This window comes from Elgaria multicarinata, chromosome 11 (assembly GCF_023053635.1).
Source record: "Elgaria multicarinata webbii isolate HBS135686 ecotype San Diego chromosome 11, rElgMul1.1.pri, whole genome shotgun sequence".
Taxonomy (NCBI): Eukaryota; Metazoa; Chordata; class Lepidosauria; order Squamata; family Anguidae; genus Elgaria; species Elgaria multicarinata.
The window spans coordinates 742,399-859,773 of NC_086181.1; the positions used below are offsets into that span (position 1 = coordinate 742,399).

The following is a 117,375-nucleotide window of genomic DNA, read 5'->3' on the forward strand; positions in this document are numbered from 1 at the left end:
GAAGAAGGGTGGGTTTAATAGCAGCTGGAGAGCAAACTAGTGAAAAGAGAGTTCACTTGTATAGCTACAATTGTGAAAGGGAAGAGCGCTTGCAGAGCTTGTGAAACAGAGGTAAAAAATGCAGAGGCAAACCAGGGGGGAAAATAGATGTGATAGAGCCCTTAATTTAAAAACAATTTAATCCAATCTGCGGAATTTTACAACTGAGCCTACGAGTATGGTCCTCATGAGATAGGGGTGTAATACCCCAGGGATTTCCCCGGTCCAGTGTTTGTTCTTCCCCAGAGGAAACAAACAAACAAATGAAACAAACAAAAATCTCATCCCTTTTTAATTCAAATAAAGGGGGAAATGAAGCACCCAGCACCTGTACCAGCGCTCTTGACTGGTCTGTGGATTACTCCTCCTGGAACAAACTTGCCAAAACAGCCACAGAAGGGGACACTGTTTTAGGAACAGAAATTGCCCAAGCTGAAATGGTTGAAGATGTAAATTTAGAGGGAATCTAAATTTAATCACCCCCAGATTACAAGAAAGCAACTGCAGGGTGCTAGAGCAAGATCCTGAAGTCTCCCACACTCCAGATGTAGAAGCAGCCCCTGAGGGAAAGCCCATTACTTTTCTGGCAGTGGACCCCCTTAAGGACATATTTTTTTTCTCTTCCTTTTAAGAAACAGATTGATTTAATTATTAAAGAGTTAGATTTAATTAAGAAGTTCCAGGTAGAATGCTATGGTTTGTTAACAACTATGGCTGAACTTTGTAAAACAATTGACCAACCAGTATTTACATTTTTTTTTAAAAAAAAAAATGATGCTATGACCTTGACCCAAATGTTGGCCCCAAAAAGTGCATAGCAAGCAAACGGTGCAGTAAGAGAAAGAAAAATAGCCAAAAGGGAAACCTACACAAAAAGAGAGTAAAAATATCAAAACCTCTAGGAAGAGTCAAAAAATGACTCAGCTAAATAAGTAAACGAACTTTTGTGAGCTTTTCAAACTATTGGATGATTCCTCTAAGAAGTCACCAAAATCCTCTCAGCAGAAATTGAAGAAATCTGAATTATTACTAAGCAGAAGTGTGAAATCTGCAATCCAAAGTGTATTAGTGCTGCCCCATCCCTAAGTGGAACTAGTGAGCCATGTGCTGCTGCTGCAGCAAGACATAGAATCATAGAATCATAGAATAGCAGAGTTGGAAGGGGCCTACAAGGCCATCAAGTCCAACCCGCTGCTCAATGCAGGAATCCACCCTAAAGCATCCCTGGCAGAGCACTTCAGCCTTTTCTTCGTCATCTGTTATCAATTTGCCATCCTCATTAAGCAGCTGAACCACCATTTCTTTCCTCTGTCTTTTACTACTCACGTATCTGAAGAAAGCCTTTTTATTGCTTTTAGCATCCCTCGCTAATCTCAGCTCATTCACAGCTTTAGCCTTCCTGACGCCATTTCGGCACTTCTGCGCCACTTGTCTGTACTCTTCTTTTGTAGCCTGGCCTTCCTTCCACTTCCTATATGTATCCCTTTTTGTTTTCAGTTCATCAATAAGCTTTTTGTGGAGCCACATTGGTTTCCTCTGTTGTCTTCTATCTTTTCTCCTTGTTGGAATTGTTTGTAACTGTGCCTTTAAAATTTCATTTTTTAGATACTCCCACCCATCCTGCACTCCTTTTCTCTTTAGGCTCCCTTGCCACGGGACCTTACTTATTATAGTTCTGAGTTTATTAAAATCAGCTTTCCTAAAATCCAGAGTACGTGTATGGCTACGCTCGACTTTTGTCTCCTTCATAATCAAGAATTCAAGTATGACGTGGTCACTTTCCCCCAGAGTTCCCGTGACTGCCACTTTATCCACTAAGTCATCCCTATTGGTCAATATCAAGTCAAGGATTGCCGATCCTCTAGTTCCTTCCACCACTTTCTGTAGGAGAAAGTTATCACCCATACATGTCAGGAATTGCTGAGCCAAGTGTCCCCCATCTTGTAACTGTGCATTTGGTTTCTGTTCCCTAAATGTAGAACTTGGCATTTTTCCCTATTAAATTTCATTCTGTTGTTTTCAGCCCAGCACTCCAGCCTATCAGGATCACTTTGAAGTTTGTTTCTGTCTTCCAGGGTATTAGCTATCCCACCCAATTTTGTATCATCTGCAAATTTGATCAGCGTTCCCTGCACCTCCTCATCCAAATCATTAATAAAAATGTTGAAGAGCAGTGGGCCCAGGACTGAGCCCTGCGGCACCCCACTCGTTGCCTCTCCCCAGTTTGAGAAGGTTCCATTGATAAGTACTCTTTGAGTCCGATTCTGTAGCCAACTGTGGATCCACCTAATCGTTGTTCCATCTAGCCCACTTTTAGCTAGTTTGTTAATCAGAATATCATGGGGCACTTTGTCAAAAGCTTTGCTGAAGTCAAGATATATGACATCCACAGCATTCCCACAGTCCACAAGGGAGGTTATCCTATCAAAAAATGAGATCTAATTAGTCTGACAGGATTTGTTCCTGACAAATCCATGTTGGCTTCTAGTAATCACTGCATTGATTTCAAGGTGTTTACAGATTGACTTCTTTATAATCTGCTCCAGAATTTTCCCAGGGATGGATGTCAGACTGACTGGTCTGTAGTTCCCAGGTTCCTCCTTTTTGCCCTTTTTGAAGATAGGGACAACAATTCATGGCCCAAGGCAACATGCTCTCACTGAGGATGCTGAATTAATGATCTAAAAACAAAATCTACTCCATGATGGACCTAAGCCAATAACACCTCAAAAATGGGATCTGGTCCTAAGCCACCCAAAGCAAGCCTTCCTGAATTTTCCTAAACCTAATGGTGCACTCTCCCAGCTAGAACGTAAAATCCACTTTCTGGAATTATTTGATTTAGTAATCCCACAGCTTCAAACTGTGGTGATGTATCAAAGATAGAGTACCTGTTCTATGTTTACCATCATGCACACTCTGGTGACATTTAGGTCTTGGCAGATTGCAAAGGGAGCATATGATAAAAAAGATGAGTATTTAAAAATGGGCCTGGTGGGGACCAGATTCTTTGAAAACATCACCACTATGGCCTTACATTATAAGTAGGGCTGTGCACGGACCCCCCGATCCGCTTCGGATCCCAATCCGCAATTTTCAGATCAGTTCCACTCTGCTCCACGCCAATCCGCCAGTGGTCCGCTCTGCTTTGCTGCGGAGCTCCAGATCCGAATCAGAGCTCCGTTTACAATACATAGACTTGCATTGAAATCCAAACGCCTATATCTTTTTTCTGTTAATGTTAGAAACCTCAAAATCAGCATCATGAGAGCTTATCCATGTATCCACATTCATGCCCAGTTGGAAGGAAATCTGAGCCTCCACTGATTTTTCAGGAATTTTTGAAAATCCTACACCCCATTTTCAGAAATGGGATTTACTCTGACATCTGTATAGATACAAACTTGAAAGTGGGCACCCTCACAGATGCCATCTAAGTCCACATTCATGGCAAGCTTCAAGCAAATCCGAGCATGCCCTGATTTTTGGTGATTTTTTTTCCTTTTAAGCATTACCCTCTGACCCCCTTTCACACCCCTTTCTAGAACTCTGTCAGTTTTCATGTTAGAAACCACAAAATTGGCACCATGAGAGCTTATCCATGTATCCACCTTCATGCCCGGTGGGAAGTCAATCTGAGCCTCCACTGATTTGGGGGAAATTTTGAAAAAAACCCACCTCATTTTCAGAAATCCAAATATCTCAGGGATTTTTAAAGCTGTAGATAGCTAAATTGGCTTTCCTGATTCATGGGCATTTCAAAGGAAATCCCAACAAGCCATGAATTGGGGAGTATTTAAAAAATAAACCTTATGAATCTTCTAACAAACTTCAAAAAATTTACTTGGAACTTCACGAAGTCTAAACAGGGTGAGTGCAGGAAGGACTAATGCCCTGAGTCAAAGCAAAATACACATAACCATCCCTGTGAGGAAATCCGAGTAGAGGAGAGGCAGCAGCAGGCGGCGGCTATGCCCTGGCCTGAAGCACTGGGAGCAAGCATGCAAGCGGCTTGTGGGGTTGACCCACACAGCCCATCTACATCTCCCAGGCACCAGGAGGGCAGAGAGGCAGGCACAGAGGTGCTACACACACACACACACACACACACACACACACACACACTGTGCCATAAATCTATGGGGAAGTAAGTCCCAGGCAGCAGATCCCAATACCCCACAACGACAGCACCTAGGTGGAGGCCGGAAGGTGGGCATGCAGCAGACATTTCTAGGGGCACAAGTAAGTGAGTCAAGGATTGTTTCCACTTTCCAGGCCATCAAAGCCAGTAATGCAAACCAGCCCTGTGAGGCGGCAACAGCACAGAGAGATGCCTTTTGCATCCCATAACTAATAGGGGGCTAGGAGGATAAGAGTAAACCTTTGTCTTCCTTGCTTCAGAGTTGATTGACTGCACTGTGATCATCACACAGCCATTAGTAAACAATAATAATAATGTTAATAATAGCAGTACTAGTATTAATAATAATAATAATAATAATAATAATAATAATAATAATCAACAACAACAATTAGAAGTTGAACCACAATGAAAGCCTGCCTGACTTCACTGAAGAGGGAAAGCCAGGAGAGCTTTGGCTATGGGGTGGTACATAAATTTAATAAACAAACAAACAAACAAACACAGCAGGGGTGGAATTAAAAGCACTGCGTCAGTGTTGCTGAATCACAACAACAAGAAGATTTTTTTTTTTAAAAAAAAGGCTATGTCTGTCTTTTACCAGTAAGAGGAAAGTGGACGTGTCCAGGGGGAGGGGGGAACTGTGCCAATTTGACTGGTCTTGTCTAGGTTCCAGTCTTTCAGAAGCTACCGCACACTTCAAATCATGACAGGCATATATTAGCTTCACTGGCTAACCTTTGGAGGGTTCTGATGACCCTCCAAGGGCAGGAGTGTGCACTGGGCATGTCCACATGCCCTATGGACCTCATCCCCTTGCACCACATCTATTCAGTTGTTCACCTGGGTTAGGGTGGGTAGCAGTGCTGTGTTTCCTATCTGTTATTTATTTGCTTAGTATATGATTTCAGGTTGTGTTTGTACATTAGGTGGGGCTACTGCTTCAAAAAGACTGGAAAAAGTCCATTCAGACAAAGAAAGGAAAGTTACTCAGTATCCCAAGTTACTAAGTATCCCATTTTGCTTATTCCCCCCTCCAACATTGGGATTGGAGGATGCTTCACATAAGGTGATCACTTCTCATCACAATTGGGAGTTGAATCTGCCTGTCATAGCTTAAAAAAAACCTTACCCCCTCCCGCTTTAAGCAATTCTAAACAAATTAATAGCATGCAAACTGCAAGACAAAAAGTCTGAACATTTCCACAAAATGACCCCCAACTACGGCTCTCTAAGCACAGCAAGTTTCAGGGATGTGGGTTTCAAAACAAAAAAGTGATACGCTAATCTTTTCCGCAATGCAATCCTATGGGGAAAAATATCCAAAATGGCGGGCAGAGCGCTTCGCGAAAAGAGGATTGATTTGCTTGTGGCCACTTCCCTTTGCTATGCTTCGCTAGCCCCTGACTCGCTTCTCCTCCGCCTATAATGGAGGCGAAGCCCCCTGCTTCGCTATTGCTTCTCCGAACCGAAGAGAAGTGGATCACAGCCCTAATTATAAGGACTCAGGATCTGATCAAAAGACCATGAAGTCAGAAAACTTATCAGTCTCAAAGATTCCCAGGTCCTTGACTAACCCAACAAAGCTAAATCTGTATAAAGAAGAGCAAATGGTTCCCCAGAAGAAAAGTACCCCTTTCCAAGAAGAAAAGTACCCCTTTTACTTTTGAGCTTGGGACAAAGTCCCCATGGCTTGAACAGGGACACCAGAGATTCTGTACAGTCAAGCACAAGTGGACCAGCAGATAAGAAAGGAGAATGATTTCCTCTCTAATAAAGATAATGGTCCTGGTAAGGAATGCTTTCTGCCTGAGGAACAAAAGCTAATGGAGAATTTTCAAGCCCTCCCAGTGCAGGAACATCAGGAGATTGTAATGAGACTATCTTCCTTAAAAGAACTACTAGTGAATAAGTGCTGCCAGGCATTGTGACATTTCCGACTAGCCCCCATTCAGTTTGTGATCCCCTAAAATGAGCAGAATCCACTTCAGATGAGGAAGATGGAAATTTATACAGGGGAACACCTCCAGCAAAGGAATGGAAACCTTCTACCCCAAACTTCTCCCAGGATAGCTTTGAAAAGAAAAAGAACAGCATTTTCACAACCTACTCTGGAGGAATCTCTTCAACTATTCCCATCCTAGATATTCATAACTCTTCTACTGGAAAAGTTTTGGATTTAGCCCAGCTGGGCTACTTTCAAAATAAATTACGAAGTGCTGCAGCAGAAGTCAATCTATTGCCTACTTCTTCTCTGTCTGCAATAAAGAACAAAGATATAGCCTTGTCCCAGACCCAAATCATAACACACACAGCTCTGATGATCATGTTAGGATTAGATCTATTAAGAGAATCTCACCAGATTTCATCTGAGAGAACCCCTTTAAATGCTCCCAGGAGAATTATTTAGAGAACATTCTGATTGGTGGTGCCCAGTTCTTGCCACAATATTTACCTATATAAACCACCATAGGAAAACTCCCCAAGGCTGGAGAGAAAGTATAGTAGCATTAATTCACGAAAAAGGCTCTAAGGCAGATCCAAAGAATTTTAGACCAATTAGTCTGCTCAGTGTCATTTCTAAATTGCATTCCAAATATTTATTATGAAAACTAGATCCCCTGGGCAGCTGAAAATTCAGCTATTGCTGAAGAACAGGTGGGGTTCATAATGGGAAAGTCTACAATAAATCAATGTTTTGTTCTCCATCGTCTGATCCAAAAATATTCTCAAGATGGTAGAAAAGAATTGTTTGCTTCATTCGTGGACGTCAGTTCAGCCTTTGATCTCATAGAGGTCATTTATGGCAAACACTATCAGCCACTAAATATTGACAGAAGTCTGCTGTACTTAATACAAATGCTCCATTCCAATACCTCCCTCACGGTTAGACTTGGGGCAAACAGACTGCTCTGAGAAAATATGCCAACCAATAAAGGTGTGTGTCAGGGATGTCTCTTGGCCCCCTTCTTTTTTAATTTTTATATCGATAGCATTGTACAGCAACTGAGAGGCCTGGGATTTTTCCGTGTTTCAATTTTGGATGCCAAGCTTTCAGTTCTCTTGTATGCCGAGTGTTATGATTTCTACCACATTCATTGGGATGTGGAGGCTACTGACTAAACTGAGCAAGTTCTGCACAATAGAGCACCTAGTAATTAATCATACAAAAACAAAAGAGGTAGTTTTTGAGAATAAGAAAAAAATCCATTTATGGACATTGGATAATAAAGCCATTGATCAGCAGTGCAACTTCAGATATTTGGAACTCAGGTTTAATGACCAGCTTTCATGGAAGCCTCATTTGGAGGCAGTTAAATTGAAATCCTCACATTCCATACAGTTCCCGATGTGTTTTCCTAGATGCCAAGTGGGGAGCCTGGGTGTGCCAGCAGTTGAGAGATTTCTGAAGAATATAGTTCCACAACTGTTAGATGGTGCAGAGGTATGGGGGTATACTAATGTTTCTAGTTTAGAGGTGGTGCAGAACTCCTTCATGAGATCACACTTAGCTGTCCCCCAGGGCACACCTGCACCTTTCCTAAGTGCAGAAACAGGAATGCTCACTATGGAAACATGTGCTCATACTGCACTTGCCTTGTACTGACTGAAGCTGTCTTGCATGAATGACTTGTGTCTGGCAAAAAAAGAAAAAGAAAAAGAAAAAAGTGCTACCTAGAACAATTGCAAAGCTGAGCCCAAAGCTCTTGGGTAAATTCTGCAAATACATTTTCCATACTTATGGGATTAGAATCATAGGATAGCAGAGTTGGAAGGGGCCTACAAGGCCATCGAGTCCAACCCCCTGCTCAATGCAGGAATCCACCCTAAAGCATCCCTGACAGAGGGTTGTCCAGCTGCCTCTTGAAGGCCTCTAGTGTGGGAGAGCCCACAACCTCCCTAGGTAGCTGATTCCATTGTCGCACTGCTCTAACAGTCAGGAAGTTTTTCCTGATGTCCAGCCGGAATCTGGCTTCCTTTAACTTGAGCCCGTTATTCCGTGTCCTGCCCTCTGGGAGGATCGAGAAGAGATCCTGGCCCTCCTCTGTGTGACAACCTTTTAAGTATTTGAAGAGTGCTATCATGTCTCCCCTCAATCTTCTCTTCTCCAGGCTAAACATGCCCAGTTGTTTCAGTCTCTCTTCATAGGGCTTTGTTTCTAGACCTCTGATCATCCTGGTTGCCCTCTTCTGAACACGCTCCAGCTTGTCTGCGTCCATCTTGAATTGTGGAGCCCAGAACTGGACGCAATACTCTAGATGAGGCCTAACCAGGGCCGAATAGAGAGGAACCAGTACCTCACGTGATTTGGAAGCTATACTTCTATTAATGCAGCCCAAAATAGCATTTGCCTTTCTTGCAGCCATATTGCACTGTTGGCTCATATTCAGCTTGTGATCTACAACAATTCCAAGATCTTTCTCGTTTGTAGTATTGCTGAGCCAAGTGTCCCCCATCTTGTAACTGTGCATTTGGTTTCTATTCCCTAAATGTAGAACTTGGCATTTATCCCTATTAAATTTCATTCTGTTGTTTTCAGCCCAGCACTCCAGCCTATCAAGATCACTTTGAAGTTTGTTTCTGTCTTCCAGGGTATTAGCTATCCCACCCAATTTGGTGTCATCTGCAAATTTGATCAGCGTTCCCTGCACCTCCTCGTCCAAATCATTAATAAAAGTGTTGAAGAGCACTGGGCCCAGGACTGAGCCCTGCGGCACCCCACTCATTGCCTCTCCCCAGTTTGAGAAGGTTTTATTGATAAGTACTCTTTGAGTTGTTCCATCTAGTCCACTTTTAGCTAGTTTGTTAATCAGAATGTCATGTGGTACTTTGTCAAAAGCTTTGCTGAAGTCAAGATATATGACATCCACAGCATTCCCACAGTCCACAAGGGAGGTTATCCTATCAAAAAATGAGATCAAATTAGTCTGACAGGATTTGTTCCTGACAAATCCATGTTGGCTTCTAGTAATCACTGCATTGATTTCAAGGTTTTTACAGATTGACTTCTTTATAATCTGCTCCAGAATTTTCCCAGGGATGGATGTCAGACTGACTGGTCTGTAGTTCCCAGGTTCCTCCTTTTTGCCCTTTTTGAAGATAGGAACAACGTTAGCCCTCCTCCAGTCATCCGGCACCTCACCCGTCTTCCATGATTTTGCAAAGATAATAGACAAAGGTTCTGAGAGTTCTTCTGCTAGCTCCTTCATTACTCTTGGATGCAGTTCATCGGGCCCTGGAGATTTGAACTCATTCAAGGAAATTAGGTGTTCTTTGACCATTTGTTTATCAATCTCAAACTGTAATCCTGCCCCCTCAACTTCTGCTTCACTTTTTCCAGGGGGGTCATAGACCCGCTTTTGGGAGAAGACCGAGGCAAAGTAGGAATTGAGCACTTCAGCCTTTTCTTTGTCGTCTGTTATCAATTTGCCATCCTCATTAAGCAGTTGAACCACCATTTCTTTCCTCTGCCTTTTACTACTCACGTATGTGAAGAAAGCCTTTTTATTGCTTTTAGCATCCCTCGCTAATCTCAGCTCATTCACAGCTTTAGCCTTCCTGACGCCATTTCGGCACTTCTGCGCCACTTGTCTGTACTCTTCTTTTGTTGCCTGGCCTTCCTTCCACTTCCTATATGTATCCCTTTTTGTGTTCAGTTCATCAATAAGCTTTTTGTGGAGCCACATTGGTTTCCTCAAAAAGTACGGATGTTTTACCTACTTTCTCCTCCAACAGAGTTAAGCAGTTGTACAAAGAAAGAATCCATCTATATTCTCAGCGATGGATTGATATTCTATCACACAAATGTCATATTCAAATTGGTATCCATTATAAAACAACATTTGGTCTGGAGCAGTATTTTACAATTCTTACTGTGGCTCCCTTAAGAAAACCATTTGCAGCCTTACGACGCCATCTGTGTCGTCCCTCTGCTTCTTTGGATGGGAGGCTTAACATTACCCCACCTCATCAATGACTCTGCATTTGTGATTCTGGTGAAGTTGAGGTTATTGAACACTATGAGTCCGCAAGGTACACATTTCTTTATTATATCCTCTGCTTTTCGTCAAATAGACCCCTCCTGGATCAGATATGTATACAAAGCTGCCAGAAAATTAAGAGCTGGGCATCATTCTGCACTTTCACATTAATATATGGCGAGGGGCTGTGCTTTTCTTTTGTTGTTGTGGCTCTAGAAGGGAAGTGTGACTTTGTGTTATTTTAATTGTCTGTGTATTGCTTTTTTTAAACTTGGCCTGTATTTTTATTGCATTTTATTGTCTCTGTCCATATGGAATTTTGGTGGCCTATGCCTTTGAACAATAAATTCATTCACCCTTAAGAGATCTTAGTGGTTGAAGTTTCAGAACTAGCAGTGCTTTCTTCCAATCCAGAACTTTGTTGTTTTCATTCTGATTATGTGGTCCTTCATGTAGACTTATAATTTATTTCAAAGATTAACTCCGTGTTTCATAGATTGTACAAAGTGGTTGTTCCCTCATTTTGCCCTCATCCTGCATAAGTTGAACGTGGAGGGCTCTGTGCATGGGATATAAGTCAGATGTTGGAGAAGTTGGATGTTTGGGGGTGGGGGTGGGTGGGGTTATCCATGAGAAAGTCAGAGGCATTGATTGGGTCTTTCTACCAGGGACCCAGGGGAAGAAGCTATCTAAGGTGACCTTGTCCAGATGATTGAAGGACTGGTATAGAATTTGCCTATCAAGCAATCTCTCTCCTGCCTGCCCCCCGAGGTGGTGGTTGTGGCTCATTCATTTAGTGGGGTGGCCACATTGGCTGCCTGCTGGAGAAAATCTACCAGGATGGACATGTGGATTTGTGTGCATACATTTACTAAGTGCTATAAAAGAGGGTGGGTTTTTTTGTTGCTCTTGCAGAAGTATCACAACTTGTAACCTGCTACTCTGAACACCATCCACCAGCCATGTGTTGAAGCCTTCTGCTCTTGCTAGCTGCTTCAGTACATAGCTGATGGGTTGCATTTGACTAGGTGGCTCACACATTGTGCAGGTCTGTTTTAAGGCTACAAATTGTAGGGGATTACAATTTAGAAACCCTAATTAGGGGCATGTTGCTATCTGAGAAACCTTTAGGAGGTCTGGACAGAATATCTGTTACCTGTCAACGCTGTCAAAGGGGTTCTCCATTTCTCAGGGAATACGGATGAGAGTTAGGGTTACGCTTTTCACATTAGCAGAGATGTTAGCCAAACCTGAAAAGTCAAAAATCAACAGAAAAAGTGAAGGCCAGATGAAAGACCCCTGTCCCCCGGAAGGTGGAAAAGACATAATTATTCACTACTGCTTGCAACCCTTCATTCAGAGCCACACCCACCCAGAGGAGACAGAAAAATAATGTATTTATTACATGTCTATACTGCCCTTAAAGCCGACACAAAAAGGTGCTCAAGAGGACAGGACCTCCTTTTCTAATCCCTTCCCTCCCACTACTCACTTGGTAGAAGCTGCAGGGATCAGCAACCTTGTTGACAATGGCTAAGGTCCCAGGATGAAAAGAACAGGCAAGGGGGAGGGGCAGCTAGGACCACAAACATGAATAAGCTGCAGAAATCAGGACTTCCATTTTTCCAAGGACCACAGGCAGCTCAAGTTTTATGTCCAGTTGAGGGAGGGTGACAAGAATTGGGGGAAAGTGGTTCTTCACCAGAGATGAAGGTGCATCTCTTCCCGCAGGCAAGTCCTCCACTACAACCTGGATGGCAACTGTTCTATGAGATGTTCCGACTTGATGATGTCATAGAGCAGTAGGTGACCCAAACAGAGATCACATTGTAGAAAATAAGATGTGGGTCTCTGTGAAGCAGCTGACTGTCATTCTGGGGAGTGAAGAGGTAGGGCCATGGCTAGACCTAAGTTTTATCCCTGGATCATCCAGGAGTCAAACCTGTTCATCTAGGTGACACACAGGGGATCCAGTGCTCAGGCAGGGGCGAACCCTGGATGATCCCAGGATAAACCTTAGGTCTAGCTGTGGCCTAGGACTACAGTGTCATAAGGGAGCAAAAAAACAAGCCGAAGGCAGGGGCGGAACCAAGGATAATCTTGCAAAATATTGTTAGTCTAGAAAAGGGTTTATTGAAGGCACCTTCAATGAACCCTTTTCCAGACTAACAATATTTTGTAAGATTATCCTTGGTTCTGCCCCTGCCTTCGGCTTGGTTTTTCACTCCCTCACGGGGTTTCCCTTCTCTTCCTGCATCATAAGGGAGCAGACAGGTTCTTTCATACAGGCTGGGCAATGTTACTAGCCTCCAAACATTTAAGCCATGTGCCAATTCAGAACAAGATTATGCTGGTTTGTGGCACATCAATCAATAGGCGAAAAGAGAAAAGAGTAACAGCTGGCAAAGTAAGTGTAAGTTAAAAAGAGTTCCCAACATATTCCAATAAGGGGAAATGGATACATAAACATGAAATGGCATCTCCTAGTACTCCATTGATAGAGGATATGTGTCCTAAAGCATGGCCCTCAAAATATGGGTTTTATTACATTTCAGTGAAATTTCAAGTGCTTTGCCTGTGACTGAATTTTGCTAAAAAGTAAGGCACTACTATGTTTTTATATCTCAGTCTTTTGTAAAAAGACTGAGTTATAAAACAGGACATTATTAGTTTGACTCTCATCTTTTCACTCTAAACTCATGTAGGGAGCTTTAGGCAGGTTGATCTTTCTAGCCTCAGCACCCCACCCCCACTATCATTATACTGTCGGTATAATGAGATATAAACTAATGTATGTGGTACTTTGAACATGCAAAAGCACTATGCAAATACTATGAGCATCATCAGATGGGTGAATTTTCACATTTCCCTACCGTCACTATGGCCTCCTGCTGCTGTCCCACAATAGTGATGGTTTCTTTACACGGGGAGAGAAAGAGGAAGCAGCAGTGACCACATGGCCCATTCAGGGGACATTTATATCATGCTGCTTTTCCTGCACACAACAGGAAATAGCAGCGCATTCTGGTGTTTTTTTTAAAAAAGAGATGGATTAAAAGGGGTCTATTTTGCAATGGAAAAATGAGTGGAAGGAGCAGGAGGCGTGTGGGAGGCAGACGTCGTCGTCTAAAGGATGCATGAACATCCATCGGTGGGCAGTAGCCAGCATGCAATAAAATGCTCATCTGATGTGTTCTTTATATGCTGCACAGTGGTGGCCAAAGTTGTGGACCCTTTTTGAAATGTTCATGTTTTGCAACTTTGCATGCTTATAGAAAATGTTCTGTTTCATGAAATGCAAATGTTTATATATCAATTGAAAGACCTGATTCACGTAATTCAACAATCCTGCTTCTTTTCCTGGGTTTCCAATGAACTCTTTTCTTTGGTGCCCTTGCTCTATTTATGACGCACGTACGTACACTCTTAATTTGAGAAATGCTTCAAATATTCACACCATCTCCAATTGCGCTTCAGTTATAGACCAAACAGCAAGACTGACTTTCCCCAACTTGAAACATGATGTATCGCAGCTACTGCCATGTGATTGGTCCCCAGAACAAGGACTGTGATTGGCCAGTAGGGTTTGCAATTCCAATCCGCTTCTTCACTCAATCACACCTGTGTTTGTTTTTAGACTAAAGTAAGCAATCCTTTTTTTGTACTGCAGATATTTGCATTGTTTTCTGTATTGAATTCAGCATTAAATTCTCTTTCAATTGATACATAAACATTTGAGTTTCATGAAGCAGAACATTTTCTATAAGCATGCAAAGTTGCAAAACATGAACATTTCAAAAAGGGTCCACAGTTTTGGCCACCACCGTATATACTTTTGATGAAATCCCACAAAATGCCCATAGATGTCACTGTCGTTCCAACACGGCATTAAAACATGTTGGTGAAGGGATCCAGCTACAAATTACAGGCGCTCCCAGGTAGAGGACAGTGCAGGTCTCAGTTGTGCCAATTAAGAACAAGTGGCACCATCCATAAACTACATGAAGACTGTGTCAAACCTTCTGCTGGCCCCTGCTGCTCCGAACGGCACTTTAGGAGCCAGCAGGAACAGAGTGGGGGGCACACTTCAATCCATTGCAAGAGCCCGCCCCCTTTGTATTTCCTGCTTCTTTCCTGATGGCCCAAAGGTTTCTCCAAGTGTTATAAAATTCCTATTTGGAAGATACGATCACCAAATGCAAAGTAGGATGAGGATTCTGCAAAGTTGGTTTAGGACATTTTGTCGCCTGAGGCAGAGCAGCAAATCTCCATGCATAGCACTCAAGGGTTTTCAAGTTATTTTGGCACCTGAGTCAGAAAATCCCACAAAGGTCTCTAATCATCCCTGGGAGTAAAAATACAACATCAAGTTAAATAACTAACAATTTGGTGCCTTTTTGATACCTAAATCAGCTGGCTCAGGTGGCTGCCTTACTCTGCCTAGTGATAGGGCCAGCTCTGAACTCCTGCAGCAATTAATAGATGTGCAGAAGATGGACTTTTAACTTGTCATGCAGGGCAGGAAATAAACAGTACCTGCTGAAACTCCCTCTTCCAGAAAACCCTGGTCCCCCCTTTTGCAGCTGGCCACCCTAATGGAAGGCACTTCCATGTAGTAAATAAGATACAATGACTTTCCAATAACAACTAACGGCCATCACCATATCATATGTGGTCCTATATTTCATACGGAAATTATATTTTATATTAATGACTTGGAGGAAGAGGTGAGAATGCTTATCAAATTTGTAAATGACACAAAATTAGGTGGGATGGCTAATACCTTAGAAGACAGAAACTCAATTCAAAATTATCTTGATAGGTTGAAAACTGGGCAGAAAACAACATATGAAATTTAACAGAGGCAAGCACAAAGTTCTTCATTTAGGAAAGATAAATTAAATGCACAGGTATAAGTTGAATGATACCTGCTTGACAACAGTTTGTGTGAAAAGGATCATGTGAGAGTCAGCAATATGGTTGCAAAAAAAGCAAATGCAGTTTTAGGTTGCATCAACAGGATGGTTTCAAAATCATGGGAAGTCATAGTTCCACTCTACTCTGTGCTAGTCAGACCTCACCTTGAATACTGTGTCCAGTGCAGGACACCACACCTTACAAAGGATTCAGATAAATTGGAACAAGTTCAGAGAAGGGCAACAAAGATGATCAGGGGACTAGATGCTAAGTTCTGTAAGGAAAGATTTAATAAACTAGATAAATTTAGAAGAGATAAGTTAATAAGATAAGTTAAGAAGAGAAGATAGCCATTTTCAAATACCTAAGGGGTTGTCTACACAAAAGAGGGCCACAACCTGTTCTCTATCATCCAAGACTATAAGGCAGGAAATAAGGGACTTGAGTTACAGGAAGGCAGATTCTGAATAAACATCAGGTAAAACTTTCTAATGGTCAGAGCAGTCATTCAATCGAACCCAAGTCCCTAGGAAGGTGGTGGGCCACCTGTCGCTGGAAGTATTCAGAGAGAGACTTGTATTCAAACAGAACCTGTCAGGGATGCTTTAAATTGGATCTGCAATGAACAGGAGCTGACTCAATCATGTAAATGGCCTATTTCAATGCTATGTGTTGTGTGAAAAGGCACTGTTCTGAACCTACACCTCAGCAATTTCATTACATTTTCTAGTATTATGAGAAACATTTCAGTTGTTCCGACCTCAATGTTTATAATTTGAAATATCACTGTCATGCCCCACATCTGATATTTTTTTCCTAAGCACTTTAGACTTTCCCCATGTAGGGAATGTACTCCAAACCAGTAGTTGGGGCTGTTCATGTAAGTATCTGGCAATTTGTGGTAAGAAGGTGCTACTTTGCTCACATTTACTTTAGGCCTATATAAGTCATTTAAGATAGGGACACACGCACCCCAATCAATTAGAAATCAATATGATGTCCATCTTTCAAAATGGCGGACTCTATCTTAAAACTGGTGTAGATAAGCAGTTGAAGTGTCTTTTACAATGTTTTTTTGGTCAAAGTAGGTATTTTAATGAATTTGCTTTAAAAAATGAGAAAAATGGAAAAATAAATACTTTTTTATTGTAAAATTTCTTCACTAATCAAACATTTAACAGCTCATCCAATGTTTAAAATATATCAATTTTGTTATTTATATAGGGGGAAAACAACCAAAAATATGAACTATTAACTGTTATTACAGTATTCCACATTTCTAAATTTAATGTTTAACATTGGTATATATTGAAGTATACATAAATTAAACTACATTTAAGAAATAATTGATTGAAATCATTGCCTTTGATGTTTAGGCACTTAAATATTACAATACAACATCAGTGTCCTCAAATGGTTCTTCTTCTACTATTGGGTCAGTAGACTTCAAACATTTTGCCTTACAGTTCTTACACAGCAGCGTACATGGGACGCCAACATTTTTGCAACTGCAGCGTGATTGACATCCTGATTTACAGGTGCAGCGGACCAACTCTCTGCAACTCTCTCATATTGCTGGAAGAGATGTCCCCAATGGTGTCCATATACCATCAGTTTTTATCCAACCCCACTCTGAAGGTGGAGGTAAGACCGGATTTGCAATATGAGACTGCTCCCACAGATGTCCACCCTGATAAGCAGCCCTTAGAAAGTGCTTTTGCAAGGCAGCTACAGCAGGAGGCATATTTTCTAGCAGTCTACCTTTTGATGTAAACAGCATTTTCTTGGCTTCAGTGATGGACATGCCAGGACATTCTGTACTGTAAAGCAGAACAACATAAGTTTGAAGTTTCTGCTGAAGTTCTGGGCTTAGATATGGCATAGGGTTTGAAAGTGCAAGAAATGAGCTTGTAGCATCTTCAAATTTTATCCAGCAATTCCAGGCTCTTCATTTTCCATTTGCAGAAAATGACAATGTGGTGTCACATCTGGTGAAAGCGTGGAAGCCTCTTAGGGCAACAGCCTTTGATTCCCCTAGAACCTCTGCGATGTTGTGCACAGATATTTGGCGCTTCCGGTTGCCAACACCAAACAAAATCTACAGTCTCTTAAAGCCAAGGCTTTTTAGGTAGTGATAGTAAGATGTAGAGAGGACAAGCACATCCGTACCTACAGTTCTGATCATAACATTGACTGCGTCATGAGAAACAATATCTGCAATGTGAAGTATTATGCGACCATCAGCTTCTAGTACCAAAAATGTCCCATGGAGAGAAGTGTTTGAGCACAATGATAAAAAATGTTCTGCCATCATTTGTTATAACCTCAAAACTCATCTTGTCCCTTACTATTACTCTAGCTAACAAACCAAAAAGTTCTTCTTTGTTTTTATCATTTCTAAGGAAGCTAGCCCAGTTTTTCGGACCAAGGCTTCCTTCAGTCACATGTCAGTGAACTCTAAGTCCTCTTTTCTCCTGTGTAGGTTTCTTGACACTATCTCCAGAGTAAGTGTCCCAGACAAAATCAGCTCTTTTTACAGCCCGGTTGTCAATTTCTTTTGCAGTGTACTCTTGAAACTCACGTGTGCAGTATTCTCCAAATGTTTTTGATGTCCATGGACGGAGCATGTTGGTAAGAGTTGCACCATCAAACACAATAGCATCGCATTGAGCTGTGAAATCATCACTACCATTTGCTACGTTTTCAAGAATGGAAGTTAGGTCTGATTTTACACATTACTGAATTCCTCCATCCAAAGAAAGAAAAGGGGGAAACGGTTGATTCTCATGTTGGAAAAATGTGTCTAGATCCAACTCACGGTATTGGGCAGCAATGAAAAGCTTTGAAAATAGTTGGCCATCATTTTTCAGAGCTTTTACAACTTTAATATGTCTAGGGATCGGTCTTGCTTCTAGATCTGCTAATAACTTCCTGTGGTTCATCTTAAGAGGGCTGAAAACACTTACATTTGGGTTCTTTGAAAGTCATTGCTTGATGAATGTACGATAGAAGTTTCTTCCATCTTCTTCAATGTTTTGAAGAGCCTCCACTCCATCAGAGCTTGTGACAAGACATGTATGAAGAGAAAAAAGATCACTGCTCGGTTCTTCAAAGAGATTACACACGTCTAAGAAAGAATCTGTCAACAGTTTTGTCTTATTGAGAAATTTCTTTTGGTATGATTTGTATTGTTCATGGTGGAGAGATGGATGGATTTTAGCATCCAGAATTCATCAACTAACCTGGTTATCTCTGGACCAGTCAAAGCCCACTGCATGAGTGCTTTTGCGTCTTGAAACAGCCCAATAGCTCCTCCTTCACCTTTAATACAAACATTTTGTTGCTCATGTGCTTGATCCACTGCAATGGCTGAAAAAGGCCTTTTTGTCTTTCAGATTCCGAAGTTCCCTTTCGAAAATTCTTCATGCATTGTCCCTACTCTTTCAGGAAGTTCTTCTAAGTCTTTAATATGAATACTCAACCAGTGTGCATAGTTGAAATGATCAAAAACAAAGAACCATGGGATCATTTTCTTCAGATTTTCTTTGAAGCAACTGTAATCTCCCATGCGGATTGAATACATAAATGTCAACAAAAGAATCTCTAGGTTCAATACTGTCACCCAGTAAAGAAAAGTTGGTGATTCATTGGATCTTTTCTCAACCCACTGTTGAAGGTTGAGGCCTTTGTCACTACTGTCATAGGCCAGAATAAAAAGCTTATAGCCTTTTTTTACGTTAATTACTTTCATACACGCAAGTGCAGATGTTTCAGTTGGCGGTGATAAAGGACCATCCTGACCCTTCCAAGCAATGGCCAATAAGTTTGAGGAAGGCCTGCTCAATGTGGAATTGTCTAAAAAGGGTAACAGGTTTGCTTTCTCCATACAAATCTGGCCAGTTCCACTGTAATGATTTAGCCAAAGAGTAGAGTGGCTGGTCCATTGTAATCACAGGGATTTGAATGGGATTAACATGTCTATTGATGTTAATGCCATGTCTAAGCATTGATACAGAGCTAGAGCTCTCAGCAAATAATGGGAGAAGACTTTGAACTGCAGGAATAATAGTTTAACTTGAGGATTTGGTGGCATGGAACTGGGACCAAGATAGATTCAGAGGAACAACACTACTTTCTGGTAACGTGAAATTTGTGACATGGCTTAGCCATTCATTTTACCTCAACCACTGTTGTGTTACACCTTCAACGGTTATTAACTTCCCTGATGCTTCCAAAATAGGACTGGTTATTTGAGGCGTATTACTAGGAAGAACAGCAGTTTTTACAGGCTGTAAAACTCTGGCAGATCAGGAAATGCATGCCCATCTTTTGGGATACTCGAAAGATCCCTTTTGTATGGTCCAACAGCACCTGCATTAATTGGAGTTGGTAGCTGGTACATTGAAATGCTAGTGCCATGGATGTAGTTTCAGATGTAGAAGACAAGAAGTTGTGGTCAATATTATCGTATGCACTCATCATGAATAGCCCTTCCTTGAAATTTGTAGGACAGAGGACTCCCTCCTTCTTGGAACATTCTACTACATCTTGACAAAGTCCTGTGGTGATTTCAGTCAAACGGTTGTGTGAAATGGACAATCCTAAATTGTGATCTTTGTTAATGAGAGTTTTATCACGGGTTCTGCAGTATGTAGACAAAGCCTTATAAATACAAAGGGGGTGGTTCATACATTTTCTTCTGATGGACTTGATTTCTAGTTGGACCATTTTTTGTGTGATTGAAAAGTATTAACTGAGCGATGGTTAAAGCTGGTTGTATAGTCTTGCTATCTTTCACTTCAGTACTACCATAAAGCAATAAATTTAATGTTGCAAGCAAACCCGAGGGAACTGATGATTTCTGGCACTCAGTATCAAAGCTTCCATTGAAATTAGTAGTACACTGAAACATCTCTTTTCTCAACCTCATAATAAATCTTTGGAATGCTATGGCATCGGCATCAATGTCTTCAGGTGCTACATCATGGAAAATATTTGTATTATCTCGTACTAGAACATATTCTTTGCTTGTCTTCTCAGCCCGAAGTCTAAAGAGTTAGAAGTCTCTCTCTAAATCTGATTGTATGAACTTCTGGTTGTGCATCCAGTCCTGTGAGCTCCACCAGTTTTATCCAGAACATTTTTAAAATACTCCCCATAGGGAATATGTACTCTGTATCTTCAGAAACCAGTTTTTCACTTATAAATGATGCAACGTGTGAGAAAGCCACGGACTGACAGACAGTGTCTTCATTGACATGTTGCTGTTGCTTTTGCGTTTCTACAGAACTTGCTTTGTGTCGTAGGTTGGCCATGCGTCTGATGTGGTACTTAGCTTCCAAAGCAATTAAAAATGTACCTTCCATTATAGCATGAAGATCAGTGTTATCAATGAATGATGCTTTTTCACGAACATATTTATCAACTGTCATAGTTGCAACATTGGTAAGCGGCTGATTCCAAAGTGATGCTTTAGTGCATAAAAAACAAATATTGTCCGTAAATCTTGAAGAAGGTGTCGATGCTCGACGTGTCTTGCTTGGTGTCTGTGTTGATGATTCCCCACATGATTGTGGTTCATTTTGAATTGTCACTTCCTGGTTACAAGACTGTGAACATTTAACTGCACGGTTCAGATTTTTGTGTGTTGTACTTAAGTGAACATTTTTATGCCAACGTGCCTTATGTCTTTTAAAGGTATGCTGCATTCCTTCTCCTTTGTCAAAATAATCAATTTTTACATCATTTCTAATCTTCCAAGTTCTTTAAATTTCACTAGATTTTCTGATAGTGTCTTGTACCCAGGCACACCATTGTTTTGGATTAAGATTTTCAGGTGGACAGATGAGGACACCTCGTAGTCAGCACAAACAGCATTTATTCCAGTCTAACTTAGAAGGAACTACTGCTGTGGAGGCGAGTTTGAGTTTCTTCTGCATAGCCATCACATCAGTTCACCTGAATAAACAATAAAAAGACTTGTTACCTTTGAAAAGTTTAAGCTTTCTTAAACAGTGGTAGATGACTAAAATGTTTGATTAGTGAAAAGATTTTAAAGCATAAAATTAATAAATAAAATGTTCTTTTTTAATTAGTGCAATCAAAAATAGTTAAAATACCTACTTTAAAATAGTACCATTGAATTTTTTGACCCAAAAACATTATAAATGACACCTCAACTGCTTTACGCCATTTTTAAGACAGAGTCTGCCATTTTGAAAGATGGCCACCATATTGATTTTGAATTGATTTTTTGGGGGGTCCCTATTTTAAATGATTTATATAGGCCTAAAGTAAACGTGAGCAAAGTAGCACCTTCTTACCACAAATTGCTAGATAGAATCATAAAATCATAGAATAGCAGAGTTGGAAGGGGCCTACAAGGCCATCGAGTCCAACCCCCTGCTCAATGCAGGAATCCACCCTAAAGCATCCCTGACAGATGGTTGTCCAGCTGCCTCTTGAAGGCCTCTAGTGTGGGAGAGGCCACAACCTCACCAGGCAACTGATTCCATTGTCGTACCGCTCTAACAGTCAGGAAGTTTTTCCTGATGTCCAGTTGGAATCTGGCTTCCTTTAACTTGAGCCCGTTATTCCGTGTCCTGCACTCTGGGAGAATCAAAAAGAGATCCTGGCCCTCCTCTGTGTGACAACCTTTTAAGGATTTGAAGAGTGCTCTCATGTCTCCCCTCAATCTTCTCTTCTCCAGGGTAAACATGCCCAGTTCTTTCAGTCTCTCTTCATAGGGCTTTGTTTCCAGACCCCTGATCATCTTGGTTGCCCTCCTCTGAACCCGCTCCAGCTTGTCTGCGTCCTTCTTGAATTGTGGAGCCCAGAACTGGACGCAATACTCTAGATGAGGCCTAACCAGGGCCGAATACAGAGGAACCATTACCTCACGTGATTTGGAAGCTATACTTCTATTAATGCAGCCCAAAATAGCATTGGCCTTTCTTGCAGGCATATAGCACTGTTGGCTCATATTCAGCTTGCGATCTACAACAATTCCAAGATCCTTCTTGTTTTATAGTATTGCTGAGCCAAGTACCCCCTATCTTGTAACTGTGCAATTGGTTTCTATTTCCTAAATGTAGAAATGCAGGTTGCTTACCTGTAACTGTAGTTCTTTGAGTGGTCATCTGTGCAGTCACACTATGGGCTCTGCGCTGGCGCTGAGCTTTGCCTCGGAAATACGTCTCTAGCTGAGAAACGTTAATTTTGGCGGGAACCCTCCCCCACCATCCACTGCACATGTCTGCGAGTGTTCCCACCTTCCCCTCAGTTCCTTTGAGACCGACAAACGATCTTGGTACCGAGAGGATAACCCTTCAGTGTATGACACCGAAGAGGGGACGGTGGGAGGGTTGTGTGACTGCACAGATGACCACTCAAAGAACTACAGTTACAGGTAAGCAACCTGCATTTCTTTTTCGTGGTCTCTGTGCATCACACTATGGGCAATTACCAAGCTAACACTCACCGGGGGAGGGTCGGTGTCATTGGAGTACAACTGATAACACTGCTCTGCCAAAGGAGGAGTCTTTCCGGGAGCGAGTGTCGATGCTGTAATGTTTAACGAAAGTTAGAGGACGTGACCATGTCGCTGCTTTGCAGATATCCTCTAATGAAATTCCTTTTGCAAAGGCCGTGGAAGTGGCTAGGCTCCTGGTCGAATGCGCCCGTATTCCTTGAGGAAGGTGTAGCTTAGCTAGATGGTAGGCTAGCTTGATAGCATGTACTATCCACTGGGCGAGTCTTTGAGTGGAGAGTGTGTGCCCTTTTTGTTTGCCCCCATAGCAAATGAAGAGATTTTGGGATTTACGGAATGTCTTTGTTCTGTCCTTGTAGAACGCTAATGCTCTTCTCACATCTAGACAATGTAATGTTTTTTCTATTATTATTGTTATTATTATTATTATTATTATTATTATTTATTTATTTATTTATATAGCACCATCAATGTACATGGTGCTGTACAGATTATACACAGTAAATAGCAAGACCCTGCCACATAGGCTTACAATCTAATAAAGTTGTAGGTCTGTCGATGGAGATGGGAAGAATGTCGGAAGGACGATATGTTGGTTGATATGAAAATCTGACACTATCTTAAGTAAGAAGGCAATGTCTGGTCTCAAGACAACTTTGTCCTTGTGAAAGATAGTGAATGGGGGGGTCAATGTGGAGCGCTGATAGTTCTCTTGCTCTTCTCCCCGATGTTATTGCTACTAAGAATGCTACCTTCCAAGAAAGAAGGTGCATGGGGTTGGTAGCAAGAGGTTCGAATGGTTTTGCTGTTAGCGCGTTTAAAATCACTGATAGACTCCAGCTGGGGGCAATAGGTCTTACTGGGGGTATTAGATTCTTGAGGCCCCATAAGAACTTCTTTATTATTGGAGTGGAGAAGATGGGTCTATGTTGGATTTCCCCACGGTGTGCTGATATAGCGGCTAGATAAACACGAATAGAAGAATATTTTAGTCCCTTCTCATATAGGTGGTGTAAGAAGGTTAATATATTGGTAATGGAGCATTGATCAGGTTGGAAGGAGTTTGCAGTTGCGAAAATGCAGAAGCGTGCCCATTTTTGGCATAAGATGTCCTAATGGATTGTTTTATGCATGCTCTTAGGTAGGGTGACCATATGAAAAGGAGGACAGGGCTCCTGTATCTTTAACAGTTGTATTGAAAAGGGAATTTCAGCAGGTGCCATTTGTATATATGGGAAACCTGGTGAAATTTCCTCTTCATCACAACAGTTAAAGCTGCAGATGCCCTGCCCTCTTTTAAATCTGGTCACTCTAGTATAGCTCCTGCACCTTTAACTGTTGTGATGAAGAGGGAATTTCACCAGGTTCTCCATATATACAAATGGCACCTGCTGAAATTCGCTTTTCTATGCAACTGTTAAAGATACAGGAGCCCTGTCCTCCTTTTCATATGGTCACCCTATCTTAGGACATGTTGAACTTCTGGCGGTAGACGTGGAGACTTAGGTGATGTGTCGTTGTCTAGGTATAATCGTGGTCGATCTTCCATGCCGTTAGTTTGAGTCTGTGTAGATCGGGGTGGAGGATTCGTCCGTGGTTGCATGACAGGAGGGATGGGGTCAGAGGGAGTCGATAGATGTGTCCATTGGTGAGGCGCGCTAGTGGTGAGAACCATGCCTGTCTGGGCCACCATGGTGCAATTAGAATGCAGATCGTTTTGTCCGGTATGATTTTCATAATTACTTTGTTTAATAGCGGAAAAGGTGGGAATATGTAGAAGAGGGTGTTCGTCCAGTTGTGTGCGAATGAGTCTCCCATGGATCCGTGACCTATCCCTCCTCTGGAGCAGACATTCTTGCATATTGTGTTCTCTGCTGTGGCGAATAGGTCCACTGTTGGTTGACCCCAGGTTTGGAAGATTTGATGGAGTATCGTGTTCAAAAGTTGCCATTCGTGATGGAGAATTAATGTGCGGCTGAGAGAGTCTGCAAGGGTGTTGTCGTTCTCAGCTATGTGGAGAGAGGACAGGTATATCCTTCTGGGGATAGACTATTTGAGGATTTGGAGCGTGAGGTCGACTAATTTCGGGGACTTGTGCCTCCTTGCTTGTTTATGTGCCATAACACCATGGTATTGTCGGTGAGTATCTGCACGTGATGATTTTTGAGGTAGGGCTCGAATGCTTTGAGGGCTTTTCTGACTGCCTCTAGTTCTAAGAAGTTGATGTGGTTGGTAAACTCTTTGGTTGTCCACTGGCCTTGGATTTGTAGTGTCCCGCAATGGGCTCCCCAACCTGTTGTGGACGCATCGGTGGTAAGTATTCTGGATGGGGCTGGTTGTTGGAAGGGGACTCCTCTTAAGAGGTGATGTGGCTTTGTCCACCATCGAAGGCTGTCGATAACAGTAGGTGGGATGTTGAGAAAGTGGCTTTTTGAGTCGCGATCTTTGTCGTAATGCTGGAGGAACCAGAGCTGTAGAGGGCGCATATGGAATCTGGCCCATTGTACAACTGTGGTAGTCGATGCTATGTATCCTAGTAGGCGTTGAATCTTGTGGGCCGATGTGTGTGGTTTCGTAATGAGAGCTTTGGTTTTGCGAATGAGATGGTACGCTCGATCTCGAGGTAAGTATACTCTTCTCATGACTGATTCTAATCTTGCTCCTATGAATTTTATGGACTGAGTGGGTTGTAGAATTGATTTCTCGAGGTTTATGTAGAGTCCGAGAGTGTCTAGGGTTTGAAGCGTCAGGGAGATGTTGTCGCACAGAGTTTCCTTCAAGTCCGATGCCAGTAGCCAATCGTCGAGGTATGGGTATACCTCGACGTTGGATAGGCGGAGATGGGCACAGGCTACAGCCATGCACTTGGTGAATAAACGTGGGGCTGTGCTGAGTCCGAAGGGAAGTACGCAGAACTGGTAAATTTCCTCTCCGATGGCGAATCGGAGGTAGTGTCGGTGTGTCTCGGCGATGGAAATATGAAAATAAGCATCTTTTAGGTCTACAACCGCAACCCATGCATTCTTTCTTAGAAGTTGTAAGATATTGTGTAGCGTCGTCATTTTGAATTTTTTGCTATGGTAATAATGTCGATGTCTATTAGCGTAGCGATCGCTATAGACTGACGGTGATCTGTGTCGAGATCGTGATCTAGAGAAACGTCTATCTCGTTCGTAGCGCTCAACTCGGGAGTGAGTTTCGCTGTGCTCCCTCAATCTTGCCCTAGATGCGGGTCTGGATATAGGTCGATGTGGAGGAGGAGATCGACCGTGTCCTGTGTTGTCAGTGCTAGGCAGGTCTCTTTGGGTGAGAGGTATGTTCGATAGCTGTGTAGGAGTTGGGGGTTCTCGAATTTCCCCTTCCGAAATCGTGGAGAATAGTTCAACAGCCGGGAATTCTGCTGGGTTGGAACTCTCTGTTATAACCACTGGGCGTGGCGGAAGCAGGCCAGGTTTTGCGGTTTTAGGTCTCTTTTTCTTCGGCTTGTCGTGTGTAGTAGTAGGAGACTTAGCGTTTTTAGCTTTCTTTGCTAGCATTTTTGCTGTTGATACGGTAAGAGAACACTTCAATGTCAAGGGTTCAGTGCGTGACGCTGATGTCAAAGGTTCAGTCGATATCGAAGCCTGTAGGGGCGTGGTCGAAGTAGCCATTGTTTTGGGTTTGTCGACCTTTTGGAGTGTTTGTTTCCAGAGTTCAGCTTTAACCCTGTCTGCTCTGTGTCTTCTCATTTGCTTAGAAAAAGCTTGGCAGTGGTGATACGTTTCGACTACGTGCGATTCACCAAGGCACAGTAAACAGAGTGAGTGTCCATCCGCTGCAGGGAGTTTGTTGCCACAGCGGACGCACTTTCGAAAAGGTGCCTTAAGGGCCATGCAAGATATAGTAAGAGAGAAAGGAAATTTTTAACATTTTTTTTTTTTTTTTAGGAAGAAAGATGAAGAAAGAAAGAAGAACGGAGAAGAAGAAGAAGAAGAAGAAGAAGAAGAAGAAGAAGAAGAAGAAGAAGAAGAAGAAGAAGAAGAAGAAGAAGAAGAAGAAGAAGTAGAAGAAGAAGTAGTAGAAGAAGAAGAGAATGAATATAACTCAGCTACTCAAACTTTTAGGATGAGGAGGAGAAGCATTCCTGCAAGGCAGCAGCTAAGGCGGTCGCAAAGGAACTGAGAGGAAGGCGAGAACACGCGCAGTCATGCGCAGTGGATGGTGGGGGAGGGTTCCCGCCAAAAATAACTTTTCTCAGCTAGAGTGTATTTCCGAGGCAAAGCTCAGAGCCAGCGCAGAGCCCATAGTGTGATGCACAGAGACCACAAAAAAGAACTTGGCATTTATCCCGATTAAATTTCATCCTCTTGTTTTCAGCCCAGCACTCCAGCCTATCAAGATCACTTTGAAGTTTGTTTCTGTCTTCCAGGGTATTCGCTATCCCACCCAATTTTGTGTCATCTGCAAATTTGATCAGCGTTCCCTGCACCTTCTCTTTTTTTAAAAAAATAAATTTTTATTTTCTACAATACTTAAACATACAGCATTACAATAAAAAGAAAACAACATACTACATAAATGTTGAGTAAATATTGATTACATAATATCATATCTAAATAACATAATCAAACTTAACATATAAGTGCACCCTCCACCACGGGATCTCATTCCTGATTCCAAAATCTCATACTTTCTTCTGCTGGCGGTTTACCACTTCCCTTAGAAAACACAAATATTAGGAACGGTTTCCAAATTCCTTCAAAATCATTTGTTTTAGCTATACCTCTTCTCCATTTAATATTACAAGTCAATTTATCATTTATAGCTATGTCCCATACTTCTTTATATTTATTTATTTATTTAAGGATTTTTATGCCGCCATTCAGCCAAAAAAGGCTCTCACAGCGGCTTACAAAAGTATTTCTTGACAGTCCCTGCCCACAGGCTTACAATCTAAAAGACATGACACAAAAGGAAAGGGGATTGGGAGGGAGGAAGAGGAGGGGGAAAAGGAAAGCAAATTCAGGCACTACAATCTTAGTTGGAAAGTTCAGCAGTTTATACCATTCTTCAGTAGAATATTCCCCTTGAATCTTCCAGTTCCTAGCTACAATCAATCTTGCTGCCTTCAGCAAATTCGTTATTAATTCCTTAATTTCTTTTTTACATTTTAAATCTTCAAATAGTGACAGTAATGCAACTTTTGGTGTTCGTTCTATCTTCATTCCCACAATTTCTTCAGTCTTCAAAAACACCATCTTCCACAATTTTTGTACATATTTGCATTCCCACCACATATGTAAATACGTTCCTTTTCCCCCACATCCTCTCCAACAATTTGCTGAATGCTGATTATTTATCTTATTTAATCTAACCGGGGTTAGGTACCACCTCCATATAATTTTAAAATAATTCTCTTTTATTCTTACTGACATATTTCTGAACGATCTCTGCCTCCATAGTCCCTCCCAACTCTGTTGTCCTATTTGTATATTTAAATCTGTCTCCCAAACCATTTTTCCTGAGCTATCCATCGACCCTTTCTCCAGCAATATTCTATATATTTCACTCGTTAACCTTTTTGACACTATTCTTTCTCCCATATCCTTTTCTTTCTTAACTATTAATTCCTCAAACTTCGTCATTTCTCTACAATCTCCATTTTCTCTTACCCACTTTTTAGTCCACTGTTCTAATTGCCAATAATTTAACCAAGTTAATTTTTTATCTTTTAAAACCTCTTCCATCTCTTCTCTTGTATTCATTCCTCTTAACCATTCCCTTAATTTCATTTTATTTTTTTCTATTAAAACTTTACCTAATCTACTCTTTAATTCCTCCGGGAAATTTTTTAACATTATTACCGGTGACAAAGGGGAGCTGTTTGGAATCAGCTCCCCCTTATATTTACTCCAAATTTCCCAGTGAAACCTTAAGAGCGGGATACCTATACTTTCCACCCATTTTTTTCTTCCTTCCCTAAAAAATACATTTTCCAGATTGATCTCTATATTACTTGTAGTTTTATTTTCCATCCAATCTAATTCTCCTGTTCCTATAATTGCCTCCACAATATGTCTTAACTTATTTGCTACATAATATAGTTTAATATTTGGGAGACCCAATCCTCCCTTTTTTTGACTTAAATACCATTTACTCTTATTTACCCTCGCTTTCTTATCTCCATTACAATAATTATTTATGATATTTTGCCAACTTTTTATCTCTAATTCTGAAATTTTTATTGGTAACATCCTAAACACAAAATTGATCTTTGCTAAAATCTTCATTTTTATTAATGCTATTCTTCCAAACCAGGATAAATTTAATCTTTTATATTTTTCCAATTTTACTAAAATCTCTCTTTTTAAACTATTTAAATTCTCTTTCTCTAAGCTCTCTAAATTCTGTGTAATTTTAATTCCCAAATATCTAATCTGTTCCTTAACTCTCATTTCCCTTCCCTTTTCTTCCCAGTCCTTCTCTTCCTTTTTAGTATAATTAAATAACATTATCTCTGATTTGGACCAATTTATTCTTAACCCAGTAATATCCTCAAATTCTCTCAATTGCTGTTTAATTTTTCCCATCTTTCCTATTGGATTTTTGATGGTTAGCAGAGTATCATCTGCAAACATATTCAGCTTTATTTTTTTCATGATACCTATTCCTTCTATCTCCTCATCATCTCTTATTGCATTCGCCAATAATTCCATTACCATTACAAACAGGACCGGCGAGAGTGGACATCCTTGCCTTGTCCCTCTAGCTAGTCGTATCTTATCCATAACTCCGTCGTTCACTACCACTATGGCTGTATTTTGAGAGTATAGTTGTTCTATTATAGCTTTAAATTTATTTCCAAATCCCATTTTATTTAAAACCATCTTTAAAGCTTGCCAGCTCATACAATCAAAAGCCTTGAAAATATCCAATGCCAGAATTCCCGCTTTAATCTTAGACGTTTTTATCACCTGTATTGCATTCAAAACTCTTCCCACTAAGTTATGCATTTGTCTACCTGCTACAAATCCACATTGATCTTCCCCTATATATTCACCTATAAATTTATTCAACCGCCTTGCTAAAATAGTTGAAAAAAATCTTAGCATCTTGATTTATTAATGAAATAGGTCTGTATGAATCAGGGACAGTCAAATCTTTATCTGGTTTTGGTATTAAAATTATTAATGAATGTTCCCATGATTCTGGTGTCCTTTCTCCTTGCAATATGGAGTTGTACAGCTCCAATAATTTCGGTACTAGAAACGTTTTGAATGAATGAATCTTTATTGCTTGTTAGCCAACTAGGCCATTCGCAAACAAATAAAAGTGGCAAAATAACATATTAACATAATAACATAATAGCATATCCATACTCCATCACACCATAATCAGAAGAATAATACAAGCTAGTAATATAAAACTGAGAGTAGGCTCAATTGCAGTACCAGTACTGGCCCGTAAGTAAGATTAGTAAAACTTAATCCTATATGGCAAACAGTTTTAAACACCTTATAGTATTCTGATCCTAAACCATCTACACCAGGTGATTTACCCACTTTCAAATTTTCAATTACTTCTTCTATTTCTCTTTGAGTTATTACCTTCTCCATTAACTCTTTATGTTCTATTTTTATTCGCTTCTTTATATACTTTTCTATATAAACTTCCAACTTCTTTTTTTGAATATCCTTTCCCTTATATAATTCTTGATAAAATTCTTGATTTTTTTTTATTTTGCCCTTCATTATATGACAATAATTCCCTTGTTTGTCCTTCAATATTCCTATCCCATTCCTGGCTTTTTCCCTTTGTGTGAGTCTGGCAAGCAATCTAGAATTTCTGTTGCTATTTTCAAAATACTCCCTTTTCATATATATTAAATTTTTCTGAACTTCTTCTAAATTTAAATTTTCTAATTGCTTTTTCTTCGCTTGTATTTCTATTAATTTATGTTTATTTTTAAATTGCCAATAATCTTTCTCCAATTTCTTAATCTCTTCCTCCAACTTTTCCTGCTCTGCTAATTGTTGCCTTCTTAAATTGCACATTTCTCTAATACATATCCCTCTTGCTACTGCCTTCATGGTATCCCAAACTACTGCCCTTATCGTTCCTCCCTTCTCATTAATTTCCCAAGTCTCTGACAATTCCCTTTGCATTTTTTCTACCACTTTATTATACTTCAAAATTTTTGTATTTAATTTCCACCTAAACGCTTCTTTATAATTCTTTCTAACTGTAAACTCTAAACTTAACAATGCGTGATCTGTTACCTTTATTACCCCCGTTTCCATTTTACATACCTTAGTTGCAAGCTCCTTTGAAACAAATATATAATCTATCCTAGGGTATGTATGATGAACTGAGGAGTAATAAGAAAAGTCAGGGTTCGCCCCACTTAGTAAATGCCAGCAATCCACATAATCTTTTTCCTTTACTAATTTGTTCAATATAGTAATGTTATTTCTCTTTTCCGCTTTAGTGGGGTTTGACCTGACCATTCTATTGTCCATTACCATATTAAAATCCCCAGCTAAAATAACATACCCCTCCCTAAACTCCTCTATTTCTTTAAACAATTCCATATAAAACTCTCTATGTCTCTCATTGGGGGCATAGACATTGACTACTGTATATGCTTCCCTTTATCATAAGATATCTACCATTATCATCCTTTTTATAGTTTTTAATGTAAATCCACTTTTTTTAAAAATCAAAATAGCCACTCCATTTTTTGTTGTTGTCCCCAGTGACTTTTCATAATAAACTGACCATTTTGTGCGTATTTCGTTTACACCATCAAACTTTTGGTGAGTTTCTTGCAGCATAATAATATCAGATCTTTCTCTATTTAACATTTGTTCAATTCTCTTGTATCAAAAGATAAAATATGGATAAGAAAATTAAAGTATCAACGCTTAATGTCAAAGGTCTGGGGGCAGTCGTGAAAAGGAGGAGAATTCCCTGCACCTCTTCGTCCAAATCATTAATAAAAATGTTGAAGAGCACTGGGCCCAGGACTGAGCCCTGCGGCACCCCACTCGTTGCCTCTCCCCAGTTTGAAAAGGTTCCATTGATAAGTACTCTTTGAGTCCGATTCTGTAGCCAACTGTGAATCCACCTAATAGTTGTTCCATCTAGCCCACTTTTAGCTAGTTTGTTAAAGCAAACTAGCTTTAACAAACTTTTAGCTAGTTTGTTAAAGCAAAAAGCATTAAGATCTTAGTTCTTTTTTATGCGAACAGCCCCCACTACAGTGATTATTTTTAGGCTATATACATTTACCTTGGAGTAAGTCCCATTGATCAATAAGGCTTACTCCTGAGAGGACATGTATAGGATTTCCATGGAAGTTGCCCTTCTCTGTACCTTTTAGAATTCAAGAATATGTAGACTTGTCAGCGACATATTTATTAAGTAATATAATTTCTGTTGGTGTTAAAAACATCATCAGGGTAAAAGCAAAACAGACACACATAAATAAATAGGACAAGCCCACCAAGCTAGTGGTCCAAGACAATTTGATTTTATTTGCGTGTGCTACAGACATGACTTCACCACATCATTGCCACAAAGGACTTGTTTGTTTGACCAAATTTACACAGGACAGCCCTGCCCACCCCATCTCAATATACCCCTAGCTACAGAAGGGTGTCTCCCCATTTCCTGGCTCCATTCCATCTACAAATTCACACCAGTTGGCACCAATGCACATAGAATTGGGAGTGGGAGAAGGGCTGAGAAATCCTGGGGAATAATCTCCAGGGTGAATATAGAAGGGGCAACTTGGTACTGTGTGAACTGTGGTTAGAAAATCCCTTAAAAAGGAACCCAACTTCTTCTAACAGTGAACCTGTGTTCAGTCACTCTCAGTAGATTGTAGATTGTATTGACTGCAGCACCATCTCATTTTCTTAATTCCAGAGGCAAATATTTGTGGTAGAAATGTGATGGGGGTGGATCCTGATCCTGTGTACATGTGACAAGCATTTGTAACCTTCCCTTACCAGATGCCCTCCAGGGAATACTCTTACGCTGGTTGGGTTGATGGGAGTTGGAGCCAGCTGGAAGGCACCCAGATGGGGAAGGCTGCAGTTGGGCAATGGAAGCGCTGGCATGAGTGGCAGGCTGGGAATCGGTAAAGGAAGGGGGCAGATGCCTGCTGCTGTTCCCATGTCTAGAAATGGCTGTGGGTCTCTAGAGGCTGGGCAGCTACAAGAGGATCTTTCCTGTGTGGACAGGCAGCAGTGAAAATACCTAATTCTTCCCAGCCCAAGGAGAGTGGGGGAGTCTTTCTACCCGTATTATACATATTGGGTAACAAAGGCACAGAGAAGCAGGGTACATTGGCTGCATTGCTTCAGCATGGCCTCTCCCCCTTCAACAAACTGGAGGACAAATTTGGAGGCAGATTTTTGGTTATGTAGGACACTTAAGTGTCATCTTTTTAAGGTGAATTTGTAGTTCCCTGAGTGAAAAACAAGAGTGAGGAGAACCTATCCACAGAGAGACTCGAATGAGTACATCTTGATGAGGAGTTTCCTGGTTTACTTTACATCCTTTAAACCAGTAATGGGGATTAAACTTGGGACCTTTTGTAAGCAAAGCATGTACTCTACCACCGAACTATGGCTTCTTCCCCAAACCCACCCCAACATAATCAAGTAGGTATGACGCATGCACTGAAAGTGTGGGATGTCGCATGATGGCGTAATTTAAACCAGGGGTTCCACTGTGGACCATGTGAAGTCATAATGCAAAAGGGAGGACCTTCAAGCGCGTGTCTTTTCCTCCTTCACCAAACAGCTCTTAGATACGTATGAATGATTAAGGTCACTGAATGTTCAAGCAAGCTTGAACACACAAACATCTCTTCCTAGAAATTAAATACCAGACAACTATGATCTCCCACTCTGGACATAAAAATAACAAGAGGTATATTCTAAAAATAGTATATAATACTCTGTCATAGTACAGTAAAAATTAGCTCAGCCTAAAATGGATTCTGGAAATATATTCTTCCAAGCCCCCAGAAAATACTTTTAAAAAAAATTCTGAGCCCATTTTGAAGTTCAGGTCCATCATCTCCTTTCCCAAAACTTTTCCATCTCTACTAGGAGTCAGGATCTATGGGAAATAGATTTCCCATGGATCCTTGCACTAGGAATGCTGACAAGCAGGCCCTGCAACAAGTCTTTCCAATGGCTAAAACACTCTGGATGGAAAACTGGCAGCAGCAAGAATACATTGATATCACTGGACGAGCCATCTCAAGCCTGCCCTGATAGGGAGGCTGAGCTGAGCATGGAGTGGGCACAGGTATTCTGAATTGGAGAACTTTGTTTCTGAACCCCTCAATTCCACCTTTCATTATGAGAACCCGTCCAAGTTAGATTATATACCTTAACATCCCTGCCGTTTAATTTTATTCTGTGTGACCTGTGACCCCTAGGGATTTATACAGTGCTGTTCCTACTGAACAATAAGTCCTCCTTTGTCCTTCAATTTATGGGTCCAGCCCACAGTTCTGGGTGAGCTGAGGTAAACAGAGAATCGTGGAAGAAGAATCATAATGCAAACATTCTTACATGACATTGGAAGAATGAAGAGCAAAGGCCCTTGAACAACTAGGGCAACAGCTGTTAAAATATCACAGACACACAACAAACATGCCAACACACTGTAAACATGAATAAAGAAGGTCCTGCAAGGCCCTGTCTGCCTTCACGAATTCCCACGGTACGTGATGTTGGTGAAAGTGGAGGTGGCTCCCCTGTACAATGGATTGTTCGCCTGGAACAGAAAAAAGTAGTGTAAAGGAGTAAAAACAAACCATATCTTGTACCTGCTAATTAACAAGCCATTGTCAAAGGATGCCTCTCCATCGGGGTGGGGAATCTCCAATCTTGGGCTTCTTCCATGAGCCCCATTTCCTAGCCTAGAGGCTACTTGAGGCTTGAGGGTAAATGGGGAGAGGATTCCCCTTGTTGTCGCCAATCACCAATCAAGGATACCAAGTGGATTCCAATTGGGAGCAGGAGAGCCTGAGTGACCCCACTGCTCATACTGAGGTGGTGCACAAAGAGAAGAGACTTGGCCAACACTTGCAAGAGCTCCTCCAAGAAGCACCTGAGTCTCTTGCCTTTGCATACTGCTTGCTGCCCCAGTCAGGATGGCAAGTGAAGGAGGCACCTAGCCGGTTGGACTTTGCCTGCGCTGCATTTTCACCCAATGGGAGAAGGCACAGGGAAGGCAGAGCTCCAGACAGATCATCCACCTGGCACACTGGCCAAGACTCAGCTTCCCCCCATGGAGAAAGCACGTGCACAGTGAAGCTGCCTGGCTGAAGTGCTGAGTGGCTCATCCGCCATGCGCCTTGGCTGGGAATTTCATGATGTCACGGGTGTGGCCCTGGCCCCTGACATCATTCGGTCCATGGTGGACCCCCATTTATGCTATAGACATAAAACTGGTTTAACAGTTGCTCTCTCACCCCAATGAGTCTTAGCTAGGAATCTCAAAAAATGCTGCAGGACCCTTTGTTCTCACAAAAATTACAAGTCCGGGATTACTATTTTTGTTTTTTGAGGAAACTGTAACAGGCCCAAAGCACATATTCCAAGGAGATAGATCTCCCCAGTGACATGTAGCTGCAAACATGTAGCTGTTTCTCTCCCACCTCTTGCAAGCCTTAGTCAAGGAAGCAAAGCAAAGGTCAGGAAATACCAATGCAATGGTTTCCAGTTATATTTTTTTTCAACTACATGCTGCTGGAGTAGATTTGGTTAATGGTAACCACATGTTTCCCAATAACATCTAGTTTGAGCCTAAAATGGGTAGAAATATGATACAAAGTTGTAGAGTGGACAACCGCAGTCAACATTAGGGACACAAGAGCAAGGAAACTGAACTATGCCCCACTGTAAAACTCTCCTTAGGAGAAAAGTCATGGGTTTGTTCTCTGCCCCATCCCACTATCCTGTATTTCTCACCGTATCCCATCGGGCCCTGGCCCGCTCTTCTTCAAATTTGGCAAACTCCCGCCGATCATGGATGGTAATAAGCAGTTTCCAGATGAGCAGGGCGGCCAAGCCAACAAGCAAGACGGCTCCAGTCACTGAAAGGAGAGCTACCAGGATATCAGGCCCCTTTGGACAATCTGTAGGAGAGAGGCATGCCATTATATAAAGCTACGAAGCTTCCTGCCCCACTCTGGAGCCCTGTGTTTCCCACTTTGGTACATCTAATCACACACATACACTTGATCCAGCTGCTACACCAAAGGAAACCTCTACTCAGGAGCAGCAATCGCCCCATACAGAAGTAACTTGCTCGAGTCACCTGGAGCAGTTATTCTGCAAACACTTTCGTGGGACCCTAACTCGCTGCCTCTCGGCATTGTTTCTGTTTGAACTTGTGGTGGGTAGGCTGGTCCAATTTGCAGCAGGCCCCAGCATATGGTTCTGGTTCACACACTGCAAGTTCAATGCCCTTTCATGGGCTTCTCTAAACAAGACAATCGTAGCACGTTTGTGACGGCCATTCATGAACGTTTGCAGGTCATTTGGATGACAACCTGAGCTTCATGCACATCTCCCACTCCTTCCCCTGGTTACAGAGTAACCATATGGAAAAGAGGACAGTTGTATAGAAAAGGAAATTTCAGCAAGTGTCATTTGCAGGCATGAAGCACAAGGTGAGAGTCCCTCTTCATCACAACAGTTAAAGCTGCAGGAGCCCTGCCCTCTTTTCATATCTGGTCACTCTAGCTGTAGAATAGAATACAACATTTATTTCTTACCTGCCTCTCCCTCTACTGTTCTGTGTTTTTTTTTTAAAAAAAACAACCTTGGATATCCTGATTCCCCAGAAATATCTCAAGCTTTCCTACTGTGTGCAGCCACTACAAAACACACCCACAAGAGGGTGCTATTCCATCCAATCCTATGACTGAGAGGCGGGTAAATGTTCATTTACAGGCCCTGTGGTCTCTCTTCTCCTCTTGTGTAATTTACAACTGCGCAAGAGAAGCAGGAAGCAAAGCACCAGTAAACGAACATGATTCCCTCTTGTGTGGCGCAGCGTCTAATTATGTCTGTGTGGTGGATGAAAGGAACAAACCAGAGGCATCAACTTAAATGGGTTATTAAATTGGCCACAACTTTATTGGCGGAGGCATAAGGGCGTGGATCGGGCAGCCCAACTGCTGTCTGATTCCCATTCCTGGCCTGCCGGCCTGCCAGGAGTGCTGGTGGTGGGTGGAAGGGGTAGAGGCCCACCACAGCACAGGCCACTAGCGTGAAGCCCCTGTCCCTCCACCCTGGATGGGGCACCCTTGCAGCCACGGTGCTGGCCTGGTCTTGGTGCCACACCCACCCCGATCCCTTAAGGGGATCCCACCATGGGGGAGCGGGAAGCCCAATCCCGCTCTCCCTCCCAAATTGATCCAGCCCAATGCCTATCACGCCTCACAAAGTTGTGACATGAACAATACAATTCCACCAAGACAAAAACAACAACAAAGATGTAGTTCAACTTATTTACACATGGACTAAACTTGCAACGAGGAAGGCGAAACCCCTGCCCCCTTCCTTGCCAATTAGAAGGCAGGTAAAATCCCTTCCCAGCCCCATTAACGGGCAACTGACTTCTGTCCACTGCAAGATCTGCTATTACCAGGGGTGGGGTGGGGAAGTCCGCCACGGCAATGGCACCAGCTGAACCTCGAGGACCGGTTCCTCTGCGCGCAGGCAGGCAAGGGCGGGAACCTGCTCCGTGCAGTTGCCTCCCCACATCCCCACGTCCCTGCTGAGCCAGTCGCCTTTGGATGGGCTCGACGCTGTCAGGCCATCGGGAGGTGGTGGTGGTGGTGCTGCTGCTGCACAGGCTCCTGCCAGCTCCCTTCCTTTCCCCGCTACCAGACCAGCGCCCGCCACAATGGCAGCTCCCCCGTAAGCGGGGAACTCGATGGATCTACAGAAGGCCCATGACTAAAATATGAAGTGATGATTTGCAGCCATTACAGAACTTTTAAATCGCACTTTCCCACAGTCAGCCCATACATTCAGCTGCTAGTCATTCACAGCTACACATGTATGTGAGATTCAGCTCTTAAGGCATTTTCTCCTGATCCCATTTTCAACAAGGTGAACCTGGACAAAGGGTGTTTTAATCTAGATTAAGGAGGAGGATCATACATTTGCCCCAATCTCAAAAATGCCACTGGAAGAGAATGAAGATTTAATGAAGATTTTCATGAGATGACACCCACTCACACCACCAACCCCACTATCATCTCATCCCTAATCTTATTTTATGCTTATATTATCTCAGATTTAGTGCTATAGCATTATATCAACCATAGGGGAAGCTCCCATCTACAGGCAGCCCAGGTCAAGTATTTAAGTAATAGAGAATAAGATTTAAGATGGTTATTGGCAAGACCTTCCTGGCAGCAAGATCAGCACAGCAACAGAGTAAGCAGCCCAGGATGACAATGGAACCTTCTCCATGGGATTTCTTAAGGCAAAGTTGGGCAATCATCTCTTTATAATGGCGCAAGCTATAGGGATCCTGTCCCAGCAAATGGTGCAGGTCTCAACAGCCTCTCGAGTCCCTTCAGCATTTTGATGAAACAATTGCTTCCATAAAATCCTTTTCAGAAAGCTTGCTCATTAGCACAAATATCCCCCAACCACATTATTCTGTTTGCTTTTCTGTTCCATTGGGTGCTTTAACAGTTCCAGAATGTCACAGGGACAGTGATGACTTTCATGATTTTTTATACTGTTTTTATGTGTGTGTGTGTTTTTAAATTGTATACTTTTAATGTTTACTATTTTAAAATGTTGTAAACCGCCCAGAGAGCTTCGGCTGGGGGCGGTATATAAATGTAATTAAATAAATAAAATGATTTCCCACCAGCATTAGCTCTTCTCAGACTGTTCTCCACTGTGGTCAGGCCAGGCTCCCTCAAAATCTGCCCAAGTCTCAATTCGGTGTCAACCTCCTACATGTAGCCTGAGTCACCAGCTATGTTTATACCCCCTGTGGCTAAGGATGACTTTGCATGCATTGTGCAATAAACAGCAGCTTTCGCATACTATTTTAGGGTTGGGAAGGCTTCTGGGACTTTGTTTAGAAGCCTGACAAAGAGTTCTATGTAAATCCAAAGCTTTTTCACCAATGGCAAATTTTAATTCAGAACTGAAAGATGCCAGAGTTTAAAAGTGAATGCATCTAATTGCCTCTTAGACAGAACTAAATAAAACTCTTCTCAAAGAAATACTGAATTCTATAATCTGAATTATGCATATCAAAGTTGGTGGTGATGATTTAACTCAAGGTTTTCTTGGGAAAAAAACATCATTTGGATCCTTTCCAGTGTGGGCTCAGGACTGAGATGGAAAGTGAGCCTGCCTTGCTCTAATTGGTGGATAATCATCCTAGACCATGAAATGGATGGGGAATGAACTCCATTAGTTTTGCTGGAACCCTTAGCAGCTTTTGATATCATCAGTCATGGTATCCTTCTGGTTTGCCTCACCAAGATTGGGGACAGACAGGCCAATCTATTTCCAGTTTGTGTCTGTTTTGCTTGCATTCCTTTGTACATCCATCCTATCCCATTCACACTAATTTGATTCATTTAAAAAATCTGCATGAAATAGATTATCTCTCAAGTTATGAATTTTTAAACATATTTTATCCTACATACACTTTTTATATGCATTTTTGTACATTTTTGAGCTGAGAATTGCATTCAAAATTTGGGGAACTGCATAATCCAAAGGGTATTTGTGCTCTGATCCATGCATCATTTGATTAGGTCAGCTCACTTTGAAATACAGACAGAACAAAGCAGTAGTTGTAGTAGTTTAACTTCTATTAAATCATTGCTCAAATGTCCTTGCCTTTTACTTTCACTCTCAGTAGATTCACAGAGATCTCTTGCTCTGCCTATTACATCCTTTTGCTTCATATACCTGGAATTCTCTCTCTGAACTTGTATGTCAGCCTTCCCATAATCAGTGTCATCCACATGTGTGGGAGCACAACTTCCATCATCCACAGCCAGTATGACCATGCTGGTTGAGGATGATGCTGTACTCCAACACATAGAGTACGCTGATGCATGTGGTGCCAGATTTCTCAGTTCCTTCAAATTCCTCTTCCCTTCCCACTTTTTCATGAAGTCTTTGGCTTAATCCTCATCCCCTACAGAAACAAAGCCTAAGCATATGCTACCTATGTTTGCACATATTCAACCTTTATTATCTTTGCATTTCCCATATTTCCTCACCATAAACTGAGATTACAAATTCCCTGTGGAAGGAACCTTTGTATTTTGCTTGTTTATGAAACTATCTAAAGTGCCATGTGCATCAATGCTACTTCATAAAAAAACATATCTCACCGTCTCAATTAACGTGGGCAAAGTCTTTCCAGATATATAATTGTTTGGCCCAGATTTATTTTTATTTTTTTGCAACTTTTGGCTGGGGGAACCCACCCTGAAGTTCACGGTGCTGCACAAATGCTTGGGTGGGGTGCAAGGTTCTCACTTTGGATGAGATGGCGAGGTTTCTCCTTTTTCTCCCCATTTTTATTGTAGGAAAAGCTAAGCTGCAGTTCCAAACAGCTTAGCTTTGTTTTCAGTTCAAAAACAAATACTTGCGCCCTTGCCACCCTCCAAAAGCCCCTCACCTTCTTCCCACCCACCCCCTTCACAGGGAACAAAGGTCTGGTGAGGATTGGGGCGGGGGGGGAAGAGAATGCTATTCAGTCCTAGTGATCACTTGGTAGGAAACAGCTTTAGGCTTTATTTTCAGCCAGGGCCCTCATGATCAGGCTTCCAAATCTGTTTTTGTTGTTGTTCTTGAGCTCTAGAACAGAAGTCTCTCCTGTCATGCCTTAGCTGAGAACTGGCTTTTGCTCCACACACAGAGGCTGAGCTTGAACCAAGTACTTTTCATGTGCCACTGAGAAATCATGGTCAACCCACATACATCTAGAAGTAGAGAAGAGGGATACAATTTAAGGCCTGGCGTTTCTCATTTTGCAAATTAAGTACTGTCAGTGAATCACCAAAGATTGATTAAAGCCTCATTTTAATGGTTTTTGGGCCTCACCTGGTTCCTCAATGACATAGAGGATGGACTTGCCACTGGAATCCTCATAGTACTGGAAACGTACCACACAGTCATCTTCATCCTTGTAGGTACAATTCACAGCATCTTTCCCCTTGTCTCCTGCATGAGAGGGCAGAAGAAATAACCAGGAATGTCACGAGAGTCCAGTTGGGGGCTTGAGCTCAGCGGGTTTCTGCCTACTCGGCCTCCCAGACCCCAGTCTGTGGAACCTGGAGCTTGCCCGACTTGGCACGCACCGAGTGAGGAAAGCATCGGGAGCCCGCTTACCCACGAGCTGCCATTTTATATAAATTGCCACTGGTGGCTGCAAATAGGGCCATTTACGTACAATGTATAAATAGTCTAATTATGGTGATTTTGCATGAATGGCCCTATTTATGGCTTCCATTTGCACGAAATGGCGATTTACATAAAAGGCCTAACCACACATGCCACACAGGGGTCCGGTGAGTGGCACATGAGGCAGGCAAAGGTGAGTTTGCCCATCCCTAATCTCTACCAAACCCCAATAGATGCCCTTGGGAAACAAGACTCAGGACGCCACAGACATTCAAATTAGGGGCTCTCAAAAAGCAAGAGTCATTATTTGAAAGGCCCTTTTCAGACTTGTGTGTTCGATATAATTCACCTGCTACGGCTCAATGGCAATACTTGCAATTGCAACACTTGCTGGAATCTAGGTTTGGTCCAGCTGCTGTTACAGCTTCAGAGCTGTAAAATGAAGCTACGCACCTGCTCCCTCAAAGGGAGCGCCACCTCATCCAGAACAAGTTGCTTACTCAATTCCCAGACTCGGGAACCACCAGTCCACAGAGCGTCCGTCTTATCAGGATTCAGCTTCAGTTTATTGGCCCTCATCCAGCCCATTACAGCCTCCAGGCACTTGTCCAGCACGTTCACTGCCCCAGCTGACTCCAATGACAAGGAGAAGTACAGCTGAGTATCACCAGCATACTGATACTCAACCCCTTAATGACCACACCCAGCAGCTTCATATAGATGTTGAACAGCATGGGGGATAGAATAGAACCCTGACGCACCCCACAGCTTAATAGCCATAGGCTGGAGCAGGTTTTCCCCAATACCACTCTCTGGAATCAGCCCTGCAAATAGGAGCAGAACCACTGTAACACAGTGCCTCCTACTCCCATCTCGCAGAGCTGATCAATGGTATCAAAAGCTGCTGATTAGAGATCCAGGAAGAGGGACAGGGTAGCACTCCCCCTGTCTTTCACCTGGAGTAGGTGGTCGATCAGAGCAGCCAAGGCTGCTTCAGTGCTGTGCCTGGCCTCAAACCAGACTGAAATGGGACCAAATAATCAGTTTCCTCCAAGAACTTCTGAGGCTGCCCAGCCACCACATGTTCAAGCACCTTGCCCAGGAATGGAACATTTGCTACCGGCCTGTAGTTACTAAGATTTTCCGGGTCCAAGGAAGTTTTCTTCAGGAGTGGCCTCACTACGGCCTCTTTCAGACGGTCTGGGACCACTCCCTCTCGTAGAGAGGCATTAATCACCTCCTTGGCCCAGCCGGCTGTTCCATCCCTACTAGCTTTTATTAGCCAAGAGGCAACTCTATTCTAAAAAAGAGTTGGATTTTTGGGGGTCTATTTTGTGATGGAAAAACAAGCAGAAGGAGCGGGAGGCACGCGGGAGGTGGACGTCATCGTCTAAATGATGCAGGCACATCCATAAGTGGGTAGTAGTGAGCTTGTGATAAAACACTCGTCTGATGACACCTGTAGAAATCCAATCAAACCCAAGCATAATTAATCATAAGCACAGTGATGGTGGTGAGGATGAGCAACCTGCAATTCTTGCAGGGATCCCCCTGCTTCTTACTCACCAAGCTCCTGCACCAACTCAATCTCATCCCGGCAGATGCGCTTGCAGGTATCTTGCTCCATCAGGATCCCCCTCTCAAACTTCTTACATTCCACACACTCCCTGTGCAGGAGGAAAAAAGCAGGTGCAGAGAGAATAGGGAAGCAGTAAGGACGCTGCCTGTCAGACCAACCTTGCAAAATCAGGGAGCTCTCTTCAGATATCACCAGGAACTGCAGTACCCCCCTCCATTCAGCCAAGGGGGCTGTCCCTCCCACAGGATGTCACACAGTTAGAGTTGCCACTTCCTAGGGTGTGGCCCTGCAGCTGTTGAGGGAGGAGCCAGGCAGCATGACCCACTGCATTGGCTCGAACCAGGTGCCTTTGGGCCTCATCTGCTCTCTGGACTTTTAGCAGACGTTGCAGGCTCTAAACATCTCTACATTAAGGAAAAGCCCCTTACCAGGCTTTCTTTCTAAGGCCTATCTGCATTCACTACAGGCTCCTTCAGATGCAATCACATGATTTGCGATTGAACCCGTTCATTCTGGCTAATGTTTCATATAGTGCCATCTAGCAGCGGACTTAATCCCTCAGTTATTTTAGACACCAGATTATCTTGGGGGAGGTGGTAGCAAGCTTTCTGGGGGAAGGCGTGAGAGACATCCTGGAGGTTGATGGAGTCATGGAATGGACCCGCAAACTTCCGCGAGTGGCCAACTATGAGCATGCAATTAATTGCTCATGTAGAGAAGTTCTATAACTCCCAGCATTCCTGGCCATTGGACATTATGTCTGAGAGTGATAGGAATTAAAGTCCAAAACATCAGGGGTGGTGGTGGTACTAGGCTGGAAAAAGCTGGTCTACTCCATCAGCTCAGCTGAATAATTAGATGCCATTTGGTTCTGCTGTTCCCTGAACCATCTCCATTCCCAGTAGTCATTTTAAGAACAATTATGTAACTTTAAGAATTAGTGCCTAAGGATGAGTTGTGAGTTTCAGCTGCCAACCTGAGTGGGTTGCAACTTTCTCAACATAAATTATTGTACTTGTAACACAGGCTGCCACCGAGAGCTTCGGCTATTGGGCAGTATAAAAATGTAATAAATAAATAAATAAATTTCTGGCAGGAGTCTTGGGCCTTCAGAATGACAGGCAGAAGTTCAACACGGGAACCTTTCCTCTGGCATGGACATGTAGTGAAGGGGGAGCTCACCTAGTCATTAAAAGCACAGGAGCCCTGCTTGGTTGGGGAATGGGGACAGTAGTAGCAATTTTAAGTTTTTCTCACAGGAAGGTTAAGAGAGATCGCCTTATAGACTAGGTTCTGAAGCAGCAAAGGGAAGTGTGTAGAGATGGGTAGAGAAAGTACGCTCGCATACACGAACCCTAAGAACACAAACCTTAAGGTGGAGATTGGTTCATATTCTAACACAGCAGAGAGTTTTCTTCAGAACCCTTTGAGTCTACCTCCACTCCTTGATTATTTGTTTTTTTTATCTGAGACTGATGTTACCCTTTCTTTTTTTTCTTTTTTTGCTGGAATAAAGAACACCCCATTTGAATTCTCAAAGTGTTTGTCAGCTGTCCCCCCCCCCGCCTACTCCTATCGGCACAGTTTTCGCAGACTCTTTCTTTCCTTTATCTTTCTCGTTCCCTGGGCTTACCTGATGGACATCCCCTCTCCAACCCTCGCCCCCACCCCAAAACTGAACTGTGTTTGGCTGGAAAGGGGAGAAAAGAAGTTGGCAGGTGTCAGCCCTCTGAGGATCAAAGTTTGGCTATGGGATTCCAGTTCACACTGTAAGTGCCTGGAGGATGAAACCCTGAAACTCAGGGAGGAGGATAGAAGCTAAAGTGTAGCCCCCGAAGGTTTGAGGAATGAAGTTTGGGTTAGGGTATGGGAAGGGGTGGGGGAACCTTTTTCCTGTTCAGGGCTGCTTTCCCCCAGGGGCAATCTGGTGGGTGGGGAAGGGGGCACATGCTAGCAGTGGGCAGAGCCAAGACTGGGTGGGGCCACCCATTCCCTCTCTGCTAGACCCTTGGAGCCTTCAGTCTGGAAGCACCATCTGTCTTTCCGTCCCGCCTCCTCCCTGCCCAGTATGCTGCTAGGGGAAGGACAGGGCACTCTTGGCCAAACAACCCCAGAACTGTTGTTTTTAAATGGAAACTGTTGTTTTTATACTGTTGTTTTAAAGTTTTTAATGGTTTTAAATTTTGTATACTTCTAATGTTTACTGTTTGTAACTTTTGTAAACTGCCCAGAGAGCTTCGGCTATGGGGCGGTATGTAAATGTAATAAATAAATAAATAAATAAATATAAGTCAGAACTGATCAAATTGGAGAGGCATATCATGAAATAAGGCTGAATCATGAGCTAGTGGAACCTGACGGAGCCAAAATAAATGGAAGTTAATTAATGTCCTGGTGGCACGACAATTAAGGCAGTTGTCATGGCTGGCTAGGCTTGCCAGTTTGCCTGAGACTCAGACTTTGGGATTCAGGAGGAGACAGAGCCTGGAGCTAAGGGATGGTTCTTCTCGATCAGAAGGCAGAGCCTGGTGGAGCCCAGTGGGGCCAGAGGATGGCAACTGGTGGGTAAGAGGGCTGACCCTGGCCATGCCTGGTGCTCAGGGGCGGAGCAAAAGCAGTAATCCAGTCATGGGAGACAACAAAAGCACCTGTTCTCTTGCTTCTGGCCACTCACCCTTTCCCCTCAAGAGTCTGAAAAGGAGGCCAAAACCATGAAACGTTGGGTCACACCCTGAGAACTGGAACCCTTTCACATAAGAAATGAAGCCACACTTGTAGAACAGGCCCCCCCTTTGCTCACTTCTTGATGGTGCAGGCATCAGGGCAAGTTGGGCACTTCTCGCAGGTGCTTCCGTAGGAGCCAGGCTGGGTGCAGATGCATTTCCCACAGCTGCAGTACCCTTGCCCACTGCACACCAGCCCATTGCTAGACATGCAGGTATCAGTCCGGGTGGTGCAATTGCAGTAGGCCCCTGTCCAGTCAGGGTCGCAGGCACAGTCGCCACAGACACATTTCCCGTGCCCTGCAGGCAAAATATAGTGTGAATACGTAACTGTATAGGAACCCAAATTGATTTGGGGCTTGTGGGATCAATTTAACATTTAACGTACCACCTTCCAACCCACCTCCATAACATACATGGAAGCGGAGTTCACAATGTTACGCAAGGACTACTGGGGGTGGGGGAGCTCAGGCCAGCCACAATTTCTTTTGCTTTCAGACCCTCATATGTATTACAGAGACAATAATCAGAACTGTACATATGCCCATGATTCTGCTGGAGCACCTCATAGTGCTGAATGTGATGACAGACACAGAATTCATCTTCTGTGGGTTTTTAAAAACATGTTTATATGTTTTTATTACTACATATTTCCTGCCTTTGCTCTAAAGAACTCAAGATTTCCAGGTCTCATGGTTGAAAACATATGCTTGAATGACCTCTGCGACTCAGAGCAGGGCTGAACAAAATTTCCAGAGGTTGGGAACAGTGACCTTGCCAGTTCATATTCTGCTAATTAGTTCATATTCCAGGTCATCCATGATAGTCACTCAGTTACTATGGCTGCTAACTGAAATAATTAAAATAAATCCAGCACCTACAGGGAGCTCTAAGGGCAAAATCCAGAGAAGAATCTGGAAAAGGGGGTGGAGCCCAGTGGTCAAGAAGGCCAAAACCAAAAAATACTGTGTTCATGACAGGCAGGGGTGCACCACCTGTGGCCCACTGGCCACACTTGGCTCCCAGAGGCCTGTTATGCAGCCTCTATGAGCTCTCTGCTGCCACCAAATTCCCCCCTTCCGCACCAGTCGGGGTCACTGCTTCTGCACTGCTAATGCTTTCACCTCCCCCTCCCCCAATGACCCCCAAACATCCCAGAGTGCTGCTTCTGTGCCAGTAACAGCGGTGGGGAAGTAGCATTCCTGATCCATCAATCTGAAGCTTCCCCCACGCCGGCAATCTTGCACAGGAACTCTAGGTTGGAGGGAGGTTAAAGCCTTCCCCCCACCCCAGCAATCCTGAGCCTCCACCCTACTGGAGTCTGTATCCAAAGGCCTACTTCTGCTCCATGTGCTGACAGTCCTCTGCCACCAAGCACTATATCCAAACATGTTACTAGACCACCTGCTTACCTACTCTTAAAATTTTACCTCATTATTGCCAAATTCCAGGGCCTGTCCTTACAATTAATTTAATTCTCATTCAATAGGGCACTGACCCTTCTAAACTTCTGATCCAGTTAAGCCAATAGTGTTAAATCATGCATGGTTGCAGTCAGGAAAAAGGTCAGAGGCCCCATAAAAGGTTCCCATAAAAACACCCAGAGAGAATATTCTACTCTGAGGTGTCTGCCTCTACTCCATCTCTCCTCACACACGCCTGGACAGAGGGCAGTTGGCAGCAGCCCCGTCTGCATGGCGAGAATAACAACAAAGGTCGGTTAATGAGAAACTCAAGTGAATCATACATAGGGAGAGGAGAGAGGAAGGAGCAGCTGGCTGGAAAAAAAATCTCTAGTGACACTGGGGGTGGGGGGGAAATAGGTTAGAGAACAGGTCGTGGGTTTGTCATGCGCCTGAGAAATAATTACTCGGATGGAATGAACCAGGACACAATGGCTTAGTCAAAACCAACTGAGGAGGAGGAACGGAATGAAGAACAGAAATAGATTTAGGAATCATAACAAAAAAATCTCTACATTTCAAAGTTACATGTTGAAGTCACATCTCAGGATTAGGTTGTTGTTTTACTTCCTTGCTCCCATACCTTAATTGAAGCTTTGACTCACATGCCAGAAAAATCTTTTCCTGCTTAATTACAGGGTGCCAGGTCGCTCTTAAAGATGCAGGAGCAGGGCCACTAAAAAGAGGTGCCAACCTTACTCCAAATCCATTTTTTTTTTTACTTTTATATGCCATATTAATATGTCCACCCATCAAAATATGTTCTCTGGGCAGCTTCCAGGAGTCCATTCTGGACTTCAAAATTTGTGATCTGATCCACGGGATTTCAGTGCTCAACCAGATGGTGGCCTTGTTTGCCTGTGGCATAGCACTGTAGCTTACAATTAGGAGGGGTCTCTGGAAAGACCTCCACCTCGCATCTATTAATGCTACCAGTTTGCAACCAAGAGACTACTCTGTACCAATGTGCTACTGAATTGAGACCCAAGGCAACTGTGGCTTTAGTGATGGGTAGCAGAAACCGTGGCGCCATCATTTTCCAACTGATTGGTGGATTGAGGGTTAAACAAGACTTTTCAGCAGAACCCCTGAGTCTTATATTTATTCTGGTATCTTTTGGAATAGTGTTAGCAGAGCAATAAAAGAAATCACAATGAATGACCTGTTTGTTTAATCAATGTTCGGTATATAGTTACACAATAGTTGTCCTATTTTACAGCACGCACAGAAACTCACATGGAATGGAACGCCCCGTGGGGCACAGCTGTTTTCCCCAGCTCACAGAACCACAGCCATTCCCATTATCACTTTGAGTCACTCACACAACCATTCTGGATTCTTGAACCACACAGACAACCAAACTCAAACAATTGTTTTCGCCTTCATGAAAGCAAACATAATCCACGTCTGAAAATACTTAAAATACTTAAAAGGTTGTCACACAGAAGACGGCCATGATCTCTTCTCGATCCTCCCAGAGTGCAGGGCACGGAATAATGGGCACAAGTTAAAGGAAAATGCAGGTTGCTTACCTGCAACCGTAGTTCTTCTAGTGGTCATCTGTGCATTCACACACTATGGGCTTTTGCGCCAAGGCATGCCATTTCGGCAACCTCAGCCGGACATCACCATCGCTACCGACGCGTCCAACCTTGGTTGGGGCGCCCACACCGATCACCTCAACACCCAAGGCAGATGGTCCACAAACGAACGCAAACTCCACATCAATGCCCTCGAGCTCTTAGCAGTATACAAAGCAATTGTCGCCTTCCAGCCGAACATTCAACACAAGAACGTTCTAATCCTATCCGACAACACCTCGGTCGTATGGTACCTCAACAAACAGGGAGGAACACGCTCCACCACACTTCTCAGCATAACACTCAACATCTTCAATTGGGCGATCTCCAACAACATTTCGATAACAGCTATCCACATCGCGGGGAAATCCAATCAGGTTGCAGACACCCTCAGCCGCACCTTCTCCCCGACCCACGAGTGGGAACTATCCAAGACCATCCTTCTCCAACTGTTTCGCCGATGGGGGACCCCATCCATAGACCTTTTTGCCTCCCAGGCCAACACTGTCTGCCGACTCTTCTGCTCCAGAGCTGGGCACGGAAAATCCTCTCTCGGAGATGCTTTTCAGATTCGATGGGCACACACCTTTGCATACATGTTCCCACCATTTCCACTTCTCAACACAGTCATTGCCAGGCTGCGGACAGAACCAATGACGGCAATCCTCATAGCCCCCTGGTGGCCCCGCCAGCCATGGTTCGCTCCCCTTCTCGCCATGTCGAACCAGACCTACATCCGACTACCGCCCATACCGAACCTCATCACGATGGACAACGGGCACATTCACCACTCGGATCTCCAAACACTTCGATTAACTGCATGGAAAATCAACAATCAGTATTAGACATTCCTCCCCAGATACAGCACATACTGCGTTCAGCGAGGAAACCATCGACCCGTAAATCCTATCGAGCCAAACGGTGCCGGTTCAAATCCTTCGCAATCAGGCACAATTTCGACCCCCAAAATTGCTCCATCAAGGATATCCTTCTTTTTCTAAAACACCTCGTAGACTCAGGTCTTAAAAATTCTTCACTCCGGGTACACCTAGCAGCCTTATCTGCTACGCACCCTCCAATCCAAGGACACTCTGTTTTCACTCACCCTCTCATAAAGCAATTCCTCAAAGGTGCAAAAACCTTATTTCCGCCAATAAAACACATCACTTCGCAGTGGAGCCTGTCGGTCGTCTTAAAAGCTCTGACGACAAAACCCTTCGAACCTTTAGCATCCACCAGCAAGCGCCTCCTTTCTATGAAAGTAGCCTTCCTTGTCGCCATCACGTCCGCTCGACGGGCTTCTGAACTCACAGCCCTCCGAGTCGACCCACCATATTTGTCGTTCCACCCCGACAAGGTTACACTTCGACCAGACCAGCAATTCCTTCCAAAGGTTGTGACTTCTTTCCATCTCAACCAGGATATTATTCTCTCTACTTTCTTTAAACAACCGTCTTCTCCACTAGAATCAATTTTGCACTGCCTCGACGTCCGCCGAGCACTTGCGTTTTACAAATCTCGAACCGAGTCATTTAGAGCGACCCCTCGCCTATTTGTGGCATATGGTAAGCCAAACCAGGGTTCACCTATATCGTCACAAAGACTCTCTGTATGGATCACTCAGACAATCCGACTTGCATACCAACTCCAGAATTTGCCTGTGCCTGACCACCTAACAGCACACTCTACTAGAGGCATGGCCACCTTTACGGCCTTTTCCAGAGGAATCCCAGTGCAAGAACTTTGTAGAGCGGCCACTTGGTCGAAGCCCTCTACTTTCATTAGACACTATCGACTCGATGTCAAAGCCAGGGCTGACTCCAGTTTCGGTAGAGCTGTCTTATCTTCACTTCTGTGACACCAACGTGACCAACGAGACTACCCTCCTCCGGTAAGTCAGCTTGTTATTCGCCCATAGTGTGTGATGCACAGAGACCACGCAGAAGAAATTCAGGTTGCTTACCTGTAACTGTAGTTCTTCTAGTGGTCATCTGTGCATTCACACAACCCACCCACCATCCCCTCTAGTCTCGTCAGCTTGAGGTATACTGCCTTATAATATGACTCCTGTCACATACTTATTTCATATTGTGCCAGCATATATGCATACATATATACATACACATTATTGCACGGTATGCATATATACGTATACATATACCTATCCTTGGTTCTATTGACCACGGTCTCAAGGAACTGAGGAGCATGGCGGGACCCCCTGGACATGCGCAGTAGGATGGTGGGCGGGGATCCCGCCAAAAAGTCATATTCAGCTATTGAACCTCCCGACACTGGTCTTGCGCAGGCGCAAAAGCCCATAGTGTGTGATGTACAGAGACCACGCAGAAGAACCAGGTTCCAGCTGGACATCAGGAAAAACTTCCTGACTGTAAGAGAAGTATGACAATGGAATCAGTTACCTAGGGAGGTTGTGGGCTCTCCCACACTAGAGGCATTCAAGAGGCAGCTGGACAAGCATCTGTCAGGGATGCTTTAGGGTGGATTCCTGCACTGAGCAAGGGGTTGGACTCAATGGCCTTGTAGGCCCCTTCCAACTCTGCTATTCTATGATTCTATGAATTGAAACATCAAAAACTATAATCACAGGTCTGGAAGCATTGCTGAATAGGGATTTCTTCTTTTAAAAAAATGATTGTTCAGTTTTCTCTGGAAAGTGGCAATTTCTATCTTGTTGTTGTTTATTCATTCAGTCGCTTCCGACTCTTCGTGACTTCATGGACCAGCCCACGCCAGAGCTTTCTGTCGGCTGTCGCCACCCCCAGCTCCCCCAAGGTCAAGTCTGTCACCTCCAGAATATCATCCATCCATCTTGCCCTTGGTTGGCCCCTCTTCCTTTTGCCTTCCACTTTCCCTAGCATCAGCCTCTTCTCCAGGGTATCCTGTCTTCTCATTATGTGGCCAAAGTTTTGCCTTTAATACCATTCCCTCAAGTGAGCAGTCTGGCTTTATTTCCTGGTAACGGACTGGTTCGATCTTCTTGCAGTCCAAGGCACTCTCAGAATTAAGCATCTATCTTTCTTCGCTCAGCTTTCCTTATGGTTCAGCTCTCGCAGCCATAGGTTACTAAGGGGAATACCATTGCTTTAACTATGCGGACCTTTGTTGTCAGTGTGGTGTCTCTGCTCTTAACTATTTTGTCAAGATTTGTCATTGCTCTCCTCCCAAGAAGTAAACGTTTTCTGATTTCCGGGCTGCAGTCAGCGTCTGCAGTAATCTTTGCACCCAGAAACACAAAGTCTGTCACTGCCTCCATGTTTTCTCCCTCTATTTGCCAGTTGTCAATCAAGCTGGTTGCCATAATCTGGGTTTCTTTGAGGTTTTAACTGCAACCCAGCTTTTGCACTTTCTTCTTTCACCTTCGTCATAAGGCTCCTCAGCTCCTCCTCGCTTTCAGCCATCAAAGTGGTCTCATCTGCATATCTGAGATTGTTAATGTTTCTTCCTGCGATTTTAACTCCAGCCTTGGATTCGTCAAGCCCAGCACGTCGCATGATGTGTTCTGCATACAAGTTGAATAGATAAGGTGAGAGTATACAACCCTGCCGTACTCCTTTCCCAATCTTAAACCAGTCCGTTGTTCCGTGGTCTGTACTTACCGTTGCTACTTGTTCGTTATACAGATTCCTCAGGAGGCAGACAAGATGACTTGCCCATAGCTGAAGCCTTATTTTCTTCCACAGCTGAGAGAAGAAGTTCAGTAGGGGGAGTTTCCCCCAGCATTTAAGTTGACAACCGAAGTTCTGGCTGTCATGTAGGCAGAATGTTCATAGGTGCTCCTGCAAACCCTGGCTGAGTCGCTCCCTTTGCATGCCACCTCAACTGGGACTGTGTGCAGTGCGCGAAGTAGACTTCTAGTCAGCTCAGCTTTACCTGCCCCCACACCCAATGAGATAGACACAGGGCAGGCCAAGATGTGCTGGTCAAAGCACCAGGTGGATTGTAACTGTAACATGGGCCTTTCCCCCTGGGAGAAGCCCGCACACAGTCAAGCCAGGCCTCCACATTGGCCAGGGACCAAATGACATCAGGGGGCATGGCCAGAGTCCCTGAAAATAATGTTATTTTTCAAAGCCCCTACCCCACCCCCTTCCCCACCTTGTGACCCAGTTTGCCTTCACCCATGGCTGCTGCCCCTGCTTCAAATCACCATTATGAATTGTGCACCCCCTTCAGATCACCCTGCTAGCCAGGACTGGAGCAGTTCTGAGCCTTCAGCTGGTAGAGAGGTGGTTCTGAGCTTCCCTCCTCCTAGCAGGAACTGGGAAGTTTGTTACAGGCAGGCAGGCACCCACACACCACATGCATATGTATGTCTGTGTGTGCACTTTATGGGTGGGACAGAAAATGGGTAACACAATGTCACATTAGGCCCAAATAACCCAAGCCTCCATGCTAGCCAGTGAGAGAGGTTCAGTGAGCAGGCAAAGGTGGTAGTGGCTGGCTGGCTCCTTCTCTAAGGAGCAGCCATCTTTTGCTGCCTGGCTTGCCTGTTAGCTCCCATGGGATGGCTAAGTCCAAATCCTATCCCATAGAGGTAGGATGCACAAGCAGGCAGAATGCTCCAGTGGCACAGAGCAGACGAACAATTCAAAAGAGCGGCGACCATCTCTTGCTCATTCTTCTTGCTGAGAGAAAAGGAAAAGCTGAGCAATTGTTTGGAGGCAGCCACAGATGTGCCTGCAAGAAGCAGGCCTTGCTTCTCAGCATGGCATAATTCTGGGGGTGGGCAGGAAATTGTGCAAACAGAGGAGGCAGCGGCTGCCTCTGCCTCCACTCCCTTGTTCAACCTCTCTGGGCACTGCAACAGGGTAGACTGGGCCTGCGGTACTGATTAGAGAAAGCTTAAGCAGCTCTCTCTGCCCATTTCCTTACTTACTTCACTCTTTGGGCACTGCACTATACAGGTTTGGTGAAGGAAGGAGCCACCAGCTCATCTTCTCACTTGCTCACCTGAATTCTACCTCTGGGCTGCATGATGTGGGATTCTGCACAGTGAACCAAATCCTCCCTGTGGTGCCACCCAGAGAGAATCCTAGAATCCTAGAATAGCAGAGTTGGAAGGGGCCTACAAGGCCATCGAGTCCAACCCCCTGCTCAGTGCAGGAATCCACCCTAAAGCACCCCTGACAGAGGGTTGTCCAGCTGCCTCTTGAAGGCCTCCAGTGTGGGAGAGCCCACAACCTCCCTAGGTAACTGATTCCATTGTCGTACTGCTCTAACAGTCAGGAAGCTTTTCCTGACGTCCAGCTGGAATCTGGCTTCCTTTAACTTGAGCCCGTTATTCCGTGTCCTGCACTCTGGGAGGATTGAGAAGAGATCCTGGCCTTACTCACTCTTTGCCTCTGCCTGCTCATTTGTGGGAGAGTGAAGAGAGCAAACAAAATGTGTCTGCAGCCATCACCTCTGCCAGCTCACTCATCTCTCGTGGGGTAGTGTGGAGGATTTGGCTAGCTGGGCCCAATCCCCAACACCATGTCATTCAGAGGAAGAGCACAAGTGAGTGTGAAAGCCGCTGCCCCCAAAAGTGACAACGCTCAGAAGAGGTGTCCTGTCAGGGGTGGGGTGGGGTGGTGGACCTGGAGACTTCCTGGCTGGGGAGGCCCTCTCACCAGGTCCTGTTGAAAGTGCAGGGAAAAGGAGAAGAGATTGGCATTTTCTGTTTACTGTATGAGCACTTTTCAGTCAATCAACTTACTTTCCTCCCAAATAAAAGCAGCAGTGTTAAGCACACTTTTATGTGTTTTGTGTCATATTTATTTAGGGCCTTAGATGTATGTTTTATTATTGTATTATGTTATATTATTTTTTTGCATGTATGTATTGTAAGATGGCTTGAGGGCCTTTTGCTGTAATTTTGGCTGCCTATAAATGCCCAAATAAACAGCATCTTCCTGGTGCAGCTGAAATCCTCAAGCATGAACATAAGGCTTTATCCAAGGTTCACAGGAGCATGTTTCCTGGTGGGGCTCCATCATTTACAAAGACAGATGGAGGTTGCAATTCTAAATACACTTACTAGAAAGTAAGCACCTGCAAAGGCCATAAGACTTCGGCTGTGATCCGCTTCTCTTCGGTTTGGAGAAGCAACAGCGAACCGGGGTGATCCGCCTCCGCTACAGGCGGAGGAGAAGCGAATCGGGGGACTAGCGGAGCATGGCGAAGAGAAGCGACCACAAGCGATTCGCTCCTCTTTTTGCAGAGCGCTCCGCTCGCCATTTTGGATATTTTCCCCCATAGGATTGCATTGCGGGAAAGATTAGTGGATAACTTTTTTGTTTTTCAAGCTATCTCCTTGAAACTCGTTGTGCTTAGAGAGTCATGGGTGGGGGTCATTTTGTGCCTATTCTCAGCACTTTGCATGCTGTGGTTTGCTTGCTATAATTTTTTTAAAAATAGGGTAAAAAAAGCAGGATGTGTACCTTTTTTTGAAGTGCTGAGAGGCAGATTCAACTCCCAATCATGATCACCTGATGAAGCATCCTCCAATCCCAAACTTGGATGGGGGGGATAAGCAAAACGGGATACTTGGTAACTTGGGATACTGGGAAACATTTCTTTCTTAGTCTCTGAACGGACTTTTCCCAGTGTTTTTTGGAACAGTAGCCCCACCAAATGCACAAACACAACCTGAAATCATATACTAAGCAAATAAATAACAGATAGGAAACACAGCACTGCTACCCACCCTAACCTTGGTGAACAACTTAATAGATGTGGTGCAAGGGGATGAGGTCCCCTAGGGCATGTGGACATGCCCAGTGCACACTCCTGTTTTGGAGGGTCATCAGAACCCTCCAAAGATTAACCAGTGGAAGAAGCTACTATGCCTGTCATGAGTTGAAGTGTAAGTTAGCTTCTTAAGGATTGGTCCCTAGACAGGGCCAGTCAAATGGGTAGAGTTCCCCCTCCTCCTGGGCATGTCCACTTTCCTCTTACTGGTAAAAGACAGAGATAGCCTTTTTTAAAAAAAATCTTCTTGTTGTTGTGATTCAGCAACACTGCTGCTTTTAATTCCACTCCTCCTTTGTTTATTTATTTATTACATTTATTATACACCCCATAGTGTATAATAATGACCTCTTCAGTGAAGTCAGGCAGGCTTTAATTGTGGTTCAACTCCTTATTGTTGTTGTTGTTGTTATTATTATTATTACTATTAGTATTAATTAGTACTGTTATTATTAACGTTATTAATGGCTGTGATCACAGTGTAGTCAATCAACTCTGAAGCAAGGATCACAAAGCTTTACACTTATCCTCCTAGTCCCCTAGTTATGGGATGCAAAAGAAAAGGCATCTCTCTGTGCTGCTCCCGCCTCACAGGGATGGTTTGCATTACTGGTTTTGAAACAATCCTTGGCTCACTTCCTTGTGCCCCCAGAAATGTCTGCTGCCTGCCTGCCTGCCTTCCCGCCTCCGCCTGGATGCTGTTGTTTTGGGGTATCTGCTGGGACTTACTTCCCCATAGATCTATGGCATAGTTGTACATCTCTGCCTGCCTCTCTGCCCTCCTGGTGCCTGGGAGATGTACTACATGATGGGCTTTGTGGTTCAACCCCACAAGCCTCTGGCATGCTTGCTCCCAGTGCTACCTGTCCTCTGTGCCCACCCCGCAGGGATGGTTTGTGCGTGTCTTGCTTTGACTCAGGGAGGGTATCCTTCCGTGTGATAAAAGGCAGCTACATTGCACGGTCTTGGAGTGTGTTTGTGTGTGTGTGTGTGTGTGTGTGTGTGTGTGTGCGCGCGCGCATTGGAAGTGTTTCACCTGAGATGAAGATCCTTATTTAGAAAAAAAATCTTGATTCCCCCAAATCATCTGTGCTATTGATTGCTATGGGCAAGCATTTTGCAATGGATCCCTATGGGCAGGTATGGTTTCCTTATGGGCATACTGTCTTTTGTCAGGGATTTTTCATATATTCCCCAAAAATCAGGGGAGGCTCGGATTGACTTCCAACTGGGCATGAAGGTGGATACATGGATAAGCTCTCGTGGTGCCTAATTTGAGGTTTCTAACATGAAAACTGACAGAGTTCTAGCATCCGATTTGAATTGGGGTGAGTTAAAAGGAAAAAAAATGTCAAAAATCAGGGGATGATGGGATTTGCTTGAAGCTTGCCATGAATGTGGATGTAGATGGCATCTGTGAGGGTGCCCACTTTCATGTTTGTATCTGTAAAAATGTCAGAGTAAATCCCATTTCTGAAAATGGGGTGTCGGATTTTCAAAAATTCCCCGAAAATCAGGGGAAGCTTGGATTTGCTTGAGGCTTGGCATGAATGTGTATACATGGATAAGGTCTCATGGTGCCAATTTTGAGGTTTGTAACGTTAACAGAAAAAAAGTTATAGCCATTTGGATTTCAATGCAAGTCTATGGGGGGGGGGAAAACGGAGCTCTGATTCGGATCCGGAGCTCCGCAGCGAAGCAAAGCAGACCATAGGTGGATCGCTGTGGAGTGGACCTGATCCGGAAGTTGAGAATCTGGAAGAGAAGCGGATCAGGGGGGTCCGTGCACAGCCCTACATCAGACTGAGTAAGTATCCATAGCATTACTTTGTAAGGCATTCAAAGAGATGTTCTTGGTTTTGGTTATGTTGGACCTTGTTTTTATTTAGACGCATATATAGTTGATGAGTGTGGTGTTGTCAAAAGGGCACTTTATTTATTGGCATGGTGTAAAGAAAGAATTTTAAATCTCTTTCTCTCAGTGCCTCTAAACCATATAAAGAGTGACTTTCCTTCAGTCAAAACAAAAATGCACAAGATCAGTATTTTATTTTGTTTATTTAGCAGGATTTGTGAACTGCTTTTTTTTTTTTTGCTAGCATGTCAGGATGGGATGTATTAGCTGTTGTATAACATAAAGGATGGGTAAACAGGACATATCTACTTTCCTGGCTTTGTTATGTCCTTTCTGTCTAGTTCCTCATCTCCCATGTCTCATTGTTTGTAAAAGTTAGTGTTTAGTGGCTCAAATCTTTATGCACACACTTTAAAATAAGCTCTATTGAACACAATGGAAGACAAATTTCTGAGTAAATATGCACAGGATCCAGTAATACACATTACCGTCTTCAGAAGGGAGTGGTCCCTGAAAGACCATCAGTTCCAGGGTCGAAAATTACCTACCTGCATCACTGAGTGAACAGGACACAACTTAAGTCATGATTTACTTTTTACATTGATTTCAATGGGTTTGACTAATTTAGGATGCAATTCTATGCATGCTTAGACAGAAGAAATCCTGCAACACTCAGCATTCCCCACCCAGCACTGTTGACTGGGGAATTCTGGGAGTTGTACAACTCTTTCCTCTCTAAACATGCACAGGATTGCATCCTTACTATGGATCCAGCCCTAAGTACGTAGGTGTCATGGAGATACCTTGACATCAAAGTTTCGCTATAAATAAATGTTTGCCATTTGGAGCTTCATTCTCAACGAGTGGAGCAAATACCAGCGAGGACAACATTGGGGAAGGGCAGGAGAGCACGCCCCTCCTGCGTTTCCATCAGGCCACGTATCACCATTATTCCAGTCCAGCTAGCTGGCTCTATGCAAAATGTTTTCATAACCCATTCAATGGACCTATGTAACGAAAATGTGTGCCAAAGGCCACAAATCCCTTTGCCAAAAAAACCACCCCTGACTGTTTGACCTGCGTTCACATAGTTATAATTCAAAGTTAAACATGTACTGTTAAAATATACTGCTTTTCTGCAGTTCATAAAATGTGCTGAGAATCTCCCCTTTCCCTCATGGAACCATTAAATCTCCAATACATCTCTGGGAACAGGCCAGATTCTTTCAGAATCTGAGGCTGGAGATATCCAATAGGTTTTAGAAGAGTTGACAGAGTTTTGAGAAAGCCATCACTTCCCACAGTCTGCATACATTTTTTCCTGTCCTACTGTCACCTCTGTTTAAACAGGTTTTGCAGAGGTTTATTCTGAACCCTACAGAAATCTATTGGACTGAAGATGGAAAGGGAATGAGTGATATACTCCCAGAGTAATGACCAGTCTTTCAAACTGGCTTCAGTTCTTGAAAGCCCATTCCAGCCACTCAGGTAGATTTCACTCACCAGAGCAGAGTTTTCCTTTGAAGCGGACACAGGAGAAGTCATCACATTCACAGTACTTGCCGGAGATCTTGCCAAAATCACTGCTGTAGCAAACGCACTGGCCGCAGATGCACTCACCCCGCTGGTTGCAAAGAGGTTGCCCCTGCTGGGGACTGCAGTTATCCTGCTGGGAGGGACCATACTCCTCCTCAGAGCACTCGCAGAGCGAGCCCAGCCGGCCTGGGTGGCAGCGGCACATGCCACATTCAAAGGTTCCATTGCCATGATTGCACTTGATGCTGTCTGGCTGGGCATACTGCTGGCAAAGGCAGTCACAGTCAAAGTTCACCAGTACTGCCAGACTGTCTTCAAAGCCCACTGGCTTGATGGTGAAAGACTTCTGCCGTTCCAGCGGGCAGCCACGGACCTTTGCCTCAATGCTGAAACTCACCTGGGATGGGCAACACAAGCAGAACTGTTCAGACTCCATGTCAAAGGAACACCCTAAAAAATTCTATACTACTTACTATCATCTTTCTCCCTTTCTTGTGTGTGTGTGTGTGTGTGTGTGTGTGACACTGTCTCTCTCTCTCTCTCTCTCTCTCACACACACACACACACACACTATGGGGGAAATATACACATGAGAGAGCGGGACAAAACAAGAAAATTTGGCTTAATATAATAGAACTACTTGTTGTGAAGTAAATATGGGAATCCCTGCCCTGCATTTTCCTTGTACTGCTAATACAAAGGGGGCATTTTATGGAGAGAACAGGCAGGTGTAGGGAATGCTTAAGCACCTCTTTACCCCACACCCTGGCCCAAAGGCATTTTTTCACCTACTTTTCCCCAGCTGGAGACCATGTACTTGGATGGCTCGGCCTCTTCTGATGAGCAACTCACATTGGTGAAGAGGAGCAAAGTAATTGTGTCCTTTCTTCCCCCTTCTGAATGTAGGATATCTAATATTGCACATCAAGTGGGTGATCCATTTCCAGCCTTCTGTTCTTCCTTCCCTCTCAGGGACTGCAGAAAGCAGTCCCTTTGGAAGGGGGAGCAGGGTGAAGCCTGGTAAAGCAGGCCGTGCCCCCATTCCAAGTTATTCTGTTTGCAGCAACGGCCTCCATGGCATTCCACTGGAGCAAACAGAGAATGGCCAGTGTGAGACCTGTTTCTTCAATTAGGAGAAAGGGTGTGGTAAGGTAGAGAAGACGCTGAGGGGTGTGCGTGTGTTTCAGGAGAAAAGAGGAGTTCTCTAGCTCTCCTTCCACACCACCAAACCTGAGAGGGTGTCAGTTAATATAGTGATAAGAAGGTAGATCAATGCATATCAGATGTAAACTAATACATATATGCATCATCTTGTGCATCATCTCATCCTGTTTTGTGGGATCTGTTTCAGTTTTTAGAGCCTGAGGATGTGGACAGGATGTTTGCATCTACGTGACCTACCACATGCTCCCTCAACCTTTGCTCATCATAGTCCTTCAAGCTCGCCCTGGGGGATTGGATGGGGGGATTGGGAGAGTGGTGAGCTGTGTGATGGAGTGGGCCCCCACCCCCAGCTTTAAGCAGGTGGTGGTGCTGGCACTCCTGAAAAAAAAAACCCTGAATCGAGAGATGTATACTAACTATACAGAGTCAGTATATAACAGTATATTATACTAACTAAATACGAACTATACTAAATTAGTATATTATACTAACAGAGTTAGTATAACAGAGTACAGAAATGGTGGTTCAACTGCTTAATGAGGATGGCAAATTGATAACAGATGACAAAGAAAAGGCTGAAGTGCTCAATTCCTACTTTGCCTCGGTCTTCTCCCAAAAGTGGGTCTTCGACCCCCCTGGAAAAAGTGAAGCAGAAGTTGAGGGGGCAGGATTGCAGTTTGAGGTTGATAAACAAATGGTCAAAGAACACCTAATTTCCTTGAATGAGTTCAAATCTCCAGGGCCCGATGAACTGCATCCTAGAGTAATGAAGGAGCTAGCAGAAGAACTCTCAGAACCTTTGTCTATTATCTTTGCAAAGTCACGGAAGACGGGTGAGGTGCCGGACGACTGGAGGAGGGCTAACGTTGCACCTATCTTCAAAAAGGGCAAAAAGGAGGAATCTGGGAACTACAGACCAGTCAGTCTGACATCCATCCCTGGGAAAATTCTGGAACAGATTATAAAGAAATCAATCTGTAAACACCTTGGAATCAATGCGGTGATCACTAGAAGTCAACATGGATTTGTCAGGAACAAATCCAGTCAGACTAATTTGATCTCATATTTTGATCGGGTAACCTCCCTTGTGGACTGTGGGAATGCTGTGGACGTCATATATCTTGACTTCAGCAAAGCTTTTGACAAAGTGCCCCATGATATTCTGATTAACAAACTAGCTAAAAGTGGGCTAGATGGAACAACTATTAGGTGGATTCACAGTTGGCTACAGAATCGGGCTCAAAGAGTACTTATCAATGAAACCTTCTCAAACTGGGGAGAGGCAACGAGTGGGGTACCGCATGGCTCAGTCCTGGGCCCAGTGCTCTTCAACATTTTTATTAATGATTTGGACGAGGAGGGGGAGGGAACGCTGATCAAATTTGCAGATGACACAAAATTGGGTGGGATAGCTAATACCCCGGAAGACAGAAACAAACTTCAAAGTGATCTTGATAGGCTGGAGTGCTGGGCTGAAAACAACAGAATGAAATTTAATAGGGATAAATGCCAAGTTCTACATTTAGGAAATAGAAACCAATGGCACAGTTACAAGATGGGAGATACTTGGCTCAGCAATACTACAAACGAGAAGGATCTTGGAATTGTGCGATATGGCTGCAAGAAAGGCAAATGCTATTTTGGACTGCATTAATAGAAGTATAGCTTCCAAATCACGTGAGGTACTGGTTCCTCTGTATTCGGCCCTGGTTAGGCCTCATCTAGAGTATTGCGTCCAGTTCTGGGCTCCACAATTCAAGAAGGATGCAGACAAGCTGGAGCGTGTTCAGAGGAGGGCAACCAGGATGATCAGGGGTCTGGAAACAAAGCCCTATGAAGAGAGACTGAAAGAACTGGGCATGTTTAGCCTGGAGAAGAGAAGATTGAGGGGAGACATGATAGCACTCTTCAAATACTTAAAAAGTTGTCACACAGAGGAGGGCCAGGATCTCTTCTCGATCCTCCCAGAATGCAGGACACGGAAAGGAAGCCAGATTCCAGCTGAACATCAGGAAAAACATCCTGCCTGTTAGAGCAGTACGACAATGGAATCAGTTGCCTGCTGAGGTTGTGGCCTCTCCCACACTAGAGGCCTTCAAGAGGTAGCTGGACAAGCATCTGTCAGGGATGCTTTAGGGTGGATTCCTGCATTGAGCATGGGGTTGGACTCGATGGCCTTGTAGGCCCTTTCCAACTCTGCTATTCTATGATTCTATTGTCCAATCACAAATGTGCCCTTTCTGGGTAACGCAACTGAAAGACTGGTGGTGTAGGCCCTCCTGGATGAAATTGATTGCCCTCACCCATTCCAGTCTGAATTCAGGCCGTTTAAGGATGGAATCGGCATTGGTCTCCCTGATGGATGACCTTCTTTGGGAGAGGAACAGGAAGAGTGGGACCATGTTATTCTTCTTGATTACTCAGCTGTTTTTGATACCATTCCTTAATACATCCTCCTGGGTGATCTCCATGAGTTGAGAGTTGTAGACACCATTTTACCATGGTTCAGATCTTACTTATGGGGCTAGTTCCAGAGAATAATACTGGGCAACTTTGTCTTGCCCTCTTGCACATTATTTTATCCCCAGTGTTGTTTAACATCTAAATGAAGCCATTGGGAGCAGTCATGAGGACGTGTGTCCTGCATGCTGATACCCAGCTCTATTTCACTGCAACATTTCTGTCAGGAGAGGCCGTGTGCATTCTGAACCAGTGTCTGGATGCAGCCATTGACTGGATGAGGGCCAATAAACTGAAACTGAACCCTGGTAAGGCAGAGACCCCTATGGGTAGGTAGTTCCCAGGTCCAGGAATTAGGTTGTTTGTCTGTTCTGGACAGATCAGTAACTTGGGGAAGGGAGGGGTAGAGTGCTCCTGGATCCATCTTTGTTACTGTGGTTCCAGGTGATCTCTGGTATATCAACCTGTTCCTGGATAGGGATAGCTTAACCACTGTGGTTCATTCAGCGGTAACTTTACAATTAGATTACAGTAATACACTCCAAGCGGGGCTGCCCTTGCACTTGGTTTGGAAGTGGAAGCTAGGGCAGAATGCAGCAGCTAGGAAGCTCAGCCACATACACATTACACCTGTGTTAAAAGAACTGCACTGGCTGCCTATTAGCAACAAGCCAAGTTCAAGGTTTTGTTGTTAATATACAACACCCTAAACAACTCAGGACCAGCATACCTAGCAGACCAACTTTCCCTATATACAGCCAATTGGTCATTTTGTAACCAACAAATTGTCACCATGTGGTATCTTGGAAGCAGACCTTCTCAGTAATGGCACCTACGAGCTGGAACTGCATTGCCTATGAGCTCTGGGAAGCAGAAAATGTGGTGAGTTTTAAAATGTTCCTGTTGATGCAAGTTTTCCCTGGCTTGTACTTGATTCTCATGCTGCTGCTCCATTTGACTGTTTTCCATTGTTGCCTTTTATTGTTTTTATTGTTTCTGTTACTTATTTGTCCTCATTATAGCTTAACTGTTTATTAACTGAGTATTTTAAAAGTGGCTTTCAATACTTTGCGATGTAAACTGTTTAGAGATTTTATTATATCAAGCAGTATACAAATATTATTAATAAATATGTAATAAAAATATGCATTAAAGGGGATAGACACTGCCCTGGAAAGGTGGATTTTCCAGTCAAGGAAAAGTTCCTTTAAAAGAAATAGTTCTGTGCTGTAACGAAAGCTTGTGCCAATATTGGGCTTCTAGGATCTTCTAGGGTCTTTTCTGAGACTTGCTTTTACATGAGCCTTCCCCAACCTGGCAACCTTCAGATGTTTTGGATTACAACTCCCATTTTCTCCAGCAAGCATGGTTTGGGATAATGGGAGTTGTAGTCCAAAATATCTGGAGGGCTCCAGGCTGCGGAAGGCTGCACTAGAGTATAGGCACGTTTTCTGTAACTCCTTTACAACTGTGGGTGAAGTTTTGCATTTTCCTTGAGGGATACTTGAAGAAGTGGCCATTCTACCCCAGCGCATTGCAATTATTAATGCCCTAGAGCTGCAACCCTGCCACTCACCGTGTCCCCGATCTTAAGGCCAACACAGGACTTAACTCCAGGAATGACTTCACCATCCAGGCATGTGGCATTGAATGAAAGGGACAATTCCTCTGGAAGATTGCGTACTTCCAGTTCGACCTTGGATCGGATTTTCTGAGAAGGGTTGAGATGACAATTAAAATGCTTGAGCTTGAACCTGAAACTTCCCCTAAAAACCCAAGTAATCCTCCCAATTTGAGATTTGGCTGGCACCAACATAAGATTTTGAAATCTCTGGCTCCATTTTCTCCTCATACCTACCTCTGAAGTCAATTCACAACAGAAGCAATTCAGTGTGGTGTAGTGGATTCAGTAGAATGAATAGGTTTGGATCAGGGAGGCCAGGGTTCAAATTGTCCAGCTATGAGGCCCCCTAGGTGACCTTGGGCAAGTCACCATCTCTCAGCTAAATCCACCTCCCAAGTGTAGCTCAGTGGAAGAGCACACAATTAGGCTTGTCAGAAAAACCCAGAACAGATTGAAATGACTTTGGATCTCTATGAATTGTACCTGTGGATTCCACAGTTTCCAAGTTGCATGGATTATGCAGACATGCAGACCATTTTTTTTTTTACTTTCTGGAATTGTTATGCCATGGAATTGTATAAAAATATGAAAATTACTGGGGGAAAATCAAGGGCAAGATGGATGGATGATATTCTGGAGGTGACAGACTTGACCTTGGGGGAGCTAGGGGTGGCGACAGCTGACAGAAAGCTCTGGCGTGGGCTGGTCCATGAAGTCACGAAGAGTCGGAAGCGACTGAACGAATAAACAACAACAAAAAGCACACATGCATACACAACATTTTATATATCTCTGATCTCCCTTCAACCTCCACTGTGTAACACTCTTTTTTGTGTGCTCTGCTTCTTGATTGTGTACTGACCTAACAAAAATACAAAAAATGTTATGTGCCAGCGTAAGTTAAGTAAATTGCGGTGAACATTTTTGTGTACTTTTCCAAAATGGGTTGGGTATGTGGGGGAAATCCAATTCCGTCAATGAGTAGATCACAGAACAAAAGATGCCTGACAGTCCGTGAAACATACATGGAACAGATTAAACAAAATCTGTACATCCCTACACACAAATGGTTCCTGTAACAAAATGTTGCAGTTATATCCCAATACATCCTGTTAATCAATAATCCTATGGCTATGCTTGATAGGAAGCAATAAAAGAAGAAGAAGAAGAAGAAGAAGAAGAAGAAGAAGAAGGAGGAGGAGGAGGAGGAGGAGGAGGAGGAGGAGGAGGAGGAGGAGGAGGAGGAAGCTTATAATTAAAGGAACAAGGGTCAAATAAATAATTTAAAAATTGTCCCAAAACAGGACTGGAAAATATATATGAGGAGATAACACAGAAAACACTAGAATGCAATGATCTGGCTTCTGGCTTCTCCATAAAAAGTGAGTGATGACAATTTCATGTGAATAGTGTTTGTTTGTTTGTTTGTTTATTCATTTAAGCATTTTTATGCCGCCATTTAGCCAAGGCTCTCATGGCGACTTACAAAAGTGTTTCTTGTTTGTTGCCTGAGGTGAATTAAAATCTGCCCTTCTGAGCAGCATCACAGTATTTCCAAGAGTTGGTTGGGTTGCAACTTCATTTTAATGCCTGTCATTTCTTTATTACCTCCCCTTTACAACAATGGCTATGCCCCTAGCAGCCAATAGAGATGAGAAGGCCCTGAATCATGTCCCTGGAATGAAGGAACTATCACTCAGCCAATGAGCTGCTAAGCTGGGTCTGTGCCCTTCATCCAAAACTACAAGTGGTTGCCGAGTTTGCCTCTATGGTTAGGTCAGCCTTGCTGATGGCCTTATAGGCCCCTTCCAACTCTACTATTCTATGATTCTATGATTGCCGCAAATACTCACCCCATAAGAATCCAAAATGAGCTGCAAGACATTGCCAGAGTTATCTGAAAGGGTCCCTACAGTAGTGCCAGGGAGCAGCGCACTGTAGTTCTGAAAAGAAAAGCATAAGCTAAGAAAACTTGGGTGACCAATATTATTACTTTCATTTTTGAAAATAGACCAGGGGTGGGCAGTCTTCAGGCCTGTGGGATCTACTTTTTTCATTAGAGCCTCCACCATCCAAAGACTGCTGCAAAAGACATACACTGAAAACGAAAGAATTCTGAGATCAGGAATTTGTTTTGAGTACCAGAACTGAATGGAACTCACAGTCCTTCTGCACAGAATTCCACTCCTGGTTTTCCTGAGCTTTCTTCTTCACAACAGTATAACTGGGGGCAGGGGAGAGATTTTGTTGCTGCTTTGCATATCATCTAAAGATTTACCAGTAGATCTGGAACTAGTTTCTGTTCACCCTAATTTCAACAGACTATTTCATGTGGCTTCCTCCCACCCGAATAAGCTCCAACCAAACAGTATGAGTTCTCTTACCCGGTAGAGACCCACAATGTTCTGAGTCACAGCAAAAATCAGGTTAATGTTTTTCTGGGAGAGTTTATCTGTCATCAGGCCAAGAGATGGGTAATCCTTGGGGCAGAGAAAGAGATAGAGAAATAGAGAATGTTTTATCAGGAAAACAACAAACAACAAGGAATTGTGTGTGGTGGGGATATGTTTGCTTTTTATTTATTACTTATTTAAAACTTTTTAATACCACCTTTCATACCAAAACTAGTGATATCATCACAAACCTTAGCTATACAAAAGCCAGATCTCAACACTCTATCCCACTCTTCCCAACATGCTGTTACACATTAGTATGATCAAGAAATTGAACCCAGGATGGTGCTAAGCAGAAGACGGTGCAGAACATACTCAGTTCACCAGAGGCAGGGAGCAAGCTTGGACTCCATCCCAAAAGTGTCCTCAAGTGCACCCCTTCATTTCTCCCACATCAATCAAAAGATGCCATTCACCTCTGTGGGGAAAAAGCACTCTTGATGACATTGTTGTAGTGAAGGCAAAACTTGCCTTCTACTCCTGACAGTGATGGGCTGTCCTCAGTGACACTGATGTCGCAGTGGGTGCAATGTGACCCAATGTGCAATATATCCTCAGGTCAGCTTTAGAAAGTGTCAGTGTTCAGAATTTTCAAGGGCCCCCAATATCACCAGTGGGCCCTCTGCCTCAACAGTGCCACTGTTTTCACCTTGTACAGCTGAAATCATTTTTATTAATGATTTGGACGAGGAGGTGGAGGGAACGCTGATCAAATTTGCAGATGACACAAAACTGGGTGGGATAGCTAATACCCTGGGAGACAGAAACAAACTTCAAAGTGATCTTGATAGGCTGGAGTGCTGGGCTGAAAACAACAGGATGAAATTTAATAGGGATAAACGCCAAGTTCTACATCTAGGAAATGGAAACCAAATGCACAGTTACAAGATGGAGGATACTTGGCTCAGCAATACTACAAACGAGAAGAATCTTAGAATGTTGTAGATCACAACCTGAATATGAGCCAACAGTGTGATATGGCTGCAAAAAAAGCAAATGCTGTTTTGGACTGCATTAATAGAAGTATAGCTTCCAAATCACGTGAGGTACTGGTTCCTCTCTATTTGCCCCTGGTTAGGCCTCATCTAGAGCATTGCGTCCAGTTCTGGGCACCACACTTCAAGAAGGATGCAGCCAAGCTGGAGCGTGTTCAGAGGAGGGCAACCAGGATGATCGGGGATCTGGAAACAAAGCCCCATGAAGAGAGACTGAAACAACTGGGCATGTTTAGCCTAGAGAAGAGGAGATTGAGGGGAGACATGATAGCACTCTTCAAACACTTAAAAGGTTGTCACACAGAGTAGGGCCAGGATCTCTTCTCGATTATCCCAGAGTGTAGGACTCAGAAAAATGGGCCCAAGTTACAGGAAGCCAGATTCCAGCTGGACATCAGGAAAAACTTCCTGACTGTTAGAGCAGTACGACAATAGAACAATCCTAGGGAGGTTGTGGGCTCTCCCACACTGGAGGCCTTCAAGAGGCAGCTGGACAGCCATCTGTCAGGGATGCTTTAGGGTGGATTCCTGCATTGAGCAGGGGGTTGGACTCGATGGCCTTGTAGGCCCCTTCCAACTCTACTATTCTATGATTCTATGAACCCAAGAAGGTGAAAGGCAGTGTGAGAGAATGCTTGGTTTACATGTCTCGCATAACCTCTTGAAGGTTACAGAGGCCCGCTGAGGTTGCCTGACCTGAGCCCTCTGCTCTGTCATGCCACCCACTGTCCTGCCTTCCCATCTTGGCATGGGTGGGAAAAGGAGCTGAAAGTGAGGTGAACGTTGCTTTATAGAAACAGGCACAAAATTCTATCCCTCCTGCCCACCTATATTGGGCAAATGTGGCGTCTTGCTACTGTTCGAAGTGTTAGTCATTTGTATACAGTTAGAAATATTTACAAGGTTTATCAATTTCGTTATTCAGAATAGAAAATGTTTTATGATACTTGTTCAAATGTACTAGCAACTATAATGTAACAATCCTTGTAGTGGTTGTGATCCTTCCACTCTAGCTACAAAACTTTGCCCTTACCAGTGTGGTAGAAGCATCATAGAAGTTGCTGCTGTCCATATGGCATTGTCCGTCATTCGGAGTCACGATTCCTGCCAATCTCCCATCTAAAGCAATGTGTGTTTTGGCATCTGTAGTGAACACCAGCAAGTGGGAGGCATCGGGTCTCCAGCCAATCTTTTCCTGTAGCAAAATAAAAATGGCAGCATAGTTTTCATAGAATCGTAGAATCAAAGAATAGCAGAGACGGAAGGCGCCTACAAGGCCATCGAGTCCAACCCCCTGCTCAATGCAGGAATCCACCCTGCATTGTCTGCGTCCTTCTTGAATTGTGGAGCCCAGAACTGGACGCAATACTCCAGGGCCGAATAGAGAGGAACCAGTACCTCACATGATTTGGAAGCTATACTTCTATTAATGCAGCCCAAAATAGCATTTGCCTTTCTTGCAGCCATATCACACTGTTGACTCATATTCAGCTTGCGATCTACAACAATTCCAAGATCTTTCTCATTTGTAGTATTGCTGAGCCAAGTATCCCCCATCTTGTAACGGTGCATTTGGTTTCTATTTCCTAAATGTAGAACTTGGCATTTATCCCTATGAAATTTCATTCTGTTGTTTTCAGCCCAGCACTCCAGTCTATCCAGATCACTTTGAAGTTTGTTTCTGTCTTCCGGGGTATTAGCTATCCCACCCAATTTGGTGTCATCTGCAAATTTGATAAGCGTTCCCTGCACCTCCTCGTCCAAATCATTAATAAAAATGTTGAAGAGCACTGGGCCCAGGACTGAGCCCTGCGGCACCCCACTAGTTGCCTCTCCCCAGTTTGAGAAGGTTCCATGGATAAGTACTCTTTGAGTCCGATTCTGTAGCCAACTGGGAATCCACCTAATAGTTGTTCCATCTAGCCCACTTTTAGCTAGTTTGTTAATCAGAACATCATGGGGCACTTTGTCAAAAGCTTTGCTGAAGTCAAGATATATGACGTCCACAGCATTCCCACAGTCCACAAGGGAGGTTATCCTATCAAAAAATGAGATCAAATTTGTCTGACTGGATTTGTTCCTGACAAATCCATGTTGGCTTCTAGTAATTCTAGTAAAGGTGTTTACAGATTGACTTCTTTATCATCTGCTCCAGAATTTTCCCAGGGATGGATGTCAGACTGACGGGTCTGTAGTCCCAGGTTCCTCCTTTTTGCCCTTTTTGAAGATAGGGACAACGTTAGCCCTCCTCCAGTCGTCCGGCACCTCACTCGTCTTCCATGATTTTGCAAAGATAATAGACAAAGGTTCTGAGAGTTCTTCCGCTAGCTCCTTCATTACTCTAGGATGCAGTTCATCGGGCCCTGGAGATTTGAACTCATTCAAGGAAATTAGGTGTTCTTTGACCATTTGTTTATCAATCTCAAATTGCAATCCTGCCCGCTCAACTTCTGCTTCACTTTCTCCAGGGGGGTCATAGACCCGCTTTTGGGAGAAGACCGAGGCAAAGTAGGAATTGAGCACTTCAGCCTTTTCTTTGTCATCTGTTATCAATTTGCCATCCTCATTAAGCAGTTGAACCACCATTTCTTTCCTCTGTCTTTTACTACTCACGTATCTGAAGAAAGCCTTTTTATTGCTTTTAGCATCCCTCGCTAATCTCAGCCTTCCTGACGCCATTTCAGCACTTCTGTGCCACTTGTCTGTATTCTTCTTTTGTAGCCTGGCCTTCCTTCCACTTCCTATATGTATCCTTTTTTGTTTTCAGGTCGTCTCTAGGCTTTTTGTGGAGCCACATTGGTTTCCTCGGTTGTCTTCTATCTTTTCTCCTTGTTGGAATTGTTTGTAACTGTGCCTTTAAAATTTCATTTTTTAAATACTCCCACCCATCCTGCACTCCTTTTCTCTTTAGGCTCCCTTGCCAAGGGACCTTACTTATCATAGTTCTGAATTTATTAAAATCAGCTTTCCTAAAATCCAGAGTACGTGTATGGCTACGCTCGACTTTTGTCTCCTTCATAATCAAGAATTCAAGTATGACGTGGTCAGTTTCCTCCAGAGTTCCCGTAACTGCCACTTTATCCACTAAGTCATCCCTGTTGGTCAATATCAAGTCAAGGATTGCCGATCCTCTAGTTCCTTCCTCCACTTTGTGTAGGAGAAAGTTATCTCCCATACATGTTAGGAATTTCTTGGAAGGGCCGCTTTTGACAGTATTTGTCTCCCAACAGATATCAGGGTAATTGAAGTCCCCCATCACTACTACATCACACTTCCTTGAAAGTTTGAAACACACATAAAAGCAAAGCCCAGGAAAAAGCCCACAAAAGTATATACTCAACATCAATTAGTGCAAGTTAGTTATCCCTGTAAGATTCTAACTTCACAATGTGGGAAAGGAACAATTGTTTATATACAAGGATGGCCAAAGACACTTGGAGTGCCTATGATGGGAAATCCAAGTGGCACTTCTCCACACACAAATTAATGCTGGACATGCAAATTCCACCAGATGTTCTTCTCCATCCTCATAACCCTAATGACCCATGATGAGGGGAGGGCTCTTACATCACAGACAACTGCTTGGATGATGGCATCAAAGCCTCCTTCAGGTGCATCACGGTTCCTTGACACACTCTGCTTCTTCACCTCCTCATTGAAACGCTTCACCTCATCTGTGAGTTCCAGGACATGCTTGTATCCAAACATTGGCAGGCAGTGGTTATCTGGTGGTTTCAAGCTAGAAAGAAGCAGGGTGGGGGGGAAACACAGGATAGAGATAAACAACTGGAGGCCTGGGACCTAATTCAAAATAGCACAGCTACTGATCCCAAGGCCCTCCCCTTGCCCTCTTATACATGTCCTCAGTCACTTTCTCCTGAGTTGAGACTCAGGCAAAGTCACACTCCCCCCCCCCCAACCACATCCCATTCCCAGTCCACGGAGCAATGGTGGGTAACATGATTTTGCGACCCTCATTGCTCCCACCAAGCAATAGAAAAGCTTTATTTTAATTTTAAAACAAGACATCTTGTTTTACTGCAAATTTGTGCTCCCCAGGGGATAGCCAGATAACACTGCACAGCTTATTTTAAAGTGAGAATGGTCGTGGAAATTACACGGAGGGGCATGTGCAGCCTCCAGTGGGTTCTGTGGGCCAGGAATTTGCCTCCGGATCATCTGAAGTTGCTCACACCTGCCACAGTGGGTTTCTTCACACAAGCAAAAAAGCCACGTTCACGACTGGCCACTCACAGAAGTTTGTGGGTGTGCTTGACAAGGTCAGCAATCTCCTACACATCTCCTGTACCTTCCCCCAGTAATTTGGGTTTTTTTAAAACAAAACCCTTTGATGTCCCAATTCTGCTGAAATATCTCAGGATTTCCTACCGGGTACAGGGGAAGTTGTGCTACAAGGCACCCACTAGAGGGCCCTGTCCCATTCAATACTATGAGAACAGAGAAGAGGGGAAGTTTTCAATTACAGACCACGTAGTTGCCCCCTCTCTGCCTGGTTTTACACTTTATTTCTGCCTCATATGTAACTGTAGAATGCAGATCAAGATACATAATAACAAAGACACTAACACTGCAATCCTATGACTGTCTACTCTGAAGTAACCTCCATTGAGTTCAACGGGGCTCACTGTCAGGAAAGTGTGCACAGTTTAGTAAACACATCCATCAGTAAGAATCTCTTATTCTAGGAGAACACCCCCCTTGAGATTTAAGAAAACAGTTGTTCAATTATAAATTCACTCATGAACAAAAAAGAAGAGAAATTGTAAATCCAGATGTCTACCTTAACTTCTGTGCCATGAAAGCAGTAAACATATCTTAACCTTGATCATGCATCCACATGTTCCTTTGTCTTTCAACATCAATCTAATTCCTCTGCAGGTTGGAGGATCACGTGTGTCAATACAGTGAATGCAAATAAATCATTGGTTTCCTTGGCCTTTAAAGTATGGAATTTGACACCTTAATCACTTTTCTATGTGCCACATTTCATGTGATACAGAATTTCAAAAGTGGCACCCCACAATTCCATTATACAGTGACAATCTTTGAGACGCCTTCTCGAATAGGACAAGTGACCTGCTGAAAGATCGTGCATCAACGGGAATTTTCACACAAAAGCCATTTGCATTTGTCTACTGCAGCGTTCAAAATATCATGTGCCCCTAGGACTTAGCACTTTTCCACATATGCAGCTTCTCATACATGACACTTATATGTAGGTACTTCCAGACAAAGGGCTCCAAACACTAGCAATCAGATGGTATTGAGTAGCTAAGGGCACAGTCTTATGAATGTTTAGACAGAAAAAAAGTCCTACAACTCCCAGCATTTCCCAGCCAGTCATGCCAGCTAATTCGACTTTTCTTCCTTAACAGATATTCCACAGTAAGAGAAAAGACACAGGAAACAGTGGGAAAAGACTGGAGGGTTACCAATAGAAGACAATATAATCTGAACCCCTGTGAAATTCCATAAATGAGGCAGGGCGATGACACCATAAAAGCCTCATTTGGAAGCACCTCAGATGTTGTTGTTGTTATTATTATTATTATTATTATTATTATTATTATTATTATTTATTTATTTATATAGCACCATCAATGTACATGGTGCTGTACAGAGTAAAACAGTAAATAGCAAGGCCCTGCCGCATAGGCTTACAATCTAATAAAATCATAGTAAAACAATAAGGAGGGGAAGAGAATGCCAACAGGCACAGGGTAGGGTAAGCAGGCACAGGGTAGGGTAAGACTAGCAGTATAAAGTCCGCACAACATCAAGTTTTAAAAGCTTTAGGAAAAAGAAAAGTTTTTAGTTGAGCTTTAAAAGCTGCGATTGAACTTGTAGTTCTCAAATGTTCTGGAAGAGCGTTCCAGGCGTAAGGGGCAGCAGAAGAAAATGGACGAAGCCGAGCAAGGGAAGTAGAGGCCCTTGGGCAGGCGAGAAACATGGCATCAGAGGAGCGAAGAGCACGAGCGGGGCAATAGTGTGAGATGAGAGAGGAGAGATAGGAAGGAGCTAGACCGTGAAAAGCTTTGAAGGTTAACAGGAGAAGTTTATATTGGATTCTGAAGTGAATTGGAAGCCAATGAATGTCAACGCAAGAGAGGAGGCAGAATAGAACTCAAAACTTTAGAGATTTTATATTTGTGCTAAAGACATCCTCTTGCATCAAAACACCATGGCATAATGGTGCTAGTATGGTTTATTCTTAAGCTAAAGTTCTATAGCCAGAGATTTCACAGTGGCAGTGGGGTAAGGATACAGAAGAGGTGACATTATTAATGAAAAATAGCAAAAACCAAAATACTATGAGTACTGTTGGTCCATTTCAATTTGGGATTGGGGTGGGTGCTTTGGGGGGAAGGAACAAAATATTTCCTGGGGTAAAACATTAACATCCATCATTTCTGGATTTGTACAGGTCAGAGCAGTTCCCTTGTGAGAACTCCACTGACCTTCCCTCTTCCGGAAGCAAGTATTTCTGTTCTATCCAGATATTTGAGGAACCACCAGCTTCCCAGTGCATTAGCTGTGAGTCCCTCTAGCACACGGATAGCATAGGATAACAGCAACATAACCCCTTTTAAAATCGCTAAAAGGGAATGCTGCTGGAAATGTTTCTGAAAAGCACTCCCTTTTAAGGCTTAGCCTTTGTAAATACAAGTAGACTAATATGTTGAAATTAAAGTAATGTAACGAAATAAAAAAGGAAGAGCATTAAGGAAAAATGGCCAGGACATGTCGAATAACCATAAAGTTATTCAACTTTAACAAATTCGTAACACACGTTATTATACAAGAGGGCCTATGCATGTATGTGAACATTGCGATGCATGGGGTAGCTGTCTGAAATGCAATTGTGTGAAGGCACCTGCACACTGTTTTTTCCAAGTCAGCACAAAACCACAAAAATTGGGGGAGTGGGGGGATGGAAAATTGTCAAGACCAAATAGGGAACAATTTGCTCTGTGAAGCTGTCCTCACATGGATGCATTTCAAATTGCCACCATGCTGAAAACTGCAGATATGGGTGAGGCCGGAAAGTAGACACAGTACGCTTCTATAGCTTTCATTGTGCAATTTTCCTGCCTCATTCAAAGAATTTTATGAAATCATCTTCCATTTGTAACCTTCCACTATTTCCCCATCACTTCTTTTACCTTTTTTTTTACCCCAAAATAATAATAATAATAATAATAATAATAATAATAATTCTTTTGATTTGAAGTGCTAGGGTCCCTCCATCTGGAGGTACCCTTAAAGAGCTAGTGTGCAGATATAACACATGTCTGCACCCTCTCCACCCAGCTGTTTCCTCTCCCCATCCTGTCTTAACAGTGGTTAATGGATACGTCTTGTCAGCACTGACATTAAACATGGGTAAGTTTCAACAGGCTCTCCACTGCACCTGCTAGTTAAGAATGCTGGTTCATTGGGTAACCTGATTAGCCTTAACAAGAGTTAACATCAGTGCTGATAGAGACTGCAAGGAAGGGAGTGCACTTCCCCACATCCCACCCCTGACTTCAAGAGAGGCCTTTCATGCACTGCACTGTCTAAAAGTGAGGAGGAAATAGGAATACAAATCTGGCAACCCTCTAAGCACCAGCTTATAAACTGCTCCAAAGGTTGCACAGCAAACAACAGTGCTTCCTTCAGCCAGATAACTTACGCCCGGCATGGATTTTTGATGACTTCTGGAGGGGAAATGTACATGTAAGGGGACAGCGGCTTGTCCACAAAGGCTCCGAAGCCAATCCTCAGGTTGCTGGTCACTCTACGCATTTCCATGGCTAGCCTGGTACCTAGGTTCTGGATGTTGCGGAGGTCATCCTTCATGGAATTAGACAAGTCCATCAGATAGTAGATATCCACAGGGTAGTCCTCTACCTGGCGCACTTGTACTGAGAAAGTTTGGGAGTCATCTGAAATGTTAAATTGCGGGTAAGGGCTTGTTTAACTGTGTCATCCTGGTATAGGCACACGCTGACAGAAGCTGATTCACAGCTGTACTATTCTCATTCCCACAGTGGGAATTTCTGGATCTGCACAGCCAACATTCAATGCAGCTGTACATACCGGGGATTATATGAGTTAAAGGTCTTCAAAATATAATGTTTTATGTTCAAGTAAACACAGCTAGGAAGTTGCCATATACTGTGTAAGACCATTGGTGTTGACTGCAGCATCCCTCACGTATCTCAGGCTCTTTTCCCAGTCCTTCCACTTTTCCTTTTAATTGGAGATGCTGAGGGCGGAACCTGAGACTTTCTGCAGGTAAAGGATCTGCTGTTCTTATTGAGCCAACAGCCCATCTTTACCATCTATGTATGGAAGTGTAATGGCCAATTACAAATCACACTACCTGAACATTTTGGAGGAAGGGCAGAATACAGTGTACCAATGTGCAAATAATTGAATAGTATATCTTGCTTTACCTGGCCGTAGGTGGAGCTCAATCTTTTGTGGGGTCATTTGGGTAATTTCATTTCCTGAACCTTTGTTACTGAGTGGCCTGGCCTCCAGGATCTGGGTGGCACTAACTGGATACTCAATAAAGTCATTTGGACAGCCATTTTTAAGGAGATTGTCCTTCAGGTCACAGCGAGAGAATCCTGGTGACTGTACCTGTTAGAAGGCGAAAGAAAGAAGGAAAAAAGGAGAACAGTCGTAAGTCGAAAAGGAAGAGGTCTCACAGAGAGAGTCAGCAGCCTAGACACCACTCTCCTCCTCTAGGGCCAAAAAATTCATCAACACGCAATTCATCATTTACACACCTACAAATCTAAAAGCATTTTAAGAAATGTAGAAATCACAGAAGCAGACAATTCAAAAACTTGTAAAAGTTTAATAGAATAGATACTTTTTTTGTTATTGATTGTTTCTTGAAAGGTGTTTTTTTTTAGATTGTTTAAACAAAAATACACCTTTCCAATTGTATAGTTGATGGTCCAAGACATATTTATTTTATTTATTTATTGCATTTATATACCACCCTATAGCTGAAGCTCTCTGGGCGGTTTACAAAAGTTAAAAACAGTAAACATTAAAAACAAATATATGAAGTTTAAAAATATAAAAAGCATAAAAACAACATATAACAATAGATTAGATACATTTTATAATTGTCTTTGAAAGAAGACATGATGGTAGCCCTAGGGGCTACTGAAGAAAAGGCCCTGCTCCTAGGGAGAGCCAGAGTGCTCCTGAGTGGCAGAGAAATGCAAAAAATAAATCATGAAGCACAAACAATTCGCTACAAAGATGTTGCCTGGAGCTGGACCTCCCAGGTGGACCATGAAGCTTGGAGCAAGGAGAGGAGCTCATAAAGAAGGTTCTCCCTGAGATACATAGGGCCCAACCCTATTTGTGCAGGGGCGCAGAGCCTCTTTCAGCCCAAGGGCTGCATTCCATTCTGGCCACGTTCCAGTGGTGGCTGGGGCCAAAGGTAACAGGGGCAGGTGAAGAAATACAAAACAAAAAACACCCCAGCATATTTTAGCATAAAGCTCTTCCTGCCAGTAACTAAGCCTTAGAGGAGGTACTTTGGTCTTTTAGAACGGAGTGGAAACCTGCACAAAACCCAAGAAACCCACCAAACAATTAGTGGTTGAGGAGGAAGGGGGTGGGGCCACCTGAGATTCTTCATCCCTGATTTAGTCGTTTAAAGCCAGCACCAGTCTTGAACTTTGAATGAAGCTCAGAACCAGGCTAACATGAAGTCATGCCTCTTGCCCTAGCTTTGCAACAGTCACAACCACAGCCGAAAGAATTCTACATTTCATGAAAGATGGCTAGACTCTGGTCAGCATATCCCTACTGGACAGTAAGATCAATGTATCAAAGTCTGGGGTAGGGATGGCGCCAGCATCCGACTGGGTCTCCGAGGGCAGTGGACCCTCTGCATCCGCCCCTCACAGACCCACTTGGGCGCGTCTGGGTGCAAGTGTGGACTGGCACTCGAGTGCTTGTGAGGCCCCCGCAAGCCCTCAGGCATGGGCCCGCTCTGGCTTCCAGGATTGTGCCCCCCTCCCCAGTGTTAATGACAGCTACCATGGTTCAGCCACCCCTAGTTTGGGGCAGATGATGATCATATATGGTAGTGTTGCCCATGAGTTCAAGGCTTTTGAGAAGAGTTGATTAAAATAATTAAGGAAATTGAGAACTATAGCTTTTTAACAAAGCCTTTGATGGTTAAACTCACTGGCACATTGTTTTAACTGCTTTTAAAGGAAAATGAGGCAGGTAGCTACCAGGAGCAGGGCCTTCTCTGCTGTGGCACCCGGGCTGTGGAATGAGCTCCCTAAGGAGGTTCGCTTGGCACCGACATTATATGCTTTTAGATGCCAGGTGAAGAAGACCTTTTTATTCTCCCAGCATTTTAACAGTCTATAAATAAATTTTAACTTGGTGTTTTAAATTTGTAATTTTGCATTGCTGCTGTTTTTATCTGGTTGAGCTTTTACACTGTATTTTATATTATGGTTTTATACTGTTGTTTTATATTTTGAATGGTTTTAATTTTTGTGAACCGCCCAGAGAGCTCCGGCTATTGGGTGGTATAGAAATTAGGGATGTGCTCCGCTCCGATTAGGAGCGTAGAAGCAGTAGCGGATTGGCCTGCTCCGCCTTACCCAGAGGCGGAGTAGGAGCGGACCGTGGACCCCCTAGAAGCAAGGCGAAGAGAAGCGACCATTTTTCGGAGCTCCGAGTTCAGGCGGAGCGCTCCGGTCGCCATCTTGAAAACATTTCGCCATAGGATTGCATTGCGGCAAATAATCGCGCATAACTACGTTGTTTTTGAAGCTATCGCTCTGGAAATTCTTGTGCTCAGAGAGTCGTGGATGGGGGTCATTTTGAGACCACTCTCACCTCTCTGCGTTGTCCGTGTCGCGTGCTATATTTTTTTGAAAATCGGGTCAACCGCGCGGCTCAAACTGCGTTTCGGCTTTTCGCCCATAGGATTGCATTGAGGGAAAGAATCGGGGATAACTGGGGGGGGGTTTAAGCTATCATTCTGAAAATTCTTGGGCACAGAGAGTCGTGGATGGGGGTCATTTTGAGACCACTCTCAACTTTCTGCATCGTACGGGTCGCGGGCTAGAAGTTTTTAAAAAATCGGCGGGAAAAATACCTTTTTCAAAGGGCTGAGGGGCAGAGTCAGCTCCCGGTCATGATGATCCCAAAGTTGGAGGAGGGCATAGGCAAAACAGGTAACTTGGGATTCTGGGAAACTTCTCTTTCTTCATCTGAACGGGCTTTTCCCCGTGTTTTTTAACACAGTAGCCCCACCAAATGCACAAACAACCTGAAATCATATACTAAGCCAAGAATAAGAGATAGAAACACAGCACTGCTCCCCACCCTAACCTTGGTGAACAACTGAATCGATGTGGTGCAAGGGGATGAGCTCCCCTAGGGCATCTCATCGTGGACGTGCCCCCACTCTCTCCTGCACTGGAAGGCCATTAGAGCCTTCCAAAGAGAGTAAAACGGTGGAGCAATGCCTATCATGAGTTGAAGTGAATGGTCACTTTTCAGTGGTGGAGCAATGCCTGTTATGAGTTGAAGTGAGCGTTTTACTTCTTCTCAGAGCTGTTGGTGGCTGTCATTGTCTTGAACTGGCAGCTACTTCCCCCTCCCCCGGGCACGTCCCCCTATTGCTGGTAAAAGACAGATATAGCCTTTTTAAAAAAATTCTTCTTGCTGTTTATTGAGCAACACTGCTGCTTTTAATTCCACCCCTCCTTTGTTTATTTATTGATTTATTCCATTTTATATGCATTACTGGCTTATCCTTGGCTCACTTCCTTATGCCCCCAGAAATGCCAGCTGCATGCCTGCCTGCCTTCCCTCCCTCCTCCCCTGCCCACCTCGCAGGGATGTTGTGTGTGGGGTGCCCGATTTTCAAAAATTCGCCAAAAATCAGGGGATGATGGGATTGCTTTGAAACTTGGCATGCGTGTGTATATCCCCATGAGGTGTCATGGTGCCAAACATGAGGTTTCTAACTTGAACAGAAAAAAAGTTGTATAATTTTTTAGCTTTCAATGCAAGCCTATGGGGGGGGGAAACGGAGCTCCGGATCCGGATCCGGAGCTCCGGGCGGAGCGGAGCGGAAGGGGGCGGAGCGGGGGCGGGGCGGAGCGGCCCGATCCGAAAAATGGCGGATCTGCAAGTGAAGCGGAGCGGGGGGTCCGTGCACACCCCTAATAGAAATGTAATAAATAAATAAATAAATAAATAAAATATTGTTTTAACTTGGTTCATGGTTTGTTTTTAGCTGTGCATATTTATTGTTTTATACTGTATGCTTTTATCTGTATGCCGCTCTGAGATCTTAATGATCTTCCATTTGCTTGCAATTCCAATTCCATTTCATTTTTAAAAAAACATTAAAAATATTTCAATAAAGTAACTCAATAAAGTATTTATTTATTTATTTAAAACATTTATATTTATATTTAAAACAAATGAATAGGGATATACGAGAATTTCATTCCCTTACACAAATGCTTATTAGCACTAATGTACAAATGCACTAGTGCACATTAGTGCAACTCCCCACCCCCAAGTGAAAAACCAGTCCAGAAGCCAGCAGAACCCCTGCGACTCAGAAAAAGCTGGTCCGCTGCAGAATCCACAGGTGGGAGACATGAGAGCACTCTTCAAATATATGAAAAGTTGTTGCACAGAGGAGGGCCAGGATCTCTTCTCAATCCTCCCAGAGTGCAGGACACGGAATAACGGGCTCAAGTTACAGGAAGCCAGATTCCGGCCGGACATCAAGCAAAACTTCCTGACTGTTAGAGCAGTACAACAATGGAACCAGTTACCTAGGGTGGTCGTGGGTTCTCCCACCCTAGAGGCCTCCAAGAGGCAGCAGGACATCCATCCGTCAGGGATGTTTTAAGGTGGATTCCTGCATTGAGCAGGGTGTTGGACTCGATGGCCTTATAGACCCCTTCCAACTCTATTATTCTATGATTCTATGAAATCCAAAATTATTTGAATCTGTTGCAGATTTCTCCAACATCTCTTCTTACAGCCCAGTATTTACTAAGTCCTACCAGGTTCAATAGGACTTACATACAACTGTTGCCTTAATATTAATAATAATTCCATCCCCTGAAGAGAGTTTTGGGACCTATAACTCAGGGGAGTGGGACAATACAAGCGCCTTCTGGCAGAAGGAAATTGCATTTCCTTACTGTGGCTCTGCTTCCTGCTTCGCGTCTGCATTTGCAACAAGCTGTGGTTACACGAGGAAGAGTAACCACATGACTTGTACAGTTCAATGCTATTAAATGGGACATCTTATATCGCAACTTTCCCTGCACATGGCAGGGAAACCCGACAAATATAGATAAATCCCAGAAGAGTTGGGTTTTCTGAGGTTAATTTTTTAGCACTAAAACTGGGAAATGGAGCAGGAGACACACAGGAGGTTGATGGTGTTGGCAGAATGACTAGTGAACAACTGTGAGTGGTACGTAACGAGCATGCTATAGAACACCCATTCAAAGAAGCACTAGGACTCTCTGATGTAGTTCTCAACACCCTTGCTAAACTGTAAGCCCCAGATTTCTTTGAGAGAAACCATGACATTTTAAAAGGTATAAAATCAATGTTTGTTGCATTACTTTTCTAGGGGGGGAACCCTTATCCTTATTAGTTTAATTAAAACCAAATTTGGAATTTAAATCTTCACTGCTTCTGGAAGTCTTTCACAACAGAGATTTTCAACAAGATTTTCTGCATTATATTTGGAGAAAGGCAAGTGGCCCATGAGGAAGAAAGGCTGTGGCTAGACCAGGCCTATATCCCGGGATCATCCCTCTGCATCCAAATGACACACAGGGGATCCCGGGATCAGGCAGGGATGACCCCTCCATTTGCCTGGGATAATCCTTAGGTCAGTTAGTTAGTTAGTTAGTTAGTTAGTTTATTTCGGTCATAGACCAGCACAACAGAAAACATCATCACAATAATATTAAAAACCCCAATATACAATAAAATACATACATAAAATCCATAAAACGCGGCAGTCTCAGCCTAAGTCTAAGGTTAGCAAGAAGGCTAGAGTGGCACCAGGGACGGGTCCTGGTGCACGGGTCCTTGGGCTCCGCCCCCCAGGGCCGATCTAGCCCTCCTCCTGCGCAATTGCGCCAGCGCAGCAGAAGGGCTAGATTGGCCCTGGGGGGAGGCAGAGGCTGGGAGATGTGTTCCCAGAAGTCTGGGAATGTATCTTCCAGTCCCCAGCCCCCAGTGCCGAACAAGCCTTCTGCTGCGCTAGATTGGCGCTGGGCGAGGGACGGAGGATGCGTTCCTGGAAGTTCGGGAACACATCTTCCAGCCCTTTCCCCCAGTGAATTGGGGGCCAGTCCCGGTTGCCCCGGAGACCTCCGTCTTTTCGGAGGTCTCCAGGGTTTCCCGGTGCATCTGGTCACCCTACCACTATTTCCTTAAAAATTGTTCACACGTACACACAATTCTGCCATTACCAAAAATATGGGCAAACTCCACTCATAATAAGTGTTTTAGTAATTATGGAAAGAGTTTCCAGTATAGGAGCACTCTGAGAGGATTTTAAACAAATGTTGGGCCTATTTTTCAACAAGTTTCTTTTTTTTTAAATGAACTGGCATTGCTGCAACCCATTAACCCTTGCAAAAAGCAGCAAGAAATCTGGCTTTCTTAGAACCAAAAAATCCCTCCAAGCCTTTCCTAGTGTAATAATGCTTTGTCACTGTTCATAAAAGTTGGCTGGGAAAAAAATACCCCAGCAACCAGTATCCAAGGGCTTATTTCCTCCAGCCTGCCAGGGCATTAACACTGAGCTCAGGAAAAGAGGTCCAAAGAAGGGAGAAGGGGTGATCATGCACCAAAGGGGACACGATGGGAGGTAGGCAGGAGGGAGAGGAAGTGGAAAGCAAATAAAAGATCAGCATAAGATGACGGGATATTTGGGGGCTCCTTAGGAACAAAAAAACTCATCCAGATTTTATTTTTTATTTTTCCTATAATATATTTGCATTAAAATTAAACTTGGATTGCCACCTCTGGGTTTCAAAGGCCTGGCACCTTGGTGCATTTGCTGCAGCAGAGTACATTTTCTCTGAGCTGAGCAGAGATGTTTTTCTAAAGGCCCCTAAGACAAAGTCCCTGCGCTCATGTACAGAGTGCCTGTCCCTTTTGACAGGAAGCAGTTTAAAAACAACAATGACACCTTAAAGTAAAAATAGAGTACTTAGGAACATGGGCAGAGTGTTTCCGCTGAAGAATGCCATGTTTTTTAAAATATTAAAAGTACATATCTCATACAAAGCATGGATATTATTACACAGACCATGTTTTTTCCTGCCTTTATGTATTCCTGTTCTAAGAGATGACTAGAAAGATAAAGTTTTAGTTGAGCCAGTAAAACCAGCTGGCAACTCCAAATGAACACTCAGAATTAGGCGGAAATTCTGACTTTTCCTAAGAGTGTTGGGAAGTAGATCCCAAGAATTCTCTCCAGTGGCCATGTAAAGCTAATTCCAAACTCCTGATATCTTTATGCAGAAACATATGTTGATAATATGAGAATGCCACTTCTGCCTTTCCAGTTCCAAGTGTGAAAAGGGTATCAGAGTAATTAAACTGAATTATATCATCAGGTATGCATAGGGCTGGAAAAGAACACAAAATATAGTCTATAGTATAGTATAGACTCCAATCATGGTTGGAGTGTTGGACTAGGACTGAGGAGCCCCAGTCAGTCATGAAGTCAGTCATGATTCAAAGCCCCAGTCAGTCATGAAGCTCATCCAGTCTAACCTACCTCACAGGGTTGTTGTGACCACATAATGGGAAGGGCTCATGTATAAGAACATATGAAGAGCCATGCTGGATCTGACCAAGGTTCCATCTAGTGCAGCATTCTGTTCACGCAGTGGCTAACTAGTTGTCCACGGGAATCCCACAAGCAGCACAACAGCACCCTCCTGCCCATGTTCCACAGCAACTGTATATTACCTTGAGCTCTTTGGAGGAAAGGTGGTATGTAAATATTATACATAAAGTTGTCCCTTTCCTACTGACCTCAACATACATCTCAGCGTGTACATATCACCTTGTAAAATCTAGGCAATGCAAAATGCAGAGAAGAAGTGCACTGCAGAAAGCTATAAGAAGAGCTTATCAGGTGACTCAAGTCAGTGAGCCAATCCACACATGGAAGGCAAAACATTTTCAGGCTCACTGGCCTATCTGAACATTTTGATCCCATGTATGGTGATCAGTCAGGCCCTGAATTTAATGAACACGACTGTCATATTTCTAAGTCCTTCTTTGTTTATGATGAGATCTAAAAATGCCATCATTTTTAAAGACAAAAATATTTCAAGATGAGATTTTAGCAAGCTGAAAAGGAACCATATAACTAGGGCGGTTGTGGGCTTTCCCACACCAGAGGCCTTCAAGAGGCAGCTGGACAAGCATCTGTCAGGGATGCTTTAGGGTGGATTCCTGCACTGAGCAGGGGGTTGGACTCGATGGCCTTGTAGGTCCCTTCCAACTCTGCTATTCTGTGATTCTAAATAGCACTAGTGGTGGCTAGTGCTATTTAGAGGTAGCACTACATATATGTAGTTTAGGTGTTCAGAATGGTGAGTTGGCAACTTGCTCCTAAAACATGATATTGCAAGAACCAGTCAATTGAAAGACAATGTGACCCCCAAAGAAGAGAGGGATCGTATCTTTTACTACCTGTCAGGAGCAGTCAGGGCAACTTTCTTCCACAGACACGTACGCACAGGTTCAACACTATGCTGAGCTGAAAGAGGCCTTGGGGGAAACTTTAAACACAGCCTTACTTAGAGAGAAAGTGGGGCCCAGGCAGGAAGACACAAGTGAAGCCAAACTTGTTCTAAATGAGTCTCCATCTCCTCGCTCTCTTTCTCTGGAACTTCCTCTGCTATGCTGCTCTGTTTCCTCACCCAGCTGCTGGGCTGATAAGAACAGAACAGCTCACAAGAATTCCCTCCTGGGGCCACTTCCTTCTGTCTGTCTGCCTGCAGGCTGGCAAAGTGAAGAAGCGCTGCCTCCCTGCTCTGGGCCTTCCCTGTACTGAGTGTTCAAGTGAAGTGCCGGAACTCAAGGATGTTTGAAACCTTCCCCTTAATACAAATTGTTGTTGTTGTTGTTGGTGGTGGTGGTGGTGGTGGTGGTGGCCATCACTACATTTGTGGTAGCAAATTCCATAGTTAAGATATAGTGATGACCACCAATTTTGATAGCTTTAAAAGGGGGTTGGAGAAGGCTATCAACGGTTACAGTACCAGCATAGACATAGAACCATAGAATAGTAGAGTTGGAAGGGGCCTAAAAGGCCATTGAGTCCAATACAGCAATGGCCCCAAGGACATGGTAGAACTCTCTGAGGACCGCTGTAATGAATTTGCCAGGCACTTCCAGGACAAAATTTCTGACATCCGTCGGGTCTTAGACTCCAGTGTTATAGCAGCTGAATCTAGTGAGGTGTCCAGAGCGCAGGCTTGTCCTGTTATCTTGAATGAGTTTCAGTTGGTACAGCTCGAGGATGTGGACAAGGTGCTTGGACTGGTCCGCGCAACCACCTCTGTACTGGATCCCTGCCCCTCTTGGCTAATAAAAGCTAGTAGGGATGGAACAGCCGGCTGGGCCAAGGAGGTGATTAATGCCTCTCTACGAGAGGGAGTGGTCCCAGACCGTCTGAAAGAGGCCGTAGTGAGGCCACTCCTGAAGAAAACTTCCTTGGACCCGGAAAATCTTAGTAATTACAGGCCGGTAGCAAATGTTCCATTCCTGGGCAAGGTCCTTGAGCGGGTGGTGGCGGGCCAGCTCCAGACACTCTTGGATGAGACTGATTATCTGGATCCATTTCAGTCGGGCTTCAGGCCTGGTTTTGGCACAGAAACAGCCTTGGTCGCCCTGTATGATGACCTATGTCGGGAGAAAGACAGGAGAGGGAGTGTGACTCTGTTGATTCTCCTTGACCTCTCAGCGGCTTTCGATACCATTGACCATGGTATTCTTCTGGGAAGACTCGCTGAGCTGGGAGTGGGAGGTACTGCTCTGCAGTAGTTCCGCTCTTATTTGGCGAGTCGGTTACAGAAGGTGGTGCTTGGGGAACATTACTCGGCCCCGTGGACTCTCAAGTATGGGGTCCTGCAGGGGTCGGTTTTGTCCCCCATGTTGTTTAACATTTACATGAAGCCACTGGGGGCGGTCATCCGGAGCTTTGGAGTGTGCTGCCATCAGTATGCTGACGACACGCAGCTCTATTTCTCCTTTTCATCTTCAGCAGGAGAGGCTGTGGATGCGTTGAACCGGTGCCTGGCTGCGACAATGGACTGGATGAGGGCTAATAAACTGAGACTCAATCCAGACAAGACTGAGATGCTGTTAGTAGGTGACTCCGCTGACAGGATGGGGGGTGTTCTACCCGTTCTGGATGGGATTGCACTCACCCTGAAGGAGCAGATTCGTAGCTTGGGGGTTCTTTTAGACCCATCATTGTCACTTGAGGCTCAGGTGACCTCAGTGGCATGGAGTGCCTTCTACAAACTCCGGTTGGTGGCCCAGTTACGCCCCTATCTAGACAGGGATGACCTGGCTTCAGTTGTCCATGCTCTGGTAACCTCCAAGTTAGACTACTGCAGTGCACTCTACATAGGGCTGCCTTTGAAGACGGTTCGGAAGCTGCAGCTCGTGCAAAATGCAGCGGCCAGATTGATTTCGGGAACCAGAAGGTTTGACCATATAACACCTGCTCTGGTCCGCTTGCACTGGCTGCCTGTATGTTTCCGAGCCCAATTCAAGGTGCTGGTTTTGACCTATAAAGCCTTACACGGCTTGGGACCACAATACCTGACGGAACGCCTCTCCCGACGTGAATGTACCCGGTCACTACGTTCAACATCTAAGGTCCTCCTCTGGGTGCCTACTCCGAGAGAGGCTCGGAGTGTGGCAACGAGGGATAGGGCCTTTTCGGTGGTGGCCCCCAGACTGTGGAATGATCTCCCTGATGAGGCTCGCCTGGCGCCAATGCTGCTAACTTTCCAGCGCCAGGTTAAGACTTTCCTCTTTGCCCAGGCATATGGCAGCACATCCTAATTGCCCACATGTTTAGTTTTTAAATTGGTTTTTAATGTTTTATGTGTGTATGTTCTGTGTTTTAGAGTTTAAAATTTTGTACACTTGTTTTTACCTCAATTTTAGAATTTCTGTAAACCGCCCAGAGAGCCCCGGCTATGGGAGCGGTATATAACTTTAATAAATAAATAAATAAATAAAATACAGCAATCCACCCTACAGCATACTTGACAGATGCTGTCAAGGGGTGTGCTGGGTGTGCCTAGGCACACCCTAATGTCTCAAGCAATAAGCAGAATTAAGGGTGGGGGCATTGAGTAGGAACCCAGAGCAGGATCCAGACGCAGCAGGAATGGCCCTCCAGCTGTCCTCTGGCGGCTCTGCCGCTGTGCCGAAGAACCCCTGCCTCCAAGAGAGCACCCTTGCTCCCAGCAGCAGGAGCAAAAATAATTCCCTCTGCTGGGATCCTCTCTGCTGGGAGCTGTGCCCCTTCAGCCACTAGGCCTCTGCTGGAGCAGCTGCGCCGACCCACCTCACACCAACAGAGGCATAGGTAAACGATACTGCGCACACGCTGTGTTGAAATGTCGCCCACATGGTGGGAATGGCCCTCCGGCTGCTCCACTGCCATGGCCCCCTACAGCCCACCGGAGCTCCTGGCAGCAGGCGTAAAAAAGGAATCGCTCTGCTGGGACCCTCTCTGCCAAGAGCTGCACTTCAAAGAAGCCAGGAGGAAGGAGGGGCCCTGAAGGCTCATGTCGCCTCGTCAGCCCCTCCTCTGGCCAGTGTCACCACAAAGCCCCATCCATGCTGGAGGGCCTTGAGGAGCATCTCCTTGCAATGGCCCTCACAGCCAGGCAAGCCAAACGTGGAGTCGGGCATTAGTGTTTAATCAATCAATCAATAAAAATAATGTCCTTTATGATTGAGTAGTCAATAAATGTTCGCCTTTAAAAACCAATCCCTGGGTGCACACCCTAGTGAAATTTGCTGTGCATGCCTATGAACAGCAGATGCAGAATGCCTTTGTACACCAGTTGCTGGGGAATATGGGTGGGAGGGTGCTGTTGCACATGTGTCCTGCCTGTGGTTTGCTGGTCGACAGCTGGTTGGTCACTGTGTGAAAAGAATGCTGGACTAGACGGAGCCTCGGTCTGATCCAGCATCTTATGTTATTGTTCTGACATCGTTAAGAAGAAATACTTAGCATCTATAATAGCATTCAAAGCATTTCACATACATGATTTTGTTTTAAGCTTTACTACAATCCTGTTAAGATTGTTCAGTATTATTACTCCCAGAAGTGTTGCTAAGCCTGGGCCAACGGGCTCCCAGCCCTGGATCTATTTCCCACAGTCCAAGATCTATTCCCCAGAGACCTAAGTGTCCATTGGTACTAATGGAAGGTTTGGCCTCAACTTAATTGCCATGCAGGGGGCAACCTTCAGCGGGGATTTCTGCTGGAGAAGGAAGGGTTTCCCCCCCTCCCCTGCATGGTAATTTAGCTTGGGAAATATCATTCCCTTGGTGCTAATGGGAGATTTTTTCTTAAGCTTAGCTGCTGTGCAGGAGGAGGTGGATTTCCAGGGTGATCACAATGGGGGAGGGAAAGTTTAACCTCCCATCTCTGTGCACTGTGGCCCCCCAAAATCCCCCTTCCAAATGGCAGTTAATCTAAACAATAATTCCATTTATACCAAGGGAAAGAGTGGACCCCAAATATTTCAAGTGGACCCCAAATATTTTCTTGGTTGTTGCCGCATTGGCTTTTCTTATGCATTTTACTGCTGGGAGGGCTTTGACTCTGAAAGGTGGCCAAGAAATATTTTAAATAAAGAAGGGCTTATGGGGTCACCCCCTCATGAAACAGACGCCTCCAGGGGCTTTTGTGTATTCGATCCCCTTCCGAGCCAAAGCCAACAGGGTAGGAAGAGGCCACCTTCGCTTCCCCTCCCTTGCATTTCCACTTAGATGGGCTTGCCCATCTAGCAACAGTGCTTGAGAGGAAGAGGGGAGGAGGTTAGTAGAAGGCCAGGATAGCTCATAGCCTGGCACCTCCAATCTCCTCCCCTCCCAACCCACCAGTCGCCCCTGTTTCCCATCTCCGAGGTTGTCTTCCCGAACTCAGAGGCTAACCTGCACAGTTCTTTCCATGCTGGCTGGAGGGGGTGGGGGTGAGATTTACCCAATTAAATTTACCCCACATTACCCCAAAAGAGGAAATGCACTGCCAAAAAAACAGGCTGCATTTTCATAAAATGTATTATTTATTTATTTATTTATTTATTTATTTATTACATTTCTATACCGCCCAATAGCCGGAGCTCTCTGGGCGTTTCACAAATGTGCATATAATAACGTATATGTATAGATGTAACTTTGGACATAATTTCTGTAACTTAAATAGAAATACAATCTATATCACTGTAGTGGGGAAGACTGACCAGGTGACCTATGTGCCTATTCAGTCAGCTCTCCAGAGACTAACTGGGTGGCCAATCTCAAGGGCCTTGCTCTGCCTTCTCAAGGGTTCTTTATCTTTATACTGGACTTGGTATGGAATGGACAGCCCTTCAAATAGAGGATGGCTTCAAATAGAGGAATGCCCTCTGTCAAGTAGGACACATGGCCACCCTATACCTGACCTTCCCAAACCTAAGCATTTTCAAAAATTAGATTGTTTCTTCAGGGAACTTTTTGCACATTGACTTGTCTGCTGAGGAACCCCTGTGGATGGCAGATGATTTTGAGACATGTTCTAGGGAGCACATGCAGATCACATGCAGTGCACTGCCCAGGTCTGTTGAGCCTCTACAGGACCCTGCATGAACTGAGAAAGCAACGTAGAACACACCCAAAACTTCCTTGAAGCTGAATGTCGCAAAAGAAGGTGGGCATTGGTGGGTAATAGCTGTCCTGCAGGAAAGCTTGTCTGCCATTGTTAAACATTCATTTGAGGACCAACTGCAAAGGAAACAAGATTCCAGGAATACAGTTAAATCCTATCAATACAATTCATGGTCAGTTCCTGCTCCCACACCATCCTTGGCCTACCCACCTCTGCTGTAGAAAAAGGGCCAGCTCATATGTCATGCTAAGCCACCCTGAGAGTAAGCCTTGGTGGGTTGTTTGTTTGTAGAACAACACATTGGACACCCAACAGAGATCAGGTTTGCCATGGCTTGTTCTCTTCCTCCTTCCCCCTTGCCCCCTCAGTCTTCCAGCTGGCACCAGCATGTACCCCAGGCACCTTTGTGGTGGAACAGGCCTTGTTTCCTCACTCCAGCCCCCCTCCCCACTCCAATCCGTACCCCTTTTTGTTTTCCACTTTTTTTTCTTCACCACTTAAGGAGTGCACAAATATGTTCATAATTTGTTTTATTATTATCTTTTCCTCATTCTTTCGCAAGGGCGCAGGAGCGCACTATCACCAGGCTGATATTTTCTTGAAAATTTTCTTGTATGTTTCAGCTGTCAAAAGGAACACTGAAGTGAGAAAAGTAAGTGTACCAAAAGGGGGAAGGGAAATATCTCCTACATGGTCATGTAATCCAGTTGTTTTGTTGAACTGACACCTCTGTGTCTTCTTCCCATCCAACACTTCCTTGAGCCACCAGCAAATCCAGAAGAGGTACTCCTGAAGTACTGGGGGGGGGGGGGGAGGAAGTGGCAGATAAATGATGGTCCCTCCAAAGTACTGTCTGGGCATCAGTGGAGGGGTAATCATTGGTGAGGAAGGCTGGAGGCAGCACTGGCGACATCATGAAAAGCAGCACAGGCTTTTTTTGCCCTTCGTGGCAAGTGGCTCTGCAGCCGAATGTGGCAACCCTCGATAAAAATCACTCTCCTGAGTTTGGACAACATGACAACACACCATGGGTATGAACAACCCTACATCAAGCCATCGGTCCTCAGGGTGGCTTGTTCATGAAAATTAAACCACCCTGTGGAGAATGCACTGAATTTGGACGACACTACAACCAACCATGGATGTCAACCCATGGTGGGTTATTGTGTTATGCAATCCCAGTTTAAAAGTTTCCTAGGCAGAGAATTTATCCCTTCTGAACAGCCATAGCTGCACTTGGCACAATAAAGAAGTGCAGGGGGAAGAGGGTGGTGACAAACTAAGTTATCCTATTGCTGTCTCCAAACTCTGTTGCTACCCTTGATTTCTATCTTGCAGTTGCTGGAGATTTATTTTGTAATGGATAGCATGGAAAGGGGAAGGGGGTGTGACCTGGTCCTCTTCTCATTCTTACGTAGAAAGAAAACTAAGTAAAAAATCCAGCTATGGTAATACTGAGTTCAGAGTAACTGACTCTAGGCAGAAGAGAGATACACGCAAAAGGAAGGCTCTGTGTTTTGAAATAAGGCTGAGTGGAGGACCAAAGACCCTAGGGAGGGGAAGAACTAAGTTGCTAAATTAAGACAACATGTTGCTCTTCGAACATGTTTTGCACCCGAGGGGGCATGGCTTTTGACGGGAGACAGCTCCTTCACTAATAGTTACATCTCTTAAGTAAACAGAGCCCCAAGGCCCAATAAGGAAAAATATTGCCATTTTGGGAAACTCTTGTCAGAGGAAGACAATTTAGCAAAACAGCCTTGTAGCCATAGCGGCTGTCTAGGAACACAGAATGCTGAGGCAGCTGTGGCACTGGGGAGAAGCAGTGCAGTATTTGCATGAGCTAGCCAAATGTTTAAAAATAAAAATAAAAAATTCCCATCATATTATACACAAAACTAGCAAGTATTTCTGGCATGAGGCCTTGTGGTTTTGCTGTCATACACCCACAAATATCTCATGTAAACAACAGTTAGGATGTCTGACGAGCTACATTAGGCCTACATACTGAGACAGTAAACTGAGGCAAATGGCTAAAATGGATCAGACGAAAACTATGTGGGATCCTGGCTTTATTTACATGTTCTCCAATCCCATCTCTAACTGCACAAGGAATGCTACTATTAGAAACTACATTCTCACAAGATTATCACAGGGCTATTTCTCATTGAGAGAAAAACATGCCTGGCTTGTACCAGTTCAGATTGCAGGTGGAGGCTCTGATGTTCTTCCACACAAACAAAACTTCCCTACACATGGAAAACGTGATATCAGGGACACATGTTAGTTTTCCATGTGCAGAGATGTGAGGGAGGGGTTGTATGGAGGAGTCACATCAGCCCCCATCGGAAGTCTGAAGTGGTACAATTTACATCACTTCAGTGAGAATCTAGCCCAAGTATGAAGCACAACATTGACTTTGAGTCCAGGAACTGAAATCCCCAGGTAGAATTTTTGTGAACCGCCCAGAGAGCTTCGGCTATTGGGCGGTATAAAAATGTAATAAATAAATAAATAAATAAATAAATAAATAAATAAATAAAATTGCAAAGGGATGAGGGCAGGGGTGGAGAGGTCTAACCTGATACTTTACCTTTAACTGCAGCTTCTGCATCTGCAAAAATCAGGTGTGGAAACTTTCTTGGAATGAAGAAAATATTCTCACATGTTAATAGCTACACTTTAAGCTGCTGTTAAAGGCAGGGGGGAAGTAAACTCCCACCACACAGACCCAATCCCTATTTTCAGTGTATGGGCCTTCCTTTGACACAAGTGAAATCAATCATCATCCTACTTCTCTGAGGAATGAGACATTCCAAGGGTGAGAAGCTTACCTAGATTTAGTTTCCTTTGACGCTCATTGCTATTTTGTAATATTTACATTTATTTACAAACATACAGGTTGAGTACTGGTGAAGGCTGAGGTTAAACACTCCAAGAAACAGCCAAAAGAGTCGCACATCAGAACTCCAGGAGTGGACAGACAGTCCCACTATATGCTGTTACCTTACAAAGTCCAAATTCCCTGCCCCCCACCCTCTGGATCAAAGCACACACTACTTTCTTTTTTACTCTAGAGTACATGCAGGGGGGTTATCTGGATCAGGACCCAAATTTGGGGAATAGTTTTTTTTTTAATACTTTCCTGCTGCAGTCCTGATCCAGATTGTGAGGGTGGTGGCAGGGCCGGGCCTGCAATTTATACTGCCAAATACTGCAGTATATATTGCAGGTTCAATGGTGCAATCTGGAACGGGATTGCAATGGGGGGTGGGGTTAAAGCCTCTTACAGCCCATGCTTGGTTCCTAGTCCAGAATGAAACCTTTACACTTACTATAGAGTAAAAAGAAAAAAGACACAGCTGCTACTTATGTCTCTAAAGTAATATGTGTTCTGGATCTTTCTCTCGGTTTTTCTTGCTCTTGTCACACACAGGCACCTAGCTTACAACATCCCATGAGGCTGGGCGGAGAAGCATGCTCTTGGTGGTACTAGCTATATAAACAACAGGGCCATGGGTGGCACTGGGCAAGGGAAAGAGGAGGAAGAGTAATGGGAAAATAAAGCCAGCTTTCACTTTCAGCCCAACATAGAATCATAGAATAGTAGAGTTGGAAGGGTCCTACAAGGCCATTGAGTCCAACATGGTGGCTAGGCTCTCTGTCAACTCCACAAATGGCTGTCATTCTCAGAGGAGTCTCACTGAGTCATCACAGCCCACCACACCACACCAGGGATAAAACAGCAGTGTTTTGAAACCAGAGGAGTGGGCAATAGGGGGAGGCATCATCCCTGAACCTCTGTTTTTAGAAACTAACCACTTCCCCACTCCTTACCAAGCTACTGCTCAAGCACTTCCTCAGCTTACCCAAAAAACATGTCTCATTCCTCAGCCAATCATTCAGAAAACACAGACAGGAGCTTTCACATTTTGTTTCTTCTTTAGGCAACTTTTTCCATATCAGCTTTTCTACGTATCTGCGTATCTACTATCAAACACCGAATATGTTGCAGAGGTTTCTGGGACATGTTCTAGGGACCATTCTCCTTGCAAAGAACAGGTTATTCTGGTGCATAATCAATTAATTAAAAATGTCCTGGAAAACGTTCAAAAGGATCTAGAGAAACAAGTGGGAAGGTGGTTTGTTGATTTTTACTTCTCTTCTAAAGAAATCCTCTTCTTTTCTTGGTGGGCTGAGGTTAGAGCTGGCAGGTTTTGCTGCTTGAGCTTTTACAGCCCTCCCCCAAACATTCTTCAAATACTTTAAGAGGATTCCACTTTTAACTGGGTTTTAATTATTTAAAACAAAAACATTCTTCAGATTTCTTTCTATTTGGCACCTCCACCCTCCCTGCCATGTGCTTCTAGAAAGGCAGCTCCTAGCGCTATCCAATCAGCTGCTCTACTGTATGCTACCAGAGGACCTGCAATGGACTTACTGCATTTTTCCTGTGTGTGTATCCCACAGGAAAAGCTCCATCACACCTGCACATTTGCCCTAGCTTGCCCTCGAATTATCCGCCCTCGTTTCCATAGCGTGTGAAAGCCTGATCAACTTACAACTTTGCACTTTTACATTTCATTCATCTTTACACCTCTCCTCTCGTGCGCACCAGCGTATCGCTGTTGTTCGTTGAGATGCACACCCTGCCCTCAGATCTCCTTTGTACCTCCCCCTACAGTTCATTGGTTGGTGGTAGTTGGACACCTCACCTTCCCTAGTAATTGACATGGGGCACTCCTGGTCTTGCACTGCTTTTTCCTAGGAAGTAGCTTCTCTTGTTACTGAACTCACCCCTTCCCCTCACCCTGCCTGGAGGCTTTGGAGCATGAACATACTAAAATCAGATGCAGGCTTACCTTTGAGTAAACCCCATTGAACAGTGAGAGACTTACTTCTGAGTAAACAGAAGTAAGACCTCAGAAGTAAGCATGGGGTTGCAGAGCACTTCTTTCCAGTTTGCTGTTTTATACTTAAAAAAAAAAGTTTCTGAGTGACCACACTATAAAAAATCAGTTCTATATGTGTTTACACCAAAGTAAGTCTCTCTCTGTTCAATGGGGTTTACTCAAAGGTAAGCCTGCACCTGATTTTTAGTATGACTGGGATGTAAATGCAGTTGAAATCAATAGAATATACTTTTGAGTAAGGGGACCAGCAGATCTGTAATTTATAAACTTGAAGATGCACAGCTTTGCATGATCAAAGCAATGGAAGATCGATCCTTCACACTTATGGACTACCAGGAAAATGGTTTAAGGTGGGCAAATTTTTAAAAAAATCATAAAAAATCAAGGGATGAACCAATCTGATCCAAACTTGGCTTGCTGAAAGCTCTCCTTAAGAGCGATCACTGTGCAAATTTGATCTCTTTATCTTTAAAAATGAGGGTGCTGCAGGCAAGGAGGGTGCATTTTCCACATTTCTTTTAAGGTAGAAATTCCTACTCAGAAGTAAGAAGGTAGAGTTCAATGGGACCTCTCTTCCTCCCCCTTCATGGCTGAGTGGAGAACTGCTCCACCCTCCCCTTTTGTTAGGGAGACCAACCTTAGACACACATGCCCCCAACAAAGAACGGGATAGTCGATAGAGGTCAACCACAGAAATACATGGGAGGGAGGAGAGCATTTATTTCGCAGAGAGGGAAAATAATCCAGTCTTTCTATGCTCCAAACAGAAATGAAACATGGAGGATAAGAGCTGAAACGTGTGCAGGATGTGGACGATGTCATGTGGGTATCGGGCTGCAAACCTGCATACCAGGCATGAGGAGTGTGCAATAAATCTCTGGTGTGATGGAGCTTTAATTTCCATCCACACGAGTGAACATGACAGAGCCATGTTGGTGGGAAAAGACGAGGTACAATTCACCTGAGCAATCATTTTTGAAGTGTGCTTTTCAGATAGTTTCCTGACCGGTTTATCCTTTAAAACAATTAAATTGTTTTAATATTTATTGATGTTAACTAACTTGGCATTTCAGTTTGAAATGGGAAGGTGGGATATAAATACTTAAATAAGTGAAATAGATAGGGTGCTCAAAATCAAGGAATGACCAGTTCATTAAACACGTAGAGACCGTGTGGCCTCTTTTCAACTAATACAGAGCAAAAACTTGGGTCGCTCTTATTTTCCCTCACCTCATGGGAACACCAAGCACAACGTGGATTCACAGTCAAACATTGCTGGCATGAGTTCACTCCTCGTGTAGCACAGATATTACCACCTGAAAGGCAAAGAACAGGCATGAATTAGGCTACAGCCCCAAGTGGCACTTTTCACTAGTGACAAAGCAGCCAATGTAGACTTCTCACCACTGGGTTAGACTTTGAAATCTGGGGGGAATTTAGCTGTTGGGTTTGCCTGGTTAGGACTCTGCCATTTTCTCAGTAAGCACCCAGGATGCATTTCATTTTCAGAAGTTCATAAAAACCCTGCCTGTCCCTACACCATTACACAGCCTGACCGCATCACATTTCTCCATACTTCCTCCTTCCTGGGGATCCTGAGATTTGTTAGTCATTGCTAGTTGTGGACAGGGCTTCTAAAATGACTTAATACCTTTATTAAAAAAAAATCATGTATGTTCACACACAAGCAGGAAGTATGCAAAGATGACATAAAGATGTATTTAGTTTTAATGTGTAGCCTGTCCTTATCAAGAGTTATTAGCAATACTTATAAAAACAAAAGTAAGTGCTAACTTCTCTGCAATATCTAGTTGTTGTTGTTGTTGTTGTTGTTGTTGTTGTTGTTGTTATTACTACTACTACTACTACTTGTGGAGAGGGAATACTGTTCTCACTCAAATCCCCAAATTTGCAGGCTCTAATTTGATCCAAAATTCAGAATCCAAAAATGTGCTACTTGGGCCATAGAATCTGAGTGTGTATATTCAAACCTCTAGAGTGTGTATGTTCAAATTCTAGTGATAAACCTTGAACTTCAACAAAATAAAAGTGTCAAATATTTATTTGAAGTATTTTTATGCCACTCCTCAATCAAAAAGGCTCCCAGAGCGGCAATTAAACAAGACTGCCGTGGCCCACTGGCTAAGAAGACATGACAGACAAGGAAAAAGGAATGGGGAGGGAAAGGGGGGGAATAATTATTTCAGCTTGGCTGGTGAAATGGCTCTGTTCCCCCATCTCATATCCCTCAGTACAGTCTGCTGGATTGGCAACTGTAGTGAAAGTTGGGGTAGAAGGAGCTTTCATGAGGGAGGTCTTCAGCAGGGCTAAATTATGGCATATATCTGTCTTTAAACATCCCAGAAGAGATAAGGAATTATTTTTAAACAAGCAATGCGCAGAAGTGAAGAAGACAATAGAATAGGGAGGACAAGAGACCTCTTCCAGAAAATTAGAAACATCGAAGGTAAATTCCAGGCAAAAATGGGTATCATCAAAAACAAAGATGGCAAGGACCTAACAGAAACAGAAGAGATCAAGAAAAGGTGGAAAGAATATACGGAAGTTCTGTATAGGAAGGATAATAATATCAGGGATAGCTCAGACGGTGTGGTCAGTGAGTTAGAGCCAGACATCCTGAAGAGTGAGGTTGACTGGGCATTAAGAAGCATTGCTAATAACAAGGCAGCAGGAGACGACGGTATCCCAGCTGAACTGTTTAAAATATTGCAAGATGATGCTGTCAAGGTGATGCATGCCATATGCCAGCAAATTTGGAAAACACAAGAATGGCCATCAGACTGGAAAAAATCAACTTATTTTTATACCAAAAAAGGGAAACATTAAAGAATGTTCCAACTATCGTACAGTGGCACTTATTTCACATGCCAGCAAGATAATGCTCAAGATCCTGCAAGGTAGACTCCAGCAATTCATGGAGCGAGAATTGCCAGATGTACAAGCTGGGTTTAGAAAAGGCAGAGGAACTAGAGACCAAATTGCCAATATCCGCTGGATAATGGAGAAAGCCAGGGAGTTCCAGAAAAACATCTATTTCTGTTTTATTGACTATTCTAAAGCCTTTGACTGCGTGGATCATAACAAACTGTGGCAAGTTCTTGGTGGTATGGGGATACCAAGTCATCTTGTCTGCCTCCTGAGGAATCTGTATAACGAACAAGTAGCAACGGTAAGAACAGACCACGGAACAACGGACTGGTTTAAGATTGGGAAAGGAGTACGGCAGGGTTGTATACTCACACCTTACCTATTCAACTTGTACGCAGAACACATCATGCGACGTGCTGGGCTTGACGAATCCAAGGCTGGAGTCAAAATCGCAGGAAGAAACATTAACTATCTCAGATATGCAGATGACACCACTTTGATGGCTGAAAGCGAGGAGGAGCTGAGGAGCCTTATGACAAAGGTGAAAGAAGAAAGTGCAAAAGCCGGGTTGCAGTTAAACCTCAAAAAAACCAAGATTATGGCAACCAGCTTGAGTGACAACTGGCAAATAGAGGGAGAAAACGTGGAGGCAGTGAAAAACTTTGTATTTCTGGGCGCAAAGATTGTAAGCCTATGCGGCAGAGTCTTGCTATTTACTGTTTTACTCTGTACAGCACCATGTACATTGATGGTGCTATATAAATAAATAATAATAATAATAATAATGCAGACACTGACTGCAGCCAGGAAATCAGAAGACGTTTACTTCTTGGGAGGAGAGCAATGACAAATCTTGATCAAATAGTTAAGAGCAGAGACACCACACTGACAACAAAGGTCCGCATAGTTAAAGCAATGGTATTCCCCGTAGTAACCTATGGCTGCGAGAGCTGGACCATAGGGAAAGCTGAGCGAAGGAAGATAGATGCTTAATTCTGAGAGTGCCTTGGACTGCAAGAAGATCGAACTAGTCCGTTACCAGGAAATAAAGCCAGACTGCTCACTTGAGGGAATGGTATTAAAGGCAAAACTTTGGCCACATAATGAGAAGACAGGATACCCTGGAGAAGAGGCTGATGCTAGGGAAAGTGGAAGGCAAAAGGAAGAGGGGCCGACCAAGGGCAAGATGGATGGATGATATTCTGGAGGTGACAGACTTGACCTTGGGGGAGCTAGGGGTGGCGACAGCCGACAGAAAGCTCTGGCGTGGGCTGGTCCATGAAGTCACGAAGAGTCGGAAGCGACTGAATGAATAAACAACAACAACATAGAAATTGCCACTTTCCAGAGAGAACTGAACAATCATTTTTTTAAAAGAAGAAATCCCTATTCAGCAATGCTTCCAGACCTGTGATTATAGTTTTTGATGTTTCAATTCATAGAATCATAGAATAGCAGAGTTGGAAGGGGCCTACAAGGCCATCGAGTCCAACCCCCTGCTCAGTGCAGGAATCCACCCTAAAGCATCCCTGACAGATGCTTGTCCAGCTGCCTCTTGAATGCCTCTAGTGTGGGAGAGCCCACAACCTCCCTAGGTAACTGATTCCATTGTCATACTGCTCTTACAGTCAGGAAGTTTTTCCTGATGTCCAGCTGGAATCTGGTTCTTCTGCGTGGTCTCTGTACATCACACACTATGGGCTTTTGCGCCTGTGCAAGACCAGTGTCTGGAGCTTCAATAGCTGAATATGACTTTTTGGCGGGATCCCCGCCCACCATCCTATTGCGCATGTCCAGGGGGTCCCGCCATGCTCCTCAGTTCCTTGAGACCGCGGTCAATAGAACCGCGAAGGAAGATAGATGCTTTTGAACTGTGGTGTTGGAGGAAAATTCTGAGAGTGCCTTGGACTGCAAGAAGATCAAACCAGTCCATACTCCAGGAAATAAAGCCAGACTGCTCATTTGAGGGAATGGTATTAAAGGCAAAACTGAAGTACTTTGGCCACATAATGAGAAGACAGGATACCCTGGAGAAGAGGCTGATGCTAGGGAAAGTGGAAGGCAAAAGGAAGAGGGGCCGACCAAGGGCAAGATGGATGGATGATATTCTGGAGGTGACAGACTTGACCTTGGGGGAGCTGGGGGTGGCGACAGCCGACAGAAAGCTCTGGCGTGGGCTGGTCCATGAAGTCACGAAGAGTCGGAAGCGACTGAACGAATAAACAACAACAAACCTAAAACAACCAAGAAATGTTTGCAAAGTAGTCTTTCTTCCAAATACTATATCTGGGAATCATTTTTGTGTGTGTGAATTGCTCAGCACTAATCCAGTAACAGGCTGAATCCAGTAGCAACTGAAAGGGTCTAACTTTTCACACTCCAGTTTCTAAATTGGAAGCATGGACCTCAAATATTCATTTCTGATACAGAATAAATTGTCCACACTTCGAATTCATATGAAATTCTCAGGTCTAACCATTTCTCCCTCCACCAGCTACACCCTTTCCTGATTTCTTTGTAATTTTACAAGATAGATCTGGAAACATACCTATGGGTTAAATGAACACATTAAATATTGCTTGCTGAAGGTTTACACAAAAGATTCCAGCATAGGAGTTGGCAAAAGTTACGTCAATAATTAGAGAAAAGTCGACATCTAGGTTTATAATTGAATGGAAACCTCTTATTGCCTTTTTGCGGGAATTAGAAAAAAAATGTTTGTTTATCTGTGGATTCAAAGAATAAGAAGAAAACTTTAAGATAATAGAAAGAGGGGAACTTCGGGGTTTTTTTTGTAATTATAGAGTAAGAGAAAATATTGTTACATATCTTTGCTGTGGAGAAAATCAGAAGCCCATTTTAAGTTTGTATGTTTTTTTTTTTTTTTTTTGCTGTTGTTATTTTTGTGATGTTTGTGTTTTTGAAACAATAAAACATTTAAACCCCCCAAAAAAGAAGATTTCAGCATAGCTGGAATATGCATTCCTTATGGAATTATCAGTAATATCTGAACGATGTAGGAAGAAACCAAATCTCCCTTACCTTAACAATGCCCTTTAGTTTAAAACTAGGTAGTAATTTTGAACTGCTTTTCACATTACATGGCAAGAAACCTGTGTTTGTCACTCAGTGTACAGTAGTTGTTGGTAGGGCTGTGCACAGCCTCAGGCTGAATCCCCAAATCCAAGGTGAGGCAGGCTGGTTCAGCCCGCCTTGGCCTGAATCCAGAGTGGCCCCGGGGGCCCCAAGGCCAAAGTAGAGCAGCCCCAAAGCCTCGAGGCACCTTGGGCTGATTTAAGGCAGTGCAGGGCCACTCCCCTATACCCACCCGCCCAGGAAAGTGAACTCACCATACCCATTTCCCTCTCCCTCCCCACCCTCCCAGACCTCCCCTGCCTGCCCCCGCTGGGACTTTCCTGCAAACACATTGTCCTCCTGAAAGCCAGACAACAATTTAATAGGGCTCTTTACTTTTAGTATATCTATGGTCACAAACTACGTTGGCCATAAAGGGGAAATAGCCCTTTATCTCCATCGTAGTAAAGAGCTCCCACGATTACTTTAAATCGCACACTGGCTCTCAGGAGGACGATGTGTTTGCAGGTAAGTCCCGGTGGTGGCAGCTCTGGGTTGGGGTGGCATAGGGGAGGCGAAGGGGAGGTGTGGGAATGGCGAGGTTATGGTGGGGGGAGGCAGGGGTGGCAAGGCAGGGGAGCAGGGAGTCGGGAGTCCAATGGACTCCCAGTTGGCCTTGCTCCCAGCTTTCCTGGGTGCCAGCTGTATGGCTGGCTCTCAGGAACCCACAAGGCCGACCTGCTTCAAGGGGGCTGAATCTCACCTCGGTTTAAAATAAAAATAAAAATTAAGGCTTTCTCACCTTGATACAAGCTCCATAAAGCCAGGTAAGTGTAAGGCTGATGCCTTAACTGATGTTCCCCATGATCATTCATAAAATAAAGTTGTGCAATGTCACAACCTACCAGCAATACTCCCACACTTTTTCTGGGTCTTTCAGTCCCAAATCTTTGATGAAACCCTTTTGATTTTAGTAAGGTTATAACAACTCACCCCCTGATTTCCATTTAACCTTACAGAATCCTTATTTTACTGATTGCCTTATATATTGGGTGCACATGTCTCAACTATCAGAAGTCTGGGAAATTGATATAGAAAGAAGTGTGAGATGATTGTGTTCTGGAGGGGGAACCAGCACAGGTCCAACCATTAGGAAGAATGAGGCAGCTGGGGGTGGAAAAGTTATTAGAGGACAGAACTACATGTGGCCTGCCCTGTATCTCATAAACTGCTCTGGCACCCTCGGGTGCCATGGAGGATGCTACCCATCATCAGTGTTGAAGTAAGATTGGGAAAACGCGTAGCTGGGTAAATTTTTGTCCACTTACAGTTTGGTCTAGTATAACTGCATATCGTCAAAAAGGACTGACCTCTCACACTTGTGTGTACAGTATATGATACTGTTCTACATAGAACACCTAATTTCCTTGAATGAGTTCAAATCTCCAGGGCCCGATGAACTGCATCCTAGAGTAATGAAGGAGCTAGCGGAAGAACTCTCAGAACCTTTGTCTATTATCTTTGCAAAATCATGGAAGACGGGTGAGGTGCCAGACGACTGGAGGAGGGCTAACGTTGTCCCTATCTTCAAAAAGGAGGAACCTGGGAACTACAGACCAATCAGTCTGACATCCATCCCTGGGAAAATTCTGGAGCAGATTATAAAGAAGTCAATCTGTAAACACCTTGAAATCAATGCAGTGATTACTAGAAGCCAACATGGATTTGTCAGGAACAAATCCTGTCAGACAAATTTGATCTCATTTTTTGATAAGGTAACCTCCCTTGTGGACTGTGGGAACGCTGAGGATGTCATATATCTTGACTTCAGCAAAGCTTTTGACAAAGTACCACATGACATTCTGATTAACAAACTAGCTAAAACTGGCCTAGATGGAACAACTATTAGGTGGATTCACAGTTGGCTACAGAATCGGACTCAAAGAGTACTTATCAATGGAACCTTCTCAAACTGGGGAGAGGCAACGAGTGGGGTACCGCAGGGCTCAGTCCTGGGCCCAGGGCTCTTCAACATTTTTATTAATGATTTGGACGAGGAGGTGCAGGGAACGCTGATCAAATTTGCAGATGACACCAAGTTGGGTGGGATAGCTAATACCCTGGAAGACAGAAACAACCTTCAAAGTGATCTTGATAGGCTGGAGTGATGGGCTGAAAACAACAGGATGAAATTTAATAGGGATAAATGCCAAGTTCTACATTTAGGAAATAGAAACCAAAGGCACAGTTACAAGATGGGGGATACTTGGCTCAGCAATACTACAAATGAGAAGGATCTTGGAATTATTGTAGATTGCAAGCTGAATATGAGCCAACAGTGCAATAGGGCTGCAAGAAAGGCAAATGCTATTTTGGGCTGCATTAATAGAAGTATAGGTTCCAAATCACGTGAGGTACTGGTTCCTCTCTATTCGGCCCTGGTTAGGCCTCATCTAGAATATTGCGTCCAGTTCTGGGCTCCACAATTCAAGAAGGACGCAGACAAGCTGAAGCGTGTTCAGAGGAGGGCAACCAGGATGATCAGGGGTCTGGAAACAAAGCCCTATGAAGAGAGACTGAAAGAACTGGGCATGTTTAGCCTGGAGAAGAGAAGATTGAGGGGAGACTTGATAGCACTCTTCAAATACTTAAAAGGTTGTCACACAGAGGAGGGCCAGGATCTCTTCTCAATCCTCCCAGAGTGCAGGACACGGAATAATGGACTCAAATTAAAGGAAGCCAGATTCCAGCTGGACATCAAGAAAAACTTCCTGACTGTTAGAGCAGTATTACAATGGAATCAGTTACCTAGGGAGGTTGTGGGCTCTCCCACACTAGAGGCCTTCAAGAGGCAGCTGATCTGTCGGGGATGCTTTACTGGATTCCTGCATTGAGCAGGGGGTTGGACTCGATGGTCTTGTAGGCCCCTTCCAACTCTGCTATTCTATGATTCTATGATATAACACCTTAGGAGGGTACTGCGCAATTTACAAATCTAGATGAAGACAGGTCCCTGTTCCAAATAGTTTAAAATAATAAAGTTAAAACAAAAAACAATAAATTACTGATCTTTGTTCCCTAATGAAATAGGGGTGTGGAGATAGCAAAGTTTTTATATGGTAATAATTGGATGTTCTCCCCAATATACTGGAGGCAATTTGCCAACAAACAAACAAAACTTAACTGTTTTTACAAAGAAGGATTAGCTAGTCAACTACAGATGTGAACTGCAGTGTGAATCCAGCAATGTCTGCATTATCTGTTGGCATGAACAAGAAGCTGACACATTTCCTTTGTATATATGGGGAACTGTGAGTCCTTAAGCAGAGATTTTACACCAAGTGCTCCCACATCACAGACAGTTGTAGACAGGGGACCACATTACCTACAACGATTAGCACAAGTTTCATCCAGACCAATTTTGAGGTGTCAGGGAGAGACAGCATTCCAGAGTCTCTGGTAACCCCTTGCTCATCTGTACAATGTCTTCCCTATCTTTTCTACTGCACCTCCCTCTAATAACCACATCCGTCTGTCTGTCTGCTGACTCACTGGCTGTGGCTTCTGCAGCATCTACAAGCTGAGGGTTACGCAGCTCTGAGAAACTGTTAATTTACAGCCCTGGGTTATTATTAACTCTATGCTAGCTTGTCTGTGGAGCCAACTTCCCCCTATTGTCCATGGGGCGTTCCCTTCCTTCTGTGTGTGTGGGTCTCCAGAAAGGTGTCTCGGTAATTTCTGCAACAACAACCCCCCACCATATTCTTGCCTACAACTTAAGAGGGGATGAATGGGTGTGTTTTGCTTTGCCTTATCAGGAGATACAAAGGAATGGATTTTGTTTACTGACAAGTATGATGGCACGAAACAAGGTCTAGATAAAGAAGGGACAATGAGGACGTATAGATAGAGGAGAAAACTGGAAACCACAAGGAAAAGAGGACAGTGACAGATAGTTAGGCAGGGAACTGCCTTGTCTTTCTTCAAAACCAAGAGGGCTATAAACATGTGGACATAATCAATAATCCACTAAAGTCAAAGACAAAAAACCCATTTATTTTAATGAATATTGTGCCCTTGCTACACAGGATCACAGAAGCTGCTCTCATCCAGAGAAATTCTACTTGCAATTTCAAAACCATCACCATGAGGTTAAGAAACATGTTGAAAAGGAAAGCTGGTAGTCTCCAGAAATCCAGCTTCTACACCAGGGAGAGGATTCAGTTTGCAGTTCTTTAAATGCAAACAGCTCCTGATGATTGCTATACTTTTGAGTTACAAGGTCTAAGAGATGGACATTACAAATAAGGGCAGTTACTAGCTCTCCCAGAATTTACACTGAAGGTCCTGACTTAAGGCAGAGATCCAGGTAGATCTAGATGGGGTATTTCCTCTCCCCTCCTCCGTGAGGTTTGACATTTTCAGTCATTTGGCAGTGAAAAACTACAGGAATCTTTTGAATGACTCACACCACATGTGGAGACCAAGGTTACTGAATAACTGTTGGCTTGTGATGTGTTAATCATTCGTAAGACTGGGTCATGATGGCATGAAGCACAATCTCCACTTATCTTACTCTATGCCACTTCTTGCAGCCATTCTAAAAACTCATAATGTTTCCTGCTCTTTCTCCCAGCTTTTCCGCCTGTGCAGAAGAAAGAAATTCCAGTATTTCTCCGCACCAGCTGTGAGGGGGAAGAGGCAGAGCGCTCCAAGTCCTGGGTCGAGGTCGGAGCACTGATTCTGACTTCAGATCCAGGAATCCAAACTACCCGATGCGCACCCCCTTCCATTTATACATTTATTAAGACAGAACTGTAATAATGCATCTCCTTTAGGAAAATTCCTGTTATCTTATTACAAGAATATGAAATATCCACAAATAAATAAATTTATCACATTCTTTCTTCAAAGGAATTGCAGGTGATCTATATCTTCCCACACTTCATTTCATTCTCTCAACAACATTGCTTTAAGATACACCCAGTTTAAGGTCAGCTTTAAGATACACCCAGTTAAGTCTGTGTCAAAGGGGAAAAAATTCCAACTTAGACTTTTTCTAGACATACTAGTTCTCTATGTTTGGGGATTTAATTTATTTTTTTGTTCCAAGAAGCATTCAACCACATTCAACTAGCAGTGAGATAGCTCCGAGGCATATTTACTAACTTGGCTCACATTCGGTGCATACCACGATTATGAATATTCAAGCCAAGACAGGTGATCACCATGTCTTTGTATGACATGTGAACTCGGGCAGAGTGACTTGTTGCCGTGTGTAACAGGCCACCCCCCCCCCCACCGAACCCGTGGACTGTAGTAGGGTTCTGCGGTGGCTTATTAATTACAGCAAGCCACCCTACCTTGCACATCATGATAAGCCCCAGCCGCCGCCGCTTGAATATTCACAAGTTCATGCAGACAATGTAACTTTGAATCTTTTATGAAAGGGAACATCCCGCCTTCATCTTTTTTGTGATGTAACAATCCCAAAGGTATGTTATAGCCTGGCCTCTGAATGCTTAACATTATTCACAAAGATGTAAATAAACAAGGGATAAGTATCAGATCTAGTATAATAATGAGAGTGTCATTTGCTAGAGGAGTGGCAGATTAATGCTTTTGAAAAATACACTAAAGGGGGAAGTGCCAGTGAAGGGCTTCTGGTTAGCATACAATGTTTATCCCAGTTTTTCCTCAAACTGCGGTTTGGGAGTGGGTCTCAATTAACACTCAGGTGGGTCTCAGTGCTGCAGACTATCCAGTGTCTCTTTGTTTGACTGCTCTGTGCCATGGCATGCATGCTAGGGGGAAATGGGTAGAGAACAGCTAATGTTTTAATAACAACAGCAGCAGCAGCAGCAATAACTTGGGGATAGGGTACAAGTGAATGTCATAGGCATGCACAAGGGGTGTGCCGGGTGTGCTCAGGCACACCCTAATACCTCAAGCAATAAGCACCTAATTGAGGGGGGCATTGAGCAGGCATTCAGATGAGGATCAAGATGCAGTGAGAATGGTCCTCCGACTGCTCTGCTGATGCCCCCCTCCCGATGGCACTCTGTTGCTCCTGGCAGCAGGAGCAAAAAGCAGTTGCCCTGCTGTGAGCCTCTCTGCCAGGAGCCACACTTCATAGAGTCCAGGATGAGGGACCCCGAAGGCTAACATCGCCTCATAAGCCCCTTCTCCAGCCAGTGGCACAACAAAGCCCTCCAATGCTAGGCCCTTCTGCAGTCAAGCAAGCCGAACGCAGAGTAGGGCATCAGTGTCTACAGTGTTTAATAAATAAAATAAATGAATACAAATAATGTCCTTTATGACTGAGTATTCAAGAAATGGTTGCCTTTAAAAAGAGTGCACACCCTAATGAAATGTGCTGCCCACGCCTTTGGAGAAGGGAAGAAGAAATGAAGGGTAAAAAGATGTTGAGAAGCATGTCGCTGGGGGGCGGCGAGGAGAACAATAATATAAAATAAACAGTTTTCTCTACTTAGAGCAGTGGCCCCTAACCTTTTTGGTTGGTGGGCACATTTGGAATTTTGACAGTGTCAAAACCCTACAAGGCCATCGAGTCCAACTCCCCGCTCAATGCAGGAATCCACCCTAAAGCATCCCTGACAGATGGCTGTCCAGCTGCCTCTTGAAGGCCTCTAGTGTGGGAGAGGCCACTGGTTCCATTGTCTTACTGCTCTAACAGCCAGGAAGCTTTTCCTGATGTCCAGCTGGAATCTGGCTTCCTTTAACTTGAGCCCATTATTCCGTGTCCTGCACTCTGGGGGGATCGAGAAGAGATCCTGGCCCTCCTCTGTGTGACAACCTTTTAAGGATTTGAAGAGTGCTATCAAGTCTCCCCTCAATCTTCTCTTCTCCAGGCTAAACATGCCCAGTTCTTTCAGTCTCTCTTCATAGGGCTTTGTTTCCAGACCCCTGATCATCCTGGTTGCCCTCCTCTGAACACGCTCCAGCTTGTCTGCGTCCTTCTTGAATTGTGGAGCCCAGAACTGGACGCAGTACTCTAGATGAGGCCTAACCAGGGCCAAATAGAGAGGAACCAGTACCTCACGTGATTTGGAAGCTATACTTCTATTAATGCAGCCCAAAATAGCATTTGCCTTTCTTGCAGCCATATCGGGCATGTTGAAATCTGATCAGAAGAAACATCTGGGGAGTTGTAATCCTCACTTTGTATTTGAGATGAGCATTACAACCCCCCTGAGACTCATATTTCCACTGTCAGGAGCTGGAGTCCCAGTGAATTTACTGGGAGTCATAGGGCTTACATCATCCATAATGGGCAGTTCTAGCCTTTCTCTTTGCTACACAGTCTCTGTTAGTCTGCAAATCAGCGTATAGGAGGTTAAAACCCAATGGTGGATCTGACATCCAAAGTCAACTAATATAGCTATCACATTCCAGGAAAGTTCACATGATAGCAGCCTCTGAGAAGACCAAAATATGGCTGTGGCACAGTTACTCTGTTCGGGGTTGTCTGGCTTTGTTTTGGATCCAGTTCATCCTGGTTGTGCCCCCACTGTACCTTTGATGTTCTTTCTTTGTACCTATAGTGCATATTGTACAAAGTGCAGCACAGGAACAGTAAGACAACAAAGGACACCTCAAATGGATTGTGGTATTTGAATGAATTAATATTCAAAATAGGAGCTCAGCTAAATTAAACACGACAATGTCTGCCCCATTCACAAATAATGTGGGGCGGGAGTAAGAGAGTCTCACTTTAACAGTAAAGGAACTTGCAGAAGAGAAATGCTGTAACCACTCTTCAGTACCTCACCGCCTTGCATTCTAGCTCCAGCTACTTTTCTCTATTGCCAACTCCAAAATGCACCTCTCCCTGCTTTATATGGAAATGGCACATGAAAAGAAATGAATGTCTGCCCCTAATTTCACCCTGAGTAGGAGCTGATAAAAAGCAATCACTCCCTTTAACAGTGAACCCATATTGAGCGCCAACAGGATTGGAGCCAAAATAGGGCCAATGAGGGAAAAAGGAGATATTAATTAGCATGATCAGGTGAAACCCAAAATATGCAGAAGTGCAAAGTATTTTTTTAACCTTAAAGGAACCACTAAATGTTGAGTGCCAGTTGGGACAAAAAATAGGCATTGGGGAGAGAACTGGGCTGCTTGAGCTTCTTAGAGCTTATAGTTATAGGAGCTTGGCATGGCTGGAGGCTGACTGGAACCCTGAACAGAAGCACTCCCACTAGGAAGTGAGGATACAATGCAACATTTTGTTACAGGTCCCACTTGTACTATACTTAAATTCAAAACTCTAAAACTCTAATAAAATAGAATAGAATGTTCTTAGCTTACGCAGTCTCCAAAGCATGGCACCATATGCTGCTGTACAAAGTTTTGACTGCACAAAACATAGGAATTGGCAATAATGCAGATGACAGGTGAAGTGTCTTGTGTTGGTGTTTCTGAAGTTGTTGCTTTACTTTAATGCAGTGTGTGTGTGTGTGTGCGTGTGTAGTGGGAGAAATATTCTGAATTTGATTGAAGCAGGATCAGGTTGGTTAGGGATGGGGGTGCTAAACCCTTTCCATTGGGCCATTTAATGCAGTGGCTCTATAGGGTAGAGCTTAGTGGTAGAGTACCAAGCCCTAGTTTAAGTGCCTAGCATCTCCAGTTAAAAGTAGCAGGTAGTGGCATGTAACTCTGAAGACCCACTGCCAGTCAGACAATATTGGACTAGACGAATAGTTTGATCTGATACAAGGCAGCTTCCTATGTTCTGGCTTCAGGCTTGAGGGCCCCCCGGGCAAAGTTCCTCAAGGGAGACCCCCAATGCCAATGTAGGGTTCCCCCCCATGGCCCCCGTCTTACCAAGCAACAAGGCAAACAGCGGCAGTTGTGCAGGCAGCAGTAGTGTTGGCTGGGCAGCAGAAGCCCTGATACATGTCTGCAGAGAGCAGCAGTGGCACAGAGATTAATGTTAGGAGACTGTAAGGAGTGAGTGAGTGAGTGAGTGAGTGGCCATTTTAATTGCCCCTGATGACATGAAATCAGGAGCACTGAAAAGTGATTAAAAAGTTAGCTCACATTCTCATTTCAGCTTCCTGACAACCCCTCAGTGTTGCCAATGCTGCTGTTCACAGCAAATGTTTGGCATAGGTTTCAGTTCTGGAGAGCAAGATTAAAAGTTCTTAAAGGGGCCTACAAGCAGGCATCAGCACTGGTGGACCTTACTGGGCCCCCACTAAAAATTGCCCACCTCAAGTTGGTTTTCTCCCCACAGGGGGGGGGAAGAGATATATGGACCCTGTATCTTTTCAACCCTCACATGGGAAATCAACTTGAGGAAGGCAATTTTTATCAGAAAAACAGCCAATAGTACCCCTGCTTCCATGTAACTGTTCAACTCTAATTGTCAAATGAATTGCAATGGTAAGGGGGAAAGGGAAATATTAAAAAGGAAGATGTTTTTGAATGGGGGCATTGCTGAAAGGGAGAGCTAGATGTGTACATATGTGGGTTAATCTTTTTGCTGATTATAATTTTAAAAACAACTTCCAAAACTGCTTTGGACATGGGGCTACACAACAATGTATACAAATTGATGGTGGGCGTGCTGGGCCCGTGCCATTCTATACCAATACATAGAAATGAATAAAAGCTTCCACTCACAATCCTCCCGTATTTCCCCAGAACTTATTTTCTGGTGATCCAAAATTTGGCCCACTCCCAAATCACATACCACATAACTGGCAAGCATTTGCCTTTGAGATGGCTTAGCATCATGTCTGGCAGCCCAATGTTTTGTTTTGACACAAAATATTGTTTAGGATTCTGCCCTCATTAAAATAATTGCTGATACACAATAGCACACATCCACCATTTTGAAATGCTTATTTGAGGGTGCTGTCATCTTCTTCTGAATTTGGATATGCTAATCAGTTTTTCTTTCTGAGTCTAAAACATTTCAAACGCTTCTGTTACAATTTCTTTGTCCGAGTAAAACAATTTTTTTCCTGGATTACTGGATTTTCCAGGCCTCCTTTTGAAGCCACTAAAACTTATCTTACCAAAAACAAGTTTTACACACACACACACACACACACACACACACCAGATTATGATAGGGTGGGGGGGGGGGAAATAAACACTTATACTGTGGGCAACAACAGCTCCATGCCTTTGCAAAGCTAGCATCTATACACAGTCATAGTTACACATGGTTTGCTCTTGAGTACAATATTTTTCTAACAGAAGTTGCCAGCACTGGGGGTGGGGGGAGGATTCTGCCCTGAGGGTTAGGGGACTTTAATTCTGGCCTGCCAGAACTGCTATTGGGAGTAAAGGGGAGAAGCTCCCAGCATTGGAGGAAGTAGAGCAATGGCAAGTTTACAGAACAGAGCCATAAAATCAATGCTCCAGAAATTACATGGGGGTAGCACGAGGCAGTAGGATAAGCTACCAATGGCTACTAGGCATAGTGGTTATATGTTAACTGCAGGATCAGAGGCAGTATGACACTGCAGACCAGTTGCTGGGGAGCAACAAGGGGAGAGGGCTACTGCCCTCATGTTCTGCTTATGGGCTTTCCAGAGGCATGGGGGGGGTCCATGTGGAGGGCTCCTATTGCTAGCAATCAAAAGACACTGTGCAGGGCCATGCTCAGCAGTACATGTTTTGCATGCAGAAGGTCCCAGGTTCACCCCCTGGCATCTCCAGGTACGGCTGGGAAAAAATCCTGCCTGAAACCCTGGAGAGTCATTGCTACCACCAATCAGTGTTGACAGTTCTGAGTGAGACGGACCATAGGTCTGAGTCAGTATAAGGCAGCTTCCTATGTTCCTAACTATACCATCTTTTTCTCCTTAACAAATTTTCTGCGGTGAAAAAAAAGAGAGACAGAAGAAGTGGTAGAAAAACGTGTGTGTGTGTGTGTGTGTGTGTGTGTGTTACTAGTGGAAGAGGATGCCCTGTGGACCTCCTGTAAATTCTGTAAATGATGTCATGATAAAAGCCTCTCCTGGAAGCAGCCCTGCTTGGCCCTTGTGGGAAATAGGCTGCTGGACTAGGTAGACCTTTGCTCTCTTCCAACAGAGTAATTCCTTTGTCAACTAAGTATTTGACAGAAGGCAAAGACATTTATACACCCATGTTTCAGAAGAGAGGAAATCAAATTGGAGTGGGACCGTCTGCACAAACTTAGTTTCAAAATTGTTGCCAAGTCTGATGTGGGGGTGGGATTACTTCAGAATCTGTTTGTCTTATTTGTTGTATTTTATTAGCTGTATATCCTGCTTTTTAACATGGCTTATTTCAATATTAGAATATATAATTTTAATTGTTTATTATTATCATTTCTGTTCCAGTTTCCAGCTGTGGTCCCCGCTGCAGCCCATCCTTCCTTAACATTATAACTCTCCCACCACCACCATTTTGTATTTGATTCCAGAAAACCCACCCCAGGCTCTTCTCCAAAGCACTACTCCCAATTGTAGCTGCACATCGTCCAAGCCCCACGCTCCCTCAGGCAACATCAGCCTTTGGCAGCTGCCTACAGGGTGCTGAGCTGTTTTAATGTCCTACTAGGAGCCAAAGCAGAGAAAAGGTTTGGGGCGTCTTCCATTGATATGAATCATGGTCTGGAATGGCAGTTGCCTGGATGAGTTTATGGACTACCTGAGCTGACAGGAGGACAACTGGAGTGTGGAATGAAGAAGTGATCTTAGCAGCTTCACAGGCTGTATAAACCCTAAGCATGATAGAGAGATTCGGATTTACCCTGTTCTAAAAAACACACCCATCCTGTAAGGATATTATGTTTAAAAGGCTGGCTTCATTCGAAGTGATAAAAACAGTCCGAGGTAAATACAACAAGACTGCAACTCTATGCACAATTACCTGGGAACAAGTGCCATTGAACGCAATGGGATTTACTTCTGAATAATCGTGCACTGGGTTACAATGTACATCTTCAATTTGCCCTTCTTAGCTAGCAAACGACAGCTAAATCACCCACTTTTACACACAACTTACCCGAGGTTCTGGCGGCGAACAGAATCAGGCTAAAGAGCTGGAGAGTGAAGAAGACAAATTTGACCATGTTGCTCAGCTGGAGCAAAGTTTGCAGTGGGAGCAGCCCGTTTTCGAAGGGTCCACGCCGAGGATCGGATGAGTTATACGAATGGCAGGTTTAAAAAAGTCTATCTGTGCAGACGGGCGGGGGGGAGGGGATGGGAGGAAAGAGCCGTCAGAAGGGAGTCATGGCGTGGCCCCGCCTGTTGCTTTGGGTCGGGGCTCTGCCCGAAGAGGTTCCTCCCCTCCCAGGAAGGGCTCTCGCGAACTCCACTGGGGAGGAGGGGAGCGTTGCTGAGCCTGACAACCTCTGTGACTTACTTTCCAGCCGCCTCCGTTCCTCTTCCCTCCGTGGGAGATTCCAGTTCACTTTCCTCTTTTTCTGAGCTGGAAACAAGGAGGAAATGGCAGCTTCTTTCACCCTCTATACAAGGAGACAGAAATATTTCACCAAAGCCTCGCATGCTTAAGAAAGAAATCGAAATCACCCCCCCCCCCATTTAAACCTGTTTCGCTTTGCTCCCCAAGGAGCAGCAAAGTGGCACAACTATCTCAGGCACCCAGGGGCGGATTTACCTATAAGCTAAACAAGCTACAGCTTAGGGCCTCGTATTACGAGGGGCCTTGCGTTAGAAAGGGGGGAAAAGTTTACAACGTTGCCACCGGAAAACCATAAACATCATACAAAATGAAGGCCTCTTCAGAAGGCGGAATAGAGTTATGTGGTTGGGGTCAGTCTAAATTATCTCGAGGGGTACCTTAGTGCCTCTGATCACAAAGAAATTGAGGATTTCCCCAAACTCTGTTACTCTTGAAGTTACACGACTATCAAATTCCGTTTAATTGTACAGCCCGTATTCTGCATTAAATTTTATTATTATTTGTTGAAGAGGGAAGGGCCTCACTCATGTAATAGCTTAGGGCCACAACAAATTTAAACCCATCGCTGCAAGCATCTTGGCCATTCCCCTCTCTTGGAAGGCAGAGCTGTGTGTGCGATTCCCCCCGCCCTGTGTGATTATGCTCTTGGCTATCTGCAGCTTCCATGGTTCTATGGATCAGGTCATTCGGCTATTAAAATGCTCTTCATATACAGAGAGAGAGAGAGAGAGGGAGGGAGGTAAAGCACCACAACAGCGAAGCAACACGGAGACTTTGGGTCAACTATGGACACAGTCAGTCTTAAGGTAAAATATATAAGAAAGATAGAAAGATCAACAACTGAGTATTTTTACAAATATATTTTGAGCTAAACATTTTGGTTTCCACCCTCATCAGTACCTTTTAACAGCACAGCTACTGACGAGGGTGGAAGCTGAAATGTTTCGCTCAAAATTTGTTGTTAAAATACTCTGTTGTTGATCTTTCTGTCTTTTATAAATATGGGACTTGGGAGATATGGGTTCTAGTCCCCGCTTGGCCATGAAGCTCACTTTTAGTCAGTCATTGATCGTCAGTCTAACCTACCTTCAGGGTTGTTATGAGGATAAAATAGAGAGGAGAATCATGTACGCCATTTTGTGATCTTTGGACGGAAAAAAGGCAGAATTTAAATGTAATAATACAAAAATAAATAGATTCCAGGATAGGACTATGCAGATGAAGGAATGGGCTCAGCTTGCCACGATTCCTGTTAATCATTATGAGCATAGCCAGCCTTCCCATTAGGCAGAGGGTCCACTGAGGGAAAACCGGGAATGTCACAGATTTCAAAACATTCTGAAATGTCCTGGCCAGTTGGTCAAGAATCCTGGATTCCTGGTCCGGCCAGGCGAGAGAGAGGAGAGCAGAAAGTACTAGTGCACTGGGACTGAGACAAAGAGAAGCACCTGAGGTATTCCTCCTCCCCCTCCCCCTCCCCCCACTTATGGAGGTAGGGACAGTGCACAGCTTCCTCAGCCACCCGGCCCATGAGGAGGAGCCATGGCCTCAACCAGCACAGCCCCTTGTTCCGCAGCCCGCCTTTTGCCAAGGCACCAGGTGCATGCTGGATTCCCGCATGCCTCGCCCAGAGGCTGAGCACAACATTCCTGCTCCTTCCTCCCTTGCTCGCTGCATCTAAGGACTTCAGGTGGGCTGAGTTTTTGCCTTCCCTCAGCATGAAAAGGGAAGCAACTCCACTTCACTCCGGGGTAATGTGAGTGACTGCCCAGCACCTCCTTTTTTAACCCACCAAGCTAACATGTTTAAAGACATTTCCTTCCTCCCTTTCCCCCCTCCCAGATGGATAGCCCTCCTGTAGTTTGCCATAGCTAATTAATAACTGAAATAAACCTGTTAATCACTACAATAACAAAGAATCTTGTGGCACCCTAGGCTACACATATCTGGGGACGGTGTAAAGGCCGGAACGGAACGGAACAGGCTGGAACGACCACTTTATATTAAAAAAAAACCATACCAAAAACAGTGGCATGTATTAGCAACACTTGGGAACAATATTTTAGGACTAAAACCATTGCAATATTATATCACCTTTAACTCCAGAACTCCCAAAACAACATCTGGAACAGAATGGGATGGCCGGAATGGCCACTTCTGACTGAGCAATATCAACCAGTCACACATAACTCCATGGCAGGGATGCAAGAAGCCACAAAACATCCAAAGAAACTGTGTTCCGTTACCCCTTCCGCGTATAGCGCATATTGCGCAAAATGGGCCGTAACGGCAGCTTCCAAATGAGGTAAGTTGACCAAACTCAGCAGACTCACATTACTTGGTAGGACAAATTTAAAAAGTTCAAAATGTTGCACCAAACCCACGTTCCGGGCCAAAGTCCGTATTGTGCAAATCGGAACGTGATTCTGGGGCAACCTTTGGAGCTTTTTAGATCTGTCCCACCTAGTAATGTGAGTCTGGTGAGTTTGGTCGATTTACCTCATTTGGAAGCTGCTGTTACGGCCCGCTTTGTGCAATACGGTCTTTCGCCTGGAACGGGTATCAGAACATGGTTTTGGTGCAATATTTGGAACTTTTTAGATCTGTCCCACCTACTGATGTGAGTCTGGTGAGTTTGGTCGAATTACCTCATTTGGAAGCTGCCATTACGGCCCGTTTTGCACAATACGGACTTTGGCCCGGAGCGGGTATCAGAACATGGTTTTGGTGCAATATTTGCAGCTTATTAAATCAGGCTCACCTAGTAATGTGTGACTGGTGAGTTTGGTTAACATACCTCATTTGGAAGCTGCTGTACCGGCCCGTTTTGCACATTATGTGCTATGTGGTGAAGGGTTATTGGAACACAGTTTCTTTGGATGTTTTGTGGCTTATTGCATCCCTGCCATGGAGTTATTTGTGACTGGGGAGTTTGGTTGATATCGCTCATTCAGAAGTGGCAGTTCCAGCCATCCCATTCTGTTCCTGATGTTGTTTTGGGAGTTCTAGGGTTAAAGGTGATATAATATTGCAATGGTTTTAATCCTAAAATATTGTTCCCAAGTGTTGCTAACACATGCCACTGTTTTTGGTATGGTTTTTTAATATAAAGGGGTTGTTCCAGCCTGTTCTGTTCCGGCTTTTACACTGTCCCACATATCTGGGAGTAAACCCCATTAAACTCAAGGGTTTATGAGTAGATGTGCATAAGATTGTACTTCTAAAGATAAAAGGTGCAATGAATCATGTGCATGTTTAGATTAAAAAATAAACCTACATCTCCTAGCTTCCCCTCAGCCAGCAGGACTGGCTAGGGCATACTGGGAGTTGTAGGCCTTTTTTCTGTCTAAACATGTGTAGGATTGTGCCCCAATAGATTTATGTTGGTGTAAGCTTTCGGGAACCTTAGAATTCTAGTGTACACAAAAGTATATGCCACAATACCATTCAGGCAGCCTGGTTTTATGCAGGTTTGCTTGTAAATTCAGCGGGGCTTACTCCCAAGTTAGGTGACTGTTTTGAGTTAATAGCTAGGTGGATTTTATATTTTCAAAAATGGAGAGTCGACAATTGTCTACTCCTTTCTTGTTCCCTGTAGTCCTGGGGGCACTGAAGCCACATCACTGAGTAGAGCCCAAGTTGAATGTCTCCACACCCTCCTCTTCCATATCTACCATTCATATTATCACCACTGCTCTGACAAACTGTTTTTTGTCACATCTTGTCTGATGAAGAGCTCTAAAGATCTCAAAAACTTGTACATTATTATGATCTTTGAGTTGGCCTAATAAAAGTATTACATTATATAGATTTTGATTCCACCCTGCCCCAAAATTTTATGGTCAATATGGCTGCCTTTGTTTTTGTTCTTTAGGGTGCAATGCTATGCCTGTTTAGCCAGAAAAACATTTATTTCAAATAAATATATAAAATAAAATTTCTCCCGGTTTTGTGAATGCAGAATATGACAATCCTAATTGAGGGTGTCTTGACCAAAGGCCGTCAAAAACCTGGAGCCAGTACAGGGTGGAACACTTTGTAGTGCACTATGAGAACTTTGCTTGACACTTTGAAGATAAAGTCATTTGAATGTTGTCTCATCCAGAGTACTGACTAGTTTAGTTTTACTGAATGAATTTTAGTTGTTGAGGCTCAAGGATGCAAATAAGGTTTGGTCGACCACCTGTGAGGAAGGAATGTCCAGCTTGGGCCAGGAGTTTGTCAACTCCTTCTTGACAACAGGGGTGATGGTGGCCACTTTAAAGGAGATGGTAATTAGGTCACTTCTTTAGAAGGCCAACCTGTACTTGGAAGATGTTAAGGATTTCCCCTTCTTGTTGCTAACATCCCCTTTACTAGGCAAGGTGCTTGAGTGGCTGGTTGCAGGTGAAAATCTTTTTTATTTTTCCAGGCTTTTCAGACTTCTTATTCTTTTAAGGCTGTGGTGCTATACACATTTACCTGAGACTATGTCCCATGAAGTCAATTATTATTATTATTTATTTATTTATATAGCACCATCAATGTACTTCTGAGTAGACATATATAGGATTGCACATGTCCTAAACTATTAGAGTTTTAAGGTTTAAAATTATCACCTTGAATTGAGCCTGGAAAGCAATTGGGGCAGGTATTTCCATCACACCAGCGTTATAGCCCGTTGTCAATGAGGATTGTGTGCAAAGGACTCAGATGACATTGTTCATGTCCTGCCCTGACCTCACTCCCCCCACCTCTTAGTGCTGCTTTTTGGCGTGGGGAAAGTCTGGTTCTTCCGGTAAATCATAAGGACAATGCACTACCCTCAACATGTATTTTCATCCATCATTTTCAATCTGATGTTCTGTGGGCATGATTTCAAGGGGCAGAGAGGAGTGTGCCTTTTCTCCAGCGGGCATTTTCACCTTAAAAGA

The 117,375-nt window shown here is 43.9% G+C and overlaps 1 protein-coding gene across 1 annotated transcript; it reads right to left on the reverse strand.

Annotated features, from left to right (window-relative positions):
• Positions 1-32,056: 32,056 nt before the first annotated feature.
• ITGB3 (integrin subunit beta 3) lies at positions 32,057-112,253 on the reverse strand. Its single transcript, XM_063138511.1, has 15 exons — positions 112,043-112,253; positions 95,297-95,382; positions 75,628-75,817; positions 74,862-75,114; positions 70,733-70,904; positions 68,199-68,360; positions 66,102-66,197; positions 65,571-65,660; positions 63,670-63,804; positions 58,437-58,866; positions 45,363-45,585; positions 42,550-42,650; positions 40,684-40,803; positions 35,545-35,711; positions 32,057-34,345 (listed from the first exon to the last, which is right to left on the reverse strand). The coding sequence occupies exons 1-15, from the start codon at positions 112,107-112,109 to the stop codon at positions 34,277-34,279; spliced, it is 2,361 nt and encodes a 786-aa protein (XP_062994581.1). The 5' UTR covers positions 112,110-112,253; the 3' UTR covers positions 32,057-34,276.
• Between the last annotated feature and the right edge of the window lie 5,122 nt (positions 112,254-117,375).

What these genes read in the sequence shown, in the direction of transcription:
- ITGB3 (XM_063138511.1), bottom strand. Translation starts at nt 112,109, where the DNA reads ATGGTCAAATTTGTCTTCTTCACTCTCCAGCTCTTTAGCCTGATTCTG. An exon ending in ATGATGCTTCTACCACACTG is followed by an intron (nt 66,198 to 68,198) that starts GTAAGGGCAAAG and finishes CTCTGCCCCAAG; the next exon opens with GATTACCCATCTCTTGGCCT. An exon ending in CAAAGGAAAACTCTGCTCTG is followed by an intron (nt 45,586 to 58,436) that starts GTGAGTGAAATC and finishes TTTTGCCTGCAG; the next exon opens with GGCACGGGAAATGTGTCTGT.